Here is a 125,532-nt window from a genome sequence, read left to right as displayed (position 1 = left end):
GATGCATACAAATTAATGATTGTATGTCTTCTTGATGAATTGACCTTTTCATCATTATGTATTGTCCCCTTTTGTTCCTGATAAGTAATTTTTCTTGATCAGAAATATAATTTATTTGATATTAATATAGACGATACAGCTTTCTTTTGATCGGGGTTTATGTGGTTTATTTTCACCCTTTTATTATACGTATATCATCATAAAGTAAGTTTCTTGTAGGTACAATATAACCGGTTTTTTTTTTTTTTAGACTGTAGTTTTTTATTTAAATCCAATCTGACAATCTTTGGTTTTTTAACAAATGATGTGGTTTTTTTGTTTTTGTTTTTGTTTTTGTTTTTTTTTAAGATTTTATTTTTTTATTCATGAGAGGCAGAGACACAGGCAGAGGGAGAAATAGGCTCCCCAAGAAGAGCCCGATGCGGGGGTCGATCCCAGGATCCCAGGATCACAGCCTGGGCCAAAGGCAGATGCACAACTGTCTGAGCCACCCAGGTGTCCCTATTTTTTGTTATTGCATTTTAATTTATCTCGTGGCTTTTTGGCTATGTCTGTTTTTATTTTTTTCCAGTGGTTGCTATAAGGATTATAATATACATGACTAAGTTTTCAGTCTACTTAGAGATCATATTTTATAGCTTCAGGTAAAATATAGGACTTATAACTATATAGGTTACTTTATCTTTCCCCCTTTATCTTATGATTGTCATAGTATCACATTTACACCTTCCCAGACAATGCTAAATTTTTGCTTTCAACATTTATATTTCAGAGAATTTAAAGAGAAAAATATCATTTAACTGGACATTTATTACTTCCATTGTTTTTTCTTTCATTCCTAAAGTTCAAGTTTTCCTCTGGGAACATTTCCTTCAGCCTTAATTCCTTTAGCAATTTCTCTCATAGCAGATATATTGGCAATATATTCTCTGGTTTTCTTTATCAAGAATAACCCTCATGTTACTTCATTCCTGGAGGATATTTTCACTGATTATCAAATTTGGAGTTGACATTTCTTTTGGCACTTTAAAGATTTTACTCCACTGCCTTTCTAATTTCTGATGAGGAATCCTTACTATTTTCTACTACCTGTAGTGTTTGAATTTTCGTTCCTCTTTATGTAATGCATCATTTTGTTATGGGTGCTTTCAGGACATTTCTTTGTTTTTCAGCAATTTGGTTTTGATGTGATAAAATAAAGTTTATTTATTTTAATAAATAAAAATTTATTTTATCTTGGGCTAACTAAATCTCTTGAATTTTAAATTTATGTCTTTACCAAAGTTGAGTTTTTAGTCATTTTTTCTTCTAATATTTTGTCCGTCACAGTATCTCTCTCCTCTTCTTTGGGGACTCCAATAATTATTGATATTGTCCCATAGGTCCCTGTGACTGTTTACTTTTTAATCCTTTTTCTGTTTATTCTTCAGATTGGATCATCTCTATTTTTTTTAAGATTTATTTATTTATTTGAGCGAGAGAGAGAGAGAGATACCATGCATGAGTAGGGGAGGAGTAGAGAGAGAAAATCTTCAGGCAGACTCACTGCTGAGCCTGACTTGCGGCTTGATCCCATGACCCATGAGATCATGACCTGAGCCAAAATCAACAGTCGGACGCTTAACCAGTTGAGCCACTGAATCATTAATCATTAACCAGGCACCCCTGGATCATTTCTATTGATCTGTTTTCAATTTATCATTCTTTTCTCTGTCATTTCCATCTTATTTAAGCCTACCTAGTAAATTTTTTTTCTTTCATTCTATTTTTTTCTTTTTTCTTTTTAAGATTTATTTATTTACTTGAGAGAAAGAGAGAGTGCATGAATGGGGTAAGAAGCAGAAGGAGAGGGAGAAGGGATGTTGACTCCCTACTGAGTGTGGAATCCCACGCAGGGCTGGATCCCAGGACCCTGAGATCATGATCTGACCCTTCCTTCCTTTTTAAGGCTGAGCAATATTCCATTGTATGTGTATACCACATTTTGATTATTTATTCCTCCATCAATGGACACTTGGGTTTCTTCCACCTTTTGGCTATTGTGAATGATGTTATTATGAACATAGGTGTACTCTGCTTTCAATTTTGGGGGGTATGTACCCAATTATTGATTTTTTTTCTCTAAATATTTATGACTATCCTAGGAGATAAGTTATATGTTCTAATAAGTGAGGAGAATAGGTAATTGCTGCAAATTTTCTGGGAAAAAAACACTCTTGTTTATGAATTGTATGAATTAGCTTTCCATTTTATGCAGAAAAATAAGACCAGAAAGTAATTATACTTTGTTGAACCAGTGGAGTTCAGTGGAGAGGTTTTGTTGGACCAACAGAATTATTATAATGATCACCACGGGCTGATAATTTTTGCCCCAGCGCAAGTCAAAAGACCAGGAGTTAACTCCCTGCTTTGGAGGAGTCCCAACAGAGTAAAGACATTCAGCTGGAAAACGTGGTGCTCCCTTGGTCATCAACCTTCAGTTAAATGAAGAGCACCATCCAGACAACTGAAGAAGCAGTATAAGCAATAATTGGAATCTTGCCTAGCACAGCATCTATTTGGGAATGAAGGGACCATAAAAACCTTCTGGGTCAGTCTCTGACCACTGATATCCTGCGATTTCCATCTCTTTTCAATGAAAACAATAAAAGTTTGATCTCAGAAGAGAGACCACCTTCTTGTTTTACAGGTCTTCGGAGAGTTGAAGAATCTTGTTTTTCTTCTCTTAAGAAGAAGATCAAGATCGATATTAATCCACATGGCACGTTTTTATTTGAAATAGAAAGGGAAAGTCTATTGGGCATATGGAGCCCAATGAACATATGGTTGAAGCGGCACTTGGTTTGGCAAATTGAGCTGTCTGCATTTCAGCCCCTATTTGTCCTTTGGCCCTGGCGCTACAGATAAACATTCTTGCACAATTGTGCTTGTTCCAGTCTCGTTCTGGTTGCCCCACTTTCCAGTAACACCTTGAAGCTGAATGAATATTTGTTTACCCAAAAGGCTTGTTATTTGGCTCAGCGAGCAGTAAGGAACAATTTGAATAGGCTGACTCAGAAGAGTTGGAGCTGGGAGTAACCACTGTGGGGGAGTGTGGTCAGGGAGAACCTTTGGAACAATGTGGAAAGAATGTGGATACTTGGGGATTTGCTCTATCTTCAGAAGATTTTTATCTACTTTCATTTAGGAGCAAAGCCCATATGATATGGCAAATAGGCTTTGAGATCAGTAGTATGCACTGTCCTAGGATATACACTGCAGTATGCCCTATTGCTCTTCTTTAAGGACTCCATTGAAGGTGGAGAGTTCTAAAGCTATGCATCTTTCAGGGAATTCTACTGTGTAATATAGTCAAAGGATTAAGGACTCAGTAAAAGGGTAAATTTTTAAAGAGATAGTAGATAAAATACGAGATGATTCATGGTCTGTTTTCTATTGCTGATGCTGGGTATTTAATGGCAATAAATTCCTTCTTAACTCAGATAAAGTAATGACAGATAAACCAAAGGTCACAAATCTTCATTGTAGCTGGGGTTAATTTGCTAAATTGTGGATTTCAAGACAATGATTTCTTAAACTTTGTACTCACCTTTATTAATTTTCAGGAGCCAGGATCAACTTGTCTCTTGCTACTATGCTTCTTTTGGATTCATATGAATTCATATTCATATCAATTAATCCTAATTGCTGATCTCAAGCCCATTTAAACATATATATTCTGGATATATTCTAGAAAATGGATCAAAGAGGCAAAGAGTAGTTAGGGGATCAATGTAGTAGTTCAGATAAGAGATGAACCTGAACCAAATGGAGCAGAAAAGATGAAGAGAATTAGTTCAAACTGGCATGTATTTTGGATAGACAGCCTATAAGGCCTTAGGATGAAAGGATGGATTTGGGAGATGAAGGAAAGATAAAAATTATGGATAAATTCTAGGTATTTGGCTTGATAAAACTAAAGCCTAAAACAGGAACAGTTGAGTGTGGTGGGAATGAAGAATGTTTCATCATGGATAATATGCCTCTTAAAACACTGTAGTAATTATATCAAAATATAATGTGATGCAACTGGTATAAAATATGTATTAGCCTTCCAAATGGAGGTGTTAAGTCAGAGTTAAGACAATTAGATTCAACCACAGTTCTTGAGCATCCGTTTGTGCTTAGGACTAGGGGAGACCAAAGAGAATAAAACAGTACCTCTGCCCTCAGCATCTTCCCATCTACTGTGAGATTCAGATAACCAGGTAAGTTGACTTGGAAAGTTAACTTGATATTCATAGATTTAACTACTAGCCAGCAGCCCTGAAAGCCCCATGTCTTATAGGAATGGGCCAGAGAGGTAATGCCTTCTCTCCAGGGCTGTTGTAAAGACATAAAGCTGTGGCTGACTTTGGGTCACAGGGGCTGCAGGACTGGGCTGTGGCAGCAAGTCCCTCACGTTGGTTTTGACAGGGAGCCAGCTGCTTCAGACTTCATCTGCATCTCAGCAGTGTTTCTGGTTTAAGGTTTCCACTGAGCTCAGGTGGATTTCTTTCTGAGGTCCAGGCAGTTATTTGTGCTATCATTGTAGTGCAATCAAGGAGAAGTAGGAAAGAGACAGAGAATCCCCTCAAAACTGAGGAGGGGTTCTGAGAAGCTCCGAGAGCAGATCAGAGTTGAGCAGACTTTCACAGGCGGGGACAGGTAAGGTGCAGGGTGGTGGAGGTAAATGCTTAACCAAACTCCCAGCTGAAGGAGGGCAGGGTATATTCGGTGATGGCATGATCTTTTTTGAATTAGAAGAGAACATTATTACTGCAAGTATAGTCTGAGAGTAAACTGTTAGCCTTGAAAGACTCACTTTGAATTAGCTCTTTGCAAAATATTAAAGTAGCTTTTGAAATTCTCGTATCAGAAAAGTTGTATGGAGAGAATTGGTGAGACCTGACCTAGTCAAGATGGAGGAAGGACATTGGCAGCCTGTCACTTACACTGCAGAGTTCAATGCCTTTGGTTTTTGGAAAACCCAGAAACAGCTAACATTTGTTTTCAGATCCCCTGGTCAACTTGCTCAAGTGCAGATGACCTAAACTGACTACTATTTTCTGACTAATCATTTTAGTTGGAAAGTATAAAGTATGATTCACCTGGTCCATTGCAGTTATCATTTGTCCTGTCACTCCCCTCTCCTGTAATTCTTGTCTTTGCCTTTGTTGACTAGACTATGGGCTATATTTCCCTCATATGAATGAATTGCATGTAGATAGCTGCATCTCTAAATTTTTCCTTGGCATCTATCAGGCCCCTAGTATTGCAATAGACTGGAATCCAATGCAATAGACTGGAATCCAATGCATGTTGGTGAGGACATGCAAAAGTTCCAAATCCTTCAGATATTCTAGAAAGCATCCCAGATAAGATTTTTAGATATTTTCTCTTAAAAAACAGGTAGTTTTTGAACTAGTTTTTTAAATTGTAAAACTTCCTGTGTCTTCATTTATTTAATGAATAACAGCCTGATTTACTTCGAGTGTTACAAAGATGTCTCTGGTGTGGAAGATTAATTGGAGAGATAGAAAGTATAGAGGTGGAGAGCCAATGTGGGCACCATATTGGTGTTCTTGGAGATGGCGGAGCCTGGCTAATAGAATAGTGGAGGAGAGCAAAGTGGACAGATTTGGGGTATATTTTGGGAGTAAGATGTTCCTAATGAGCTATTAGGGGGAGTTAAGAAAGGGGAAGAATTAGGGCTGGCTTTAAGTTTTTCTGGGCTGAGGAAGACTGAGGGCTGGGTGGGGAGCATTTGAGAGAACAGAAAATGTATTTGGTGGATTATAAATCAAAAGTTTAATTTTGAATGTATTAAGTGTAAAATGATTGTAAGAAATACAAATTAATATATTAAGTAGGGAGTTGGAAAAATAAGTTTGGAGTTCAGAAGTCAGATCTGAGTTAGAGTTGTTTTCTGATTATTGCTGGTGTTCAGGAAAGGCATCAGTAGTTATGCATAATGACTCTTGTTTATATATATATTTAATATTATATATATATTATATATATATTTAAGATGTTATTTATTTAGAGAGTGAGTGAGGGAGGGGCAGAAGGAAAGGGTGAGAGAGACTCTCAAGCAGACTCCACACTGAGTACAGAGCTGGATGCAGGGCTCCATCTCATGACCCAGAGATCGTGACCTGAGCCAAAATCAGGAGTTGGACACTTAACCAACTAAGCCACCCAGGTGCCCCTGTTTTAATATTTTTTATGTATTTCCAAGAAAATTTGAAATATCAAAAATTATGTTATAAAATTATTTCAGTGAGAAAAATTCCGGGGCAGAAAGTTTCTGACATGCAATAGCATTTTTTTTTTCTGGCAACCATCTCTTATGAAATTTATACTTGCAAACTGTATTTCCTAGTGATCAATCATGTGCCATTAAAAACTCAAAGAGAAAAGTGTAATTTGTTTTGTATCCATATATCTTTCTAAGATTTAAGAAATATTTAATAGTCCTTACTCTTTTGTTGCTGAAAAATTCTATCCTAAAGCCACTAGGCTGGTAGGGCAAGGTCATTATCTATGAAGCAAGGAGGTGGAGGTTTTTATATTTATATTATTTTTATGTTGGGGAATGTCCGGTTTATAGAAAATATTTACCAGACTGTTCAGAGGTGAGGATTATCATAACAAAAACTATTCTCCAGTGGTTTAGTAAAGAAGTTTTTTGTATTGTACTTGCAACCTTTTCGTAAGTTTGGTATTACTTCAAAATTTTAAAAATAAATAACAGTTTTCAGTTGATTCACTTAAACTTTCTAGATGGGGGCGCCTGGGTTGGCTCAGTGGTTGACTGTGTGCCTTCGGCTCAGGTTATGATCCTGGGGTCCTGGGATCGAGTCTCTCATCGGGCTCCCCATAGGGAGTCTGCTTCTCCCTCTGCCTGCGTCTCTGCCTCTCTCTCTCTGTCTCTCATGAGTAAATAAATAAAATCTTAAACAAAAATAAATAAGCTTTCTAGATGCACAAATTAAAACTTTTTGGATGCAAGTAACAGAAATAGAATTTGAATTAGTGTGAAGAAAAGGAAAGTGCATTCTAAGGATTTAGGAATGCTTCCTGGAGTCTGAGAACAGGAGAGAGTCTCAGTCAGTTATGGCCACTACCTACCCCAGGGTTTCACACACCACAGTTTAAGTATTCCAAGGAGGACTAAGAATAAAACCACATTTTAAACTCATCCCTACGCATGGAAACACATCATGCTTTTATTTCTTGAACCCCCCTTTTTTTTTTTTAAATTTCTAGTCCTTTAAGATTTATTCAGGGACTGCAAACACTGGTTTCTCTTTCTGTTGGGATGTAGAGTTTTTTAAAAAGCATTTTTTTGGAGGCGAAATACACCATAATTATAGAAAACTACATGAAATCTATGTACAACAGGTCAAATGCTTATTACCAATTTTTCTTTATTAAAATATTTTTAAAAATAGTTTTTTGTCAAAAAAATAGTTTTTGTCTTTTGTGGTCAATTTAGTATCATCTTTATGGTGACTGTTTTAACTTGATGTTACATTTTAAATTAGTTTTAATGCTCAGTGTAATTATTTTTACCTTATGCCAGTAATTCTCAATCTATGTGGAGTACTGGAATGAGAACCTAATAAAATCATAAAGGCTGTGGTACATCTTCCAAAGAAAACGCATGCATTCACGTGTATAGTTTGCATACCCTTTTCATTTAAAGGATTTAAGGGTGCCATTCAGCACAATGAGGAAATAGGGACTTTGGTATCTTGTTTATTGAGTTACTGTTTTTCATTTATCTCATAGTCTGTTGGAGTACAACTGAAACCATGTAAAGCTATATTCATGGTGAAATTCAGGGTCTTGGGTCCCTTTGTGGTAAGTTAGCACAGGAAAAAAAATCTTATAATCTGACTGGAACTTTTGTTGACTTTTTTTTTTTTTTGCTTGGATTAGAAAGAAAATTTTGAATGCTTCATTTCTTATTCATATGTGTGTAAATAAATACCGTATAACCTCCTTTGTGAAATTGTTTTATTAGATAAATTCTGGTTAACAGTGTATTTCAGTAAATAACTCTGCAGTATAGGCTAGGACAGATCATTGATAGTCTTGCTGATTTTAATTGACAAGAAAGAAGCTTATACCTTTAGAAAAAGATGCTCAGTGAGCCAGAAAAGTAGTAAGAAAGAAAGGTACACAATGCAGGCAATGGAAAGTGGTGATTATTGTTTTTTTTCTCTAAAGAGGGAGTGTGTGCAAATTATAACAAGGAGGGAGATTAATTTAGGGGGAAAAAGTTAATGTTCTGAAGAATGAGTGAAGCTGAATGAATTTTTAACTGAAATATGACTGAGTTCAATGTCATCATAGAGCAGAACATGGAGAAAATGCAAAGGTTGAGTATGGAAAGAGGATTTGTAAATGTAACAGCAAAAATGGGGACAAATAGATGTAAATTATAAGGAGAACCAGAGACAGTATTCCATGTGAAATGGATGATTTTCATGCACCAGTTGCATAGGCTGACTTGTCAAAGTTGTCCAGCCTTTCTCTTTACCTTCATCCTCTTGCTTCTTCTCCCTCCGCTTTCCTTTTCCTGTTAGTGGTTCCTTAAATTTAGTTCCCAGAATATTCCCCAATGGGTAGTAATAGCTTATTTTCAACTAATAGGAAATATCTAATAAATCTAATAGAAGGACCGATAATGTTCTGAGATTAAGATACTTTATATTGCTATAGTTATGTTACATAGGGCTTAATAACATGGGCTATTAGTCAACATATGACAATTTAAAAAGTTAACTAATCAGCACAGACCCTCAAAATCATTGGCTAGCCAAATTCTTGAGGCTCTATGCTGGAATTGTAATATGTATAAAAACTGTATTCAAGTTGAACCCTCACAAAAGATATAAATGAAAGCAAACCATATGCGGTTGGCTTCTCTTTGGAAGTTGCTAGTTTGCCAGTGCCAACCTCGTAGCATGAATTCCATTGCAGGAATCTACTCCACAGAATATTTGTTGGAAATGCATATCATACTGATTATTTTTTGGGAGTGGTAGCTGAAGTTCACCTTAACATTACAAAGCAGGCAAATAAATAAAAATCCTCAGAACTTTAAAAATTTTAAGTTTTTATTAAAGTTCTACACGTATGTGATATAAAGAGCCAACTGATATTTTGAGATTTGTCAAGGCAAGGAGCAATCTTCAACATGTCTCCCCTGCCATGTCAGGTACTTTCAGCTCTTTTAGCTGATTTTGGTACTGCCTTCCATAGTTCAAGATAATATACTTCTTTTTGTTTTTTAACTCTTGGGTTTTAGGTATTGGCCTATTGGCTTCCCACTCTTGAAGATGAGGATTTATCACACTTCCTTCCCCTCCATCCAACTTTTCCTGTCCCTTCATTCTAATATGGTCATGTTATAATTCTAAGTAGATTACTATTCAGAATTTAATTATTCTGATCCTTTTTTGCTATTAAGAGCCAAACTATGTAGTAATTGTGATTACTTTTCTCTCCTATATGGCTTCTTTGTTTTTTTTTTTTCCTAGTGATTATGAGGTTCTTGTTTGCTTGGTAAGTTTTCCATGTACTTATTACTAACTCAATCCTAAATTCTTCACCATTTGTCTAAACCTCCTCTCAATACATTCATCTGCATGAGGTAGTTTATCATTTTATCTTCCAAAAGAAGTCTCTCCTTAAACCTTTTATCTTGACCTGTTGCCTTCTATTGGTGCCAGCTTCACCATTGGTAGGTGATAGGTACTCTCTTTGCCTCACTCTAGTGTTAGAAATCTGGTTTCCTATGTTATGTGTCATTCTCTTTCTTGATTTACTTATTTGTTTTGTAAAGCATATCTTCAGTGTCTTTCTAAACATTGTGTATAGAAAGTAAATTTTTGAGATGGTGTGCCTCTCAATTATCTTCTGGCTACCAGTGTTACTATTAAGAAAGCAAAGATATTCTGATAACAGACCTTTTCATACGGGACCTCTTTATCTGTCTTGCTTTCCTCTCTGAAAGCTTGTATGAGCTCCTCTCTATGTCCAGTGTTCTGAAACTTCAGAATGAATTATCACTTTTATGCTGAGTAAATCTTCACGATTATGTTGGGCCTCAAAAAAGGACTCCTATGGTGGACCAAGTGTAGAACTTGTATTTTTCCCAACCCAGATTTTCCATAGAAATCAGTTCGGGATCCATCTAGCATGAGGCCCTGAAGATCAATTCCACGCAGCATGCAACATGCATAATAGAACACGCATAATGCAACCTGTCCCAAAAGTAGTTGTGACTGTCTTCTACCGGCAATATATGACATATAAAAGAAAGTTTCCCTAAATTCAGGCACTCAAAGGAAAATGAGAACAGCAGCTTGTGTGTATGTTGGCACCATTTAATATTTGCAAAATTGACTCCCAAGAAGTAATTATGATACTGCAGTGGTTCTCAAATTTTGCTATGCATTGGAATCACCTTGGGATCTTTAAAATGTACTGATGCCTAGCTCCCACACTCCAACATTCTCATTTAATTGCTGTGGTGTGAAATCTGGGCATTGGGATCATTTGAAACTCCCCAGATGATTCTAATGTACAACAAAGTTTAGAAGCCTATAAAGAGAATGGCTGATTGGGAATCCTGGATTGTGGTCTACACAGTTGTATGGGCAAACAGCTAACTCACGGTAGAGTTGAGGAAGGGTGAATAAATTTAAGTGCTTCAGAAGAATGCAAAAGATCAGACTTAAAGCCCAACAAGTGATGTAATGAAGGTGAACCTCACTGCTAGGCCAAACAAACCTTTTAATTAGCTTTTTTGACATGCAATTTTGTGTCTCTACGAATATGTTATTAGGTAGTTATTCTGCAATAATGGCTTTTTATGATATCTTGCTGAAATCTAGCAAAATACTTCTAAAACCTCAGAAACTATCAGTGACTTCAGTAGTTCTCAGACATCTACAAAGTGTAATATATAATGGACAAAAGTGATGTTCTTCATGCCACCTTGCGTAGTTTGCAGTGGAGACAAGGGCCAGATGACTCCTGGGAGCAGAGCTATTGCCGGTCACCATGGCACTGAGAAAACTTTTCAGTTAGGAAAGTATTTCCCTAGAGCTTTTCTGTGATCAGCCAAGGCTGTGCAGTTTTCTTTTTCAAAATTTTTATTTCTTTTACCTAAAATATTTAAATTTTTTATTAACTTTATACACAAAGTTTAGGATGTCAGTAGTATAGCAAAGCTTATAATGAAAACTAGCTCACCCCTGATGTATCTCTCATCATACCTTTCTCAAAGGTACTGCTTTTAATTCCTTTAGCCATTAATTCATTTATTTCTAGATAATACTTTTACTTGTAAATTTCTTTATATCTGGATTTTTGTGGTTAGGGATTATTTTGTTCTGCAGCAAATAAGGATTTTTTCCCCTTTTCTCCATTCTCGCAATGGAGTTTTACTACACTTTGGCTGAATAATATTCAGTATTATTGTATTATATAAAAATTGTTCACAGCTGAACCACCCTATATACTATGATTATATTTCTGCTTTTTTTTTTTTTTTTTGGCCTGGGAGCAATTAGGTAGGGAAAGGCTCTGCAAACAAGGATTTTTATTTTTATTTTATTTATTTATTTTTTTTTTGTGGTTGATCCAAGTGCAGGTTTGAGTGAGAAAAGAATCTCTTGTGATGAAAAAGACTTCCAGTTCCATAGTAATTAACCTCCTTTAGGGCATACTCTTCATGCATTTTTAACATTATTTTAGGGGAAAACCATCTCTGAAACTGTAATTAAAGTGGGATCTGAACATTTTTCATTGGAATCTGAAAATTCTCACCTGTGCACGTTTTTGATTCAGCTGTACAAGTTCTGATTTATTTCAGGAATTGAAATAAATGCCACCAACCACCACTACCACCATCACCACCACCAACAAAATGGAAGAAGAGAGCCTGTATTGAGTGACATCATTTTGAGTCATTTCAACATTTAAATAATCTGTTCTCATCACTGTACTGGACACTAAATACATAGACATCTTAAGCTTATTTTTTTTTGTTCCTGATGATGTTATTTCTGTTCTTTCTTTAAATTCCAAGTACCTAGTGTTCCTGTAGCAGCCCATAGCACACTTAGATTGCTGTGACAACTTATTGCATCCTTTTAAAATTTCTCAATTACCTGATTTCACCCGTCACCTCATGAGTAGCTGTAAGTCAGGAACTGTGGCTTATATACTCTGAATGCCTAGTACAGGGCTCAGGACATGGTTAATGCTCAGTACGTTTTTGTTAAATAAATGACAAGGCTAAAGACAGATCCCCCCGAACAACAGGATTTTCAGTTTTGCTCTCAGACAAGCCACCAGTTTTTTAGCCCTGGAGATGAACGCTGATTTCTGCTCATGGCTCTGGCCCTATGAAGAATAAAATGATCAAACACCTTTGCTCTTATTCCTGCCATGGCTACTAGTGGTCAAGACTACTGGTCAGTTTATTCTAGGCTACTAATTGGTTGTAACAGCTGATCGAAAAGAAAGAAGGGGAGAAGCACAGACTACCTTTGGCAATGTGACATCCCCATTAGGATGTCACTCTTGGCAGAAAACTGCCCTCCTAACCCCAAGAAACACACACCTCCTTGGGACCAAAACCAAATGGAGTATGAGGGTTGAGTGGGCCTCTGGAGTTTTAGCCAGATTAGTTGCTCCTCAGCAATTAATAAAATATTGAATATTGATGATGGCTGCTTTCCTGGCTACTCTGGGGAAATATACTGATTTAAAGAAGACATAAATTATCCATTACTGCTATACTTTTAAAATGGAATAGAAATCTATTATTTAGCTTTCAAATATTTGAGGATTTTTTTTTCCAGATCTCTTTCTGTTGTTGATTTTTTAATTGTGGTCAGAAAATGTAGTTTGTATGACTTAAATCCTTTAGAACATGGCAAAACCTGTTTTATGGCCCAGAATATGGTCTGTACAATGTAATATGTACACTTGAAACAAATGTGTGTTTTATGATTTTTGCATAAAGTGTCCTATAAATGAATTCAGTTAGACGTTAATTTGGCTGATAGTGTTGTTCAGGTCTTCCCTCGCCTTACTGATTTTCTGTTTATTTGTTCTAGCACTTATTGAGAGAAGGATATTGAAGTCTTTCACTATCACTGGGCATTTTTCTACTTGTCTTTGCAGTTCTATCAGCTTTTGCTTTTGTATGTTGAAAATCCAACATTACATGCATAAATATTCAGGATTCTTATATTTTCTTAATTATCTTGACTCCATTATCATTATAAAATGATGATTTTTTATTTTATTTTTTTAAAGATTATTTATTTATTTATTCATGAGAGACACACAGAGAGAGGCAGAGACACAGGCAGAGGGAGAAGAAGGCTCCCTGCAGGGAGCCCGACGTGGGACTCCATCCCGGAACTCCAGGCTCAGGCCCTGGGCTGAAGCACTAAACCTCTGAGCCACTTGGGCTGCCTTATGTTTTTTTTTTTTTTAAGATTTTATTTATTTGTTTGACAGAGAGAGAGAGAGAGAGAGAGAGAGAACAAGCAGGGGGAGTGGCCAGCAGAGGGAGAAGGAGAAGGAGAAGCAGACTCCCCACTGATCAGACAGCCGGATGTGGGGCTGGATCCCAGGACCCTGAGATCATGACCTGAGCTGTAGGCAGTTCCTTAACGGACTGAGCCACCCAGGCACCCCTAAATGATGTTCCTTATTGCCAGTAATATTCATTGCTCTGAAATCTGCCTTGTCTGATATTAATATAGGCACTCCAGCCTTCTTTTGATTAGTGTTAGCACGATATTTTTTCCATCCTTTTACTCCTAACTTGGTTTGTGTTTCTTTACTTAGTGAGTTTCTTGAAGGCAGCATATAGTTGGACATTATTTATCTTTAATCCAATCTCTGCCATTTAATCAGATTATTGATATGTATGGGCATAAATCTAGTACCTAGCTATTTTCTCCTTTTTTTCCCCCTTCTGTTATTGTCCATTTACCTTCTTCCTCCTTTTTTTCTTCTTTTTGGAGTTATGACTATATTTTCTCACCTTTTATTACATTTTCCCTTTTACTGGCTTTTATTAGCTATAACTTTTTTTTTTAGCTATAACTTTTTTGTTGTTATTTTTGTGCCTGCTTAGAATTCATAGTATACATCTTTGACTTTTATTACTCTCTACAGTCAAGCGATATTGTACCAGTCCACATATAGCATCGGAACCCCACAACTGTAGGGGCGCGTGGGTGCTCACTCAGTCAAGCATCCAGTTCTTGGTTTTGGCTCAGGTCATAATCTCAGGGTCCTTGGATGGAGCCCCACATTGGCCTCCTTACTCAGTGGGGAGTCTGCTTGACTTCCTCTCTCTCTGCCCCTTCCCCCACTCACATTATCTAAAATAAATAAATAAAAAATTTTAAAAAGATTGTATTTATTTATTCACGAGAGAGACACACACACAGAGGCTGAGACATAGGCAGAGGGAGAAGCAGGATCCCCGAGGGGAGCCCAAGGCAAGACTCAATTCTGGAACTCTGGGATCATGCCCTGAGCTGAAGGCAGATGCTCAACCACTAAACCACCCAGGAGTCCCTAAATAAATATATCTAAAAAGAAAAAAAAAAAAAAAGAACCTTGCAACTCTATCCTTCCATTTCTCTTGCCTCCTCTGACTTTTGTGCCATGATTTTCCCATCTTTTATTCTTACATGTGTTATAAATTCCATAATATATTATTTTTAATTATCTCTTTTTATTTTATTTTTTAAAAAAGATTTAATTTATTTATTCATGAGAGACACAGAGAGAAAGAGAGGCAGAGACACAGGCAGAGGGAGAAGCAGGCTCCATGCAGGGAGCCCGATGTGGGGCTCCATCCTGGGTCTCCAGGATCACGTCCTGGGCTGAAGGTGGCACTAAACCGCTGAGCCACCCGGGCTGCCCTTAATTATCTCTTTTTAAAAGATTTTATTTATTTATTTGAGAGAGAGACATAATGAGAGAGAGAACAGCAGGAAGGAGAGGGAAAAGCAGGCTCCCCACTGAGCAGGGAGCCAGATGTGGTGCTTGATCCCAGGACCCCAGGATCATGACCTGAGCTGAAGGCAGACACTTAACCTACTGAGCCACCCAGGAACTCCTATTAATGGTCTCTTAAAGAGATATAAATAATAGGAAAAGAGTCATTATATTTACTTATATAGTAACCATTTCTGGTACCTTTAGTTCTTTTGTTTGGCCACAGGTATACCAGTAGTCCATGTGGTATCATGTTCCTCCTAGTTGCAAGACTTCCGTTAACACTTCTTGTAGTGTAGGTCTGCTGGTGATGTATTCTTTCAGCTTTTGTATGTTTGAATAGTTTTCATTTCACCTGAATTTTTAAATTTGAGAATCATTTAAGATTTACAGAGAAGTTATAAAATTAGTAGACAGAGCTCCTTAATGCCCCTCACAGTTTCCCTGATGTTCAGACCTCACATCGTCTTGGTATACTTGACAAACTAATGAACTAACATCAATGCATTACTAATAACTCAACTCTAGACTTTATCCAGATTTCCCTTGTTTTCCACTAACAGGTTTTTCCTATTCCAGGATCCCATCCTAGATACTATGTGGCACTTCGTCCTCATTTATCCTTAGTCTCCTCTGCTCTGTGACAGTATGAGTTTGTCAGATTTTATTTTATTTTTTTTTTCACGACAAGACTGGAATTATGGGTTTCTGGGAAAGATATCACAGAGACAGAGTGCCCTTCTTAACATCATATCAGGGGTACATTCTACTGTCATGAATTCTCACTGGTGATGTTAACTCTGATTTGTCTTTTCTCCCTAGTTTAAAAATTCATGCTATTATTTATTCATATGCATAGGCTGAAAGCAGCCTCCCAAAAATGTCCATATCCTAACCCTTAAAGCCTGTAACTGTGTTACCTTATATGGCAAAAGGGATTTTTGCAGATGTGACTTGGGAACCTTGAAATGAAAGATTATCCTAGATTATCTGGGTGGGCCCACTGCAATCATCAGTGTCCCTTTCAGAGAGAGACAGGAGGGTTAGAATAAGAGAAAGAGACGATGGAAGATGAGACTGGAGTGGCATATTCTAGAAGCTGACAAGGGTGAAGATTTTTCCGCATCCTCCAGAGGGAACACAGCCCTACCAACACCTTGACTTTAGCCCAGTAAGACTGACTTTGACTTCCAACATCCAGAACTATAAGATCGTGAATTTCTGTTATTTTAACTGCTAAGTGTATGGTAATTGTTAAAATAGCAATGGGAGGCAGATACAATTAGTATGGACCCATGTATACTTACTTAATAATCATGTATACTTATTTTATACTTATTTAAAATTTAATAAAAAAGTATAAATAATTTTATACAGAAATGTAAATAATTTTGAAGACTTTTTTTGGAGGGGTAAAGAATTATAGAGGGGTGCCTGGATGGCTCAGTCAGTTGGGCCTTTGACTCTTGATTTTGGTTCAAGGTCATGATCTCAGGGTCGTGAGATTGATTTCCATGTCAGGCTCTGTGCTCCATGCTGGGCATGGAGGCTACTTGGGTCTCTCTCTCTTTCTCTCTCTCTCTCTCTCTCTCCCTCCCCCTGTCCCCTCTCTTGCTTGTGTGCACTTTTCCTGTCTAAAAAAAGAAAGTACAGAAAAAATAAATACATTGATAGGATCTTTTTCTTTCAGCACCTTAAAGGTATTATTTCCCTGTCTTCTGGCTTACATTGTTTCTCGTGAGAAATCTGCCATCCTCCTCCTCTTTGTTCTTTTGTATGTAATGCGTCTTTTTCAGTTCAGTTACTTGTAACATATTGACCTTACCCCTAGTGTTAGGCAATCTGACTATGATGTGCTGTGGATAATTTTCTTCATGTTTCTTATACTCAAAGTTTATAGAGCTTCTTGGATATGTGGACTCATAGTTTTCAACACATTTTTAAAAATCTTCTATCACCTCTTTTCTCCTTTGGAGACCATAGTTTCATATACATTAATCTCTTGAAGTTGTCCCACAACCCACTGGCACTATGTACATTTTTTCAGCCTCTTTCCCCAGCATGTGCTTGATTTTTGGTAGTTTATATTTTTTTGTCTTCAATTTCACTTATCTTTTTCTTCTGCAGTGTCTAAATTGCCATTAGTTCTGTCCAGTAAATTTTGCATCTCAGACATTGTATTGTTCTCTTTAGAAGTTTGATTTGGGTCTTACCATGTTCAGTCTTTTCTTTAGTCTCATGAACATATGGCATATAGTAATAATTACTATTTTAGTGTCTTTGTCTTTGTTCATTGTAAATGTCTTTTCTGGGTCACTTTGGATGGATTGCTTTTTTCTTCATAATGAGTTACATTTTCTTGCTTCTTTGCATGCCTGGTAATTATTCATTGGATGCCAGACCTTGTGCATTTTATCTTGATTGGTGCTAGATATTTTTATATTCCATAAATATTCTTGAGTTTTGTTCTAGAATGTGTTTAACTTATCAAAGAAACAGTTTGCTTCTTTTGCGTGTTGTTTCCAGGCTTTGTTTGGGATGGTCAGAACAGGGTTTAGTCTAATATTGATTTTCCCCATTATTAAAGCCAAGCGCTTCTGAATACCATAACTATTTTCTGTGAATTACAGTGTTCTCCACTCTGACGAGTGGGAGCAGGCACTGTTCCTGACCTGGTATGTCATAATTTCCTCTAATGGTCATAGTTTCTTCTAATCCTTTTGGGTAGTTTTCTCATTGCCCTTGAGTAATTTTGTCATGACCATATATGTGGGGAGGACCATCTGCATGTCTCTGGAATTGTCTCATTGTTCAGCTATCTCTTTTGATACTCAGCCCTGTGAACCTGAGCTGCCTTGACCTCCCTGGACTCCTACTTCTATGTCCTCAACTCAGAGAGATTAATGGGCTTTGACCAAGCTCCTCCTTTCTGTGTCATGGTCTGGAATATTTCTCCAAGCAGTAAGTTGGAGGTAATTGAAGGCATCACTTTGTTTCCCTTCTCTCTGGGATGACTTGCTTGTGATGTTATCTATTGTCCGAAAACCATTGTTTCACGTATTTTGTTCATTTTCCCCAGTTGTTTCAGATGAGAGGGTGAAAATGTGTGATCTGGCTCTGAAGTAAAAAAATGTGTATAGCTCTTAACATATCAGCAGGTGCTATAAACTAATTGTGTCCTCACCAAATTCATATGTTGAAACCTATGTTGGTATTTGGGGGGGGGGAGGCTTTGGGAAGTGATTAGGTCATGAGAGTGGAGCTTTCATGAATGGGATTAGTGTCCTTATAAAAGAGACTCCAAGGGCACCTGTGTGGCTCAGTGGTTGAGCATCTGCCTTTGGCTCAGGTTGCGATCTAGAAGCCTTAAGGCCTTAGCTCTGTCACTTGCCATATTGGTTAAATGGGTTTCTAAATTTGTAAGATGGCATTAAGGATAATGTAATGTAAGGTAAGGCAGTGGAAGATAATGGCATAAGTGCTTAAAAGAATTTCTAGGGCATGGCAAATGTTAACCACTACTGTAATCATTACAAGGGTTATTTTTAGCTAACTTCATCAATGTTCCTAGCCACAACACTCCAGATGTAGTCCTATAGCCTACAGCCTAAAGTAAAGATGAACTATTATATTAGCTCCATTACTTTGGTCTCTGCAAGGTGCTTCTATTTTTTTTTTTTTTAAAGAATCAGCTTTATTTTTTTTTAAAAAATTATTTGTATATTCATGAGAGACACACACACACAGAGAGAGGTAGAGACACAGGCAGAGAGAGAAGCAGGCTCCATGCAGGGAGCTCAATGCAGGACCTGATCCCAGGACTCCAGGATCATACCCTGGCCCAAAGGCAGGTGCTCAACTGCTGAGCCACCCAGGCGTCCCAAGGTGGTTCTATTAACACAGTCTACATGGGTGTGCTCTAAGAAGACTCACATTTCTTAATCTTTAAATATCAACTTAAATTCAACCTAAATTCTGTTCAAAGCTCCTATCCTGTCTAATGCAAACTTTAAGACTATTTCCCTCTCTAGGGTCACAAGCTTATGTGATAGTGAGAAGATGGATCCTCTGATCCAAAGGATAACAGTTTCTGCTAGAAGCTGCATTGATTGAGCCTACATGATATTCAAGGTACCCAGTAGTTATTGCAGAGGTGGGACTACCTTTCAATGATGTGAAGGTCTGTCATCTTCCCAAAGGGACCACCAGGGAATATGGTCTAATTGTTATTCTCTTGGACCCAAAGTCCCTTGTTTCCACTTAGCCTAGGGGAAAATATCTTTTGCATGTCTCCAGGGACCCTCAAACTTTCTCTTCAGTTTTTCCTCTTCTTCATCAACCCGTGACATGACCATTGAAAATTCCTTAGACTTTTACAGAAGACTTTGGCTTTAAGCCACAAACTTAAATTTGAGGTAAGAGAGACAAAGCCAGTCTCTCTGCTTGATATAGGAGAGTGGGAACCGGCACACATGGAGAAAACCAACAGTCCAGGATCATAGTGCAATGTTGGCAGTAAAATCATACATGTGAGCTCATTCTCACCATGTGCTCTTATTAGAAGGGCTTCTATATATTTTTTAGTTTTTATTTTTTATGGAGGTGAAATTTGCAAAATGTATTAAACCACTGTATTTTCTTTTTAAAAATTTTTTAAGGATTTATTTATTGATTTAGTTAGTTAGTTAGTAATCTCTACACCCAACATGGGGCTTGAACTCAACAACTTTGAGGTCAAGAGTCACATGCTCTTCCAATTGAGACAGGCATCCCCTAAAATGAACCACTGTGTACAGTTCAGTTGCATTTAGTACATTCACAATGTTGTGTAACCACCACACTGTTTGGTTCCAAAACATTTCATTGCCTTCCAAAAAACCTCATTAGGCAATTCCCAATCTGCTTTTGATCTCTACTGATTTATGTATCCTGAGTATTTTATATAAATGTGGACATACAATATATTGCCTTTTGTGAGTGGCTTACTTCACCTAGCATGTTTTCAAGGTTCATCCACATTGTAGCAGGTATCAGTATTTTCTTCCTTTTAAAAATACATGCTGAGAGGTATCTGGGGGACTCAGTTGGTTAAGCATCCCACTCTTGATTTTTGGCTCAGGTCATGATCTCAGGGTCATGAGGCTGAGCCGCACATCAGGCTCTGTCCTGGGCACAGAGCCTGCTTTAGATTATCTCTCTCCTGCCCCTCCTCCCACTTGCACTCGCTGTCTCTCTCTTTAAAATAAATAAATATAATCTTTTAAAAAAATACATGCTGAGATACCTGCCCAGGAGAATTGTTAAAAGCTCCCCAAGTACTGGCCTCCTGCCCAGAATTCTCAGATTTACCATGCATCAGATGCACAGGGACATCTTGTTAACACACAGATTGCTGAGTTTCTATCTCAGTTCATTGGAGATGGGGCATACACATTTGCATTTCTATTAAGTTACCAGGTGATGTAGATGCACATGGGCTGCATTTTGAAAACCACTGACCTCTTACCCATTAGAATGGCATGGGGCATCAGAATCACCTGGGAAGGTCTATCAAATCATACCCATCTCTTAGGTTGTGCTCTGGTTGGAAGTGATAGCATATGTATTTTAGGAAACTTCCTAGCTAATTTTACTTCACACTCCTCTTCTCTCACTTGCAATTGAGAACCACTGTGTTAGCTTCTGTGTCTTTCGTGATATGCTTCTGTTGCTCCAATGGTTGCCTACCTCTACCAGTCTTCATTCTTGTACTCACATCATTTCTCACATCTAAAATGCATTTCTCAACATCCAAATTGGCAATGGGAAAGCCAAACTTTCACTATTTGCAGATGACATGATACTTTGTGGAAACTGGAAGGATTCCACCAAAAATTGAACTCACATATGAATTCAGCAAAGTCACATGACATAAAGTCAATGTGCAGAAATCTGCTGCATTTCTATATACCAATAACAAAGCAGCAGAAAAAGAAATCAAAGAATCCCATTTGCAGCTGCACCAAAACAATAAGATATCTAGGAATAAATCTAAAGAAGTAAAAGATCTGTACTCTGAAAACTATACAACACTTATGAAAGAAATTGAAGACGGTGCAAAGAAATGAAAAAGCATCCTATGTTCATGGATTGAAAGAACAAACATTGTTAAAATGTCTCTAATACCCAAAGCAGTCTACACATTTAATGCAATCTCTATCAAAATACCATGAGCATTTTTCACAAGCTAAAACAAACAATCCTAAAATTTGTATAGAACCTCAAAAGACCCTGAATAGGGACCCAAAATTGCTTTGGAAGAGAAAAACAAAACTGGAGACATTATGATTCTAGATTTCAAGCTATGTTTCAAAGCTGTAGTCATCAAGAGAGTATGGTACTGGCACAAAAACAGATACACGGAACAGAGTAAAGAACCCAGAAATGGACCCACAACCATATGGTCAACTAATTTTCGGCAAAGCAGGAAAGAATATCCAATGGAAAGCAGTCTTCAACAAATAGTGTTGGGAAAATTGGACAGCAATATGCAGAAGAATGAAACTGGACCACTTTCTTATACCATACACAAAAATAAATTCAAAATGGATAGATGACCTAAATGTGAGACAGGAAACCATCAAATCCTAGAAAAGGACAAGGGCAGAAACCTCTTTGATCTTGGCCATAGCCACTTCTTAGACATGTCACCAGCGGCAAGGGAAACAAAATGAACTATTGGGACTTCATCAAGATAAAAACCTTCAGCACAGCAAAGGAATAATCAACAAAACTAAAAGGCAGCCTTTGGAATGGGAGAAGATGTTTGCAAATGACATATCTGATAAAGGATTAGTATCCAAAATCTATAAAGAGCTCACCAAATCCAATGCCCCAAAACCCAAATAATCCAGTTAAGAAATAGAAGATATGAATAAAGACTTTTCCAAGGAAGATATCCAGATGGCTAATAGTTATATGAAAAGATGGGCACTTGTTATGATGAGCACTGGGTGTTGTATGCAAGTGATGAATCACTGAGTTCTACTCCAGAAACCAACATTATACTATATGTTGACTAACAAAATTTGAATGAAAAAAAAGAAAGAAAGTAAAATAAATAAATAAAACCCATGGAAAGTGAAACTTCAGATAAGGAGAAATCACTGTATTACTGGACTTATTTATGAATGTATTTCATTATAATACAGTAAAAATCTCAGTCTTAGATGAAACACTAAAATAAAATAAAATAAAATAAAATAAAATAAAGTGCCTTTCTCTTTCCACTGCCAAAGCACCAGACATCTTTCATTAACTAAGCCCTTATATTTTCTCTGATATGGGCTCATCTTTTTTTTTTTTTAATATTCAAACATTTCTTTTTGGGGGATGGTGAGGGGCAGAAGGAGAGGGAGAGAGAGAATCTTAAGCAGGTTCCATGCCCAGTGTGGAGCCCAATTCTGGGCTCAATCTCATGACCCTGAGATCATGACCTGAACCAAAATAAAGGGGTGGATGCTTAACCAACTAAGCCACCCAGGTGCCCCTGTCTCTGATCTTTTTATCTATCCTCTGAATTCTCATTGTATCTACAAAGCTGTGATGCCTCAGGGTATAGAATATAGTGCTTTATAATGTATTTTTTTTAATATTTTATTTATTTATTTATTTATTAGAGAGAGAGAAAATGAGTGGGGAGGAGGGGCAGAAGGAGATAGAATCACAAGCAGAATCACCACTGGGCTTCGAGCTCAACATGGGGCTCAATTGCACAACCCCAATATCATGACCTGAATTGAAAGAGTTGGTAGCTTAAACAACTGAGCCACCCAAGTGCCCCTGATATATGGTTTTTAATTATTTATGGATTGTCTCATCTGATTATGAGTAGCCAAGTTTGTTTCTTTCATATTTTCCTCAGTGCCTTTCATTGTGCTATGTGTTGATTAGGACCTCAATAAAAAGAATCATAAAATGTTAGAGTATTTATCTAAGAGAACATTTGTCCCAGGCAACCTATTGTACAAGGATTGCAGAGTCAGAGATCTTGAACTCTACCCAAGGACATTCCACAGCACAGGGGCCAGCAGGCAGTGATTTTGTGGTAGTAGGCTATAGTACTTGGTTTACTTTCCTGTACACAAACAGTTCCCATTACTAATTAGAAAATGAAATGATGTAGAATTACTATTTTCCTTGGCAAACCATACAATATCTCCTCAAGTGCAATTAAGAGAAAAATCTCTGGTTTTTTGCAGAAGCAAATTGGATACAGAATAGTATCTGTTATCATTGTACCCAAAGCCTTGAACTTGTTCTGACTTTTGTTTTCATCCATTCGCTGGGCCTGTCCTCATTTATAGTTTTACATGCTACATAATTAATGATGCTCGCAAGGGACGCGATGAATCAGGCTAGATTAGGAGTTGAACTATGGTGCCTGGCTCCCACCATTTTTGAAAAGAAAGTTTTATTGGATCACAGAACCACCTATTTTGTTTACCCATCGCCTGTGGAGGCTTTCACTCTGCAATGGCAAAGCTGAGTAATTGCAATGGAGACTGTATCAGTCTGCTAGGGCTGCTGTAACAAATACCACACATTTGGGGAGCTTAACTGTAGAAATGTATTTTCTTACAGTGTGGGAGGCTAGAAGTCCAAAATCATGATGTCACTAGGGTTGGTTTTCACTGAGACCTCTCTCTTTGGCTTGCAAATGGTAGGCAGTCTTCTTTTCCATGTATCTTTATGTGCCCTTCCTTGGTCTATGTGTGCCTGTGTCCCAATCTTTTCTTCTAAGGACACCAGTCATATTGGATTAGGATCTATCTGAATGACCTCATTTTAACTTAATCACCTCTTTTAAGAATCTATCTCCAGGGATCCCTGGGTGGCGCAGCGGTTTGGTGCCTGCCTTTGGCCCAGGGCGCGATCCTGGAGACCCGGGATCGAGTCCCACGTCGGGCTCCCAGTGCGGGGAGCCTGCTTCTCCCTCTGCCTGTGTCTCTGCGCCTCTCTCTCTCTCTCTCTCTCTCCTGTGACTATCATAAATAAATAAAAATAAAAACAAATAAAAATCTATCTCCAAATACAGTCACATTCTCCAGGGTTCAGGACTCTGAAATGTGAATTTGGTGGTGGTGGTGGTGGTGGAGTACAATTCACCCCATAATAAACCAAATGACCACAATACCTAAAATACCTACTATCTTGTCCTTTATGGAAAAAGCTTGTTGACCTCTGTTATATACTGTAATTTCTCCTTTAAGATAGAGTGAAACAGCTCCAGAATGGAACCACCAAACTTTTCCTCCTCCCTCTATAAGCAGCTTTGGCCCTAGCTGGGGCTCTCACTGCAAGAGTGTCCGGAGCCATGCTGTCACGCTCCTGAGCAGAGCTTTTAATGGGTCCATTCCCTTCAGAGACCACAGCCATGATCATTCCATAATTAACTAAAACTTCCACTTTCTGGAAGAATCACTATTTTCTCATACCTATATCCTCTCTTTGTTTTTCAACTTCCATCACCGGTGTAAGCACTTGGCCCTCTTTTGAGGCTGTTTTTGTCAAAAAGCAAACTTTTTATCAGTTGATGATGGTTGCTAAGTATGTTAAGGGGAGCAGAGAAAGCAAGTCCACCTCTTCTTCTGGAGACAGAAGCAGCCTAGGCCATTTACTGGCCAAGTGTCTTGCGTGGAGCAGCGGATACTCAAACGGGGCCCTAGAGAAATTATCCTTTGTTCTATATCATCTGGACCTCTGGCAGTGCTCCAGGAAATTCAAAATGCAAATGGTAAATAAAGAAATGATGAGAGTCTCCTTGATTGTTGCCATGTGGAGAAGTAATTCAACTAGGCCATGGTCAATGTACATCCATGAGACACTGCTGTGGCATTTATGGAGAACTTTAAGAATCTAGGCAAAAGATCCTATAATTTTCTATCATCTTTGGAGATTGAGATATATCTACTAAGGTAGGTCTCCAACTGGTATTTCCAAAAATGGGCTCAGTGTGTAACCTGGAATAGGGTTGCTCTCAGAGCATATGTCCCTGGCATAAATAGAGATTTATAGGAGTGGTAGAGATACTATCTGTCCAAACCATCTCTTTTTACTGAAGAGGAAACTGAAGCCAACAAATGAACAAAAAAAATCAGTTAAAGTTTGCCTAAGGTCATGTCTGAACTGGCACCTTCCCCTCTGTTTCGTCCAGCATCCTAGTAAATATTTTCTATCCTGCTGCCCTCTGGAACTATAAAGGTAAATGTAGTTCCTCAGAGAAAAGTATCCATTCTGGAAGCATTTCCAGAATGGCAGTGCTGTGGTGGATTTTGATAAAAGATGTGAGGTTTATGTCGATTGCAGACATCAAGATTCCCCTCCTGAATGCAAGTGGCAGCCCGTGGTACTAACATGGGGGGGCGCAGGTTCTTGCAGCTGCCGAGCGTTTGTATGAGCAATGGACCCTAGACTTAGCCTTCTCTTGCGGGAAATCGGCTCTACAGCATCCCTAGCAGGGGGTTATCCAGTTGCCTCCAGGCCTAGGGGACAGAATGCTGTGTCTCCGTCCCTTTAGCAAAACCTTCTTGGGATAGAAGTCAGGAAGTTGGGGACAATATTCTTCACTGTACACAAACAGTCTCAGAAGAGAGAAGCGGATACTTTTGAACCTAGGGGTGTCCGGGACACTGGGCTATGAGAAAGACACCTCCCGAAAACCCAACAGGTGTAAAACTAGGATACCACCACTGCTCATGAATGCCAAGGAAATGCCACATGAGACCAGTGCGTTTGGGATCTAGGAGATTCTCCGTGCCTCATCCCACCCCAACTCCAGCCCACGTATTAAATTGATGATGCTGTATTCTAATCAATTCTACACCACGGGGTAATGTTTTTTTATATATCTCTCTATATAATCGGCACTATGGGGATTTGACATATTTGATGCCAACCAAAAAAGTACTGCAATCACCGACAGAGGTGGGGGGTCGGGATTCCACTCCCTTCCCATCCCCTTCCCTCTCAAGGCCAAGGACGGAAATCACAGAAGTCCCTCTGCTGCCATCTACTGACAACAGTCGCTCAACTACACATGTGTGCCCCGTCTTCTGGGAACTCAAGTTTTTGAATTGCAGTTATCTCTCCAAAATGAAGCCTGCATTCCCTCCTAATGATGTGTTTTGGCTCAAATTAAAAATAGGATTTTTAAGCTTCAAAAAATCTTACATATGTCTAAAAAACCCGCACCAGGAGGGATTAGTCCTCACTTTGAAGAACCTTAAAATTTTGTCTCCCTCCAGATCCGGGTGGACAGAGGATGCATTTAATAGCAGCCTCTAAGTATGCTGCTGTGTTTATCCGAAAATAAGTGCCTCCGGTTCTTCAGCACTTACCCAGCCCTGGGTAGAGTCACCTGAAGACTACGGGATGTCAAAATTTGGTCCCTACTTGATGATCTGTAGCTTTTCCTCTGAAGCTTCTCCTTTAAGTAGTTTCTGAAAGGATTAAAAAGGTAGTTGAAATTCTGCTGTCTGGATGATGCTTTCTGTTATAAAGAAAAATAAAAGAGACTGGATATGAGATTCTGATCCCCTGGGGGCCGGGCTCTGTTTTATTACTGTTTGCGTCCCTTGTTCCAGCATCAGCTGGGGTACGGTTGGTGCTCCCGAAATGTTTATGAATGTGGGGGGGGGCAAGGGGTGATGCATTCATTGGTCCCTTAGTGATGGCTGGCCTGGGATGGACTGGAACTTTTTGGTACGGTCCCTTCCTGCCACTCTCATATGAAATCCCGCACGGTTGGATGCCCCCGATTCTCAGGTGACTTGAGATGGGCACCAATGTTAGGGAAGGATCACAGAAAGCCAGAGAGAGGGGCTTGCTTTTGCCACTCAACTGCTTCCCACCTTTCCTTCTGTTCCACAAAGGGGCAGGTTCTAGAAACCATGTGGGATTTAGGGCAATAGGCACTGTCAGTCCTGGGGGCAGTATCCAGACAACACTGCTGAGGACAAGCCAAATGTATCAGTCAGGGTTCTCTAGAGAAACAGAACTAACAGTTTGTGTGTGTGTGGGCGGGGGGAAAGGAAGAGATGGAGGTGGGGGATTTTGGAGGAATTGGCTCATGATGTGGAGGCCTAGGGAAGAGTTGTGGTCCAAACACAGTGGTGGTCTGTGGGAAGAATTCCTTTGGGAGAGAGGAGTCTTTGTTTTATTAAGGCCTTCAACTGATTGGACAAGGCCCACCCACATTCTCAAGAATAATCTGCTTTATTTCAAAGTCCACTGATTTACATCTTAATCTCACTAAAAAAAACTCATTCACAGGGGTGCATGAGTGACTCAGCTGGTTAAGCATCCAGCTCTTGGCTTCGGCTCAGGTTGTGATCTCATGGGTAGTGGGATCGAGCCCTGTGTCGGGCTCCACACTCAGCAGAGTCTGAAGTCTCTCCCTCTGCCCCTCCCCCCCCTCTCTCTCTCTCTCTCAAATAAATCAATAAATCTTAATTTTTAAAAAAACCTCATTCACAGGAATATCCAGAATAATATCTGACCAAGTATCTGGGCACCATGGCCCTGCCAAGGTGACATAAGATTAACCATCAGAGTGAAGCACCAGGGAAACATTTAGTAGATGTGTTTAGTGACCACCAGTTAGACACCAGTTAGACAACTGTGTGTCTCCAGTTAGAGAGCAGCCAGCTGCCAACCACAAGCATGTATCACTCCTGAATCCGGGGCAGCTAGAAAGGCTTTCCACTCACCTGTGCTCTCGACTCTTCACAACACACTTCATACTTTAAAATACATTTTCAGAGTATGTTTCCCAGGATGAGTTTGGCATCATCATTTTTTTGAAAATAAATGACTGCGGGGATCTGTGTTGTCTATGAAGATGCAATAAATTATCCTCTGGGTCCAGGCCTGGGAATAGCAAGGGACAGGAGTTTCCAGATTTCCTGCCTGCAGTATACTCCCAGGGCTGCTCTGGTGTCAGGGCATATGGCGGTCGTGGGACTGACTGGGGTTCACTTCCCGCTTGGCTTTCTATCAAGTTAGGTTTTCATCAGCTTGTTGTTTATTGCAGCCGTTTGCAACTCCCTTCAGTTACTGGGTGTTCAGTAATGTGATATATATTTAGGTGTGAAAATAAATAGACTGATTTAATCGAAACAAACTAAAATGAATTATGGAGGAAGATTTTTTTTTTTTTTTGCTAATTTCATGTCTTAGTGTGAAAATTGAAGACCTCTGGAGAGTTGAAAATATAAACTTTAGGGATCACAGGAAAATGACATCAGGGGTATATTGAAAATCATTTCTAATCTTTCTTCCATTTAGAGTTGGCTTTAGACCAAATTGTAATAGTAAATGAGGAAATTTACTGTAGCTCTGTTACTCTACTTCGGTAATAGCACATTATCTCAGTGTGCTGTATTCTTTTGTTAGCTTCTCTCCACTAGATGGTGAGTCCTTAAAGACAGGGGTTGTGTTAACTGCTATATTCCCACCACCTGCACATGGTGGGTGGTCAGTAAATGTTTGATGAATGAGTGAAGGAATAATGCTGCCATTCTTAGTGTTGTTTATTTACACTTGGGTCGATTTGTGGTTTTAGGACCCTGGGAAGCCTCATAAGAACCTCAGACTCAACATATCCCAAACTGAACTCACCATTTTTTGTCCTCTTCCCAAGCTACTTCTCTGCCTTTATCCTTGTCACTACACACTGAGTCATCAAGCCCCAAATCCTGACATCCTCGATTCCCTGCTCCCATTTCCCAGGTCCAGACATCAAGTTCTAGGATTCCATCCCAGCAGTCATTCCTGGTTCCTGCTTCTCTCTTTCCCTCCTCTCCCACCTTGCTCCTTACCACCTTCACCCGGAACCTGTAGTAGCTTCCAAATAGGTCTGCCTCCCTCCAGATGTCCCCCTACAGGCCAGCTCCATCTCTGACAGGGATCTTTGTAAAGTACAAACTCATCATGTCAACTTCCCTGCCTCAAACCTTCCAGTGGTTCTCCAGGCTGTTGGGAGAAAGCCCAGACTGTAACTTGGCCCAGAAAATTCATGGCAGCCGGTCCACACAATACTCCTCTTGCTCAATCTTGACATTGGCCTTTTGCTTCAATAACAGAAGCAATTGCATCTCCATACAATTGCCGGGATCTCCTCTTTCTCCTCACTTAGCTAGTCTCTGCCATACTTACTTTCCTGTTTTATTATCAGCATCTCTTCCTCCTTATTCTTTAGGGGGCATTTTCTCTCCACCAGTATGTGCAAGATTGTGGATCTGCCAGTTACAGGTTTTAGCCTCCCCTGGCAAAAGGGAAGAAGATGTGGGATTTAGGCTGGGCCCCTGGATCCTTATCTCAGGATTTGGAAACATGATCAAAGGAAGGATAAGAAATGCTAGGAGCTCTTTCACCCAGCTCTGACAGATGGTCGGCAGTCCCTTGCTGGCTGGACTCCTGGGTCTCTGGATCTGCTCTGACTCTTGCCTTTCCTGAGTCTGTCTTCATTAGGGTCTTTCTACTATAATCTCCCTTTGCTTGAGTTAGCCAGAGTTGGATTCTGTGCTTGCAACCCAAAAGCCCGCCTTCTCACTCTCTATATTGTTGTTCCTGAAAGCTTCCAGATCCCTCAGCCTGACCAAGAACACACTGTCCTCTGCTCTTAAAGTCCCTGCCTGGCCTCGACAGGCTGTGAATGCCTTATGGCCCTGATACCTAGTATTGTCTTTGTCCAATAATTGGCACGTGGTAAGGGCTTGTTGTGCGCCTTCATTAAAAATAAACAGAGAAGGGAACCAGGAAAGCACAATTTCACAGAAATCAAGGAAACGGAGATTTATTTTGTCATCATTTTAAATAAAACCTTAAAAATATATACATAAACTAACAAAATCCAGCCCTTTTCTTGAGGACTCTGGGAATACCCTTGGTTGCTCTGAGCTGGCATGTGATGCTGCCCTCAGGGTCTTCTGAAGTGTCTTATCTCCTGCACCGATGGCCCAGGAGCTGCCTTCTAGCTAGTGAGTCTGTAGCCTCTCTCCCATCACCTCCGTACTGGCCCTTATTTCTAAAGTTTCTTTGATGTATTAGTCAACAAATTTTTGTGAAAAGCATGTCACATGCCAGGCCTTGGGTTAGCCTATTAGAAATGCAAAGAGATATAGCCACCATTACATTCTCAAGGAGAGCACAGTCTCGGGTAGAGCCACAGGCAATTGACCAGAAGCCCGGTATAGGGATAGATGTCTATGCTGGGTGCGGGGAAGCCCGTAGGCAGGACACTTCACCTACGTGGTGATCACAGAAGGTTTTTCTTGAGGTCAGTTGAGGGAAAATGGGAGACATCCAGGAGAAGGACTTGCATTGGACATCTGTGTTAAGAGACATGTAGCCCCTTCCCTTCCTCTGGGAATGGCCGTTACAGTCCATCTCCATGGTTCTCTTGGGAGCTGCCGTATTCATGGAGTGTTCTACTCTACCTCTCTCTGCCCTCAGTTAATTAGTGTTATGGGTGAGTTAAGTGGAGCCCCACATCCCTTTGACTACACGTGATTGCTCAGTTGGGCACTGCCTCACTAAGCCTTTGAGAATCCTCCTCTGGAATGCTTTGATTTGTCAATAAAACACGGTCTTTGTGGAGGTAAGAGTAGCAAGATGTGGGACTTGGGAGGTGGCCTTTGTGTTTCTTGCCCTGTGGAGAGAGCTATCCAGCAGTGAGGGAGAGGGGAGGCCACTGAAGGAAGGCACAGAAAGAGATGAGTCCTGGGGACATCCGGACTCTGACACTGATCATTCCTAAGGCCCAAATACGTCCCCACTTGACTTATGGCTTGCTGGTTGACCCTTCCCTGGATCACATGATGCACTTTAGTACCTTCCAACAAATTCTTATGTACTTAATAAATAATTTATGATAACTTAATTCCTAAGAAAGAGCTTGCTAACGAAGTTCTGACAAATGCATTGTCCTAATCCCTGAGGCTCTCAGTCTTCACGAGTCAGTGAGAACTGTAAGACATGCCTTCTTACTTAGAACACTGGCCTGCATTACGGAGGAATGGTTTCACGTGCGTAGTGGGTATTGTACTCCAACAATGCTTGATGTTTCTAAGCAGATGGCTTTATAAATCTGATTTATTAGAGCCATGTTGGAGGCTTAGTCACATCTAGGCTGTTTACTTAAAGACCATCAAAGGAGGGACTATCAGATGCTCAGTTCAGAGACACCTGCCTCATATACAGGTGAAAACCCCCCTTTCCTTCCCTGCCTCCTCCTCAGCCCTGTTACCTCCTATCTCAGAGTGCTCTTAGCCTTAAAGGATCATGTCATCCAGATTAAAGCTGCCTGCTATTAACTCAGGCCTTGACATGAACCTATTTCTTTAGAGCAGAACGTATGAGGTTGCACTTAACTGTATTTTGGTTTGTTGGTTGGTTTGTTTCAGCCTATGACCACTCTCCAGTCTGTTCTTAGTTTTGGCTTTTTCAGTCCAAGATGAAGCCTTAAAGCAGCCAGATGCTCATTGGCTAAAAGGCCCATAATAATTGAAGGCAGTCCTTCCAAAAGTTGAGCAAGAGCAGAGCTCAAGGGATTATAAAGAAAACTCTGAGAAGTGAAAAGCAAAAATAGTAAAAAGGAGAAATATCTGGGGTCTACACACAGAGGGTGGGGAGGGTTACTGGGGGAGTGAGGCTGCTACTGGGCCAAACCCTTGTGGGACTGTCATCCACGTCCATTCCAAGACCTGAGTAGTGTGGGGACAATTAGACTTATCTTAGTCCTCATGCTGAGATTTTTCCAGGCATCTCTGGAAGAGCTTTTGTTCCCAAATTCAGGAGCTCAGCTCTGAGCTTCAGCTGTTGACAAGGAAGTTCAACAAAGACATGGACTCCAGTCCTTGTAGTGGGAAGAAAGTTCAGCCTAGTTTTCAATACCAATGTCGATTCTGTTTGTCCTTGAACTTTGCTCTCTCATTCCACACGTCTCGGAGGCGCCACGAGGGTCGGGGAGACAGCAGGTCTCTGAGACACTTACAGCTCAAAGCGGCAGGCTGAATAGGATGGCAATGGTCATGTTCACCTAGACAGAAGCACTGCCACGGTGCATGGGCCTTTCGGCTCGGGAGATATAGAGCTCTCTTACTGCTTGGAAAGCTTTCCAGAAAGGCGTCATAGTAGAGAAACTGAGGAACGACAGACCCACCCAACAGCATGCCCTCCGCCTTCCTCCACCTGGGGGCCGTGGGGACTCGCACCTGACTCAGGTACCCTGCCACCCTCATTCTCTTCCTGCTCTAGGACATTTGGAGGAGGGATCAAACACAAGATACTCTGATGAGCTAGCTTTTAAATACACAGTCAGCTCTCCCTCTCCTGAAGTGAGCAGGGAGCTGGGGGAAGAGGGGCAGCTTCATGGCCTCCACGCAGGGAACAGCCAGCCCTCAGGGGCATTGGCGTGTGGGGTGGGGAGGCCGATGCCAAGGGGCACACGAGGGTTGGGGCACCTGGGTGGGCTCGGTGGGTTAAGCATCTGCCTTGGGCTTAGGTCATGATCTCGGGGTCCTGGGATGGAGCCCAGCATAGGGCTCCCTGCTCGGTGGGGAGCCTGCTTCTCCCTCTCCCTCTCCCCCTGCCCCTCCCTCCCTCTTGGGCTCTCTCTCCCACACGCTCTGTCTCAAATAAATAAATGAAATCTTAAAAAAAAAAAAAAAAAAAGGTCCAGAAGGGAAGTAGAACAGCATGGGAAGTTCTCAAATGGAATCGACCCCTGAGTTAATAAAACACTGGTCTTAGAAAAGTTGTAAAAAGTTTGTCAAATGCTGAGTAATGAAAGAAGTCCGGAAAACAGGTCCCAAAAGTCTCCAAGAAGCTCAGAGGGGATGGCCGAGCAGGCGAGCTGCCCTCACTGAGGGGCTGCCACCCTCACCTGGCACAGGGACTGGCCCCCCGCCGGCTTGTCCTCCGTGGGGGCTGGCCAGGTGGCTCTCAGTGACAAATCGCTTCTCAATCCTGGGGGCAAGGGGCAGCTCTCCAGGCAGACCATGAGAAAGTCTGCAGAATCTAATTCCCATGCAAGTGAGAGCGCATTTCAGAGTTATTATTTAAATTATACGCAGGTATTAAGGGAAGGCCAAGCTTTGCCAGGTGAAGCAGCAGCCAAGTTCTCAGTAATTGTTTGCCTTGTTTCACCCTTCGGACTTCGTCTTGCCGGCTCTGAAACTCCCAGCCTTCCTCGATTTTAGTTCTTAGCCTGAGCAGGAAGGGTTCTAGAGCAGAGCCTGTTTGGATGAATGTAGTTAGTCCATGGGCTGAGAGGGGGCATCCCTGCCCTGCTGCCACTGCGCGGTTGGCGATGCGATCACACACCAGGTGTGGCCACTCTCGCCCCACCTTCAGGTTGCAGGCCTATTGGCAGCAGGTACTAGGGACGTTAAAGTTTCAACATCACCATTTTATTTACAAGATTTTTTTTTTAATTTAAATGAAATGAGGTTGAGATGAACGTGATTTCATTTACCACGTTGGTGAGTCACAGAGGCAACCTGCGTTGGTAGATTTGGAAGATGGTCTTTTGTGCTAGTGGTTTGCACACACCCCCGCCTCTGCATGTATCTGCACAAAGGAAAATAAACTCTTGCTTTCTTTTATTCGAGGGTCTCCAGGACTGTGTGTCTGCTCCTGAGCTCTGTTTTAAGTTATGTATTTTGTATTAAAAAAAAATAAGAAAGGGGTCCCTGAGTGGCGGAGTCGGTTGAGCATCTGCCTTAGTTAGGCTCAGCTCATGATCACAGGGTCCTGGGATTGAACATCCTGCCTGACCAGCGGGGAGTCTGGGCTTCTCTCTCTCCCTCCGCCCCTCTCCCCTGCTCATGCTCTCTCTCTCTCTCAGATAAATAAATAAATAAATAAATAAATAAATAAATAAATAAATAAATGGAATAGAAAAAGAACCCTTTATTGTTGAGCATGTCAGCATGGTCCCCTTTATTTTTTTCTCTTTTTGGGACATATGAAGCAAGTTATTTTTTTTTATGTATCTTTTTTTCTTTTGTAAACTTTTGTTTTGTTTAAAAATGACTTTATAAAAGGGCTTTTATACCTCCCCAGTAAATTATATACAGGTTTATCTCTTACAATGTTGAGATTATGTAAAGGAGTGGAAGGTAGAGGGTGGTCGCAATATGGGGATGAGATATCCAGCAAAGGGCCACCCTAGTGTCGGGTCTCATCTCCAGGGCAAGTGGCTGAGGGAGCAATAGTGAGAACATAGGATCCCCAAATCCTTGGACTCACAGCGGGTGGTGTCTCCAGGCTTTGGGGACAGCTGTACAAGGAAGATGAAGGGACACCAAGCAAAATCAGTTTATTACTCCACAGCTCTGGCCCCTGGCCCTGGGGACAAGCCCCTGGCCTGGATCGTTGGGCCCCAATCAATAACTTGTGAGCCTCAATCAACAACTCAGCACATTGGCTTTTGGTGAATCAGCCCTTCAGCAAATTTGGTCATTTGGTGAATTAGTTTTTGAAGCATTGATTTTCGGAGAAATGAACGCGAACCCTCCAGGGCCTGTCTCACAATCTGGTGGACACAGTGAGGTCAGAGAGTTTAACTAGCTCGGCTTCTCGGTCGAGTTGGAGCTTTGAAGGGACAGGTGTGTTGCCAGTGGGGCAGAATTTTCCCGAGGCCCCTGTGCCCCGCTCCCCCCGTGCCTCCCAAGCCAGGCTCCCATAGAACTGGGGGGGGGGGGCTGCAGCAGTGAGCGGGCCCAGTGTGCGAGAGGGGAGAAGTGACGTGCGGCGAAGGTGTGGGGACCCAGAGAAAAGGAGAGGGTGCCCTGCAGTCCTGGGGGGGCTCAGACAGGACGGCCCCCCTGTGCTCACCAGCTGCCTGGTGGGCCTCAGGTCCCCAGGACGTTCCCTCACCCCCCTGGCCAGCTGTGCCCCACTGCGCCCCACTGCGCCCTGGGCTCCCAGTTGTCATTTCTCTGCAGGGGTGCGCTTGCAGCACCCCAGGGGCTATGCTTTCCGGCTCCTTTCTCTGCCCATTGAAGGAAGTTCAGAGACTTGGGTGAAGCATTCCTGCACTTAGGCAGCCCCGGAGTTGGGGAGTGGGCTGGGGCCTGGGCCTGACCCCCACACCCCAGCCTTGTGGGTTTGTCGCACCCGCAGCACCCCGGGGAGAACTCCCCAGGCCAAGCAGGGCCTCCCTGAAAGCAGCAGGGTCAGTCAGGAGCCGGGGGGCGGGGGGGCTGGGCTGTGGTCCGCAGGTAGGAACAGGTGAGGCAGGGTAAGCAGGCCTAGGATTGGCCAGTTGGGGTAAGTCCGTGGGCTCTGGGGCACAGGTCCCAGTTGTCTGGTGGGGCAGATGGACAGTGGCCCAGAGCGTGAGGGTGTGATAAGGGAGGAGGTCTTGTGGGGGCGCTTAATCCGCTGCTCACGAAAGGGCCCTCACCGCCAGCCCCTCTCCAGGGTCTCCACTGGATCAAGACAGCATTTAAAGAAAACATATTCAGTGGACATGAAATAAATTGCATATACTTAAAGTGTACGGCTGGCTGGTTTGGGCTATCTGGAAACACCTGTGAAGCCACCACCCGGATCAGCATAGTGAGCATATCCATCCCCTCCAAAGATGTCCTTGTGCCCTTTGGGGACCTTCTCTCCCCAGGCGACCGTTGATCTATCTGTCACTATTGTTGAGTTTGCATTTTCTAACTATGACATAAATGCAATTATATAGTACATCCCCACTCTGACCTGATTTCTTTTACTAAGCAATACGATTTTAAGATTGAGCCATATCGCTTGCATGTGTCCACAGTTTATTCCTTTTTCTTGGAGGGTAGGTATTTGTCGTGTGAAAGTAGCACTCACCTGTTGATGAGCATCTGGGTTATTTTCCCATGATCTGGGCTATCATTACAAAGAACGCTGCTACGGATAATGCGGCCCATTTGTGTGCACACACTGCTAAGGTAGTATGTGTAGGCTTTCACTTCTCTTGGGCGACTATCTAGGAGTTGAGTGGCTGGATTGTAGGGTATGTGTCCATTCGGCCTTCTAAGAAAAAGCTGTTTTCCAAAGTGGTGGCACCATTTCACATTCTCCCCCACAGCGTACGAGAGCTCGGCTGGCACCGGTAGGTAAGCCAGCACCGTGGTATGGTCAGTCTGTTGATTTTTATTCATTCTGGTGGGAGCATGCTAATATCCTACTGCAGTTCTAGTAGGCACTTATGTGATTTTGGTGGTAGCCGTGTTTGCGCGTGCTTACATATTGCCTCCATGCTCCTGCCCCCCAGGAGGGCTCGGTGGGGAGCAGCCCTTAGTACAGGGGGGAGCCTATAGTAGAGAGGAGGACAAAAGCAGCCTGCCCTTTGCTCGTGACAAGTTTTTGATCAAAGGCTGGCTGCCGTGGAGTGGTGGAGCCAACTTCCGAATGGACAGAGATGGTCTGATCCTGCCCCAAGCTCTCAAGGTCTGAATAGTTCAGATATAAAGACGCATTTATTTTGAGAATGACAGTGAATCACAGGGGGGAAAGGGTGGGATAAGTTCGCGTGGCTTTTCTTTTAAATTCTCTCACAGCAGCATGACAGGATTTGTATATAGAGAGAGCTTATTGGCAGATTCCGAAGGAGAGAGAAAGAGAGATGAGGTTGTTATTTCAGCCTGACAAAGACCTTACATGGTTATGGTGTCTTTGCTTCGAGGATTACAAAATGCCTTACAAATGTCAAATTGCCAGACAGTCATTAATCCTTCTAGCACCTCTGAGAAATGAAGAATACAGTTGAATAGTTGAGATGAATGCAAATGATCTCCCACCTATGGTCACCCAACCCCAGACTGAACAACGAACGAGGGAGGAACTCCTTCTTATGTGCCAGTGGGGTGTTGATGGGACAGTGAGAGCTCCCACCAAAGGAGCACCCACTTTTTACATTATTTTGAATACGAGTTATCCAAGAAGCTCTTGCAAACAACTGGACACATATTTCTCTGATAAACTTACTCCTCTTTTGGGCAAGAAATCCTGCAATCTTGCTGGATAATCCTGCTCAGAAAAATATGCTCTTTTTCTCCTATAAAATCTTTGTATTTTATGTCCAAAGAGGCACATATAGGTAAATTTACACATTTACAGACTGTTCTTCAGGAGACAGGAAGAGTAAGTGAATTATTTTCTTTACAGAAACCGTAGAATTTTAGGACACGTAGGGAAATTTTAAATCACCTCACTGTTTCTGTTTCATGGGTGAGACCATTGGTGCACGGAAAACTGAGTGACACCTGTAGCCCATGGAAAGAGAAGAGCCAGACCTAGAACCCAGCTCGCCGGACTCTCTGTTTAGTGCTTCTACCATGGGGGTGGAAGACACAGCACGTACACAGCGCATGTGTCCTAACCTCCCACTCCCAAGTCCATGGCTGACATGTACAGTCAATGCTGGTATGATTCCCACTGAACCTCAGCATCTTCTTCCACCAGAGACCCAGAGTCGTCACCGGCAGAGCGATTAAGGTGAGCCCAGACGAAACTAGTTAATCCTTGTGAGCCTCAGTTTCCTTATTTATAAAATGGGGAAAGAGGCACCTGGGTGGCTTAGTCGGTTGAGCATCTGCCTTCAGCTCAGGTCATGATGTCAGGGTCTTGGGATTGAGCCCCAAGTTGGGCTCTCTTCTCAGTGAGGAGTCTGCTTCTCCCTCTCCCTCTGCTCCTCCCTCTGCTCATGCTTGTACTCTCTCTCTCTTCTCTGAAATTAATTAATTAATTAAATATGTAAAAACAAATAAAAAAGCAATGGGGAGAAGAGTCACACCCACCCTATCGGTCTGGGTTGAGGATTAACTATGTCAAGTCATGTAAAACAGCACATTTCTGTAAGTGCTCAGTACTTGGCAGCTATGAATTTTCATGATAGGACCATGGTGGTGATGGTAATGAGGACTCCTCTGTAGCATCCTGCTGTGCCACACCCCAGGACACATCTGAAATCAAATGGGTAAGGCCATTCCCTCATCTGGCCTCAGAAACACACCTGAGAGTGCTGTGGCTTTGCTCTTTAATCATGCCTCTGCTTTCCTTAGCTCCTTGACATGGGATCCACTGGTGTGCCCCACTGCTGGCTGAGGTTGAATCTAGACCCTACCACCCATGTCAACGTGGGGCTGTGTTGTAGGTTGCTTTTTGTCCTCCCCTCTAATTCATATGTTGGAATCCTAACCTCCATGACCTCAGAATGTGGCCTCATTTGGAAATTGGGTCCTTGAAAATATAATTAGTTAAGATGAGGTTATGCTAGAATAGGGTGTGTCCTAAAACCAATATGACTGGTGTCTGTATGAAAAGACCAAAGGCCTCGGGAAGATCGGAATTACGCTGTCAACACCAAAGACTACCAGAGCTGGAAGAGAGGCCTGGAACAAATCCTTTTCTTAGCACTTTCAGTGGAAACATGAACCCTGCCAATACCTTGGTGTTGGATTTCTGGCCTCCAGAACTGTGAGACAATAAATTCCCGTGGCTTAAGCCACTCCACTTGTAGCATGTTGTTACGGTAGCCCGAGGACACTAGCACAGGCTGTAAATGAACTTGTTCCCTCCTAGGGGCTCAGGTACAATAACTGGGTTCCCTTCTGAGCTGCTCTCAAGTGTCTCCTACCTTCATGAAGCTAGGGTTTGGAGCCTGGGGAGAGCATTCTCCTTGTTGGGTTTTTCTAAACTCATTGAGTGTAGGATGGTTGCTAGCCTAATTCTCTAGTTTCCCCTTTTAAGATGAGGCCTCAGCTATTCCTAGCTTCAAGGACTCTCCCTAAAACCAGATCCTTTGGGCATTAAAAGCCCAGAAGACAGGGCCTCTTGAATGATAGATCTTTTGAAATAATGGCAGCCTGGCACTGGACTCCTGAGTGCTCAACTTCTGCCCAGCTTCCATATGCCACCATCCCCTGTCCTGGTCCCTGCCCCACCTTCAGGTTTGCCCACTGACAGATTCATAAATTAAGAACTGTGCCTGGTGCTCTCTGGGCACTTGGTTGCTCTCCCCAGTGCCTCAACCGGCCTCCTGAGCACTGATTCTATTGCTAAGCAACCTGTACTGGTTCCCTTGGGAACCAGTGTGTGGAGACAGAGAAGAGGTATCCAAGGGCCTTCCAGGTGGACAGGACAGGGTACCTGTCCTATTGGAGGTAGGACAATTATGACTTTAGATAAATGAAATAGTCTGCCTGAGAACTCATTGTATCTTTTTACTGTTAAAAATATCCCTTGCAGAAAAATGAAAGGAGCAAAAAGAAAAAAATAACCTATAAGCACATGACTTAAAGATATACACTATTGGAACGCCTGGGTGGCTCAGGGGTTGAGCATCTGCGGTCAGCTCAGGGCCTGATCTCGGAGTCCTGGGATCAAGTCCCACATCGGGCTCCCCCCAGGGAGCCTGCTTCTCCCTCTGCCTGTGTCTCTGCCTCTCTCTCTGGGTCTTTCATGAATGAATAAATAAAATCTTTTAAAAAATTTAAAAAGATATACACTATTAATATTTTGGTTTATGTTCTTTTAGACTTTTTTCTCATTTTATTCTTTGCTAAATTACTTACTGTCCATATGGTCAAAGTAATATGAGCCCAGCATTTTAAAAGAATCAAATAGTTTGAAAAGGTTTATGAAAATGCAATGAATCCCTGTCTCCCTCCAAATTCTTGCTGCAGAGAACTTTCAATTCCTTTTTCTGTCTCATCTGGCCTTGCACATCCTAATTATTTCCAAATTTTAGACCTTCTCTAATTCACTACCTATTGTGACCAACGGGGACTTATCTTTCTAACAGGGTCTTTATATCTGAATGCCCCTTTCCCACGTCCGTATAGTCACTCCAATTTGGTGAAAACAGTATTCAGAATATTAACACACATGGACAGATTTTATTCACAGCTGCAAGCTGTCATGTACTAAGATCATTACCTTTTTTTTTTTCCCCTTGAAAGTTTAACAGATACCTGAGTCTTATTTGCTCCATTTTCTTTGCATTCATTGCTAATTCCTCGCACACATCACAACATCTCACAGCCTCCCTGGGCAATTTTCCTCAAGGTGACTCACATCAAATATACCATTGGTTCCATTCTTCCTGCCAAAGATGCCCCTCTGGAGATTTCCCTTTACCTTCTCCCTGTGCTGGCTGCCTTCGGGGCCCCACTGTGTGATGTTTTAGGATTTTTGTGCTCTTACTCACAGAATCCCCTTGTCTTTTTCCTGGGCCCTACCCTCGCTTTCCTGGATGTCGTGCCTTTCTCTTTCTTGTTGTACAAATAATGCTGTTGTAACACTAACATTAATGCGTTTAGCGTACATTTTTGTGCATTTCTGTTAGGCAGTTATGTAGGAATGGGATTTGTGGTCTTAGGAAATGTGTTTTTTTTTTTCAGCTTTCCTCGATACTGCCGATTTTCCACGATAAATGCACCATTTTTTTTTATTTTTTAAGATTTTATTTATTCATGAGAGACACACACACACACAGAGAGAGAGAGGCAAAGACACAGGCAGAGGGAGAAACTGGCTCCATGCAGGGAGCCCGACGTAGGACTGGATCCCAGGACTCCAGGATCACACCCTGAGCTGAAGGTAGAAACTTAACCGCTGAGCCACCAGGCGTCCCAATGCACCAACTTTTTATGCCATCACTGGCAATTCCAGTTGTTCCACATTCTTACCAGTGCTGGATATTGTCAGTTTTAAAATGTGAGCCACTTTGGTATTTCATTGATTTTAATTTGCATATGCTTAACGAGTAACTTAATGGTGTTGTATATCATCAGGTCATTTACATATTTTCTTTCACTGTGTGCCTATTTGAGTTTTTGCCTGTTTTTCTGAGTTACCTGCCTTTTTTCTTACTGATTTGTAATAGTTTATTTTAGTCCAGATATGAATCTTATGTCAGTTATATGGTTGCAAATATTTGCTGTCTTTTGATGACTTGCTTTCATGAGGTACAGAAGTTCTTCACTTTTCTCGTTCAATAATCTTCTCCTTTAGGGTTGATTTTTTAAAAAATGTAATTCCCTGTTTTATTTTTAAGAAGTTTTATTATGTTATCTCTCATATTTATTGAGGATTTAAAAAAAAATCTTCCTGGACCAGGTTTTTGTATATGGTATGAAGCAGGGGCCAGGATTTATTTATTTTTTCCATAAAAGATATCCAATTGTCCCAGAACCATTTATTGAAACCATTTATTTATTGCAATATATATGTAGGTCTGTTCCTGAACACTATCCCATTGGCCAATTTGTCTAGCTTTCCCTCAATAGCATGTGATTTTAATTGTTGAAATAGGCCTTCATGTATATGGGCATATGTCTTCTGTTTTTAAGAATGTTTTGCCAATTATAGTTGCTGACATTTCCGTATGTATTTAGAATTAGCGTGAATCTTTCCATACTAAACCAAATCAATCAAAACCAAAACAAACCCACAAAACTCTGCTGGGATTTTGATTTGGTTCTTATTGAATCCATAGTTCAATTTGGTGAGAATGACATATTTACAACATTCTTCTTTCAATCTGTGAACATGAAAATTTTCTCTATTTCTCTAGGCTTTTACATTTTTTTTCTAGAAAATATAGTTTTCTGCATAGAGTTCTTATAAATCTTCCATTAGCTTTATCCTACAAATTTATTTTATTCTAATGCTATTGTGTAGCATTTCCGAAATGTCTTTTTTTACTGAGGTATAATTGACATATAATGTTATGTTAGTTTCAGGTATACAATATAACAATTCAATATTTGTATATACTGTGAAATGATCACCACAATAGATATGGTTAACATTTGTCACCATACATAGATTGTTACAAAAACTTTTTTTCTAGAAAAAAAATTTTTTTCTGATAAGAATTTTTAACATTTTCTTAACAACTTTCAAATACGCAATACAGCATTATTAACTATTGTCCCTGTGCTGTACATTACATCCCCATGACTTAATTATTTTATAACTGGAAGTTTGTACTCTTTGACTCCATTCATCCATTTCTCTCACCTCCACTCCTGTCTCTGGCAACTACCAATCTGTTACGAGCTCATCGTTTTGGTCTTATTTTTGTTTTTAGATTGCACATATAAGTGATATTATATGGTATGTGTCTCTCTGTCTCTGACTTACTTTGCTTAGCCTAATACCCTCAAGGGCTATCCATGTTGTCCCAAGTGGCAAGATTTCTTTCTTTTTTATGGCTGAATAATAATTCCATTATCTATCAACCTATAGGTAGATCAACAGATAGACATAACTATATTTATTCATCTTTCTATGGACTCGTGGGTTGTTGCTGTATCTTGGCCTCTGTAAATACTGCTGTGATGAACATAGAGGTACATGTATCTCCAGTTAGTGTTTTTGTTTTCTTTAGATGAATACCCAAAAGTGTAAATACTGGATCATATGGTAGTTCTGTTTTTACTTTTTAAGGAACCTCCATACTGTTTTCCAGGGTGGCTGCACCCGCCCACAGTGCAAGAGGATTCCTTTCTCTACAAATCCTCCCCAACACTTGTTGTTTTTTGTCTTTTTGATAGTAGCTACTCTAACAGGTGTGAGGTGATATCTCTTTGTGTTTTGATTTGCATTTTCCTGATATGAGTGAGGTTGAGCATCTTTTCATGCATCTGTCGACCTTCTTTGGAAAAATGTCTATTCAGATTAAAATATCATTTTCTAATATTTGCCCGGTAGTATATAGAAATTAAGTTAATTTTTGCACATTGTCTTTAGAACTGCAGCAATACTAAATTTACTTCTTTTTAATAATACATTTAAAATAATAATATAAATAGAAATAAAAGTGGTAAATTTTTCCTTTTGGATTTTATATATATTCCCAAATTTGTCTGGAAATAATGATAGCATTGCCTCTTGCTTTTCAACCTTACATCCTCTATCCCCACCTTCTTTCCCTATTTCAAGACCTTCTTCCAATTTTAGACCCCCCAGTACAATGCTGAACAAAAGTGCTAAGAGCAGACATCTGCCAAATGCCAATAGCGTCAAGGTTGAGAAACCGTGATCCTTCCCCCGCCTTTGCAGTTAAGGATCTAGGTTCATGATGGGTCTTAAACCTGCGGGCTCTGCTTTGGCTGCATCTTCTTAGCTCACCAACTTTGCTATCCCTGAGGCAAACATCATTTACAGAACAGCCTGTCGTCATTTCCATTATATGTTGAAGCAGGGTCCAGCCTGGATGTCTGTCTTACTGCAGGAACACAGTGACCAGGAGAGTCCAGGATCCGTATTTGGCCCTGTCTTTGCCTTCCGGGTTATTGTGGGCACTGGGAGTGCAGAAGCAGCCATAGGCCCTGGAAGTTAATTCAACTGTAGAAACAAGACAGAATTGAAGGGTGTGGAGACAGAGAAGAGGTATCCAAGGGCCTTCCAGGTGGACAGGACAGGGTAGGGGTGAATCCAGGACAAAGTGCTGTGAAGTGAGAGCAGCACGGAGGGCAAGCTGGCACTCCCACGAGCTCACGTCTAGCAAGGGCTACAGTGCGTGCACCTGTTAGCGGCAGACAGTGCACTAATGTGCAATTTTCATCTCTCATCTCTAAGCTCCTCATTATTATTATCTCTATTCCTGGTGAGGAAACTGAGGCCCAGAAAAGTCAAGTAACATGATTGAAGCCATAGAGCTTGCATGTAAGAAGAGGAGCTGAGATTAAATAAAACCTGGGTTTATGAGGAATATCCAGTGGGGCCTGTGAACCAATGGGGATCCCGGGCTGCAGGAGGTCGGCCCCGGGTGCCGGGCAGGTGCTCTAGCTCAGGAGAGACAGCATCTGGGCTTGGGGCATGAGGGTAGGGCCATGGCAGCAGTGACATGGACTAGATGCTGATCCTGTGGTGTTGGGCCACTTGGGCGGAGGATTGTCTCAGAGCGTGGAGGAGCCCTGAGCTGTTAGGGGTACAAAAATGAGGTAACATAGGGGAAGAAGGAAGGATTAGGGCAAGAAGTGACAGTTCACACATCCATTGTAGTGAGGGCCTGTGTTCCAAATGTGACTTTCCTCCTACCGAGAGTTGGGGCAGCTCCAGGCCCCGGGCAGGAGCAGCACTGTTTGATTGCTGCCAGCTTTAGAGACGATGCTGTCAGCTGATAAAGACACCGATTATCAATCGTGCTTCCAACTGAACCTGAGACGCACCTCTGTGATCCCTTCCTCCTTACTGTTTTTTTTTTTTTAAGATTTTATTTATTTATTTGAGAAAGAGAGAGAGCAAGTACACGAATAGGGGGAGCAGCAGAGAGAGAAGGAGCTCTGGCTCCATCCCAGGACCCTGAGACCATGACCTGAGCCCAAGGCAGATGCTTAACCGAATGAGCCACCCCAGATGCCCCTCTGCCTCTTTCTTTCAAGAATTCTTTTATTTCCCCTCCAGTACACACAGCCAAAATAAAGCCATAAAGTGATAAAAACTTGAGGTCTCAGATTGAAACTTTGAGCTTGTCTGCAAATGCTCTTTCAGGGAGAAGAAAGGGAACTCTGACTTTAGAGAAAGATAGACTTCAGTCTACACTCCAGCTCTGTCCCCAGTACTCGTGAGAAGCAGACCAGGCCTGGTAACCCCCAGCCTCAGTTTACTTACCTATAACAGAGGGATAGGAATAATTATATTTCTACGCAAGTGTATAACTCTAGACATGAAATTATAAAGTACACAATAGAACTTACAAAATCATAAATAGGATAACATTGTAAAAAAATTTACAAGCACAATTATAAAGCAAAACATTATATGGTCTCATTCATTTGGGGAATATAAAAAATAGTGAATAAAGGGGAAAGGAGAAAAAATGAGTGGGAAATATCAGAAAGGGAGACAGAACATGAGAGACTCCTAACTCTGGTAAACAAACAAGGGGTGGTGGAAAGGGAGGTGGGCTGGGGGTGGGGGTGACTGGGTGACGGGCACTGAGGGGGGCACTTGATGGGATGAGCACTGGGTGTTATGCTCATGTTGGCAAATTGAAGTCCAATTAAAAAATATGTAAAAAAATTTAAAAAATACATTAAATAAATTTTCATGTCATAAAAGGAATAAAAACAGTTAACATCTACCAAAAAAAGTTATATAAATATACATATCAATATAAATAAAAAAATTGCTGAGGGGAGTTATATTAGCTATTTTCTTTGGTTATTTATTAATGAAATAATATTGTAAGCCACAAGGTTGGCTTGTCCTGAGGTTAGCGAATCAATCTGATTCATACTGATGACTTTTGGGGAGAACAGAAATGTTCCGGAGCCAAGTGCAGGAGATGCAGATGAGGTACCATTGTGGGTGATGGTGATGTCCTGGAGAGCGATGACTATCCGAGTGTGGGAAGACCCCAGCGCAGGACCTCGAATGTGAGAGCTATTTTTCTGACTTAGTGGTACTTCAGCCTTTTAAATTAGGAAATACTTGGAACATCCCCGAAAGTACAAAAATAATATAAAAAGACCTTGGGTATCCTTCACTGATGTTAAATGCAAGCAGAAGATTTTGCCCTACTTGCTTAAATCGTTTTTTTTTTTTTTGTTGTTGTTGTTTGTTTGTTTGTTTTAAGATTTTGTTTATTTATAAGAGAAACAGAAAGAGAGGCAGAGACACAGGCAGAGGAGAAGCAGGTTCCCCATGGGTGCCGGATGTGGGACTCGAACCCAGGACCCCAGGATCACACCCTGAGCTGAAGGCAGACGCTCAACCACTGAGGCCCCCAGATGCCCTTTGCTTAGATCTTCTTAAGACGCATTAAAACATTCCTGAGCAGCCATCTCCCTCCTTGGGATCTCCCACACCACCCCTTTCCAGATCACCAACCTTCCACCAAGTGGTCTGGTTCTTTTGTATCCAGAGACCATTACACTGTTTTTTTGTTTGTTTAAAAGCTTTACACAATATCATGGTATCATCTAAGTATGCTTTGCCAATTCCCTTCCCACCTCACCAAACAGTATGCTTTTTGAGATTTAACCACGTTCCTATACCTACCTTGGCCATTTTGACTGCGGAACAGTATTTCATATGCAGTGTAACATCGTGTATTTATATATTGTCTCCACTCAGGAACATTTGGATCCTTCCTTCTTCCCTCCCTCCCTTTCTCCTTTCCCCTTTCTAGTTTCTATTACCCACAGCAGCGGACATCTCTTTGCATGTGTCCTGGATTCTGTGTGGGAGAGATTTTCTAGGGTGCATCCCTAGAGTGGAACTGCCCCCTGTAGAGTATGCGCGTCCCCCCCTCACTGTTGCAAAGTTGCTTTCTTCCTCCCACCAGCAAAGTCCGGAGGTTCCTGCTTCTCCACCTCCTTGCTAATACTTGGGGTTACTCCACACAGCTTTCCACCCACTTGATGTGTATGGCACATTATCTTATTGTTTTCATTTGCATTTTCCTGAAGTTTATTGAGATTTAACTTTTTTTTTCATATGATTATTGGACACTGGTTCCCTTCTCTGTGAATCCTGTTGATAGCTTTTGTTCATTTATTAGCTGGGCTGTCTTTTCCTTGTCAATTGAAAGGATAACTGTGAATTGTAGATATTAATCTTTTATCATATTTGTTGGCTGCCAGTAATGTCTTCGAATCTGTAGATTGGTTTTTCATGTTCTTTGTGGTTCTTTTGTGATGCAGATGTTTTAAGTTTTAAGGAAGTCAAATATATATATATATATACATATATATATATACACACACACACACATATATCTTAATTTGTGACTTCCACTTCTTAACAAATCTTTCCATATCTGGATGTCATAAAGATATTTGCCCATGATTTTTTATATATTTTTTTCTTTTTTTAACATCTAGGTCTTTAATCCATCTGGACTTTATTTTTGTGTATAGTGTGAGATAGGGAACTAACTTTATCTGTGCCATATGGATAGTCATTAGCCCAACATTTATTGACTAGTCCGTTTTTCCCTCACTCACATGTATGGTTACCTCTTTCATACACCCAATGCAACACATGTGTTTGGGCTTTTACAGAACCACAGAAGCGTGAAAGTGCTGGGGAATTAATATCCTGTGGAAGCAGTTCACAATCAAAGTCTAAAGGACTTGGCATACCCCAGTTCCCTCTCTCTCTCTTCTGGGGAAATGATCCTGAGACATGTTTTAGACCTTTTCCTGGAGGCTTTGAAAGATTATTTGTACCTTTTCCCTTCTACTCCTGTACTTCACTGAAGCAATGTGGTCTAGAACTTTCTCACCTATTATCTATCTCAACATTCTCCAAATCAAAGCACTTAGGAACAATGTGGGGCACTCAGGGATGGGCTCAGTCTAATTATCTCTAGTTTCCTTGGAGGAACCAGGAAATAGATTTCAGAATGCAATATATCTCCTTTATAATCATATATTGTGGTTTCAACATAATTCTTGTTATGCAGTGAGTGTAGTATTCTCAGCTAACACTTTAGTTATCTGCTTAAGATCTTGAGATTTATCTTTTTTTTTTCTTTTTTCTTTTTTTTTTTATTATTATTTATGATAGTCACACAGAATGAGAGAGAGAGGCAGAGACACAGGCAGAGGGAGAAGCAGGCTCCATGCACCGGGAGCCCGACGTGGGATTCGATCCCGGGTCTCCAGGATCGCGCCCTGGGCCAAAGGCAGGCGCCAAACCGCTGCGCCACCCAGGGATCCCGAGATTTATCTTTTTTTTAAAAAAAGGAAACTACTATAATTATTTGTAAATATTTGGATCCTACAAACCCTGGCTCATCAATCATATTTAAAAATCTAAAGTCCAAGGTGAGCAAAACCAGGAAAAGAGCCACCACCTAGAGTGCTTAATGCTTTTTATTTCTGCCGGGGGAAACTGCACATCACTACAAAAGGGTGGAAAAATCTTTTTTTTTTAAAAAAAAAAAGAAGTGGTCATACAATGATAGGAAATATCAGGAAAGGGGCTTAGTACAGTGAAGGTGAGAAAAATTAAAGGTCAAGAAGAACCACCTAATTAATATTTCCTTAGTCAAGTTTTGAGAGCACTGGAAAGTGCTAATCCCTTAAGAACATCAACTCTGCCCAATTTCTGTTTTCAGTTTTTTCCTTTCTGGGCAGCAGCACATGATCATTCTCAGCCCTGATGGAGCTTACCTAAGCTATAGAAAGTACCAGAAATATAAGCTATGAATCCAAATTGTTTGGTAAATCTGATAGAATTTGTCTTAGGCTTTTCTGTTCACTGTGGCCATCTTGTTAATCTATAATAAACACTTTCTTATGACACAGTCATGAGAATTTTACTAATTTTATATATTTCCAAAGTTAGCTTCAGACAGTTTCTTTGTCCCTTTTATTGTAAATTTTGCTAAAGTTACTGTTCCCTTTAGTCTGTCTTCCCGCAGTTGTTTCCAGATTTTCAGATAAATGACTTTCATTTACTTCTGCTTTGAGGCTCTTTGTACAGTGTTTAAAGTGTTATTTACAGCAAAACAGCAAACTGCCCAACATCCTCCTCTTTTGCTAATTTACCCCTAGTTTCCTCTATAGGGGACCTGGTGGCACCTGGACTAGACTTCTGTGACCGTGGACACAGTGGCCAGCACCAGAGGTGTGCAGCCATGGCCCAGCGGGGATGTGAGGTATATCCTAGCTCCCTTTCCTAGTCCTGATATGTTGTTACACTTTTATCCCAAGGAAGGGCCCCTGCTTTCAACGATGTGATATGCTTATTTCCGAAAGCCCCATGGACTCCAGAAAACTGTAATTAAGGAGCAAGGGATTCTTTTGCAGATAATTGAAAGATGGTGCCAGACACCCGTGGGTTAAATACTTTTTAGACCACATTTATCTGCACATTTTCCTCTTTAAATTTATGTTCCTTGCTTGTGAGTACTTTTCTGGACGACCAAGGGCAATTTCACTAAGTGTTTGAAGCAATCCGTTTGGATCCACCTAAGGGTCTCTGTATGCTTTTGATCAATCCCAGTGTCCCCCCCTTTCCCTGGGCACCTGCTCCACCTCATTCAGTCAGCTCCCCTTCCCCCCCGGGGTCCACGTGGCCACCAGGAGCAATCACTATAGAAAGCAAAGTTCATTCCTTTCTTGCTGTCTTTTTCCCAAAGGACAAGAAAGAAACTTATCTTCTCTGTGTTCCCACATGACCTTGTTCCTGCCTCTATTAATAGCATTCACTACACTGTGTTGTAATTACCTAGATGTCTCCAGTTTCCCTCGGCCACATGAGCACACCTAAGAATAACAGTGACACCACGCTCAGTGGAGCTACCCCTTCTCTAAACTCTTTCTTATCCTTTCTTTGATGCTGGGTTCTGATTGTACCCCACCTCTGCAGACTTCAACATGTTCTTGGTGTTCCATCATTGGCTTTCTTCTTCCCTTTGTCCTCACCAGCCCCAAGTGACAGTTCTACTACACTCTGTGCTTATCCATTGTGGGGCATAGAAGAGACCTACAACAAATATAACTGATTAAGTGAAAGAGCTCTGTATCATTACCTTTGCTATGTTCCCCCCCTTTTTTGGCTACAGTTCTGACCACTGGGGTAATTGGGTGGAGGGAAGAATTTTACCCCAAATTAATCAGCACAACTCTTCCAGGAAAATCTTAGGTTAAGTCACAATTTTGTCAGGAACAGTTCCCCCAAAGTATTCTATTCTTTCTCTTATGCAGACTGGAGTGAATTCCTAAAGGATGAGTTTGAGGGGAACATTTCGGGAACATCACCCAAGGTCGCTCCCCAGACTGTCCCTTCATGCCAATCTCAAGGTTTTTGACTTGAAGATCCTCATGAATATGTGATACAGACAGGTTTATGGCCATGAAACACACACCTTCGAGGAGGGCTTCCTCTAACCCACGTTATAAGTGGGTTATAAGACAAGTAAGTGCTTGTCTCTAGAAGATTCAACTTTCTTCACCCATAAAACACACAGATGCAGGAGATAGAAGAGGGATACTCAACCACTCTTTGGACTTATTGGATCCCAGAGGTGGATGAAACAACCTCAATGGCATGCTAAGAGCCTAAGAGCTTATCCAAATCTCTATGCAGGTGTGCTTCCGCATCACCATGGAAACATCTCAACAGTAAAACAACAAGATGGTAATAAAGAGATGGATAGAATAAACCAAAATAGAGTGTCTGCTGGAATAGAAGGGCAGAAGAGACAAGGGGAGGGAGCAGAATGAGGAGGGAGTCAAAAAAAGGCAGAGTCAATTATATTAAAATCTAGTATCCGGACCTAGGGGTTGAGTGTTATGCATTTGAATATACCTATTTGAGGCTTATTCAGTTGATTACTGTGACATCTTGTGAACTGAGGTTTGATTTCTGAACTTTCACCCCTTGACTTGCCACAGTGCTCAGGTCTCAGCTGGTTCGTTCATAGGGCTCAAACAGCAAGGCTTAACTGATTGGGTTTTTGCTGGCTCTAAGTCTAGGCTTGCTGGGCAGACCACCGGAATCCTGTCAGAACAACAGCTATTGGGGAGCAGCATAAATCCTCATGTCAGAGTGGAGCCTAAGAATCCCCACTTGACTTAATGGCCAGTGCTTTTTCCTCCTAAGATTACTTACCCTAAACCAGAGCATTTCTTCTTGCCCCTTGTTTGAGGCTAAATACTATCTGGTGCTCAAAATCCCCAACATTGTCTCCCCCCAGGAAATAGAGAGAATGCCCCAATAGCTGAGTGGTCTCACAACCACCACCATCTTCGATTATAAAGGTGCCCAATATAATTTATCTTATCACATGTGTATAGTTCGGTGAAAGCTGATAAGTATTTATTAAATGATTAAGCAGAGGAGACAGGGAAAATATCTCTGTATAGTTGGAGTGGCTTATTGTAAAGTTTGCTATTGTGGCCAAAGCAACAGGGAGGACTCAGAGATGCACATTTCTACCTGGGGCCTGGGATCATCTCTGAGAATTCTGAAAGGTAGCTGGGCATGAACTTTTACCTTTACCCCCTCCAACAGTTTATTTCCAAATGTTCGTCCTGACGGCCTGATTGAAAAAAAAATAGTCGTTAGGTTCAAGAGTGGTTTTAAGTGTATGCATATTTAAAAACCTAAATGAAAGCATTTAAAAACTAAGACCGCTATTACAAGATCTCTGCCAGTCACTGTTCCTATTAGTAATGAATTTGAAACACATCTTTGGTGCTGCGTCTTGAACTGTGGCTCCTAGTGAATGGTAAGTGCGACCTAGGACTGGAGGGCTCTGTTTCGATGGCCTCTGTCCCTGATGCCATCACTTCCTTTTCAACATGCCAACATCTTGGATTTTCTGAGGTTTTCCAGCATCTTTGAGGACTACTAGCTAGCTATTGGGCAGTTACTTTTTTTCCTCATAAAGATGAAGAATAGCCTTATATAGAATCACTGTGACACCTTGTGGGCACGGTTAGGGATTGCATCCCAGCCTTCAGTTGTTCTAGGGAGTAGTAGCAGGCCAATGCTTCCTCTTTCGCCACCGCCACCGAAAGCCCCACTGCGTCTCCTCTCACTTCTCTCCACATCATTCTCTGAAGAGCAACCATTCTAATGTAGGAGTGTGTGAAATTGGTATTGTTAAGAACAAGACAATGGGCCCAAAATGAAGTCACTTATGTTAACCTTCATGTCACCAAACTGAGACCTAATATTAATTACAGTTTTGTTCTCTCTCTGGAATGGAATCTAATCAGTCAATCAGGAATTACTTGGCCAGCACTAGTGAAGTAATCTGCTTGATAAACCTGCTTTTGCTAGAATACTTTTCTTGTCTCACTCCTTTATGCCTGAAAAACTCATTTTGTATAGCTCCTCAGAGCTCCTTTCTATCTGCTCAATAGGGGAATCATTGAATACAGTCAAGAAGATCTTTAAAGTTTATTCAGTTAAATTTAGTTTTTAAGAGTATTCTTGATTCTGTGCGACAAGGCGACTGTTAACTTGCTTCTGTCTTGAGTTGAGCTTTCAAAAATAATCTCTACCCTACAGACCTGGATGGAACCGGCATGAAGAGCATGGGCTTCCCACTGGAGTTGATGCCAACCCTTTGCCAGCTCTTTCTCTACTCCTGTGGTGACTTCATTATACCAGGAGGCAACAGGCTTTTATGGCTCTTCAGCAGATACACTTTTGTCCCCCAGAGACAGATTTCCATGGAAACCAAATCCAGAAGGAACATTCTGGCAAGGCAGGGTGTGGCTGAAACCACAAGAGAGGTGAGGGGAGAAGGCACTTATCTCAGGATTACATTAGAAATGTGCACAAATATATGGTCAGAGGCAGCAAAAAAAAAGTGTGTTAAATTTTAAAAGTATTTTTGTTCCTATTTAATGGGAGTGGAAGACCCTATACAAATCAGAAGGCCATACATAGAGCACTTATTGTGTGCAAGGCATCATGTGAAGTGCTGGGAAGGGGCAGGTGTCAAATGTGACCCTGTCCTAAGGGGGCCTGCTGCTTCTCTGCACACAGATAATCACACCAAACAACAGCACATTAAAGTAGAAAGAGGCAAGTATGACTCTCACTTTAGGCCAAGGTCAGTCTCTCAAAATAAGTAGTGAGGAGAGCAAAGCCATACCAGGGTGAACCTAAGGGAACTCAATCTGCAGCCTTGTTCCTCAATGCCCCTCAAAAGAAGAATTTTAAGATATAGGGGAGAGTAAGGCATGATTTTACAGCACTGGTGATGATCCAAGAGAAAGGCAGAGTTCAGTGACTTGTGGGAGAAGACAGTGATTCACAACATTGGCTCCACATGTGAATCGCCTGGGGAGTTTTAAGAAATACTGATGCAGGGAGATTCTGATGAACTTGGTTTGGGGAGGAGGCAAGAGCCTGCACATTGGGATTTAAAAATCTTCCCAAATGATTCTAATGTACAGTCAAGTTTTAGAACCACTGGGGGATCCTATCCGTAACGCTTGTCTCCTCTAGATACTGCTACACATACACACACATACACACACACACAGAGAGACACATGCACACACTCGCTCTTGCTCTTGTAATTTTTAGCTTTGCAGAAAATGGATTAAATATTAAATGGAATGGGACAGAGATTTCAGAATACCCAAAATCAGGAGGCACATGATTACTTGATTACTATGCTAATGAGGAGAGGGGTGTGGCCTGAGAGTGTCCTCCTCTGATGGATTAGGAGAAGGGCAGCCCAGGTGGCTCAGCGGTTTAGCGCCGCCTTCAGCCCAGGGCATGATCCTGCAGATCCAGGATCGAGTCCCACATCGGGCTCCCTGCATGGATCTGCTTCTCCCTCTGCCTGTGTCTCTGCCTCTCTCTCTCTCTCTCTCTCTGTCTCTCATGAATGAATAAATAAAATCTTTAAAAGGAAAAAAAAAAGAAGGGCTTCCTTACAGTGACTAGTTGCTCTAATACGTGCCTCGGACCCTTGACATACTTTCCTTCAGCCAGCTGTGATGCTGACTCTGTGCCAGTGTTAGTGGAGTGATGGGTCTGTGCCAAGGATCAGGACAATGTACCATGGTGTTCAGTGTCAGTTATAATACAGCACATGTTCCTCATGTCCCCCTTTCCTGTCGCAGTGTCCCTGGGCCTGTCTTCTCTGTGCATGCTGTTTATACCCATGCTTTTCCTTTTGAATCTCTTAAAATCAAGAGTGTAGCAACAAGGAGAGTTGCTTTATTTTCTGATAACAGTAAACTATTGCTAATACAAGAATATTGTATTTATTTCACGTCTGCCGCAACACATAACACACTACTGGTTTTCCTTTATTTGAATGATAGTTTGCTATGGTTGGTGAGGATTACTTACTTGGTATGATTTTAGGAATGTTAAGAAAATCTTGCTTTCCTCTTATAGTCAAAATAACTGTTCTGGAAAAGCAGCCTGGTGGTAGGCAGAATGGAATGGACCAGAAAGATGGTGCGATAAGACTGCAGCACAGCCAAGGTGGTGGGGGCTGGGGTTGATTAGGACATCCTACACTGGGGAAGTAGCAGGAGAAATAGACGTTGGTTGTTGGTTCACGAGACATTCTTTGTGCAGACTTTCTGGGATGGGGCACTTTTTAGAAAGAAAGGAGAAGGAAAAAGCCTGGATGATCACAAGATTTCAAAGCCATGTGATAGAAAGCATGGAGACCGTGACTATAGATTTCAGGGAAGAGGAGGAGGTGATGGTTGGAAGCAGATTGATTTGGTTTCCTAGATACTGGCCTTGGTTTGCCAGGGGGAGTCCTTGTGGGAATGTTCAACAAGCAGTTGGAGCTAAAGAGAAAGTTTAGAGCTATACACACAGATTTATTATTTATTTATTATTTATTTATTTATTATTTATTTATTTAGACACAGGTTTAATACCTTAGATGTGATAGTAAAGTCACTGGAGCATAGAAATTGGCACAGGGGAATACCTAAAAAGGGAAGAGAAAATAATGCCAGGTTGTTGGAAGAAATCCAATATTTATGGAATTTTGCAAGATTCCATTTATTATTATTATTAATTATTATTATTATTATTATTATATTTATGAGAGACACAGAGAGGCAGAGACACAGGCAGAAGGAGAAGCAGGATCTGTGAAGGGTGCCTGATGCGGGACTCGATCCCAGGACCCCAGGATCACGGCCTGAGCCAAAGGTAGACACTCAACCACTGAGCCACCCAGGCGTCCCCAACATTTATGGTATTGAGCAGGAAAATGTCCCAGTGAAGATCCAGGCACAGAGTGAGAATGGAACCAGAACACGACCTAAATCAGGGCAAGAGTACTTCTCAAGATGTGGGTGGTTAGTCCTGTGAGATGTCACTGTGAGGTCATATAGGATATCAGTGTCTTTCTGGAGAACCATCCTTATTTTTTTTTTTTTTTAATATTTTTTTTGAATTTTTATTTATTTACGATAGGCACACAGTGAGAGAGAGAGGCAGAGACACAGGCAGAGGGAGAAGCAGGCTCCATGCACCGGGAGCCCGACATGGGATTCGATCCCGGGTCTCCAGGATCGCGCCCTGGGCCAAAGGCAGGCGCCAAACCGCTGCGCCACCCAGGGATCCCCAACCATCCTTATTTTACTTGGTGTCTACATCACTCACGCCTTCCTTTTCTTTGGGTTCTAGACCACTTTATTCGGGTTTTCTTCTAGATCTTTGTCCACTCCTTTCCCATCCCCTGCTTTTTTTTCCTTCTTCCACTCTTGCCCTAGGTATTGATTCTCTTGCCCGCCTTCTTCTTTCTCAAGCCACACACTCTCTTCTGTTTGGCAGTAACCATTATAACTACCATCCAGGTCAAGGAATGGGATCTTGGCAGACACATTTCCCTGATCAGTCCCACACTTCTCACTTTAAGTAACCACTCTCTGATTTTTACATTACCACTTATGTACTTTTCTTTATAATTTTATCACCCACATGCTATCACTTTACACTATAGTTTAGGTCTGTCTGTTTGCTTTATTTGAAAATGAGTCTCCTAAGTCTATTTTATTCCTACGTGCCCCCTTAGGTGGCATTTTATTCTTCACTGAGAGGCACATAATGTCTAATGTCTGTGCTGTTAGCAGCCACCGATAATCAATGCCTAGATCCTTTGCTTCTTTAGATATTGCAAAATGGTGATAGTCCTATCCGTCGCTCCTTTATTTTTTAGCTGGAATACTTTTCAAAAGAGGAACTTTCCCTCATTTACAATTTGATTACCCAGTGGTAGAATTTTCAAAGGAAAGGCAAAATGATAGCTTGAAATCTTCCTTTTATTTTCTAGCTTTCAAAATAGTCAATTCCCTAGCATCCTCCAAAGGCAACTGATTAGGGTTAGGGTAGTCTTTAAGGGGGTTGATGGTTACAATTCATAAACCTAGGGAGCACATAATATCTGGTGTGTTTTACCTGACAACAGGGATCATCTTTGTTGATGGCCACATTGTTCTACCTTTGGTCAGTAGGATTCTTTTCAAGTTGGTTCCTGCATTCTTTGACAAGCCCTAAGAGTCTTTGGTAGCTTTCTTGCTGAATGACATGATTTTCCAGGCTCATCTTGGACATTTGCTGCACCATGCCTGGAATCAGCCATTTTCTCCAAACTGCAAGCTGGAAACTAAGTGACATTCTTTGGCTACCGGTTAGGTTATCAGTTCAGGGCTTTTCGATGGACAGAACCAGGGTATTTGAAGATTTAAAAAAACACCTCATGAGTTTATGATGTTAGTTCCTTTTTAAATTCAGGGGTATAGGATGATTAACCTTTCCTATTGTACACTTATATCCATTTGTTCCCAAACTAAGAATCCTGGTTCTCAAGGACATACCGATGATAGAATTACATATCACAAAGTCATTAATTTGCTTTTCCAAAACATTTTCAGAATAACAATCTCATCACTTTGCCAGTACAATTATTAAAGGCAATTACAATTAAACACTTTTTGACATATGTATTCCTCCTTTTTCATAGTTGCACTACAATCGGCACTGCTAGGACACAGAGCTCTTTTGTACTTTTGCTCTCATATCTTTCATTTAAATATATTGTACATTTGAAGGGTACATTTAGGGGTGCCTGGTTGGCTCAGTTGGTAGAGCATGCAACTCTTGATCTTAGAGTTGTGAGTTGGAGCCCCATGTTGGGTATGATTACTTAAAAATAAAATCTTTTTAAAATAAATAAACTATATGTTTAAATACATGTTTATTGTACATTTAAACATATAGTCAGTACTCGCTGTACATTTAAATACATATTTAATGCTCACTGCCAGCATTTAAGCTGATGTGTAAGAGATTTTGGTTGATTAAAGCTGTTTCTCTAGTCAATTCTAAAGAAGGACTCCGGAGAGCAATACTCTCTTAGTTCTCACACGCTGGTGACAATTTGCTGCCTTTATACTTGAAAATAAGTTTTGCCTGGATGTAAAGTCCTTGGCTCACATTTTCTTCCTCTGGGTACCTTAAATATGTTACCCCATTTTCTTCTAGGAAACAAGTATTGCCGACAAAAAGTCTGATGGTAATCACATTTTGTTTCCCTTTTATGTAACTTGCTTTTGCAGGGATAACTAACATTTTTCCCCTTTTTCTTTAATGTCTAACAATTTTGCTAGAATACACCTTGATATTGATGAATAGGAGCCAATTTTCCCAGGCATGTGAAGTACCCCATCAATGTTTAGATATATTAAAATCTCTTTTCATTTCAGAAAAGTTTTCCTGAATTATAGTTTTTAGTATTTGCTGTTTCTCACTTTAATTTTCTTTTGCAGAGACTTCTATTATTCATTTATTGCAATTTCTTTGCCTGTCTTCTATATTAATCACTTTCTACCTAATCCAATTTATCTTTCCCTTAATTTTTTATTTTAATTTTTAATGTTCTATTTCCATATCTGTTGTGTTTATGTGCTCTTGTGTTCCCTCTAATTTAGTTTTCACTTCTGAAATGATTTTTCTATATTTCTAATTCTTTGATGGTTTTATCACTATTTGAGATTGCTATTTCAAAAACATATTTTTCTTCCATATATTTTACCATTTTTGATGTCTTTTTGCTCACTTTGATATGTTCTGTTATACTGTTCTTTGTGGGATTCTTTCTGAGGGATTTTATCCTGTTTCTTTATCTCTTTCACCTCATTCATTTCTATTGATCATATTCGTGTGAAATTAGTTTTCCCGAGCTTTTAGAGCTAGTTGGTTTAAGAGAGCTCTCTTGACTTCACGGACCTCCCTCTTTTACTGATTTACATTGTGTTAAAAAAATACGGCAATTTGCTTACTTATATTTTTTGGTTCCATTCCCCTCCTACACATTTACCTGCACTTTCTTCTTCCTTTGCGCCAATTGTCCTTGCCCTGCTCAATTCTGTTTTCAGCAGTTTCTCCTCAGTGTGGGACACTTGGAAGGGAGTTTTGGCTATTGTTTTGAGAAGAGTTCATAGACCATTTCAGCCCTCACACCTTCCTCAAAACCCCTCCAACTCACAAGTTATTGGGATGTGCAAACCCCTTCCAGGTTCCTTTTCTGTGTTCTAGTTTGGCCTGCTGAGCTTTTCAAAGTGGCCACTGATGGTTATTTTGGAGTTCCTGGGTCTATCAGATACCCCGTTGCTTCCCTCAACTTCCTTTGGTTACAGATGCTAATGCCATGTAGACCTTGTAGATGCCCATGTTTGTCTGCACCTACATGGATTTTGAAATCTGTGAGACATCTTCAACCTCGTTTTATTGCAGATATTGTCCATGGGCCTTTTCGCCATCCTACTTTTAAAATTTTATTTAATTACTTTTATGGAGGAGTTTGAGGAAATTAAAAGTAAGCTACCACCACTGCTGTCTTTCCCATCCCCATTTTCTTTTCTTTCTTTTCTTTTCTTTCTTCTTTCTTTTCTTTCTTTTCTTTTCTTTTCTTTCTTTTCTTATTTTCTTTCTCTTTTCTTTTTCTTTTATTTTCGGTTTTATTTATTTATTCATGAGAGACAGAGAGGCAGAGACATAGGCAGAGGGAGAAGCAGGCTCCACGCAGGGAGCCCAATGTGGGACCCGATCCCGGCACTCAGGGATCACCCCCTGAGCTGAAGGCAGACGCCCAACCACTGAGCAACCCAGGCATCCCCATTCTCATTTCTTAAATGATAATTTCCCCCAGGCTTCAGTCTTTGAACACCTAGTCCTTTTACATACATATTTTTAAGTAAATTTATCATATCCTTTGCTTTCATTTTTATGTCCTCAGCTTCCAGAGCCATATCTTTGGTTAGCCTTCCCCTTGTGCATCAGTCCTTTACTTTCTGCTGCCTCTGGGCATCTTTACTTGGATGCCCCATGAGCACCTTAAACATTCATCTTTGCTATTGTGTTTCCTCCATATTCTCACACCTGTTTCTCTTTTCTTGGGAAAAATATTTTTGGGGAAAGGGTTTATTTTCTAACCAATTCTATGTTGTTGGCAAGAGATTCTCTCATTGTCCTCAAATGTCTGGAACAGAAATTACTTGTGATGTTGGTCTAAAGAACACAAATAAGCTTTATTAAAATAGGATTCTATCAAGGAAATTGTTTATTTTGCTTTACTTTCTTTTGTCAATATAATATTTAAAACTTTTATAACGCATTTTTATTATAAAAATAATATATGTCTTAGAAAATTTGGAAAAAATACAGAAGTTATACAATCCCACCACCCAAAGATAATCACTACTAACAATTTGGATTTTTCCTATAATTTTTCTCTATTTGGATATGTATTTATTACTTATACTTTTTGGTGAGGATTTTTCTAGTCATCTAGTAGTCTTTGAAAGCATGATTTTTAATGGTTGTGTAGTGTTCCATTATATGGATGCACCACAATTTATTTGTATTCCATTTGTCATTTAAGTTGTTTTTCAACCATTTTGCTATTATAAATAGCACTATGATAATGATGATTACATATAAAACTTCATGTATCTCTGATTATTTTCCTTTAGGATTAATTTCTGGAAGTGAAATTATTGAACCAAATGATACTTGTATTTTTAGCTCTTTTGACACATATCACTACATCTTTCTCTAAGATTTGCACACCAATTTACTATCCTATCAGTGGATAAAATTCAAATTTCTTCATGCTGCTTTGCCAATCCGATGGACAACGAAGGCATTTCACTGTTGTTTTAATTTGAATTTGTTAGGTTGCTAGGATGGTTCTATATATGTATATTATCAGGTTCTATATATGTATATTATCATATACATAATAGCCATATGTATTTCTTTTTGTATTGCCTCCCTGCACATGAGCATAATGTGTGGAAGGACCCTGTTCTGCCCAGGTGTCCACGTTACAATGCTGGAAGGACTTCTTCAGCTGTAATCTCTACTTCATCATTGAAATGATTTGCTGAAACAGTATGAATGAGTACATGTACACGCACACATGTGTGTATGGGTATATATACGTATACATACATATATGTACATATACAAGAACCAGTCATGTGTGAGTACAAATATGTGTATATAAATACACACACACACATATCTCCAGCAGTATTTTAATATGAGTGTTTAACAAATTCTTTTTAAATCACAAGATTATGTAAAATATTGTCAAATAATCAATGGTCATCAATGGAGAACAGCAGCAGGTCTCCTTCACACTTGCCGATAATAATCACCATCATTTATTCTACACTTGCTGAGCACTTTACAAACAGTGCCTCATTCAACACAGCTTCATGAAGTAGGCATTTGTTTCTGTGTTTTACATGACCAAGTGAGCCTTAGACATCGTAGGCACATTGGCCGAGGTCACATAGCTATTGAGTGAGAAAATTGGAGCCGAAGCTCACTTCAAAGCTGGTTTTAAAGTCCACCTTCTGAACCATTATGCTCTGGGGCTTTTCCGCACTCAGTGGTTTGTAGCCCTGCTGCACATTAAGATCACTGGAGAACTTTTAAAAAGTACTGATGCCAAATCATATAATGCAGACAAATTGCATCAGAATCCCTGGGGGTAGTGCCCGGTCATTTGTACGTTATAAAGCCTTCCTAAGTAATTGTAATATGAAGCCAGGGTTGAGAGCCACTGCTAGTAATTATTAACCAGTGTGGCTAAGGGAATAGTCTTAATTTGTCAAGTTTGAATTCTCAATGTTCCATGCTATTCATATCCCATCTGTGTGTTGGAACAAATCCCTTTCTCTCAACTCAATTCAGTGTTCTTATTACTTCTTTCCTTCTCTCTTTCTCACCCACCTCACCTATCTCCCTCTCTCTCTCTCTCTCTCTCTCACACACACACACACACACAACAAACACACACACACAGGCACAGACATGCTCTAGCTCAGAATCTCTGTTCATACAAGTGGTAGTAGGGATGCCAGACTGAATCTGGGGTGTATTCTCTGGATACCAAGGTCAAACAGAGGTAGAACATCACTCATTAAAAGACTGCAATGAATAAGCCAAGAAAAATGATTTGAAAGGCAAATCTTAGGAGAGGCTAAATCAAAAGTTTGGCAGAGAGTTTTCCATCCAAAGAAGCAAGTCAGGAAGAGATAATCTGGGGATGAAACATCTGGGGAAAGAGATCAGATGGTTTGAAAGAGAGATTTTTATAGAGCATATTGGATATGAGAAGAAAGGCAGCCATCAATGCAGAGGTCACAAAGTCTTGGCTCACAGATATGCTTTGTTTGCCTTTCACTAGTATTTAAAAAAAAAAAACCTGAGTCAAAGTTAAAACTAAGAGATTGCCCATACACCTTGAGATTCCAGCTTAAAAACACTCTGAAGACTTGGCAACCCGAGGCCATTGTTCTCACATGGCAGCAATCAGTGGCCCTGAGAAGTGGCTGTCCACCTACAGCGGAACAGGGAGTGTAGCTCCCCACAACCCCCACAGGGCTCATGACACTTATGTAGGCCATGTGACTGCCAGCACTCACGGGTTAGCATTTGTGGCTTCAGATTTAAAATTCCAAACCAGCCTGGACACGAAGGAGTCACTGAGCATCAATTTTCATTTGTTGATTTTTATGGTATAGCCTTCACTTCCTTCCAAATATCTCTGCAAGATGTTATGGCTGTTTCATGAGTTAAGGGGACTGGCTGCACAGCTCCATGACCCCCTCGCTCTCTGATTCGTCGAAGTGCTGTGTTCTCCCTTGGTGTGCTCTCTCCTGCTTGTGATCTCCCTGTGTAGCTGGCATTCTGTGTTCAGAGCCCCTTCCTGCCCAAGTCCGAGCAAGGGATGGATCCCCCATGTGCTGCATCGTGGAACTTCCCATGTAACTGCCCCCTAACTCCGGTAGCAAAAGCCAAGGACTGAAGCGTACTCACATCCCCAGGGCAACCCTAGCGTCTGTTTTGCCTTTTCATAACTACTTTCTCTAGTAAATTTTGATAGGTAAATTCCTACAGAAAGTCAAATGAACTTCAAACTATTCCTTTCAAGAATTAGCTTTTCTTTTCTTTTTTCTTTTTCTGACCTCTTTTCCTAAAGATCTGTTTGTTCCTGTATTTTTTTTTTTTTAGGACATAATAATCAAGTTCTTTAAATTTGGCTGTCCAGTTTAGGGAAAGGTCTGAATGTTCTGAACTCTGTACCTTTTCTGGCAGAGTCTTTCCTCCCTAAAGATATCAGTAATAGCAAAGGAAAGAAGATCAGATATTTTCACAAAAAAGCATTTCCTCTGGGGAAAGCAAGTCAGCCCTGGAGTCTCTGCTTGTTGCAAAAATAAGTAAGTGATCAAACAAACACACCAATACGCACATAAATCCCAGTGAAACTTGTTGCCATTTATAGGTTGAAAAGGCTAAATTCTTACAACCATGTACTTCAAGTTTATTATACTCATTCTGTTATGAATTCTAAGTGTTGAGAAAAAATATCCCAACTTAGATATAAAGTAAATGGATGACCCTGTGCCTTTGTTGTCATACTCAACAACTCTACGGAAGTTGTACCTTTGTTTTGCTTACTATTTAGTATTGGTTAGGGCTCAGATTCTGTGAACTCAAGATGTTAACCTCTAGACTTATAAAGCGGAAGTGATTTTTGCCCAGATATGCACACAATTTTTCTCCTTTAGAAAAGGTAGTGACAAACATTATGGTTTTATTGCCCTGTTGTAACCAGCTTTATATCTAACTTAACAACCTTATTACAGCATTATTTCCTTCAATACCTGTATTTGCTCAGGACCTCCAATTCTCTTTGAATGAGCTTTACAATTCTGCTAGTTCCTTCATTAATGACAAGCATGTTCATTTGATACTTATATGAGAATCATGTTTCTTACCTTTTAAAAAACTATATTTTAACACTAGCCTTATCCTTCCCCCCCAAAATTTTAGGTGGCTCCAACCTCCTGTTCACATATGGAGCTTCTTTCCTTCATTGCTGTGGGCCACATCAGGCAAAACTTTGAAAGTGCTTTTATAGTTAATGTAGAAAATGGACACTTTGTTGAGGTAAAGAGAACTGATTAGCTTCAGTTTAGGGGAAGAAAAAACAGATGATATCAGTTATTCACTGATAAAGCAAATGCCATTTAATGATGCCTCTGCTCATCACAAACATGACCTCCATTGCTGTCATGGTGATCACGGGTTCAGATCTGCTGGGGGAAGTGGGATATTTGCTTCATTTCTCTTTTGGCACAGGAGTCTTTCTGAGTTTCTCTTTATTCACTCTATTCCACTTGCACACACTGTAGGATCTAAGAGGAGGCTCAGAAGACCATCTGGCCTATGCCACTAGAGAGTATCAGCAAGGCTCTTTAATAAAGATGCTCCTGAAAGATTGCATATAAATTCAATTTAACAAAAAAGTTATTTCAAATAACCTGAGATGTTTGCCTTTTGTAGAGAGAATGAATTATTTAATAATTGTAAATAAATCACTGTATAGCTCTAGTTTAAAGTGGTGTTAGGTCTTGCTTAAATATCATTAAATATATTATTTAAGAAAAAATACATTGTCTTTTCCAAATATGGGGATAGATTTGGAAAGTAAAGTGGTAATGAATCACCTGTGAAATAACATAGTAAAAAGTGAAAATGCTTTGTAAGCCAGGTCATGTTATATCTTCACACAAATGTTATTTATTATCAATATAGTAATTGAGTGTAACCTGAATGTCCCTGATTCTACAAATAACTGAGGGGGTCACCAGTTTTTGGGTATCCAAATAGGATTACCTGGATCCATATCCCATATTTGGCTCTAATAAATCCAGTCCCCTCCTAAATATTTCTGAGAATTCCTAGTTTGTCATCTGTAAACCCCACTAATTGACTTCTAAACCACTTCTGGCTCTTGGGTTGGTTCTCTTCCTAACTAACAGCCTTCTAAAGATTTGTTCCCCTAAACAAAAGACTGCTCCCCCTTTTGGGAGCACCATTTGCCCTCCTCCAAGGAATGTGGAAATTGCTCTAGTCATTTTCTCTCCCATCTATACTAAGAAGATCATCGGAATGGAGAAAATACATTGCCAAGGATAGGAAGACTTCAAGGCAAGTTTTAGAATGTTGATGCTACTTCCTAGATCATTTGACTTTTCTATATTAATCACGTGTCTAATAACCTTGCTGAATTCAACTATTATTCTAAGTGTGTAGGTTGTTTTATTTTTTATTTTTTTAAATAATAAATTTATTTTTTATTGGTGTTCAATTTGTCAACATACAGAATAACACCCAGTGCTCATCCCGTCAAGTGCCCCCCTCAGTGCCCGTCACCCATTCACCCCCACCCTCCTCCCCTTCCACCACCCCTAGTTCATTTCCCAGAGTTAGGAGTCTCTCATGTTCTGTCTCCCTTTCTGATATTTCCTACCCATTTCTTCTCCCTTCCCTTATATTCCCTTTCACTATTATTTATATTCCCCAAATAAATGAGAACATATAATGTTTGTCCTTCTCCGATTGACTTACTTCACTCAGCATAATACCCTCCAGTTCCATCCACGTCGAAGCAAATGGTGGGTATTTGTCATTTCTAATGGCTGAGGAATATTCCATTGTATACATAAACCACATCTTCTTTATCCATCATCTTTTGATGGACACCGAGGCTCCTTCCACAGTTTGGCTATTGTGGACATTGCTGCTATAAACATCGGGGTTGTAGGTTGTTTTAAATATTTTATGTATTCAAACATTATTTTAAAATGAGAGTTTTACATTTTCCTATGGAGACTTTGCATCTTTAATTAATTTTTCCAGCCACATTACAGAGACTAACCACTGACACAAAGTTGACAGCAGTGACAACTGGATATCCCTGTATGGTTCAGTCTGAAAATCAGAGGTAAGTGTTCAATATTTTGACTTTATGTATATTGTTAGTGGGAGGTTTCCAGATCATCCCTTTATCAGATTAAGGAAATCTCCTTCTAGTTCTCATCCACTGAGGGTTTTTTATTATGAGTATGGAATTTTGTCAAATGCTTTTTATGAATCTACCAAGTTGATTATATGTTTATCCTGTATTCTGTTAATGTTGTGAATCACATAGGTTGATTTTGAATGCATCAATCTTGCATTCCTGGGATAAATCATACTTGCTGGATTCGATTTGTTTTGAATTTTTTGTCTTAGTCTGACAGAAAACCAGTCTGTAATTTTACTTTCTTGTAATACCTTTTACAGATTTTGGTCTGAGGGCCACAGCTCATAAAATGAGTTGGGAAGTGTTGCCTCGTTCTCTGTTCTCTATGGAGTTTGTATAAGAGAGGTATGACCTCTTCCTTAAATATGTGAAAGAATTTACCAGTGATGCCATCTGGGACTAGAGTTTTCTTTGTGGAAAGGTTTTAAACTATGGATTCAATTACTTTAACAGATACAGGACTACTTCAATTTGCTTTTGCATATGTGTGTGTTATTCTTCCAGTTGTACTTTTCAAGGAATCTATCCATTTCATCTAAGTAATCAAATGTCTTGGCATAAAATCATTCATAATATCTTTTTATTACCTTTTCAGTATATATTGAATCTTGATATTCATAGTTTGTCTTCTCTTTCTCTTTTTTCCCTCCTTTTTCTTTATAAGTGTTGCTAGCGGCCATCAGTTTTATTAAGTCTCTCCAAAGAACTTATTTTTGACTGTGGATTTTTTTCTCTTATTCATCAGCTATTTCATTGCCTCTTGCTCTTACCTTTATTTCCTCCCTTAATTTTATTTACTTTCCAGTAATCTAGCATCTTGTATGGATACTTGGATTATTGATTTTTCAACCCTTCTTTTCCAGTATAAGCCATGGCAGACATGAGAATGCCAATTGGATAATCCTTCAAGAAAAGAACCTGCCCAATTGCTATGAGTAAGGACATCTGCCAGCTGCCAGCTGTTATCTCCCTCAGGGTCTACTTTGGTTTTTAAAGCTAAGGTCAAACTCTTCTTGGAGAAACCTCCTTGGCCAATGTCTAAGCAAAACAGTGGTAACTGATTGCATGCTCTTCTTAGAGTAGCTCCCCGCTAGCAACTGAAACAAATAGAGGGACAAGGGCTCTCCCAAAGGGAAGTCTTTGCTCTGGTATGCCTTTTGGGACACAGAGACTTGGGGTCAAGTTGCCATTGTGGTCTGATGCAGGATAACTTCCTGACCTGCAGGGGAAGTTATGGAGATGTTAATAAAACATGGCATTCTTAGGGACAAAATAGCTGGGAACCAACAGAGGTGTATGTATTATGATCTCTTGTGATTTTGGGGTATTTTCTAATGACCTTAAAAAAACTTGATTTCTAGTTTTATTCCATATTTTGTGTGATTTTTATATTTTTTTATTATTTTTTTATTTTTATCTTTTGAAATTTATTGAGACTTGCTTTATGGCCTAGCATGCAGTCCATCTTGATCAATGTTCCAGGTGCTCCTGTAAAGAATCCATAGTTTATAGTTGTTGAATTTTGTTTACTACCCAAGTCAATTTGATCAACTTGGTTAATCATATTGTTTAAATTTGCTGTATTCTTGTTGATATTTTTATCTGTTTGGTCTATCAGGTACTGAGAGAGAGTATTAAAATCCCCAATTATTTTAACCAAATACCTGCCCACTGATGTCTGTAGCAGCTTTATTAAAAATTTCCAAAACTTTGAACCAATCAAGATGTCCCTCAGTAGGTGAATTAATAAATTGTGGTACATCTAGATAATGGAATATTATTCAATGCTAAAAAGAAATGAGCTATTGAGCCATAAAAAGACATGAAGGAAACTTAAATGTATGTTACTAAGTGAAAAAAGCCAATCTGAAAAGGCTATTTACTGTATGATCCCAATTATATGACATTCTGGGAAAGGCAAAATAATGAAGGCAGTAAAAAACAATGGAGCAGTGTTTTCTAGGAGTTAGAGGGGAGGGAGGGATGAATGGGCAGAGCACAGATGATTTTGTGGACAGCAAGACTATCCTGTAGGATATGGTAATGGTGGATACGTGCCATTATACATTTGTCCAAACCTGCAGAACCAAGAGTGAATCCTCAGCTAGGTTAATTATAGACTTTGGGTGATAATGATGCATTCATTAATTAAGGTTTATTGATTATAACAAATGTATCACTTGGGGTGAGAGGAATGTTGATAATGAATGTGTTATGAATGTGTGGGGCAAGAGGGTTATTGGAAATCTCTGTGCCTTCCCTTCAATTTTGCTGTAAATCTAAAACTACTCTAAGAACTAACATCTATTTTAAAAAGTCAAGGGAAGGAGAGTTGACTGGGAAGGGGTTTTAGAGGAGCTTCTGTGGTACAAATAGTGTTATTTTTTTTTTTAACTGCCTGTGTTCACTGTGTGTGAATCCAACTGTATGGTCATGAAAACAATTTCCAATTATGACTGGAAAAGAAAATCTGTCTCTCTTTTTAGCTCTGTCATTTACTTTTTATATTTTGATTTACTTTTATATTACTTTTACTTTTTATATTATGATTTCTATGTTGTCCTTCTGAATTTACCCTTTTATCTTTATGAAATGTCCCTCTTTATCTAGGAACAATTTTTGCCCTAAATACTACTTTTCTGATATCAACATAACATCTCCAGCTACCTTTTGGTTACTGTTTCCATGATATGTATATTTTACCTTTGTATTTGCATCTTTGTAAATAGCATGTAATTGTGTCTTGTTTGTATAATTCATTTGTAATTTAAGTACATCATGGTCATTAAATTTGGGCTGTATGATACCAATTCTTTAAAATGCATTGAGGTCCAACATGTGATAAATTTTCATAAATGCTTCCTGTATATTTGAATGTTATATGTTGTCCATTTGAACAATGGACATTATTTATTGTGCTGTTCCAATATTCTATATCTTTTCCGATTTTATTGTTTCTCAATTTACCAAGTACTAACAGAGGAGTAAAAGTTCCTACTATAAATGTGGACTTAACAGTTTCTCTTCGTAGATCTGTCAGTTTCTACTTCATATAGTTTGAGGCTGATTGTGTTATTAACTGCATACAAATTTAGAATTGTGGTTAATTGAGGCTTTTTATCATTTTTAAGTGACATTCTTTATTGCTAGTAATATCTTTTGCCTTAAAGTCTGTATTTTGTGATATTGATATAAATACTCAGATTTTTTTGTTAATGTTCATTTGATTTATTGTTTTCCATATTTGACTTTCGAGTATTTGTAGTTTAACATTATTTTTCTGTCTTTTCAATAATATAACAACCTTGAAATGTATTAACCCTAAACACTTCCATCCCATATCATATACTACAGTTTTCCAGTACTTTAACTTGTAGCCTATTTTCCAACTTTTTATAATTATTATTTGACAGAGTCAATGTCTGTTTGAATTTATCCACATGCTCACCAGAATCTTTGCTCACCATTCCTTCTTGGATCTCTGACCTTCTATCTGTGATCACCTTTATTCTACCTGAAGTACAGCCTTTAGAATTTAATTTACTGAGAATGTTCTGGTGGCAAACCTTTAATTTTTGTTCATCACAATAGTTTGCTCTCTACTTTGAAAGTTAGTGTTCTGGTTATAGAATTTTATACTGACAATTATTTTTTCTTTCAGCTTATTGAAGATATTTCATTATCTTCTTATTTCCATTGTTGCTATGAGAGGTTAGCAGTCAGTCTAGTTGTTATTTATTTGTGGACGATATCTTTGGCTTCCTGTTAAGATCTCTATCTATGCAGTATTCTGAAATTACACTATAATAAGTCAGATATTGACTTAGGGGCATATTTTTTTGGTTTCTATCTGAGCACTGATGTATTTCAATAATTCTGGAAAATTCTCAGCTTTTATCTGTAGAACATTTTCTATTCCTCTATTGTCTTATTCTTAAGCTCTGATAGACAGAAGAGAAGACCTTTAATTGTTTTTATGTTCATTAACCTCTATCCCAAGATACAGATTTTAGATACCTTGATAATACCTTGCTTTCTTGTCAAATCTTTGATGCCTTTATAAATATTTTTTTTGGAACCAAATCAGATAGTGCTATACTTTTTTGCTTCAAGTATCAAACATAATTTAGAAAACGCAAGAGGAAAAAAGCCTCTTGTATTTACCCATATTTTGGCTTATTATGTTCTTTATATGCATCCCAATATTCCAGGGTTCCTTCTTTTGTAATTTCCTTTCTGTTTACAGAACATCTTCTAGCCATTCTTTTAGGGTAAGAGTGTTGGTGACAAATTTGTTTTGTTTTCCTTCTGAGAATGTTTCAATTTTCCTTTTATTCCTAAAGGACATGTTATCTGGGTATAGGATTCTAAGTTCACAAGTTGTTACTTTTTCTTTAAGATCTTGAAAAATATTGTGCCAAATCTCCTGGACTTCCATATTTTCTTTATGCCCTCAACTTCTACAGCCATATCTCCAGCCCCAGCATCTCCATTGAGGTTCAGTCTCTTATTTGCTGCTGCCACTGGACATTCTCACTTGAATACTAGCATTTTAAACATACATTCTTATTATTGCACCTCATTTATATCCTCATAATTGTTTCTCTTTTCTTGGGAAAAAATGCTTTTGTGGAGACTATTTTTTCTAACCAATTCTGTGTTGTTGGCAAGGGATTATCCCAGTGTTTTTTTTTAATCCAGAATTTTTACTCTTTATTCATTGGGAGGATTTGTCCATAAAATGAACTCATTCTTTTAGGGCATTAGAATGTCCTTATTTTCCTTCCTTCTTTCTTTTTTAACAAATGTTATTTATTTATTCATGAGACACACACACACACACACACACAGAGAGAGAGAGAGAGAGAGAGAGAGGCAGAAACACAGGCAGAGGGAGAGGCAGGCTCTTTGCGGGGAGCCGAATGTGGGACTTGATCCTGGGACCTGGGATCACGGCCTGAGCTGAAGGCAGACACTCAACCGCTGAGCCACCCAGGCGTCTCTGTGCCTTATTTTCTTGTGTTTTGTTATCTTTTACTGTGAACTGTTCATTTTTCCTGGAAATTTATCTATGGAGATTCTTTGAGGCCTGAGCTGAAGTTGAAGACTTGTATTTTTCCTGCCAATCACCTTGGAGCAATATGAGCCAATCAATGATCACCTCAAGTTGATTTTTCCCTTTGGGATTTTTCAGACTACATAGTTAATAGGAACCTGAATCCACATAAGTTCAATTTATGGTTATGAATTCCCAGGGGATTACTTTATTTTTGTTCCTTCTAACCTTAGGACTGGCAGTTTCCCTGCTGTGCCCTTCTGCATAGTGGGGCTTCACTGTGAGTTTGAAATATTTATGAGAATCTCAATCTCAGTCCTTATCTGGGGTGTGCTCCAGACTTTTCCTTCTGTTCCCTGTACTGGTGCAATCATTAAACTGCAAGCTCAAGGATTCCAGGTTTTGCCAAAATTTTCCAGGAAGGATGATGGCTTTGGCATTTCAAGTTCCTCATTTCACTTCACTTTGGAGATTGGCATGTACTTTACACAAACTTAATGTTCAAAAAAGATTTTAAAAGATTTCTTATCCAATATATGAGTTATTTTATTTGGGTGAGTTATTCAGGGTATCCAATATGCCATCCTGCTGGAAAAAGAGATTTCTCACAATATATGATTTTTCTGTTATAAACTCTTATCTTTTTAGCACATATCTCTTAGCTGAATATGTCACAGCCATAAATATTTAATGATTAAACATTTTTTTATCATCTGAATAGTTTAAAATTTCTACTTTCAATTTACTGTCAGCTTTCCTTCTTCCTCTTAACCCTATAATATGAAACAGGCAACTGAAAAATGATCCTTTGAAAAGCTGTGTAGTCAGCCTGATATGATTAGATGTCATGATAGTGATGGGCTTAATTTTTTTTTTCTGCATAATCATCTTGAGTTCTTTGCCTCTGGGTCGAGAACTTGGAAGTCAGAGGTGATTTATTTTCTTATTTACACATAAAGTGAAGGAGAAAAACATTCTACTCTTAGCTGAAAATGTTCATGGGAGATATAGTCACTCAAAAATCAAATAGGGGATGTGGGGATTACAAATGAGTCTGCAATGGCTTCAGAAAGGTTACTGTAGCCAATTTAACAGAATCCAAGGAAATATGTTCAAGTGGAAGAAGGTTGCCTTTCTCCAGATCTACTGAGCATTACTCTGGGATCAGGCTGGGGAGATGGTTCAGGGAAATATACATACACTCATGTACACACATGCACACACACAGTTGCATACTTACCTAGACATACAAACTACAAACATACACATGTACTTACTAGTTGTATAGTAGGGGAATTCTGACAAGTGAATCATTGGATTTTGTTTTTTATTTTATCCTTTTGTCCTAGTTCTCAAAGTAATATGTGTTTATTAGAAAAGCATTGGAAAGTCCAGGAAAATAACCCCTAATGCTATTTCTTAGTAAAAGCAACAGCAACATTTTGTTGCATTTCTCTCTCTCTCTCTCTCTCTCTCTTCTTTTGCATTTATTAAATATAGATCAGCTTGTACATGCAATTACATTTCATTCTGCTTTTCTCTTCCACTGGACAATTTTATATTAGATACATACCCAGGTTTCTTTCTATTTTTTTTAAGATTTTATTTATTTATTTATGAGAGACACAGAGAGAGGCAGAGACACAGGCAGAGGGAGAAACAGGCTCCATGCAGGGAGCCGGACGTGGGACTCGATCCTGGGTCTCCAGGATCACGCCCTGGGCTGAAGGCAGCGCTAAACCGCTGAGCCACCCAGGGATCCCCATGCCCATGTTTCTAAATAGTATTTTCATCATAATAAGATATTCTTTCATGTGGGTTCACAATTTCCTCTCATTAGACATTGAAATTGTTATAATTTCTTCAGTAATAAAATGAGTCACTGTTGTTATATCTCCCTGTGTCCTCTGTCTTGGTCATAGAAAAATAATTAAAGGTTGCTCTCAGTTCAAGTGTCACTGAAATCCCTGAGACGTTCAAGTTCAGCTGTCAATTTGTTACCCCGAAATTCTCCATAGATGTTTCCCACTTTCATCTCTTACCCTTAATCTGGCCACTGCAAGCTTTTCAGAGTATTTCTTTCAACCACATGTGGTATGTGTTCCCCTTGGGGGGAGATTTGTAAATTAAAAAAAAATTCTCTGTTTCATTATATTTCAAGTGTTCCTTTAGCCTCCTGGTGTATAACGCAATGCATTAGTGGTTGAGCACCAACTGATGACTTGTGAAAGTCCTGAAATATTCTAGATCCACCCTATAGATTAGCATTTGAAATATGGTTAGTTAAAACTGAAATATTCTGTAAGTATAAAATACACAGTGAATTTCAAAGGCTTAGTATGATGAAAAGAACACAAATCATTTTATTGATGATACTATTTATGTTGATTGCACGTTAAAATGGTAATATTTCAGATATGTTGAATTTAATGAAATATTTTATTAAAATTAGTTTAATTATTGTTATGTGTTTTTAATGTAGCTACTAGAAAATTTAAAATTACATATGTGGCTTGTATTTGTGGCTGGTATTGTATTTCTGTTTGAAAGGCCAATTTAGAGGCAAGAGTTAGAGCCTGGGGAACCATACTAACATTCCCTCTCTAGACAGCACCTCATCCCCCTCCTCTGCTCAAGCCTCCAGAATCCTCAGTAAGGGGAAAAAAAAATGTCAGCACAGCTCTCCCTGACTCATTGTCTCCCAGAGCATGTAGAAGCAGAGTTAGGTAGTGGATGAGAGAACTAACTTGGTTGGTTGGTTATGTTATTTTATTAATTGTAAGATCCATTCTGCATTAAATTGTTTGAGTGACAGTCTCCCAGGTGGAACAAACATAGCAGTAAAGCATTCACCAAACGCTCTGTGTCTTTGGGCTTTGGCTGCAGCTTTGAGTCATTTTCTTCTTCTCCACCTGACTTCAATCACTCCTTTTGCAAAAGCTCCAAAGCTCCCTTGTGCCTACTTTAGGGATTCAGAGCTGGGACTCCACATACTTTTTTGCCATTGCAGCTGCCAGGCAGATAAAAAATGGTGCATAGCAGAGCTCCCTGCTCTGAGCAGCTCAAGAGGAGGAGGCAGAAGCTGGCGCATTTGGATTCAGGAGAAGCCTGAGATAACTGAGCCAATTTCTTTAGATCCAGCAGTTTCCTAGGCCTGCCAAGACACTTCAGCCTCCCAGACAGCTCAAGGACTTAGACAGGAAAAGTTGAGTTAATGAGTGATGGTTGACACACAATTCTGAACCCTGCAACAGCAGTGTGTCTGTGCTCAGGCCTTCATCGGGCGATGGCCCAGCGACAGCACAGAACTCCTTGGCTGGGAGCCACTCCTGGCTGTGGCTGCAGGTGGCTCCTGGTTTCTGCACTGTTAGGGCAGTGACTTCAAGGGCAGCTGAGGTTCCTAGTTACCCTAACACATTTATAAAACTGGTCAAGCTCCCTCCAACCAAATGTCCTTCCTGCTTTCAATTATTTTTGTAGGGAACCTCTGTTTGCACACAGAGTCATGTTTCTTGCCATGTTTGTTTAGTTTCTTTTTCCGCCGGCCTCTTTCCTCCAGACTGGTAGAGGCAGTCTTTCTTGTGGCTTGATGCCAGTTGAGTCTCAGCCAGGTATGGCTGGAAGGGGCTTGGCAGATTCCCCTCTGAAGCGGGAATTTTCAGGCTGCTTAATTCCTAGGAACTGAAGTCTGGGAAAAGAGACAGACATTGGGTATTCCCCACTCATGCATATAACAAAAATGTGGGTGCCCTCTTCTGTGGACTAAGCCGCTGGCTGGTCGCTGAGAATTCAGAACTATCAGGTGAAAATCCACCCTTGCAGACTCTTAAAGTTCATGAAAAGTGATGAGAACCACCATGAGCTATACACGGAGGGAATGGGAATTCAGCTAGGCCAGCAGATAGCTCTGAGAAAACAGGAATGGAAGAAGGAATTGTGAATATTTCGTGAAGGAGAAATTTGAGCTGGCATTGAAGGGTGGGTATAACTTGGCTTTATCTATAGCAGCGTTTCTCAACCTCAACACTACTGACATTTTGGACCAGGTAACTCTCTATATTCTGTAGAATATTCTCTATTCTAATACTCAGGGGGCTGTCCTGTACATTGTAAGATTTTTAGCAGCACTGCAGACTTCTACTCATGAGGTACCCATAGGATTCCATCCTGTTGTGACAAACAAAAAGTGTCTCCAAACATTGTCAAATGTCCTTCACTGGAAAAAAAAAAAAGTCATCTGGTTGAGAATCACAACTATAAAGGAATAGGCAAAAAAGTATTCCAGAGAGAGAGAGAGAGAACAAAGGAGAAGCCTGCCCCAGACAGCAGGCAAATCAGTTTGCTGGGAATTAAGGGTATGTGAAGAGAACTCTCAAACAGTGGAAAAATAGAATGTAAGCTCCACAGACGTGTGTGTGTGTGTGTGTGTGTGTGTGTGTGTGCATGTGTGTGTTTCATGGTGGGCCTCAAACTCCTAGAATTTCATTTAAAAAAAAAACCCTCCTAGAATAGAGTCTGCCCCATACTTGAAACTCAACACTGTTTATAGAATGGAAGAGAGTCTAGGACCACTTAATAGAGGGCCGAGCACTGGGTTGAGGAGTATTGGTTTTTCTTCTGTAAGTAACATGGAGACATTTGAATGTTTTAGAATAAAAGAAAGTGGTGACCCATTCTAGATTATCTAGAATCAGACAGTCATACATCTGGAAGATTGGAGAATAGCCAAAAGGCTGTACAGGAGTCCAGATAAGAGATAATAAGGGTTTGACCACAGAGAGCATGTGGAGGGAGATGAGGAGAAGCCATACATGACAGCAAGACTGGGAAGTGGGAATGGGGCAGAGAAAGAATGGCAATGCATAAAAGTAGGAAACACAGAGAACAAAGAGGGCATGTGGGAAATAATTTAATTATTTGCAGTTTGCTTTTATAGAAGAATCAATACTAATCCTTCTCAAATTCTTCCCAAAATTTGAAGAGAACTGAATACTTCCAAAATAATTTTATGAGGGCAGCGTTACCCTAATACTAAAGCCAGACAAAGCCACTATAGGAAAAGAAAATTACAGGCCAATATTCTTTATGTGCATACATGCAAAAATCTTCAACAAAATATCAGCAAAATTAAACAGCACATTAAAAGTATCATACATCATTATCAACTAGGATTTATCCTGGGATGCAAGGATGGTTCAATATAGACAGGGCAATAAATCTGATAGATACATCACATAAACAGAATGAAGGATAAAAAAAATCATATCATCTCAATAGGTGCAAGAAAAAGTACTTGACAAAAATTCAGCACCTTTTCATCAAAAAAATTCTCAACAATTAGGTATGAAAGGAATATACATAATAAAGTCCCTATATGACAAGCCCACAGCTGATGTCCTATTCACTTGGGTAAAGCTGAAAGCTCTTCCTCTAAGATCAAGAACACAAAAAGAATGTCCACTTGTGTAACTTATATTCAGTATAGTACTAGAAGTCCTAGTGAGACTAACTAGGCAAGAAAAAGAAATAGTATACCTCAGAGGTATTGTGGGTTTGGTTCCAGACCATCACAATAAAGTGACTATCACAATAAGTGAGTCAAATAGTTTTTTTTTTTGCTTTCCCAGTGCAAATAAAAAGTATTCTTACACTTTAGTGTACAATATCATTTAGTGTACAATATCATTGTGTCTAAAAATACCATGTTCTCCAATGAAAAAGACTTTATTGATTAGAGAGCTGATCTTCCTCTGAGCTTTCAGCAAGTCATTATCTTTTTGCTGGTGGAGGGTCTTGCTTGCATGTTGATGGTTACTGACTAATCAACGTGGTGGTTGCTGGAGGTTGAGTGGCTGTGACAATTTCTTAAAATAAGACGTTAAGAATTTGGTACTTTGAAGTTTGGTACCTCCAACTGATTCTCCCTTTCATGATTGATTTTACTATAGCATGCTATGCAGTTTGATAGCATTTTACCCACAGTACAACATCTTTCATTGGGAGTCAAGCCTCTCAAACCCTGCCACTGCTTTATCAACTAAGTTTGTATAATATTTTAAATTGTTTGTTGTCATTTCAACAATCTTCACAGCATCTTCACCAGGATTAGATTCTCTCAAGAAACTACTTTCTTTGCTCATCCTTTAGAAGCAATTCCTCATACATTCAAAATTTATCATGATATTGCAGGAATTCAGTCACATCTTTAGGCTTCACTTCTGATTCTTGTTCTCTTGCAGTTCCTTCCTCCACTGGAATCCCGAAGCCCTCAAAATCATCCATGAGGGTTGTAATCAACTTCTTCCAAATTTCCATTAACACTGATATTTTGACCTCTTCCCCTGAATCACAAATGTTCTTCAAGGCATCAAAAACAGCAAATTCTTTCCAGGAGGTTTTCAATTTATATTTCCCAGATCCATCAAATGAATCACTATGTATGGCAGATAAAGCTTTATCAAATGTATTTCTTAAATAATAAGACTTGAAAGTCAAAACTACTACCTGAACCATGGGCTGCAGAATGGATGCTATGTTAGCAGGCATTAAAAAAAAAACATTAATCTCTTTGTCCATTTTCATCAGAGTTCTTGCATGACCAGGTGCATGGTCAATGAGCAGGAATACTTTGAAAGGAATCTTTTTTTTTTCTTCCCTGAGAAGATCTCAACAGTTGGCTTAAAATACTCAGTAACCCATGCTGTAAATAGATATGCTGTCATCCGGGTTTTGTTTTTCCATTTATAGAGCATGGGCAGAGTAGACTTAGCATAATTCTTAAGAGCCTAGAATTTTTAGAACAACAAATGGGCATTGGTTTCAACTTTAAGACACCAGCTACATTACTCCCTAACAAGAGAGTCAGCCTGTCCTTTGAAGCTTTGAAGGCAGTCACTGACTTCTCCTCTCTAGCTATGGAAGTCTTAGATGGCATCTTCTTCCAATAGAAGGCTATTTCATCTACATTGAAAGTCTATTGATTGGTATAGCCACCTTTAATAATGGCCTTAGCTAGATTTTCTCGTTAATTTTCTATGGTTTCTACATCAGCACTTGCTGCTCCACTCTGCACTTTCATGTCATGGAGATAGCTTCTTGCCGTAAAACTTGTGAACCAACATTCACTAGCTTCAGACTTTCCTTCTGCAGCTTCCTCCCCTCTCTCAGCCTTCACAGAATTGAAGAGTTAGGGCCTTGGTCTGGATTAGCCTTTGGCTTAAAGGAATGTTGTGGCTGGTTTGATCTTCTATCCAAACCATTAAAACTTTCTCCATCAGTAATAAGGCTGTTTCTTTTTCTTATCATTCATGTATTCACTGGAGTAGCACTTATAATTTCCTTCAAGAACTTCTACTTTGCATTCACAACTTGGCTGTTCAGCACAAGAGGCCTAGCTTTTGGCCTCCTTCGGCTTTCAACACACATTCCTCACTCAGCTTAATAATTTCTAGCATTTGATTTACAGTGAGAAACATGAGACTCTTCCTTTCTCACTTAGACACTTAAGAGCCATTGCAGGATTATTAATTGGCCTAATTTCAATATTGTTGTGTTTCAGGGAATAGCAAGACCTGAGGAGGGGGAGAGAGAAATGGGAGAACAGCAGGTCAGTGGAAGATCAGAACACATAAAATTTTTATGGATTAAGCTTACTGTCTTATATGGGCACATGGAGGTTCATGGCTCTCCAAAACAATTACAATAGTAACATCAAAGATTACTGATCACAGATCATCATAAAAAAATAATAATCCTTAGAAAAGTTTGAAATAGTGTGGGAATTACCAATCTGTGACATGGAGACAGGAAGTGAACAAATGCTGTGGAAAATGATGCCAATAGACTTGCTGGAAGCAGGGTTACCACAAATGCTTAATTTTTAAGAAAAAAATGCACTATGAAGTGCAAGAAAGTGAAGTGCAATAAAACAAGGTATGCCTATAAAAGGCATTCAAATAAGAAAGGAAGAAGTAAAATTATCTCTGTGGATGACTTAATCTTTTTTTTTAAGATTGATTTATTTATTCATGAGAGAGAGAGAGAGCCAGAGACACAGGCAGAGGGACAAGCAGGCTCCCTGCAGGGAGCCAGATGGAGGACTTGATCCCAGGATCTGGGATCATGCCCTGAACCGAAGGTAGATGCTCAACCATTGAGCCACCGAGGCGTCCCCGGATGACCTAATCTTATAGATAACCCTATGACTTCACAAAACCATGTCATCTTCATGACATGGAAGTGCAGAGTGGAGCAGCAAGTGCTGATGTAGAAACCATAGCAAATTAACCAGAAGATCTAGCTAAGATCATTAATAAAGGTGGTTATACCAATCAATAGATTTTCAGTGTAGATGAAATAGCCTTCTATTGGAAGAAGATGCCATCTAAGACTTCCATAGCTACAGAGAAGCTTCAAAAGACAGGCTGACTCTCTTGTTAGGGGGTAATGCAGCTGGTGACTTAAAGTTGAAGCCAATGCCCATTTGTTGTTCTAAAAATTCTAGTGCTCTTACTAGCCCCAAACAAAAAAAACCCAACTTGTTAAAATTAATAAATTCATGAAAGTTGCAGGATCCAAAGTTAGCATACAAAAATAATTTGCATTTCTATACACTAAAAACAAACTATCTGAAAAAATTAGCATCAAAAACAGTAAAATACTTAGAATAAATTTAATCCAAACCCATGAGGTATTAATGAAAGAAATTGATCCAAACATGAATAAATGAGAAGATAATTTGTGTTCTTGGTTTGGAAGAGTTAATATTGTTAAAATATCCACATTACCCAAAACAATCTACACATTCAACACAAATTTCCAAAAAGGCATCAAAATTCCAAAGGCATTTTCCACAAAAATAGAAAAAACAATCCTAAAATTCATATGGAACAACAAAAGACTTTGAAAAGTCAAAACAATTTTGAGGAAGAAGAGCAAAGCTGATTTCAAACTATAGTACAAAGTTACAGTAATCAAAACAGTATAGTACTGACATAAAAAAACAGGCACATTTACCAATGGTACAAAATAGCCCAGAAAAAAATCCACACATATGTGGCAAACTACTCTTTGACAAGGGCACCAAGAACATACCATGGGGTAAGGATAATCTCCTCAATAAATGGTGTTGGGACAACTGCAAAGTATTGACACTGGACCCCTATCTTATATCACTCATAAAAATTCACTTGAAATAGATTAAAGACAAATCTAAGACCTGAAGCCATGGGAACTAGAAGTTGTCCGTTATGATCCATTTTCACCTCTTTCCATCATAACAGAACCCACATTTTTAGTTGGGTATGGGATTATTTATTATTAAGACTGTGTTAAGACCCAGCTTCCCTTGTCACTAGGTGTTGCCATGAGACTGTTTTGCCCAAGAGCTTTAAGAATCATTGTCACACAATTGCTTTCAGAAGCCTGTCCTGGTTGGCATGTCTCTTGTCTTCTTATTTTTTGTCCCATGTCCTTTTTTTTTTAAGATTTTATTTATTTATTCATGAGAGACACACGGAGAGAGGCAGAGACATAGGCAGAGGGAGAAGCAGGCTCCCTGTGGGGAGCCAGATGTGGGACTTGATCTCAAGACCCCTGGATCATGACCTGAGCTGAAGGCAGATGATCAATCACTGAGCCACCCAGGCATCCCTTTTGTCCTATGTTCTATCTTGCTTCCTGCATGTGGAAGGCTGGAGTTGGAGCAGCCTCTTTGGATCACGAGAATGGGTGCTGCACACTAAAGATGGAACCGTGGAAGCTGGCTTGGGGCCAGGGCTCTAGGTGACTTTGTGGATCTGCCATCCTGGCCCTGAATTGCTGATCCCCAGAATCAGACATGAGGGAGAAATGAACGTCTATCTGGTTTAAGCCACTGTTATTATAGGTGTCTGTTTGCAGCCAAACCTAATCCCATCTGACACAGTAGAAGGGACAGCAGATGGAAGAACTGGCCAGAGAGTTTGACAAGAGTAATTCAGTGTCCTGGAAACCAAGGAAGTCAGAATTTCAGAGCAGTGACCCGCAGTGCGGAGGAGGATGAGGCCTGAAGACAAAGACACTATATTTGACAGCTTAAAGGTCACTGGTAGCTTCATGTGAACACTGTCCAAGGTTAACTGCAAACCAAACCATATGAAAAGCCTCTTCACAGCATCTGCAAACACTCAGGACGTGCCAGCTGACCTACATCTTGGGGTCTGGAAGATGCCTCTGTAGCATGAAGAGAAAAAATATTTGCAGACTCACCTTATCTGCACAGACTGTTCAGCCTTCAGAGAATTACTAGGCGACCAGAGTCACTGTGAGTAAAGGTTGTCAAAATAATTAAACGAGTGTTTCCAGCGGTGAAGTTGGAGAATAAATGAAGGAGTAGGGTCTTCGCAATGGCAGCCCCTTGTCATTTGACTAATGCTCTCTGGTCCTTCAGAGCTCAGCCTGGAGCCACCTCCTCAGACACACAGTCCTTGGACCCCCTGTGGTAGCCTCTTACAGCTTCCTAAACTTGTCCTCCATTTGTTTAGTATCTGCCATCCTCAATGGCGTATTGGTCCCACGAGGCCTTGCACCCTGTCTGCTTCATTCATCGCTGTGTCTTCGGAGCCTAGCTGAGAATCTGGCAAAGAACAGCAGCTCGATTTAGTGCATGAAGTTTCCCCTCGCAGGGCTGGCCCCAATCCTCTTGGTGTTTCGCTTAGTTCATTCCTTGTCTGTGAGGAAAGACTTTTGGAAATTGTTTCCTCTCTTGGCTTCTCATTTTCATCCTGAGAACTGATGAAGAGAGGGGGAAAAGTGGAATTCCTAGTTAATGTCTACCAATGTTAGGGAGGATGGTATCTTAGTTTCCCATTCCCTCAATGAAGACACCAGGGAGCCAATTAGTATACTAAGACTATATGATACCCAAGGGTCTTTCAGAAGCTGGAGGGATGAAGAAGGCTCCTGAAGTCTTCACCCCCCCAACCCCCAGTGTACCTTCCAGGGTGTAGGCACTCTAAAAAGTACTCTAGACCCGTGCTTCTTAGAGCATTACTCAGCTACAGAGAACGAATTGCATTCCAGTTCCTCCAATTCTAGCCTCTACCTCCCCTCGAGCCTTATCTCCTCATCCCTCTGGCCCTATTGAGAGCCATCATCACTCTTCCCCAACATACCTGGGGTACCTCCAATTTTGTATCTTGGCTCAGGTGGTTTCCCCTCCTGAATATCCTCTTTCCCCCTGTCCCTGTCTCCCAAAGGCTACGTGGGCTACTAAATGCCATCTTCTCTGGAGAGCCTCACCTGTTTGCCCAGTCCAGGCATACATCTTTGTCCCCTCCATCTCCAACAGCTCCTATTGTCTGATGTTCCTTTGAAAATTAGCACATTCTGTCTTGTGCTGTTAGCCTGATTTTCAGATGGATACTCAGCTTTCTGAAAGGGTGCTACCTTGAACTTTTGCATAGCCCTTGGGTATAGCCTTGTACAAAGTACATATCAGTAAATAGCTATTGGTTGACTATCACAGTGTCCTGTTCCTTAGCTATGCTCTCTGTTTGCAGAAGTGGAGAAGAACACACACACACACACACACACACACACACACACACACACATGAAACCACAGAAATCCTTTCCTGCCCCTGCTTTCATGACTTCTGATCTTGGACTGTCAGACATACTACAGGTTCTGGGGACCTTAATTTATTTTTCTATTTCAAAAACAAAAAACAAAACCCACAACCTGCTGTGGCTAGTAACTTATAAACTGTAGTAGATTATTATAAGTAAGATGTATGTAATTGTTTACCAGCAAGCTTTAAATAAACACATAAATTCCAGTGTCTTCTTATTGGATTTTCTGACATGTCAGAATTGATCTGCGATCTCATTGAAATGTAAACTACAAACTAGCCTCTGAGGTTCTTAAATCAGAGGTGGGAATAGAGATAATAGAATGGTTAGCACCTTTGAGAAGCATATCTATTTGGTAGAGTGGTTGGCGGGTTATATTTTGCCAGCCAAAAGAATGACAGCTTCATTTGCACCAAGCTGCAGAGATTGCCTCTGAGCTGCTCCTCCTTTGTCTCCTCTCCAATGGAGAGGTCTAACAGTGGGGTTAGGCCACAGGCAGAGCAGCAATCCCTTCTTGTGATATAACTAAGATTCTCATTATCAAATGATCCTTTTGCAACCATTCCTCATAGCCTCTGTAGTAGACAGGATTCTCCAGAGAAACACAACGAATAGAGGAGATTTATGATGGGAATTGGCTCACATGGTTGTGGAGCAAGAGAAGTCCTACAATCTGCTGTTTGCAAGCTGGACAGCCAGGTAAGCCCATGGTATAATTCAGTCCAAGTCCAAAGTCCTGAGAATTGATGGTGTAATTCCCAGTCCCAGGGAAAAGTCTGGAGAGCCAGGGAACTGCTGGTATAAGTCCTGATGCCCAAAGGCCCAGAAGCTCCAATGCCCACAGGTGGGAGAAGATGGACATCCCATCTCAAGAAGAGGGAGTGAATTCACCCTTCCTTTGCCCATTTGTTCCATTGGCGCCCCAATGGATTGGAAAATGCCTACCCACATTGGCCAGAGCAGATATCTTTACTCAGTCTCCTAAATTAAATGCTTCCAGAAACACCCTCACAGACACTTTCAGCTCTCTGAGCATCCCTTAGCTCAGGCAAGTTGACACATAAAATTAACCATCACAGCAGCAGCCCCAATATCCTATTTTAATTGCATTAAGGCTCATTTTAAGCAACTTGGATAAGACAGAAATATGGCCTCTTATATAAATCCCCAGCTTATTCAGACATGAGGAAGACACACATTTAGTGATGGTAGAGGTACCACAGGCACAGGTGACTGTAATGGTCTTGGAACAATGGTGTCAATATACTTACAATGGTGTCAGTGCACTAACTTGTGCTAGGTCACCAGCCATGATTGCTCAGGTAGTGTCCTAAAAGGCAGCCCTCTTCTCTCTGGCTTGCAAGCTTGAACCTGGGCTGGGCTACACCTCTTCCATGCTTTAAGCTGTTACATTTGTTTTAAGGGTGTTATAATGGATTATAGACTGATCATCTCACACTGTTATCGAAAGCTCTCTTGCTGAAGCAAATTGAATCAGAAATTACTGATGAGGAGCTCTTGGGTGCCTCAGTGGGTTGGGTGTCTGCCTTCAGCTCAGGACATGGTCCTGGGGTCCTTGGGTTGAGCCCCTTGTCTGGCTCACTGTTCAGTGGGGAGTCTGCTTCTGCCCCTCCCCTGCTCATACCTGCACTCTCTCTCAATCTGAAATAAATGCAATCTTCAAAAAAAATTAAAACATAAAATCATTAAAAAAAAAGAAATTACTGATGATTCCTAAAGGAGAGATATTAGGACCAGTCTAAACAACCACTTCACAAGACAAATTGCCCAGATTAAAATAAGAGGAAATGACTCCCTTCTGATAGGAAGGATGATCCTAACACAGAAATCACTGGATTTCCTGATGGCACATGTCTAAATAGATAGTGGAAGCATGTGTCACTTTTTTTTTTATCAGCATACAGAAGAAAAAACTTCAAAAACTCTTGGTTGTCAGAATGATGATGGGGAGTCCTAAGGAGGCAACCCAACACCCTTTATTTGGAAAGAGTCAGGAGACCTGGCTTGTTAAAAAAAAAAATGTCAGGACTGACAAGAGGCTGTTTGCAAGGGTTTCTGCCACAGAAAGTCACAAACAAGTCCTAAGAAGAAAAATTTGACATGATTTAGATAGTTGCATCCTCCTCAAATCAAGAACAGATAAATTAAGCCATGATTGATGGTGGTTAGCAGTTTTCTTTTTTTTTTTTTTCAAGTTGTACAGGGTGGTGTTTTTCATTAAGGTGTACAACGTGATGATTTATACGTATAGTTGTGAAATAATTACCACAATCGAGTTAATTAACACATCCACCACTTCACATAGTTACCTTTTTGGGTGGTGAGAATGCTTAATATCTACTCCCTTAGCAAATGCCAAGTATACAGTATGGTAATGTTGACGGTAGTCACCATTAGATCTCCAGAAGTCATTCGCCTTAGAGCTGAAAGTTTGTATACCCCTTGACCACCATCTCCCCATTTCTCCCAACCCTCTAGCCCTTGCCAACCAGCATTCTACTCTGTTGATGTGATTTCAGCGCTTATCCCTTTTGATCCCACATGTAAGTGATGCCATACAGTATTTTTCTGTGTCTGGCTTATTATACTTATGGGGTTAAAGAAGAAAGTAAAGTCTCAAAGTGGTAGGTTGGATAAAAATGCAAGGTTCTTCTGCTCTTGAGGAGTGGACTTTACATTTTTTTTTTTTTGATTGCTGGGGCAGTTGCGGGGGAGACATGGTTTGAGAAACCAGGTACCTGCTCCAACATTTCTAAGTTAACATTTAAAATTTTTCATCTTGGGCACCCCCGGTGGCGCAGCGGTTTAGCACCGCCTGCAGCCCGGGGTCTGATCCTGGAGACCCGGGATCGAGTCCCACGTCGGGCTGCCTGCATGGAACCCGCTTCTCCCTCTGCCTGTGTCTCTGCCTCTCAGTCTCTCTCTCTCTCTCTCTCTGAATAAATAAATTAAAAAAATACTTAAAAAATAAAATAAAATTTTTCATCTTAAATTCAAGTAGTAGCAAAGAACTTCATTTCTAGTTTATTATATTTACATGTTAAAATCAAATGGTTACATTTCTGACTTAGATGTGGCTCTTCTAAATGCCATACTGCCTTAATAGCCACCAGCATAGCTGTTCTCTAACAAAGGGGTTTTTCAACATTCCTTTTACTCCTTTTCATATTTTGATCCCACTCTCTCTAAAGAATTTTATCCCATTGTAGGTTCTTGTGCTCGAAAGTCTTTAATTGTTGACCATATCACAGTTCCCCATAACAAAAGTATTTACATATACTGAAATAATATGTTAAAATATTTCCTCTGACTATTAAGCTGGGAATGTTCACCCCTTTTCCTGGATTACACTAGTGCACCATTGGTTGAACCACACACACCCCCGTGCCTTTCTTTGGTAAGGTGGAAGAAGGACGCTTGTGAGACAGGAGGTGGAAAGAAGGGCTAGTGGAATCAGGCCCTCCATTCTGAAGGAGACTCATTTTATATTTATTTATTGATTGATTGATTTTTATCTTTTATTTGTTTATTAAAGAGATTTTATTTATTTATTCATGAGAGACACAGAAAGAGAGAGAGAGGCAGAGACAAAGATAGAGGAGAAGCAGGCTCCATGCAAGAAGCCTGACTTGGGACTCAATCCCGGGACTCCAGGATCATATCTTGGGCTGAAGGCAGGCGCCAAACTGCTGAGCCACCCAGGGATCCCAAGGAGACTCATTTTAGAAGGAGACACCTACTTTTCTACTGCCCATAACATCATGCAGCCACGCCCTCACCAGGGGCCGCCTGGTGGCTGGTGGGGTGTGTTTCCCACTCATGGCCTTGAGCATGGTTTGGTGACTTGCTTGACTGGACAAATGTGAGCAGAAGCTTGAAAAGTGCTTGTGCAGTTTGGTTTGGGTTCTAGTACTATGAGAAGACCATGCTCTGGGTAGCTGCTGCCCTTCACTGGGCCCCAAATGAGATACGGAACTAAGCTGGCCCCACCAGGGCCTATCACGTAATGGTAGGGCCCATTGCAAAATAAAAATGTGGCGCAACAGGATTCACTCCTTCTTTCTCCTGCCTCACCACCTCAGTCCATGGTGGATGGGCAACACCTAAAGGGCAGAAAACTCCATGCAGGGATGCACTTAGTATTTGGATTGAGAATGAGCAAAAAGTCCCTGCCCATTGCCCAATAATGTGCCATGACACTGCCTAAGTAGCCACTACCCTGCCCCACCTGAAGACACTCCAGAGCATATACCTGACTGGCCCTCCCTGTGCCCATGTCCAGAACCCCATGGGGACAGTGGGCAGCAGCGGTCACCGGGCATGAGCAGAGAGCTGATGGCTAAGCACCTATCCTGGGGGGCAGGGAGATGAGAGAAGCACCACGTGTGAACTGACGCTTGAAGTCTCTTGTGCATGTTTCATCAGACTTTACTCACAAAACATGAATGCCTTGGGTTCATCTCAGAGTATTAAAGCCCAAGTGCCAGGTCTGTCTGAGTGTAGGGCTCTGTAAATCTGATCACCCAACCTGGAGCCAGTTTTGGCACAGCAAACGGCAGAGCTGCAGCCTAGATCGGGGCCTCCACCTGACCCACAGCTGCCATGAGTATGAACGATTGCTGTTTTAAGTCACTATGTGTTGGGGTGGTTTGTTGCGCAACATTCTTGTGGCAGTGACTGAATGATGCAAGTTATGTTCCCATGGAAACTCAGATTCTAAAATATGGCTCCCTAAAACTACTCTTGCCTGTTTGCCTCTTAGAAAGTCTCTGCATGCTCGCAAGGATACAGGTAGTCCACTTTGAAGTCTACTGGCCTAGAGACCAAAGGTCAAATGGAGTGGGAGGGAGTATGTGAGACACTTAAAAGGGGGGGGTGGTGTGGTCAGCAAGTGGGATCTTGCAGCTGGTGAAGTCAGGGGAAGAGCAGGTCTGGGGATGACCATGCTGGAGGACGGAGGCTGTGTGACCTAGAGAGGGGGTGGAGGTGCTACAGAGCCAGTGGCACTGTAGGTCCCAGTGGACCCCACGTCCCCCGTTAAGGGCAATGTCACTGAGTGGTGATGCACATGGGTTGTAGCAAGACAGGCAACTTGCCTTGGCTGGTCCATCACACTGGCCTGTGTGACGGTGGGAATGCACTTATCTCCTGAGGGCTTTCCTGTCCTTATCTGTACCTGTGCTACAGTGTCATTCTGAGAATTCCACACATGATCCATGAACAGGCTTCAGCACAATACCTAGCACTTTGTAAGTACTTAGTAAATATTAGCTGTTTATTATTATCCAAGGTGATGGGAGTTATGCAACCTGGTCCTCCCTGTGGTTGTTTCCTGTGGTTGTTACAACAAATTACCACGACCTGGGTGGCTTGAGACAACAGATATGTGTTCTTTCACAGTTCTGGAGGCTGCAGGTCCACGGTTAAGGTGTCATCAGGGCTGCACTTCCTCCAGGTGCTCTAAGGAATACTCCAGTCCTTGCCTCTTCCTCCCTCTGGTGGCTCCAGCATTCCTTCGTTCACTTGGGGTCCCATTGCTCTAACCTCTGCCTCCTTGGTCACATTCCCTCCTCCTCTTCTGTCTCTCTGTGTGCTTCTAATAACGACTCTTGTCATTAGATTTCAGGCCCATCAGGATAATCCAGGATGACCTCCTCCTTTCATGATCCTTAACTTCATTACATCTGTGAAGACCCTTTTCCCAAATAAGTTCCATTCATGGGTTCCAGTGATTAGGATGTGGACATATCTTCTGGCGGGGTTGGGAGTGGGGTGGGGTGGGCTACGATGCAGCCCATGGCAATGCCCATGTTTCTAATGAATGTGCTGGAAGTACCAGGTGGCAAGATAAGGCAGAGAGTGGCAGAGGCAGGTGACGTGGGCCTATAAGAGGAAGGATTTCATAATAATTAATGAGTAACAGAGAGGGAGTGGAGAGGCTGGCTCCACCTCCCAGCAATATAGGGTGTAGATAATCTACAGCTTTAGGCATAGGGCTTCAGTGGAGGCACTGCTCATGGGAAATGCCAAGGTTTCAGCAGAGTCAGAAGGAGAGGGAGTGTAACCCAAAGAGTAACCCCAAAATATAGTAGCTTCCTGATGGGACATAGTGTATGCCACATTCAGAAGATGGACTAGTGTAGGGGAGCAGAAGATATTCAGGCAAACAGAGTGAGAGAATGTCAGGGAATGTGTGATAAGGCGGGGAGTCTAGAAGGATGTCAAGGCCAAAGCTGGTGAACCAACAGCCAGTACCTGCCACCATCCTTTGCAGTCCCCTCCCACGTTCCACTCACCTCACTACTCCAGACCCTCCCCTTGAACTCCCTAGACCAAATCTCTTACAAGGATTTGTGTGCCTTTACGTCCCCAATAAGCAGTGGGGTTGGTGTGCTTTGGTGTCTGGAGAGTGAGAGGCTGAACTTTACCGGTTTTGTGTTTTCATCTAGAATATCACTATACTATCCCTACGTAAGAGGATTTCTTTTTATAATTAATACTGTATCTGTATCAGTGTAATTAAATATATTTCACTCAGCTCTTCCCGCCCTTTATCTCCTAGGAAGCATTGTACTAATGAAAGGCTTCAGATCAACCCTGAAGGGGATGACTCAGGTTTGCAGCATTGTGCTCCTGGTTGGGATAAGTAATCACACATTATTTGCATATGTACAGGCCACCCTAGGAATACTCTGGGTTCTCCCTTTTCGAATTAATATTTGGAGAGAAGGAAACAATTAAATTATACTAGAAAGGGAGATCTGGAGAGCCTGTGTTGGTTCTGAAGAGAAATTATGAAATGTAGATAGGTCAAGAGAGTGGAGAGATTTGGTGAAAGAAAAGCAGTGTTTAAAATTAATTTTTAACTATTTGGGGTTGGAGGCTGCCTTTGACTTCTTTGAGGATCTGATAAGAACTGTAGATTCTTTCTCTAGACAGACTCACACAAGCATATGCATAGAAAACCCCACATGCCGTCTTGCAAAGTACCTACTCAATCCCAAAACCCACCCACCAACTTCTAGGGATGGATCCCAGGCGGCCAGAGAAAGCCTTCTGGAGCATAACAGGCTCAGGGAATGGTAGAAACACCAGCTCCCCTGGGACTGATGGTTGAGATGAGAGAAGAGAAGAAGAGGTTGGAAAGCTGGGCAGAGAGGCTCTAATGGCAAGGTCCCAGGAACATAACTGCATTCTGGAGTAGGCATGTTACATATCTTGGGCAGGAAGCACACCAAAGACCAAGGATCCCAGGTGGTAGACCGGTCACCTTCTTGGCTTTGATGGCCTCATTTGTAAAATGGGAATGTTCTCAGGGTCAGCATGAGGACAAAGTGAGATAACATAGTGAAGGCGTTTTGTAAACCTTTCAGGTTGCAAAGTATCAAATGGGGAGGTTCAGGAAGATTAACCAGGTGGTGACCTGATGGGTATATGCCTCATAGCCCTCAACTAGGGAGCAGGAAACATGTAATGTGGCTTCAGACTATTAGTCAGGGCAAGAGAACGAGAATATTCATGGACATATTACAAAGTAAGCCAGGTGGAATGAACTTATCATTTTTGAAATAAGGGGTAATATGCCAGACAGATGATTACTTTTTAGTGTGAGTGGAAAGGTCTTGAGTGAGATCAGGAAGAGGATAAGAAATGTTAATCCTGAAAGCCCCTGAATTTTTCCAGAGGTCTTTCTTCCAAAACCAGATGGTACATGAATTAGATTTTCTGTGAATTATAGAATATTAAATTTTATAACCAAACCAAATTGATGTCTTATGCCTGGAACCAATGCGCTGTTGAATCTATTGGGAACAGCTTAGATTATCTTAACTATTGATTCATGAAAAAGGTTTTGGCAAAAGGTCTCAGACAAGGAATGAAGCCAGAAACAGCATTTGTCATACCAGATGGGTTGACTCACCCTTTGGACTAGAAATTCACCTGTCTTTTTGTGAAAACTGCCTACTGGTCTATTAAATGGAGCAGGGACATTTGTTATATCATGTATCAATGGACAAGTCTTGATTATCCAATGTATATGAGCTTCTGGGATACTTTGGTTTGGTGCTAAATGTTATCTATAAAGCTAATATTTTAGAGAAACTTAATAAAGAACACCCCTTTGGACACCCAAAGGTCATCTGTCTGGAAGAAGGGATGGGAAATTGGCCCATAGTCATGTTGGGAGAAAGAAGTCATATTAGAGGTTGAGAATCTACTACACCCAAGTGACAGGCGAGGTCATCTACTCTACCAGATAGTAAATAAGAGATTGTCCCTTGTTTGGGGGCCACACATTGTTGTCTTAATGGCAAAAGGTAACTCCCTAAAAAAGTAATTTGGATTCAAACTTCTGAAGATTACTCTTCCTTCAAACTTTCCCCTGGCTGTCTTACACCCATCACTTAAAGTTCAGTCAAAATGTCACCTACCTGAGTCGCTCCCCTACCATCCACACCCCTGCCCTGCCCCCCTGGACACTGTGTCATATCACCCTATTACTGACTCCCTCCTCTCTGCACTGGGTTACTTGTTTTGAGTCTGCCTCCCTCCCACAAAGGAACTTGTCTATCTTGCTCACTGAGGTATTTTCAGCCCCTAGCACACATCTGGGCCATGTTTGTTAAACAGATGCATTTAAAACCCTGAAACAAACCCTGATTTGCTTACCAGTTCTTAGAGTCCCAGCCTTTTTGTATGTCTTATTCCGGCAAGTCTTTTGAATTAGAATCCAGAATAAGACACACAAAAACAGACAAAAACAGACATCATAAGACATTCTGTACCTATAAGATAGAGATACAAGGTATAGAATCCCTGTTTCTGCTGCTGTCCTAAATTCAGAATTCCCTTACAAATCACAGGACCACTGCAATGACTCCCAAAGTGTTCTGCTTGCCCTTGGTCTCTACACCCACTCAAGGGCATCCTGCAACCCCCGTGCTGGATGAATCTTTGATTTCCTATTAAAAAAATAAGCCATCAGCCAGACTTCCAAGTACCCTCAAACCTGTCCCTGTTTCCCATCTTTTTCTTTTTGTACCTTGACTCAGTTAAGTCCAAGTACTCCTCCCTTTCCATACATAGCCTGCATTTTCCCGCCTCCAAGTCTCTGCTCAGGTAGTGCTCTTTACTTGCCCCATTATTAGCCGACTTTAAGACCCAACTCCAATATTCTGTCCTCCAAGGAGTCTTCCCAGATTTCCCTAAACTAGAAGTAATCGCTGCTTCTTTTGACTTTTCTCACACAGTATTTGTCCCTCTCTTCAAGTATACAACATTTTATATAAATGTCTGGCCTCCTCCACTAGACGGCGAAGTAGTTGGGGGTGGGACTACATCTCATCTCCAGTGCACTAAGCATAGGGCCTCCCACATGGGAGATACTCAGCAAGAGTCGCAGAACGCAGGACCATGTCTGCATTCTTGTTTGGGTTCAGTTTTATTTTAAGCACAGGAAAATGCAAAACATCCTGGAATATATTACTCACGATTATTGCCAAGGGAAAGAAATCTGTCTCCTATTTGAAGAACTGCCTGGCGATAGATTGTGGCAATCACACAGAACTTTGTAATTTGCAACGGGTTCCACTTCGTTTGATCCCACAAGCTTGTGAGGTGAGTTGGTGTACTACAGGTGTCTCCAGTTCATTGTGAAGGAAACTGAGACTTGGGCAGGAGAAATCACATGAGGTGCAATAACTAGTACGTGGTGGGGCTGGAACTCAGGTCCTGGGATCTCTCACCCTTGTCCAGCAGGAGGTGGGTGGAGACTCTGATCAATTATTATTGCATGTTAGAGAGATGGTTCCAGGAACTCCAGTATTTCCAGATAAGCATTCATTCTGGGGTGAGAAAGACTGAAGGTAAATGAGCTAAGCTTTCGATCCACACCTTGGGATGAAGAGCAATTTAAAAAGCGGTAGAGTTTGAGTAGACAGTGACTGAGACATTCGATTTTTATTTTATTTTGTTTTTTAAAATGATTTATTTGAGAGAGAGAGCATAAGCAGGAGAGGCAGAGGCAGAGAGAGAATCCCAAGCAGACCCCTGCTGAGCATGGAGCCCCACACAGGGCTCTATCTTAAGACTCTGAGATCACCACCTGAGACCTGAGCAGAAACCCGGAGTCTGATCGACTTAACCGACTGCATCGCCCAGGCACCTCGAGGCATTTTATAAATTAAATGGAAAGGATGCTTACCTGCAAACTACAAGCTGGTCCAGCGTAGGCATCTTTATGCCTGAGTCTTTGTGTCTCCTAGAATATTCAAGGCAGTAAGAGGTGAGAGAAAGAGTTCAGGCATTGGACCTACAGAAGCCTGGGCTCAAGCTCCAGCCTTACTAATCTGTCTGAGTGGCTTGGAGAAAATGACTGTCTGCGCCTACCTTTCCTTATCTGTAAATGAAAGAGTTGTCATAATCATGTCTCCGTGCTGTGGATCTGTCATCCCATTCAGCTCTCCCTGCACTCCGAGAAGTAGGTATTTTATTTATTTGTTTGTTTGTTACTATTTTTCACTCCTTTCTCATTCTATAGATAAGGAAATGGGTCAGAGAGATTAGGAGCAGGAACAAGAGATTGCCAAGAAGATGAACTGCAGCCCACTCACTCACTAGCCCACGTGCCAGTTTCTGTCGACAGAACCCTGATAGGAAGACCTGTCCCAGCACGGTTCGTGTGAAGGTTAGATAGGAAAATGTGTTTGAAGTGTCAAGATGATATTAATTAGATCCCCTCTCATTTTTTAAAATAAATATTTGCAAATAAATATCCCCAGGCGCATCTGTATTTCTTTAAATCATGTTTGAATTATAAGCCTTTTGTTTAATGATAATAATTAGTCAATCAAGTTTTTGTTTACACTCAGCTTTTTTTTTTTTTTTTTTTCCCATTTCTGGGGAAAGCTCACCATCAGAACCTGAGGAAGAGCCAAGCACTGCCCACCACTCGGAGGCAGCAGAGCGCACGTCTGGGAAAGGCCCTATGAAGCAGGGAAGAGCCTGTGAAGTCGGGCTTTTGCAAAAACGAACCTATAAATGATGGCCTATATCGTAAGCACAGTAATGAATTGCCTTAAAACTGGTGTCTGCTTCCCTTTAGTGGTTTATTTTTTTTTTAAGATATCAGTGTATTTCTTTTTATTTTCTTCTTTAAGTTTTTATTTAATTCTGGTATAGTTAACATACAGTGTTCTATTAGTTTCAGATGTACAATACGGTGCTTCGGCAATTAACTACATCAGCTTCACATTAATGTTTAATGGAGAATTACAGAAATGAAGCAAGGGGGAAAAGAAAACCTGGGAAGAAAATATTGTACAAGAAATTGTTGATGGGTGTAGGAAAGTTCAAACTGCATTTAAGCATGAATGTTTTCATCAGACTTTCTTACTCTCCCTCATGATGAGTCTAGCATCAACGGACTAGAGAACATTCCAGAGGGGAAAGGACTGTCGGGACCTGGAAGAGGGTAGAACCACAAATGAACAAGACCAAGACTCAGCCCTGATTTTGAACCTTTGCTCTCACTCTTATCAGCTGTGTGATCTTCAACCAATGCCTGTACACGCTTGCAGCCCTGTGGCAGAGGTTGCCTGTGCTTCCTCACATCATTGCCTTTTCTCTGGGCACACAGGACAAGTGAGCAGTGGCCCTGGGACGGATTCCGGCCAATGGGGTACCCATAGTACATCCAAGGCTGTGTTAAAATTCTTCTGTTTTGCCACCTGGGATTTCTCCTCCAAACAATTTTTCCCCAATACAAAACATGGCATACTTACTGTGGAAGATCAGAAAAGAAATCTAGAATGAAAATATCCAGCCTCTAAAATGATCATTATTAAGATCATGGAATATTTCCTAAGTATATTTTTTTAACCAGAGTTGAGAACATAATGCCCATACGATTCTGTATCTGTCGTACTTTTGCTTGCCATTAACCTAAGCCTCTCTCCCGTGTCATTAAACACTACTTATTACTTTCAGGAGTTCCGTAATATCCCATTGCAAGGACATACCATAGTTTTCCTCACCAATTTCATACCATTGGGTAGTTAGATCCTTTCCAGTTTCTCAGTGTTCTACAACATGCTGGAATGGCCATATCTGTAAACTTTGGGTCTCTTCCTTTGCAGTCTGAATTCTTTAAGGTGATTGAGGTTTTAGACTTGGGTAATACATGAGAAACTGTAATGTGTGTTAGAAATAACCAGATTTCTGGAATGTAACAGCATAGGGAGGTCAGCTGTGGGAACTGGGCTGCAAAATTCTTTTCTGCACCAGCTCTGGGGAGAAGTACGCAGCTGTCTGAACATGAGGGATGATGGAGGGTCCTCCCCCCAGTTTTCTTTGAGGGCCAGGCAAGCCCTCTGTCTTGGAAGAGTCCAGACTCATGTTTCTTGAGCTAGTGGCTATGCAGGCCATACTTCTTGAGGGTTGTTCCTTTTTACTTATTATTTTGACCAACACCTGAGTTTTTTTTTAATGGAACTATAATTAACATGCTGTAACATTCACCCTCTTAAAGTGCATAATTCAGTGGTTTTAATATAATCACAAAGTTGTGCAACCATTACCATTATCTGACTCCAGCACATTTTCATCACCCCAAACAGAAATGTGTACCCATTGGCAGTCCTTCTCTCACTGTCCAAACCCTTAGCTCCTAATAGCACTAATTTACTTTCCCATGTCTATTGATTTGCCTATTTTTAAAAAAGATTTTATGTATTTATTCATGAGAGAGACAGAGAGAGGCAGAGACACAGGCAGAGGGAGAAGCAGGCTCTCTGCGGGGAGCTCGACGTGGGACTCAATCCCAGGACCCCGGGATCATGACCTGAGCTGAAGGCAGACATTCAACTGCTGAGCCACCCAGGTGTCCCTGCCTATTTTACCTTCGTGCAAGTGGGGTCTATGACATGTGGGCATTTATGTCTGGCTTCTTTCACTTAGAGCAGTATTGTCAAGGGTTATCCATACTTCACTTTTTAAGGTCAAGTAATATTCCACTGTATGGATAGATCACCTTTGTTTATCCACTCAACAGGTAACAGACCTGTGGCTTGTTTCCATTTTTTGGCTATTGTGAATAATGCTGCTGTGAACACTTAATTCTCTCTCTCTCTCTCTCTCTCTTTTTTTTTTTTTTGAGAGAGAGAGTGCACAAGAATGGGGCTGAGGACTTTGGTACAGAGAGAGGGAGATGGAGAGAGAGAATCTTAAGCAGGCTCCATGCCCAGCACAGACCCCCACACAGGGCTCAATCCCATGACCCTGAGATCATGACCAGAGCTGAAACCAAGAGTCTGACGCTTAACCACTGAGACGCCCCTTGAACATTGAATTCTAACTTAACCATATACAAGTTATTGTGTGGATACATAGTTCCAATTCTCTTGGGTATATACCCAGGACTAGAATTCCTATTAACTCCGTGTTTAACTAACTAGAGAACTGCCAAACTGTTTTCCAGAAGGCAAGCACGTTTTTTCATGTCCTCCAGCAATGTGTAAGAGTTCCAATGTCTCTACATCTTCATCAACACTTGCTATTTGTCCATCTTTTTTTATTAGAACAAGGGTTTGCTAGTAGGTGTGAAGTGAGATCTCATTGAGGCTTGGTTTGCATTTTTTTTTAATGCTTAGTAATGATAAACGTCTCTTCACATTCTTATTGGGTATTTGTACATCTTCTTTAGAGGATTGTGTATTCAAATCCTTTGCCCAGGTTTTTTGTTGTTGTTGTTTTTGTTTTTTTAAAAGACTGTACTTAAAAAAAATTAAAAGACTGTACTTATTTATTGAGAGAGAGACAGAGAGAGAACACAAGCAGAGGGAGCAGCAGGCAGAGGAAGAGGGAGAAGCAGACTCCCCACTGAGCAGGGAGCCTGATTCCGGGCTGGATCCCAGGACCCTGAGATCACGACCTGAGCCAACAGTAGATGCTTCACCAACTGAGCCACCCAGGAGCTTCTTTGCCCAGTATTAAATCTGGTTATTTATCTTTTTTTGTAGAGTTGTAAGAGTTTTTTTTTAATATATTCTGAATATAGATTCTTATCATATATAAGATTTGCAAATATTTTTTCTTATTTTGTGAGTTGACTTTTCACTTTCTTGGTAGTATCCTTTGAAACACAAATGTTTTTATTTTTGATGAAGTTTATCTATTTTTTCTTTTTGTTGTGATTCTGGTGTCATGTCTAACTCAAGTTCACAAAGATTTATTCCTGTTTTCTTCTAAGAGTTTCATAGTTTTAGCACTTGCATTTAAGTGTCTGATTCATTCTGAGTTACTTTTGTATATGATGTGAGGTACAGATTCTTTCTTTCTTTCTTTCTTTCTTTCTTTCTTTCTTTCTTTCTTTCTTTCTTTCTTTCTTTCCTTTCTTTCATATGGATATGCAGTCATCCCAACACTATTTGCTGAAAAGACTATTCTTTTCCCAGTGGATTGTCTTCACACCCTTGTTGAAAATCAATTATCTATAAACATAGGAGTTAATTTTTGGACTCTCAGTGTGTGTCTATCCTTATACCAGTGCCACACTGTCTTGATTAGTGTAGGTTTGTCATAGGTTTTGAAATTGAGAAAACTCTGTCTTCCAACATTGATCTTTTTCAAGACTCTTTTGGCTATTTTGGGTTCCTTGCATTTCTATATGAATTTAGGATCAATTTGTCAATTTATGTAAGAAAGGCAACTGAGGTTTTGACAGGGATAATGTTGAATCTGTAGACCAGTCTGGGGAGTATTGCCGTCTTAACATTATTTAGTCTTCTCCGGTGTTATTCTTAAAAAACAAAACAAGCCACAAACCTCAACAGTTACTTAACTCACATAACCACAATTATTGTTTTTCTGCAGTGTGGATAGCTCCTATTTCCTCCAACTACCTTTTAAAATGGAATGCTTTGCGTTGTAAATAAATTATTTTCTTTTACCAGACAAGCTCAACTATTTATATTTCTATATGATTCTTTTTAGTCAGTTATTAGGAGTAAAATATGAATTTCACTAAAAGGTGGAAATGCCAAGGCAAAAAAATAAACATCCAAATGACTGACCTATTTGCCACAAAAGAATAGGTGGATGTGTGATGAAAAGGAAAAGTTCTGGGTTTGTGTACCACGATGCTCTCCCAGAGTATTAGCAAGTGCTCATTTTGAATCCTGCGTGTTCTCCGTTCCTCTCCATTGCATGCCACTCTTTGGTGTGCCGTTTTTAAATAGTACTTAATTTCTCTGAAAGTGGTGTGATCTGGGTTTTTAGGTGTCTTTGTGAGCTTGTGTCCCTAATATGAGTCACATTTACATTTTTTTAAGATTTTATTTTTAAATGATTACTCTACCAACATGGAGCTTGAACCCACAACCCAAAGACCAAGAGTCGCATGCTCCACTGATGGAGCCAGCCAAGTGCCCCAAAGTCACACTTAATTTTAATGACAGATTAGAGTTGCTAGAGCATCCCCTGTTGCCTCTTCTGCACTTGGCCCTCACCCCTACCCCACCTTGTTTCTGCTAGGCCTCCAGGAGACACTGGATTGCCAAAACCATGTAAGAGTACCATTTGGGGATTCATTTAAGTCTCCCCAGAGGAGCAGAGACTGAGCACCAGAGCAATGCCATTTCTGTATAGACGAAGAGAATGGTCTTCTTGATCCTAAATCATACCTAGTCCTGAGTCTTTCTGGATCACTGGAAAAATAATTGGAAAAAATCCAAAAAACCTCAGGCCCTTTCATCCCTAACCATACTGCAACTGCATTGAAGCCCCTCCAGGGGAAATAGGCAGCATCCCATCTATAACCTTCTCTATTCTTCCTATTTCCACCTCACCCCAGCCTTCTCCTTCCTCCTGGTGGCCAAACAGAAGCTGAATGAATGTAAGAATAGGAGGGCTGGGGGCCACCTAACTCATTCAGGGAGCTATCTGCTCTCTGGGGCCAACGTGAGTTTCTGTTGGTTGAAAACGGACCCATCCCCAAGAAGCATTATGAGGATTAACTCAAGTAATGCAAATAAAAATACATGAAAATAATGCAAAATAAAAATAAAATAGTGCAAAAAAAAAAAAGTCCCTGGTTCAAAGAAGACATTTTCTCCTGCATTTTAATTTTTTTGGGGGGGGGGTAAGGAAGGAGTGGAGAGAGAGGGTGAGAGAGAATCCTAAGAAGACTCCCTGCTGAGCACAGAGCCCCAGGTAGGGCTCCATCCCACCACCCTGAGATCATGACCTGAGCTGAAATCAAGAGTCGAACGCTTAACCTACTGAGCCACCCAGGCACCTGGCTCTTGGGTTTCAAAATATTGAAAGTGACAAGAGTCCTTTTTTGGTTAAAGCCATCTTTTCCAAATATTTCTCACTGCCCCTGGGGAATTTTCCCCAGGGCCTGTGAGTCCAGAAAAGACTGCTGGGCTAGTCCCCCTCCTTCCTATGGACTCACATGGCTCCATCCAGTCCAGAGCGCGGATCAAACTTAGAATTAGAATTGCTTCCTTCGCTGCTCACTTGCCAGGCACTCGGGGATGATGGACTGCCTGTCTGTGGGTTTGGCCAGCTGGTGCCAGAACATGGGGGCACAGTGTCTCTTCTGAGCTTTCTGCCCAGGGCAGGAAGGGACAGAGGGTGTCCCGGCTCACCCTTCTGCCCACAAGGCCAGGGCATTTCAGTACAGTCACTGCCCTTGGCTTCGACAAAAATAGCAGCTTGTTTCATCCACCCTGTGCGAGGTCTTTCCCGTGACTCCTCCTCCCCAGAAATCCCCACTATTAGGAAACCGGTCCTCCTCCCCCACCCTGGGGGCCCCACCCCTGCCACTTTCTGGCACCACTTCCAAGGCAGGCACTGGCCAGCCACTGCATCCCCTTTCCTTTTGCTCCGATTTCGGCACAGGTGCCGCATCCAGGCCCCCTGACAAAGCTGTCCCTTCTCCAATCTGGCCAGCCGCGGCTCTGCATAATTGCGCTCGGCTGCCCACCTGCTTCCCCCCGGCTGTCCCCGACCCCACAGCAGGTGCGGCCCATTGCAAAACCTCCCGGGCCGAGTGAGGAATCAGAAATGCCAAACTGGGTTACATAAGTGGGTTAGGCAGGTGGCGGGCGAGGTGCATTCTATAAGGAAGTTGTGAGTCAGGAGCCTGGCAACGTGAATTCTCAGTTCTCAGTTTGGTTTCGTTTCAACAAGCAGTTACTGAATGTCTGGTGTGTTCGCAGAGGTGTGAGAGATGATTCTAGATGTTGGAATACAGAAGTAGAAGAAGGGCTCTGTGAACCAGGCCCTGAGGACACCAATACCACAAGGCGCAGGCCCGGACTCAGTGAGGCCTCAGTCTGAGGGGGAGTCAGAAACGGGAAGCAATAGAGACACCACCTTGGGACCATATGATAGTGACAATGAGTGCAAGGTACGAAAGGAAAAAAGGAGTAATTCTTTCTGGAGAGTCTTCAGGGAGGAAGAAGTAAGGTTTATGCTGGGTTTTGAAAAATGAATGCAAGTTTCCAGGTGGATGAGAATGCAGAAGACCATGCTGTTGGTGGAAACAGGGTCTTTGAACTTCCAGAGGGTGAACTGGAGGGGAATGTGCACCGGGAAGGAATCCCAGGGGGACCTGGTGTTCCTATAATCTCAGCACCCTTCAAGGCCGCCTGTAATGAGCAATCTGAGCAGAAATGGTGAGCTTGCTCTGAGGACTCCACTCAAGACGAGTCTATACTCTCCCATTTCAATTCTGGATGTTAACCTGATGACTGGGACAGAAACAAGAATAGATAAGACCCTAGAAGGCTTTGGAAGCCATGTAGAAGGGCTTTACATTTCATCCTGAGGGCAGGAGCTTGCAAGCTAGTGACCATGAGATGATGATGATGATTATTATTATTATTATTATTATTTTATCTTAAGGACGTGTTTTGTTTAGCTCTCACAAAGTTTTAGAAGTCAGTACCTTTCTGCCGTCCCTTGGAAGAACCAGATCTGACATCACTGGGTTCATGGTCCTGTAACAAGCTGGCACTCAGTTGGTTATAGCTGCCTCTCCTAAGACCCAGGCGGCGGATGGGGGTGGTCTCTGTTTGTCCCAGTCCCTGCCATTCCCTCGGGCTTCCAGGCAACCTTCTAGGCTCTGTGGGCATTTCAACACACCCCTGCAGCCAACTGAGAGCCACTAGTTTTAAGTAGGAGAGTCCAGTGGTAGGATTTGGATTGATAAAATTGGTGGGTGATTGGGTCTGAGAGGAGGGCGTTGGAAGCAGGAGGACTTGGCAGTCAGCATCAGGGAGGAGACAGATTCAAGTAACATCAGAAACATGCCCTTCACGTGCCCAGGTGCAGGTGTACACACACACTCTCTGAATATGGCCAAATAACTCCTTCTTCCTCCATACTTTGAGTTCTTGGATTTCTTACGATTTCTTTACCCTCTCTAGATTTATTTGTGTTCAATTTAAAGATTATTTCTTTTGACAGAGGAGGGAAGTACAAATATTGTTTTTTCTAGGGCTCGCTGCTCCTCTCTGTGCCCTCCTCTCCCCTCAGATATGGAGCTGGGTTGTGGCAGAGAGAGAACATCAGATCCTGGATCATTGGTTTCCTGACCTTAGAGGGCCCCTTGCAGGATTAAGCCTCATACGTTTCAAGCTTTTCCAGTGTTTATCCCCCAGAGAAATGTGCCCTATTCTTCCCATATCCAGGAAACACCTATTAATTAACTGGAAGGAAAAAAAAAGAGAGAGAATTGTAGGGGAAGTATGGTGGGCTAATAAAAGAGTAGTACCCTCACTGACCCCAGAGCAGTATGTAATCCACTGCAAATCTCTTTCCAAATTATAATAATGGCTTGAGAGGAGAAAAAGAAGGGAAACCCTAAATTCCATTCCTACCTCCAATATCAGCTTCCTCTCCATTGTTGGGTGAATCCTAGAGTGACTTTTGACCCCCATTTCTGCAGCAGGATGGAAGAAAGATTGTGTAATGCCAGTCAACTGCCAAGCAAATGAAAAGCAAGTGGTATTATTCATCTGGAAATTGATCTAGCCAGCCTTTTGTTTCGACTGCTAAAGCTAATTTCATTCACAGGTGCCATGTTATTTACTGATTTAACCATCTTTTCCAGTGCCACTTCTCAACATTGCACTTCTAAGTAAAATAATGTTCCTGTGTGTGTGTGTGTGTGTGTGTGTGTCTTGATTACACATGTCAGTGGAGACAGAAATGAAGGTTTAAAATTTCCTGCTAGGTGTTTGCTCTTCCTGGCTCGGATCATGCATGGCTGCTGGCTATTGGGTTGCATGCACCAGCTGTGGTGTGGCAAGAGGGGGAGGGACTAGAACAGAGGCTTCCTCATTCACTCAACAACCTTTCTGTCCTAAGGTGGGTTCTCAGGGAAGCAGATCCCAAGTCAAGGATTGGAGAGCATATGCTTTGCTGGAGACCTGAAGAAAACGCCAGTTGTGAAGTGAGAAAATAAGAGGGAGAGGAAAGAATCCAATAAAGGGTGTGTTGCTGGGTCAGCTGGCAAATTTTGGAGTCCAGTGTAGAATACAGGCCCCAGAGTTATCCCACCCAAGGGTTGAGGGAATAGGGATATTTGTACACCAGCTCCCATTAGTCATTGACTGAGGACTGCTTCTAGGGAGTACGAATTCCCTGGAACTTCGGAGCTGCAACTGGAGTAGGCAAAGCAGGCTTTGGTGGCCACAGAAAGTGCTCAGCCAAAATAGTGTAAATACTGGCAGCTGGAACTGAGCAATGACAGCGTCTGCCACATATTCTTTGAAGACTTCCTGTTGTCAGGCACAACCATATAATGGCTGATGAGATGGATTTTGTTTCTCTTCTCATAGGGTGTACAGTTTAGTGGAAGGGACAAACAAGTGGCCAGGCAGAACCCAAAATGGGACATTTTGTGATGGTAGAAAAGAGCAGTATGTCAGGGAAGGCCTCCTGGAGTAGGTGTCATGTAAGCTAGACCAGCTTTAGGACTAGAAATAGTCTCAGTTGTGAGGATTAGCACATGCAAAGGTCCTGAGGCGAGTGAGTTTGTGGCAAGCTTTGAGAAACCACAGGAAATTTGGTATGAACTGAGTTCAAGGTGAAGATTCCGGAGGAGGAGCAGATGATGGAGAATTTGGAAAACTGTTTGGACAGTTCCTAGACGCAGTTTCTTCCTAAGACCAAATCTACTTCCAATGATTATTTCAAGTCCTCAAGTGGTTGTCCCTAGAATCTTCCTATTTTAATCTTGCATGCAGCCATCTATCTCTCTTATGCATATTCTAACAGAACTGAATCTTTTAAACACTTTAAATAGAAAACCTAACAAAGGTTTGTTTGATCTTGTTACAGACTAAATTAACATATAATTGGCAAATTATTCCTATTCTTAGATTCAATGGCTGGTTCAAGCAGTATTTATAAAAAGCCCCTGCCCTTAGAGACTCAAAAAATGTAATGGTGTGTGGCATATTGTATTTCCGAAAGATGATTACAGTGATATCTCCTAACCCACACTCTTTACAATATGATTTGATACTCCCCCATTGAGTGGTGGGCCATCTGTTTCTTCCTCTTGAATTTGTGTGGGCTTGTGACTACTGTGGCAGCGATACTTTGTGGCTTCTGAGGCTAGTTCATTAAAGGTAAGCCCCACCTTGGTTTTTTAGGAATACTTGCCTTTGGAACCCCGAGCCCCCAGGTAAGAGAGGTCAGAGGCCACCATGCTGTGAAGTCACAGGAAGAGGTCACGTTTGGTAGTTCTGGTTCATAGTCCCAGTTGTGGATCCAGTTGCGGTTCAACTGCCAGATAGATGAGCAAAGACACCTCCAGAGGACTCCTGTCCCCAACTGTTGAGTCACTGCCAGACTTTGAACTCCCCTAGAAAGAAAAGCTTCATGTCTTTTGCTTAGAGGACATCAGAATAGACTCAGTATGATATGAGGCAGTGGGACAACCTTTCCTCTACTTCAAAGGGGGAACCCGGGGGCAGGATGTGGGCACTGGGAGGAAGCCTCACTGTGGAATGCAAATAGAAGACAGAGGGGAGCCAGGGAGAAACCAGGCCACCAGTGACATCATTTGATTTGCTATATAAACCCTTACTGGAAACTAGTCCTAGTTCTAGACTTTTCAGAGTCCTTTATTATGTGAACTAGTTTTAACTGGATTTTCTGTGGCTTGCAACAAAAAGAGTTCTAACTGATAGTGAGGGATAGGATTTGTTGTCTGTCGAGGAGGTGAAGCATTTTAGGCAAAGGGAAAGGGAAACATCTTTTAAGTGTGTTTCATGGTGGAGCAACACCTATTGTACAAAAAGGGAGAAACGTTCTCAAGCCAAAAGCATTTGTTTGCTGTAATGTTTCCCAAAGTTACATTTTGTTTTTTTTTCTTTAGTTGGTGGATAATGTGTATGAACCCACTGTATGCCAGATACTGTGCTGTCTTTTGAGGATAAGGCACCAAAAAAGAGAGTGGTGTCCCCTGCCTTCGTGGAAGTTGCATTCCAGCTGGAAATACAGACATGATGATGGTTACAAATAGGGTGACTGGGTTGCAGGAGGAATGGAAGATGCTCTAGAAGCTGTAATGGAGCAGCACCTACGTTGAGAGGAGGTATGAGGGCAGTGTTCCCTGAAAAAGTGACATCCAAACAGGGCCTAAAAGATGAGTAAAGATTTAGTTAGTCGGGGGGCTTAGGGGAATATTCGAGGTAGAAGGAATAACACATATTTGGCTATAAGACTTCAAAAGGTTTTTAAAGTATAAATGTGTGTCGTGAACCCCAAGAGAGGCTGAGGTATGCAGCATTTCCCAGGCTTGTTGACATAGGTCTGTGATTTATGTGAAGAGCATCTTGTAGGACTTAGGGGAAAGAAAAGGCATGGCTTCAGGAATGGACAGAAATGTTTCTAAGGGCAGAGGGAATATGGTCCTGATTCGGGTAAAGACCTATGTAAGAGAATAGAGTCTGATGATGGATGGATGGATGGATGGATGGATGGATGGATGGATAAATGGGTGGATGGATGGATGAATGGATGGTGGACGGATGGGTGGATGGATGGATGGATGGTGGATAGATGGATGGATGGATGGTAGATGGACAGAGAGATATTAGACAGGGCCCAGAGGGGTCGGAATCGACAGGACTTTGAATGTCAGGATGCATAGTATGTTGGTGTTTGACTGTTGAGACATGGCTGAGGTTGTATGTGAGAAGTCTGGGAGCAGGAAGGAGGGTTGCACTGATCCAGGCATGAAGCAGTGAAATTCTAATGGGACAGTTGGTGTGGGGGGTGGAGAGAAAGGGATAAATTTAAAAGACACTGCAGAGGAGGAACAGGCAATTAATAGCAGACATCAAGGGAATGTAAGGATAAGAGGAGGCAAAGTTTAAAGACTGGCTTTTGGGAGGAATAAGCTCCCTAGAAAGAAATGGAACACTTCTTTCTCTCTTGCAATTAATAGTTCACTGTCCAATGGCAGAAAAGTCTCAAGTCACCAGGTTCCTAGGCATTTGCCAGACCGTTGGCAGGGCTGGTAAGCCTGGGAAAGCAGAGAGAGAAGAGTTATGGTAAATAGGAGCTTGGAGATTTCCACCAGGTTTTAATCATCTGTGTCATCTATTACCTCAGCCCCCGAGAGCTGCCTCTATTTTTGTTCATAATGGTCCACATGAGTGACATCGTCTACCTCAAACCTGTGCAGCCCCATTTCAGTAAGAGGAGAGAGAGATAGAAATTTCCTTTCAGGTCAAGATGTTATAACAGATAAAAAAAAAAGAGAAGATATTTAAGAGAAAAATAGCCCAGCAGTATACCATTCATCAATTTCTCTCTCTCTCTCCCTCTTTCATCTTGCCTGACCTAATACCCTGAACCATCCATGATAAGAAATGTAGGCACATATAGCTTTCTATGGAACAGGATCCTCGCAGAGCACAACCATGATTAATATAGCCCCGCACACAGGTGATGTTTTTATTCCTTAACTGCCACTCATTCCTCTGGGGAATTGGAGCGTTTCTCCCCGTCAGAGTCAGGATCCGCCACGCAGGTTCCCTGGAGATCATGGCCAGATGCACAATGCTGCCTGTTGCGGACTCTGAAAGAGTCTTCCAGAAACCCATGACCCGGAATCCTTTTGCCATTCCCTAATAATTACGTTTGAGTTTGAGTGCCACTCTTGACTCATACCTTTCTGTTGGTGACCCTTTGACTTCCTCTATAAGGTGCTGTCAACGAATCACTGTCACCTGGAATCCTGACTCTCGGCTCAGAAAAGTCCAGTAGGGCCTTGCTGGGATTAGAATGAGCATTCACAATGCATCTGATTCAGGGAAAGTTTCCTGAGCGTCTCTTCTGTGCTAGACCCAGTGCTCAATGCTGGGCTAGGCTAGTAACAGGGATAGACGTGGGCCAATCAACACAGCAACGAAACAGCCTCCAGAGGCTGGGGCAAGGGGCTGAAGACACAGGAAGGGGATTGAGGCAGGTGTCAAGAGGAAGTGACACTTGACCTTGCAGAGTGAGTAGGATTTGACTGGGGAGGCCAGCATGAGTCTCTGACCTTATTAAAGGCAAAGATAGCAGGAGTAGTCCCGGTCTCTGACGTCAGGAGGGAGCGATGTGGCCTAAAGATGAGGCTTGGTAAATGTCGCGCTCACTTCTTTATGAATAACAGCACGGGAGTGGCTGAATTCTAAGGAGTGCCTACTATGTGCTGGGCACACTGCTCTGTGCTGTACGTGAATTTTCTTTCAATTCTATACAGACTACGGAGGCAGTGAGCAGTATTACTTTCCTTTTATGGGCAAGGAAGCTGAGACTTGGAGAGTTTGGGTAAGGTGTCCAAGGTCACACAGCTGGCAGCCCTCACCCCAGCTTTGCCTGCCCCTCAGCCCAGGCCCCACCCACTCTCCTTGGTTGTGTGCTGGAATCTCTAAACCTGGGGGCGCCTGGGTGGCTCAGTCGGTTAAGTGTCTGGCTCTCCATGTTGGCTCAGGTCATGATCTCAGGGTTGTGAGATCAAGCCCTGCATGGGTCTCCACACTCAGCAGGGAGTCTGCTTGGGATTCTCTCTCTCCCCCTCCCTGTGCCCCTCTCCCACCTCTTCCTCTAAGATTTAAAAAAAAAAAAGAGAGAGAGAGAGAGTCTCTAAACCTGACTGAGCTCTTAAAATACAGGATTCTCTGACTCCGTTCCCAGAAATGTGATTCAGTGGGTCTCGGGGAGAGGCCAAGGCTCTGTACTTTCAGAGACTTCCCCGGGTGATTCAGATGGGAAACAGCATAGTAGCTATGAACCTTGCAGGGTGGCTTCTGTCCAAACCTACCTCTGGAGCTTTGCTGCCCTTTCAGTTCCCATCTCAGTGGGAATGATGTTTGACACAACTTAAAAGTCAGGTCTTCTATACCTTGCCCTGCTGCCACCAGCTGTCTGATTTTGGAGGAGTCACGTGGCCTTTGGGGTTTTCATTCTTTGTATGTCAGAGTCGGGGGTGGACCAGCTGACTCCTGATCTTACCTCAGGCTTCATCATTCAACAATTCTGCTGAGCAACAACGGAGCCCCTGCTGTTAGGATATGACAAATTCCGTAATTGAAACTCAAGAATCTGTATTAGTATTCTAGGGCTCCTGTAACAAAATATCATAGACTGAGTGGCTTGAATGACCAAAATTTACTGTCACACAGTTCCAGAGGATGAAAGTACAAAATCCAGGTGTCATCAGGCTGATTCCTTCTGAGGCTGTGAGGGAAAAATTGTTCCAGACTTCTCCTCTGACTTCTGGTGGTTTGCTGGCCGTCTTTGAGGTTCCTTGGCGTGTAGAAGCACCAGCCCGTTCTCTACCCCCGTCTTTAGATGATGCTCTTCCTATGTGTCATATTGGAGCAAGACCCACTCTAATCCAGTAGGATCTCATCCTAACTATATTGGCAATGACCCTATTTCCAAATAAAGTCACATTCTGAGGAATTGGGAATTAGGAATTCAACATATGAATTTTTAGAGGACCCAATTCAAAAAAACAATAAAATCCAAGTGGAGAAAAACACCATCAAGTGACAAGTAAACCAGTCACTCGATATTGAGTTAGATTTCTACATGAGTCAGGAATATTTGTTGCAAACAACAGAATCCATTCATGCCAATTTATGCTGGGAAGGAATTTATTAAAGGATAATCACTAACTCCAGAGGGGCTGCTAGACAGACACACTGCTCTGTGGTCATGCTGTAGTGCGTACTGCTAGGCACAGACACACAACTCCCAGGGCCTCACTTGCTACTGGGTGCAGGATCTGGGCCACTGCTGTCCAGCACAGCCAAAGAATGAGTACCGTAGAGTGCCTGCGGCCTTGCATGGCTTCACAGCAGAGACTCACACAAGTGTGTCTTACACTCTCTTAGTGGGATACTTTGGCAAAACTCTATTGGAGTGCAAAACATACACACCCTTTGACTCAGCGATTCCACTCTTATGAATTCTTTCAGTGCCCAGAGATATATTTATAAATATGATTAGAGTGTTGCTTATATAAATCAAAACACCTCAATAACCATCAGTGGCAGATGGTTAAATAAATCGTGGTGACAATATGCCCAGGAGTGAGGTTACATTAATGATAATGATAATGATAATGATAATGATATAAATCAGTGGTTCCGAGCTCCATCATACCCCGTGACCCCTTTTTATAATAAATGTTTATAATGTTCCCTTTACTATCATGAAATAAAATTCATAGATAATATAACCTACACACATGATTCTTAAAAAATCAATATAATGACACAACGAATCACACACGTAAGTTTAAAAGATCAGTATATTGCCTTCACTGTAACCTAAAAGAGAAATGGAAGGAGGGAAACTGACAGCAAAATGTTTCTATATATAATTGTACAGACAGGCGTACACTAGGAGACATATGGAGGTCAAGGTTGGCCCCTATGTGTGGAATCATCAGGAATACACCAGGTACAAATGTATACCCTTCAGCTGCTAGGGTGCACTGGGAGCTCAGATCTCATTAGCTGCTTTGCTATTGGTGATGGGATTATCCAAAATGGACAAAGGAAGGTGCAACCCTCCCTTGAACCCCTCTGTGATTCCTGGAATACGTAACGTATGTGAAAACCCTGCAAAAATGATTCGCCTCTAAATTAAAATGAACCTTGGATCCTGATGCAAATCATTCGAAACAGGCTTTTCAACTACACAAATGTCTGGGGTGATGTTTCAAAATTATGAGGGTTACTTCTTCATATGAAGGATTGAGTTATGCAATATAGAATGCTCAGGAGTGCTGGGCCGGCAACCACTAAATTCTAAGAACCCTTCCCCAAATAAACAGCCCCCACAAATTTCCAACACACTTCTGCTATGGGGGAGAGTGCCTGCTTCGTGAACCAATTACCACTGATCTGTGTTTACTGACAAAGAAAAAAGTCTACAATATGCGTTTTTATTACAATGTATGGTTGAGTAAAAATGGTGGCGTAGGGATCAGCGTCTACAACATGATTCCATTTTTGAAAAAGGAAAACCATAAATAAAGAAAAGGCTGATGAAAGAAAAATGTGTGTGTGTGCACGGGTACATCCACAGGGACAAACCTGAATGCATATAAACAAACCCTAACCGTAGTTATCTCTGATGATGAGATTACAGGTAATTTTCATGTTCTAATGTTTTTTTTTTCCTGAAATGATTGATTTCTCATGATGATATATTACTTTTATAATAAGAAAAATAAAACTATTTTCCATTTGACAAACAAAAGAAGGCAAATCTCCCAACCTCAGTGCTATTGGTATTTTGAGCTGGATCATTCTTTGCTGTTCTGTGTGCTGTGGGAGGTTCAGCAGCGTCCCCGGCCTTGACCTATTAGCCACTCACAGCACACACCACCCCTACCCCCAGACATGAGCAAGAACATTTCCGGTCATGCCAACTGTTGCCCCATGTTGAGAATCAGTACTGGGAGGAATCCGAGCTCAGACTCCGGCATCCTGCAACCTCGGTCCTAACCTACCCCACCATTCATAATCTGGGCAAGTCACTGGGTAAATCTGCCTCAGATTCACCATCTATAAAACAGATGATGGTACATCATAGGGTTGCTTGCAAATTAAATTAGAAAATACATTTGAATGATCAGTACAGTTCCTGGAATACAGTAAAATGCACAAAAATGTGAGCTTTGATTTTGAAAAGATCTCCTTCTAGTTGTGTGTGGGGAGGAGCATTATAAAGGGATAAATGCACTAGGTGTAAGAATGGAGCTGAACCCCACACACCACTATCCTCAAGAAACTGGAGTCTTCCCACTGGTCCTGGAAGTCCCTCTCTGGGTTGATGCTTTCCTGGGACCTGGATAAAGTCTGAGCATGTCCCAAGCCTTTTCTGATGCCTCCAGGCACCAAAACAGTCTCATTTCCATAATTAAAATGTTTAGTCTTGGGACGCCGGGGTGGCTTGGTGGTTGAGCATCTGCCTTTGGCTCAGGGTATGATCCCGGTCCAGAGATCGAGTCCCACATCGGGCTCCCTGTGAGGAACCTGCTTCGCCTTCTGTCTGTGCCTCTGTCTCTTGTGAATAAATATATAAAATCTTTAAAAGATTTTTTTAATTAAAAAAATAAAATGTTTAGTCTTATGTGTAAAACTCCAAACTTCATTTGAAGGTGGATATCTTCTCCCTCCCAAGTTGCATGGGGGAGAACCTGGGTGCTTCTTCCTTACTCACCTGTCCCCCACAAGGCTGCCCCTGGGACCCCTTCAGGGCCTACTTATGGGGGACAAAGCCGTCCATGGCTGGCACTGCATGCTCTGCTTTGAAGTCCTCTGGGTTTGGCAGATGCTCCAAGCTCTGCTTTCTGGAGGGGGCTTTCTTTGTTTCTCAGGGCTCCCTTCTTGCCAACCCTGCTAAAGATTCCAGGATGCAGGTGACACCCCTTCTTCCTGTTGGCTGCTGCTGAAGCTCCTTCAGCGCCATGGTGTCCACTTCCTGTGAGTTGCCCCACTCCAGCAGGCAGCGTCCACTCGGCTCAAATCTAATCCCCAACAAGGAGAACCAGAGGCCCCACTTTCAATGGTGGGTGAATCGCATCCTCCACTCGGGGCCTCAGGGCAGTGTAGGCACTAGTGTTTAGCTGTCCCTCTGCACCCTAATCTCAGGAGAGCCCCCAAAACCCAGCCAATTGGCTTCATGTGGAAGGAGCAGCCCACCCCGTAGGCCATGAAGCAAGTGGAAAGGGATGAGGGGTGAGGGGATCTGCAAGACTCCATCACTTCTTCCCAGAGGCAGCACCGGCTCCTTGGCTGCCCTTACTTTGGTCCCTTTTGTAGGAGACTGCTAATGCTTTCGGGGACCTCAGTGGGTGCTGTGCAGCCAGACTCATATCATCCAGAGTCTGGGGGCTGTGGTCTTGGAGGCCTCAGCCATAGCACAGAGAAAGGGTTCATCTGAGCATCCTGATGGCCTCACCTCCTGAGTCACCAGATGGCTCCTCTGTGGTCCTGAGGGGTCCTGGCCACATTCTCTGATTCTTCTCAACAAGGCAGCACTTCTGGGAGGCAGGCCCCACCTAACATCCGGGTTGGTCTGGAAGTTTGCATTTCACGGGTGACAGGCTCCTTAACTGAGCAGGAGGGATTTCTCTAGAATCTAGGCTGCCCGGGCACTTTGCCAAATGTTGGCGGTAATGACTCCCTGGCTATGAGGCTCCTTGGGAAGTCACATTCAATCCCCAAGTCCACACATTTAATATGAGCTGGAGCCAGCAGCAGACTCTGAAATGTTCAAAATAACCAGCGCAGTCAGGTGATGAATCAGATCCTGCCCGGCCTGAAAGAGCCACCTCAGCTCCCAGAGCTACTTAGCTGATGGACAAGCAACACTTCCAGCGTAGAGGGGTCTGGCTTGCTATAGGCTAAGGCATGAAAAGTTCTAAAGTACTAAAGTGATTTATAAATGTGGTGGAGTGAACTTGAGGACAACTGGGGCTCCTCATGGACCCCTGGGGTCAAGTTAGAGCCAGAGGTTGTCAAGTAGGGTCTCCAGACCAGCAGCATCAGCACGGCATCACTTGGGAACTTGTTAGAGATGCAAATTTGAGGACCTACCCATTTGCTCTGGGGATGGAACGGAACAACCTCAGTTTTTGTTTTTTTTTTTAGATTTTATTTATTTATTCATGAGAGACACACACAGAGGCAGAGACACAGGCAGAGGGAGAAGCAGGCTCCCTGCAAGGAGCCCGATGTGGGACTTGATTCTGGATCCTGGATCCTGGATCTGTCTGGGCCAAAAGCAGACACCCAGCTGCTGAGCCGCCCAGGCGTCCCGCCACCTCAGTTTTAATAAACCCTCTAAGTGAGTGTGAGACCACTAGAGTCTAAGAAGTAGCATCAGAGATACTTGAGAGGGTGCTTTAAGCACATCCTGTGCTTTGCCTGGGATCAGGAATCCCCAGGATGGAAGTCCGAGCTTGGTCCACAAGTGGGGTTTAGCAAGGGGTGTGAGTAGCGAGAGTGGGAAGCTGTGTTTAATTCACCAGGACCTACTTCCCCTGGAGTGCTCATGAGCCCAGGGAAGAAAAGGAATATGTGATTAAAAATAAAACAAAACAAAACAAAACAAAACAAAACACAAAACAAGAAAAGTATATCTTTATGGAGCCTGAACACTGCAACAGGGGTAACTTCTGGAATTGCTGGGAAGCAGAAGTTGAGTAGTGAGAGCCGTAGATCCTGGCCTGGGTACTACAGCACCTACCCCCTTCTTCTGGGGACTCCTGTCTTTCATCAAATATTAATCAGGCACTGATTATGGGTCACTCCTTGTGTGCTCAGTCTGATAAATTAGGCGATAGAATCAGCATCTGTGTTTAGAAACAGATGCACCACATGAGGTGCAAAGAGGGGCAGATGTTGACGGAGCACTAGCTCACACCTAGGAAATTTCTGTGGAGCCCAAAGAGACCTCAGAGCACAGCCGTCTGCTAGCATTTGGGGCAGAAACCTCACTCCCATCACCACTGTGTGCCTTCTACTCCTGTCTCAGATAAGAGTTTTTTGAACTTGACCGTGGGATGCTAAATTAAACAAAATATTGAATGTCTTGATTCAGGCATCACTATTCGGATTATAGCTGTCATTTCTTTCTCCATGGGGGGAAAATAATTAGTTAGTCTCCTCTTGACATTCCTATTTGTGCTCAGATTATGACAGCTCCAGAAACAAGAGGATGTCTCAATGTGTTCCCTCCTATTTCCTCTGCATCATAATTTCCAGATCACTTCAAATCTCCGCTAAACCATCACCACCCTCAATTAAAAAAATTGTTGGGAGTTTAATAGGGCCTTCAAAATCCATTTAGCTTAAATAAGGCATTATTGAAAGGCTAACCCTCAACCACTGACGCTGTCTTCATAAGACGATTTCACTGAACAGCCCCGGGGTAAATGCATTTCATTTGAGCAGCGGTTCATTTGCGATAGGATTATCATAAATAGATGGGGAATTCCCTGAAATAAGGCTTATTTCAAATACAGTCAATCCATTTTCCACTTTTGTGAAAAAATAAAGGTGTTTGTCAGATAAACTAAGTTGAGGGTTGGTCTTCCCCACTTTTGTTTGGCAATTATTTCTGAGGTCTTGGGTGTATTTCAGGCTTGAGCCCTTGACAAATGAGGCAATCTCTCCCGAGGTCCACGGCGGCATTGTCCGAGAAATCCCAGGATGCTTGGGCTTACAAGACAATGAAATTCGCAAAGATAACTCCTTTTTTGGTCCCGTTGTATCCTCCCAGGACAGGCACTCATGCTGTTCCTCTTCATGGGTACTTGTCCTTTTCTTCAAGATGTGAGGTTTGGCCATGATACTTATGTTTATTTTATTTCAAGAACTCAGTCATTCTATCAGCAAGGGTCTTGAGTGCTGGTTTGCCACTTACTCTGTAGTTGTAGGCCATGTCACAGTGCCTACATGATGCTATGCTTAAAAATACAAAATCCTTTTTAGGTCTATACTATTATATCATGTAATAGAATAAGACAATCCTTTCTCATTGTATTTGAGACTTGTATTCAAGGCCATTCACATACCATTAAAGATGACAGAAGCAACAATTTTCTATTCTTCCCAAAGTCAAGATGTCTACCTTGACTTCGCAAAGGTGAAATGTTGGGACAACTGGGTGGCTCAAGGGTTGAGCTCAGGGCGTGATCCCAGGATCCAGGATTGAGTCCTGCATCGGGCTCCCTGCAGGGAATCTGCTTCTCCCTCTGCCTGTGTGTCTCTGCTTCTCCCTGTGTGTCTCTCATGAATAAATAAATAAAATGTTAAAAAAAACAAAGATGACATGTTGTAGAGGACAGAGAGATTGGGCCCTGGGGGTGATTGACACAGAACCTCTCATGCCACGAAGGACAACATTCATCCTCTTAGTAGGATCTAACTTAGCTCCCTTTGGGAGAGTATAGACAGGGTTCTGGGGCAAGGGTGGGCTCTGGAATTGCAAAAATAGTGATTCAAAGCTCTACTGTGGCCATTGCAAAGTCCTGCCACAGTACGTCCTCATCTGGTTGGATTCTGCACTGGAGTGATGGACTTCTGCACTCTCGTGTCCTGGGATTTTGGCAAACTAGAGCAGGCCACCAGGTCTGTACAGATGTGAACCAGATTATGTAGGATACTGTGCAGAAAACAGCCTGAGGAAGAGACGACATCTCTGACATATCACAAAGGACCTCACTAAATAGGACCCAACAAATGCTTGTTGAAATAATCAGTGAAAGACATAGGGAGAGAAGTCACATCTGATTTCCCCGGTCACTGTATTCTCCGTGGGGAGCCCAGGCCAGGCCTGGCCCAGCTGGTCATCACAGTTCCCCACCGGGATATTTATAGCTCCCACTGGGCACACCCACCACTGCCTGTCACCCCGTCACAGCATTTTTGAAGCTTTGTGGCATCTGAAGCCTCCTTGGGAGCTATGACCATGGTGAGCAAGCTGCCAGGAAGAAGAATAGTTGTTAACCATCACCCCATGAAAGTGGAGGGATTTTCTCAGCTTTATGCCTCCTCAGCTGTGGGGAAAAACTGAAAAGTGAATACTCCTTTGTATTGTTTCCCTGGACTCCTGCATTTCCTGCCAGAGAGCTACGTGCTGACTCCTTGCATCCCCCTGTGTCTTAGAATATTTCGCCTTAATTGCCTTAGTCATCTGATATGTTCATTTTTAACGTCACTTTACGGCTCATGTGCTATCCCTTGGTACCCAGGGTCTGAGGAGATTCAGATTCCATCAGAGCTTGTGGCTAGAGGGCCTCACAAGGGCAACTACCCAGAAGAAGAAAGGATGGGAGGAGATCCAAGAATAAATCCCGGAGGAAGTTTACCCTAACTCAGTGACTTTGCTCACGTCTCCTCATAAAAATGTGCCCCATGTATCCTGTAGGCCATTCGGGCATTGGGTGGGGGGTTGAAACTGGCAGGCAGTACAAAGTGGGAGAGTTTGTGTTTTCTTGTTTAAACCTTGTTCGGAACTTATGCTTTGGAACAAGGTGGCAGATAAGTATGGGTGTCATGGTAGCAGTGAAGGTCACCAACATGTCATCAACTTTTGTTTGCTTTTAAGACAGTCCAGGGTCTTCATTAGTGGTTTTTTAGCACTAAAATGAAATTTTAAATACTTGAGATCCCATAACTGGAAACATGGGGCTAAAGAATGCAATGTGGGGTGGGTACCTGGGGTGTTTGGTTTGGGTGGGACTGGAGAGAAAAATGGGGTGCCAGGGAGAAGGAATTGACTGAGGTGAGAATAACTATGGTAGCCTCCTACCAATGCCATCACCTTGGCTCAAGTGCCCCCCTACCATGGCACTGGCTTCCGGGTCCGATGGCCTAGCTGGGAGGGGCGAGGGTGGGCTCTTGCTCTCGATCCAGCCTGGGGATCATCCATTCTCAGAAAGACTTTGTCCTTCCAGGGGTAGCCCCCACTCACATTCCCACATACGGGCTGACTGTCTGGTTTCCAGGAGGACTTTCAACCACTTGTAACCTCCTCTCAACTAGAATAAATCCGCCTGCCTTGTTGCCTTCCTCTGCCCCATGCAGGCACTGATTTGCTGCTGTACCAACCGCTCTGGTGATGAAGGGCAGGAGGGACAACAGCAGTGATCTTTGCAGGGTGCCCGTTGTACTTTCTAGAGTTATGAATAGCTCTGTTCCCAGAGGGGAGACTTCTCAAGTTCATCCTTTACAGTTAAACCTTGGTTAAGATGGGAAAGTTATTCTGAGTAATCACTATTTCTTTCCCCCGCCCCCAAGCCTCCACAATGAAAAAGTGATACTTCCTACTTAGGACTTCATGTTCAGTAAACATAACTCTCAGTTCTGGAAAACAAATAAATAAGTTGCTTTCTAAAGAGTGATGGGATTTTTGCTGCCTGCGTTGATTACACAGTCTTTCAGTCCTGTGGTTTTCACGACTCTCTGAGGATTGCACACCCCAAAGACATGACAGGTCCTGAACTTTTAAAATGTTAGTGACATTCCAGGCAAGCTGTGAGGTTTTGCAGCAAGTCTGAAAAAAAAATAAAAATTTCGACTTAATGATGAAGTAGGTACCATTGCGAACACAGAGGGAAATTGTTACCTAAAGGCTATGTGTCCGCGGCTTGACTGCACTCATTGGGGTTTTAAGTACCTTTCTAAGTGAGTTTCCCTCTGCCACCATGTGACCCTCTCCCCATCCAGAGTGGCCTGCATTACAAAGGGCTGAGCAGGAATACTTGGGGAGCGTATTTTCAATTTCCCCAATCACCTCTAGCAGGAAACCTACTGCAATCCCAGCCTTCGGTGCTGTAGTGAGCTCCAATGATGAAGACGTTACTAGCTTGAGCGATTTAAGAACAGTGTGAACAAGAAGCAGCAATATTGCAATTCTGCAGGAAGTAGTCTTCTCCTCTTATTACTAGCAGGCCTCGCTGAAAGTGCTCGGCCTGAAGGCGACCACAGAGGAAGAGTCCAGTCTCCCTCCCACTGTTCCCTGGCTGGACAATTCCAGGAACATGCCTCATCTTCCTCATTTATGAAACAAGAGGGCCAGCCTAGATCAGCGGTTCTCAAACCAGACAGTTTGTAGGAGTCATCTGTGCAACATGTTAAAAACAAGGACCTCTAGGGCTTCTCCCAGAAATTCTGATATTAAAAACTCCCCATGGATGTTGATGCTATGGTCTCTGAACCACGGTTGTGAAAATGCTGGACCAGATAGAAACCTTCTGGCCTCCAGAGGCTCCGAGGGGCCCTACCTGTGATACTAAGCTTATTTTCTCTAGTTAATGTTGGTGTTCCATTTATTTTCATGTACGCAAACTACTTTTTAATTATTGGGGAATTTACAATCTATCACAATTGTGTTTGGAAATATTTAAGACAGTAATAGTTCTAAGATGAGTTCCTTTGGGCAAAGAGCTAAGGATACTAAGGAAACAGATGAAGAGTTGGCTGTATAGCAGCTACTCTACAGAAAATGTTCTAGAAAAGAATTCCATGTGGTTATAATTCTCCTTCCTGCATATTTTTCCTGCCTCATTTTCCTTCTCTCCTGCCTCCCTCAGCAGACCCTATGCTTTATTTTTAGGTTCTCCTGATCACATATGGTGAAGGGGATAAGGAAAAGTCTGCTGCCAAAAATGTAAAAGTGAGAGTTGATCTCAAACTTGACCTGGTTGATGTACACATCCAATGTCATCACAAAGCACCCTTTCTTTGGCTTTGGGGGATTTTTATTAGAACAGGAGAAGGGGCACCTGGTGGGCTCAGTGATTGAGCATCTGGTTTGGCTCAAGTCATGATCCCAGGGGTCCTGGGATTGAGTCCTATATCAGGCTCCCCGCAGGGAGCCTGCCTCTCCCTCTGCCTGTGTCTCTGCTTCTCTCTGTGTCTCTCATGAATAAATAAATAAAATCTTAAAAAAAAATAACAGGAGGAGCCATTAGCAGTTTTTACCTTGTCCTGACAACATTAAATCTTGGATCAAAAACCTTGAGGAAAACAAAATCACCTGCTCATTAAGAAAAAAAATTAAGGATCCAGCTTAATCACAATAAAGCCAGAATTCCCAGTTAAAGCATTTTTTTTGGATCTTTGCATCTGCTTGTTCAAGTATTTCAACAGCAATCGCCCTCCTAGTGATTGTACAAATCCTCCTATCAGTCATTCATTAACAAATGTTCATTGAGGTGCCCTAAAAACATGGTGTGGACTGAAAACATGGACGCTGCCCCACAAATGCCACTTTGACAAGAGCTACAAACAGAGGGACAGTGGCTCTCTGTTGTGGGAAGCCAAGGGAAGCCTTCCTGAGGAGGTGACAACGAGATTTGAAGACCAGTAGGAGAGAACTAAATGAAGAAGGGATGGAAGGGTGTCCTTGGTGGAAGGAACAGCATGCAAAAGCCATGTGGTACGGAGGACCCAGTGGGCACAAGCTACTGAAAAATAACTTTCATGGGGAAACAGCAAATCATGTCCAGCTTGGACAAAGGAAGAGGGCACAATCACAACCTGTCTGTTTCCCGTGGGATCAAGGGATGTTCTCAGAGATGTCTTCCAACCATGCTGCCTGATACATGGTCTAACATGATACTTGTTATTGAATTTTGTGATAGGAAATTTAAAGCATGTGTTGTTTTATTTAGACGTTCTATTAAATTTTATTAAATTTTACTTTGACTTGCACTTCCAAATAACAAACCAAATGCTGCTTAGTTTAATTTTCAAGTTGATGAAACTTCCTTTCCTGTTACTAATTTAAGTCACTTAAAGTGAATTTTGATTAATCTGGGATAGGAAGTTTTGTCTTTCTTAATTGAAAACATTTTGAGCCAATAGAATACTGCACTAAATTATGCAGAAAATGACAAGGCTAGCACTAAAGAAATCTTTTTCTCTCTCTTTTCTTTATTTTTTTTTAACATCTCAGCTTTCAAAGGATTAATTTCTCCAAACTCTTACAACAATCTTATTGAAAAGAGTTATTAAACTCTCAGTTGGCTACAAATGACTTATCTCTGCTAATTAAAAATAAAAATCTTTGTGTCGATGTGCACAATTCCAATAATGATTATAGTCTCTCTATACACAGGAGCTAATTTACCCCTTCCATGGATTCTCACCTTCCTTAAACTGCTCAATAGCCTATAACTAGTGGGTGGTGAGGAGATGATCTCTCCAAGAATGATAAAAGAATTTTATTTTAAATTTATTTTAAACCATAAAATCATACACAATGAATCAAACATGAACTGCCAGTCATCATGAAAAGAGATTGAGCTTACGGTGCTAGCTCAAGAAAAAATGTCTTATGTCAATCAAGAGAATGAAGTGGTTCTTGCTATGGTCTACAGACTGGCTCCGGAATGCTGTAGCTCCTGTCCAGTCCTGCATCTCTCTCTCACACACATCACAGTGTCCTGCTGGCTGTCCCTGGAACACACACAAAGCTGATTCTTGCCTCAGCATCTTTGCACTTGCTGTTCTCCTGCCTGGGATGCTCTTCTTCCTGATGTCCTCGTGGCTCACTCCCTTCAGGTCTCTGTTCAAATGTGCTTCCTCAATGAGGCCTTCAAGGACCAAACATTCAAAAAAAAAGCATTTGTTACTTTTCAACTTCTTCTCTGCTTATTTTTTTCTATAACACTTAGCACCAGCTGACACATTTTACATAATACACATATATGTAGATATGTGTGTATATGTATGTATATATATATAAGTTCACAGCAAAATTAAGTGTAAAGTGCAGAAATTTCCCATGGACCCCCTACCCCCTCACATGCACAGCCTCCCTCATTATCAACATCCCCCACCAGAGTGCTACATTTGTTAGAATCAGTGAACCTAGGCTGATACATCATCACCCCTCAAAGTCCATAGTTTACATTAGGGCTTGTTCCTGGTGTTGTACATTCTGTGGGTTTGGATAAATGCATAATGATACATATCCATGATTATGATATCACAAGGTCTACTTTCATTGACTCAAAAACTTCTCCATGCTCCATGTATTCATCTCTTCCTCATCCACACCCCTGGCAACCATTGATCTTCTCATTGCCTCCAAAGTCTGGTCTTTTCCAGGATGTTAGAGAGTTGGAATCTCACAGTATGGAACCTTTTCAGATTGGTCTCTCTCACTTAGTATTGTGCATTTCAGTTTCCTTCATGTCTTTTTTATAGCTTGATAGCTCATTTCTTTTAACATTAAATAATATTCCATTGTCTGGATGGACCACTTTTATTTATTCATCTTCTGAAGAACATCTCAGTTGTCTCCAAGTTTTGGGACATATATCTTGCTAGTTTTTGTTTGTCTTCCCTCATCCCTCCAGCATTCTAAGGGCAGAGGCTGTGCCTATTTGCTCACTCTTATATCCCAATGCCTGGAACTCTGACTGCACATGATGGGTGCTCAATAAATATTTTATCAAATAAAGAATTAATAAATGAGAGTTAGAACATAGGAAAAAGGTTAAAAGAATGTGCACTAGAAATAACTGTGAAGTGCTGTCCAGAAAGTGGTCTTCCCTGATCAAAGGACCCAAACTGTCCCATGTATGACAGGAATAGGGCCTAAAGAGACCGCTTCATTTAGTGACTGGATGTGGAAACTGTGGCCAAACACAGAGGCTGCAAGAGAGAGCGTGCGCGCGCACACACACACACACACACACACACACACACACTGGACTACTACTCAACCATCAAAAAGAATGAAATCTTGCCTTTTCCAACGATGCAGATGGAACTAAAGGATATTACGTTAATCAAATTAAGTCAGTCGGAGAAAGATGAATACCATATGATTTCACTCATGTGGAATTTAAGAAAGAAAACAGATGCACATGGGAGAAGCAGAAAAAAAAAAGAGAGGGACACATACCATAAGAAACTCTTAACTATAGGGGTGCCTGGGTGGCTCAGTTAGCTAAGCATCAGATTCTTGATTTCAGCTCAGGTCATGATCTTAGGGCCTCAGGCTCCACACTGAGCTTAAAGCCTGCTTAAGATTCTCCTTCCCTCTCCTTCTGTCTCTCCTCCCCCTACACGAGCTCTCTATCTCTATCTCTGTCTCTATCTCTATCTCTATCTCTATCATCTCTATCTCCATCTCTATCTCTATCTCTTTCTTCCTCTAAAAAAAAAGATGCACAACTATAGGGAACAAACTAAGGATTAATGGAAAGACGTGGGTGGGGGATGGACTAGATGGATGATGGGTATTAAGGAGGGTGTTTGTTGTGATGAGCACTGGGTGTTTTATGTAAGTGATGAATCACTGAATTCTACTTCTGAAACCTGTTTTACCATATACGTTAACTAACTAGAATTTAAATAAAACTTTAAATTTAAAAGCAGTGAGTGATCTCTGTCTAGAACATCTAGGGCCTTGAGTCAACAAGTAATGGACAGCAATCACAATGGAAAAAAATGGGCAAAAGACATGAACAGCAATTTACAGAAGAGGAATCCCACAAGGCTAACAAGTATATAACTTGCTTAAAACCTTCACTCATCAGGGAAATGGAAGTAAATCTACCAAAAGGAATAAATTTACAAGATTGACTTGACATGGGATGCCTGGGTGGCTCAGGGCATGATCCCACGGTCCCGGATCAAGTCCCACATTGGGGTCCCTGCATGGAGCCTGCTTCTCCCTCTGCCTATGTCTCTGCCTCTTTCTCTGTGTGTCTTTCATAAATAAATGAATAAAATCTTTAAAAAAATAGAATTCATTTCCTTAAATAAAAAAGTCGACTTGGCAAAATTCCATGTGGTCAATGAACCCTTACTCAGTGCTGGTGGCATTGCTGATGTATTTATAGCATAGGCAATCAATTCTTCCTCCAAACACACCTACAAAATGGGTACTGTTATTACTCTTATAGGCAGGCAAGATGAGGCTTATATACATTCTGCAAGAACCCTTTTTTTTTAGTTTATTTATTTAAGCAATCTCTACACCCAACGTGGGGCTTGAAATCAGGACCCCAAGGTCAAGAGCCTTATGCTCTATCAACTGAGCCTGCTAGGCACCCGATGTTCTGTAAGAACATAACTAACATAACATTAAGAACATAATGGTAGTTGCCACTAGGGTAAGAAAGAAATGGAATGGAAATGGGGAGGACAGATAATGAGGGAAATAGGGACCCGGTGTAGACCACAGATGGCAACTGGCCCTGAACTAGGGAGTGCTAAGGCTTGAAGTGCTTGAGCTTGAAGGCTCAATAAAGAGAAAGGGAAGGGCAAGAATGGAGGGAGGGAGGAGACGGAGGAAGGGAAGCAGAAGTCTTCAGACTCTAGAACTTGGTTGCCTGGATTAAATCCAGGCTCTGCTACTCACGAAGTGGATTACCTAGAATATGTTAATTAACTTTTCTGGGCCTCAATACACCTGTCTGTAAAGGTATATGATAATAAGATCTATTTGTGGACCCCACAAAGCTCACAGAAGATGGTCTTGGCCTAAGTTGGCACTCTATAACAGTTGCCTGTTCATTTTACTCGAATGGAATAAGGACTCTCATCCAGCTGGTAGGAGAATGGGCAAGACACTGCAAACTACAGGCACCAAGCCCCAGAGGCAGGGGAGCCGTAGGGCTTCCAGGAAGCATAAAGAAGCTCAGGGGGAGGAATGGTGCCGGGTATTATTTTTTTTAAACAATATTCATGACACTGTGTGGTGTTTATTATCATCCCATTACATACAAGGAAGTCTGATATCAGAGTTGAGGCAGAAACTGAGTGTTGTACTCCAAAGCAGGTGCCCTTGAAAATGTTTCCAAGTTCCTGACAGTAATCTTCAGGATTTTGGAATTCCAGAAATCATGTCATGCTTAAAATAATTCCAACATTCTTTACACTCTTTACTCATTATTATGAATATCTAAAGATTGTTTTGTAAATTTTATAAATTAGTTTTCATTGTTATCTACAAGGGACTGTAACCTATAGATCAGTGCTAATATGTGAGACACATGTATTTTGTTTTATTTCATTTCATTTTAAAATATTTTATTTATCTATTTGACAAGCAGAGGGAGCAGCAGGCAGAGGGAAAGGGAGAAGCAGACTCCCTGCTGAGCAGAGAGCCCAGTGTGGGGCTTGATCCCAGGACCCTGGATCATAACCTGCTCTGAAGGCGGATGCTTAACTGACTGAGCCATCCAAGCACTCCAGACACATGTATATTTTAAATGTTCTCATAGCCATGTTAAAAAAGTAAAGAATTAACAGGTGAAATTAATTTTAATGACATTTTATTTAAACCAATATATGCAAAATGTTGTATGAATATATAATCAATATTAAAACTGTTAATGAGATACTTTGCTTCTTTTTATTCAAATGTATTCTATGGAGTCCATCTCATCTCAATTTGAATGAGCCACATTTCAAGGGTTTAATGGACATGAGTGTCCTGTAGCTACTACATATAAGCACAGTTACAGACAATATTCAGACATTGGAAAATGCCAGCAAATATTGGGAATAGTACTTGAATCATGTAACACTGGGGTCTCCTAGCATGGTCAGTAGCCTTACACAGCGTTACTTTTGAAATTGTCAGTTGAAGAACTAATTTGGCTTCTAAAACTTGTTATTCCTTAGAATATCACTTACAGATATGTAAAGTATACAATGAACACAAACTCATCAACATTTATTTTATTTGCAAGAGTGACTCACCACTAGCAGCAGCCAACACACCCACAAGGCAACAGCTACAGCAGCTCCCATTGATGAGATCATGACCAATCTGTGTTTCTGTCCCAGTTCCTGGAAATGTCAACCTTAACCTTTGCCTCTGGACATCAACTCTTGTCTGATGTCATTGAATTACTTAGAACCAGCAACCTCTCTAAGTAGATTGGTAAACTTTAATAGTTGCAGGAGAACTATACTTTTTCCAGATTCCCCAATTTCTTGATTGGTTTTTCTTGGAATACATTAAAACATTCAAATTTCCTAAGAAATACCAAAAAGAAATTTCTGCATGGAATCACTATCCCTAACCTCGAAGCTTTGCTGTTATTATAATGGCTACAACAGAGATGATCCAGTACCCTTGGATGGCTCTGTGGAGTGGGCAAGACTTTGAAGAAGACTACAGGTGACTTCATCTTATCTCTTTGACATGACTAAAGATTTTCCTCTCAGTTCAGCTGAGTGATTCTATCAAAAGTACACTACTTTTGTGCTAATAATTTAAATGCCTGAACACTCAGTGATCATTTAATCGGAAGAGGGTGGAAAGAACTGTTCTATGAATGAAGGTTGACTATTGGGAGCTTAAATCAATAAGTAATCTTAATGTCATTATCTTAACCTTACTACAAGCTGGGAATAAACGTTGTGTGGTTTTCACCCATACCTCTCTCCCAGGACCATATATTCTTAAACAATATTGTGCCTTATCCACAGAATCCATTTGCATCAAGGGTATATGGTGTACACCTAAAATACAAATTTATTTGTCATAAGATGAAGAGGAAGATGTAACAAAATACCATTAAGAAAATGTGTTTCTTTTTTTTTGAAAATGTGTTTCAAAATAAAGTATCACATGAACTATCAGATACTTTTAAAAAAAGTAAATAACTGCATTAAAATGTCCCTAATAAAATGTTTATCCAATGAAATCAGGACTTCGGTGGTTAGTAGAAATTCATAGGGAAGCATAAAAAATGATAATTTTAATTTAAGATATGTAAACATGAACTCAGTAATGTTTTGATATAAGGCCAAGATTTTTTCTTTCTGTATGGTCTTCTGACTAAGAGTTCCTCATTATCTTTCTTGAATAAATCCTGGCCATAATGTGTCTTCCATGATTATTCCAGCATATTTAAGTGCAGCCAGAATTTAAAACACTTTCAAAACAACCTGAGCGCAGAAATCGTCTAGATATAGAAGGTTAGGTTCACTCTACTTTTCTAGGATTGTCCTGACCACACCTAACTTTGAAAATTTATTTTTAAAATTATCATACACTGAAGTTGACCTTTTGTTCTTGTTGTGCACTTCTTCAAGTTTTAAAACCTGTATAGATTCATGGAACCACCACTATAATGAGGGTACAGAACAGTTTCAACATCCAAGAAAATTCCTGCATGGGACACCATTATAGTGACTTCTTCCCCTACCCTATAATCCCTGGCAACCATTAATCTGATCTCCGTCACTATAGTTTTGTCTTTTCAAGAATGTTATATAATGTTGTAGAATATATCAACTTTTGAGCCTGACTGCTTTCAGGCAGCATAATGCTTTTGAGATTTATCCAAGCTTTTACTTTTATTAGCAGTTCATTCATTTTTTATTGCCAGGTAATACTCCATTGTACGTATGTACCACAGTCTGTTTATCTATTCACTTGTTGAAGGGCATGTGGCTTGTTTCCAGTTTTAGCTATTTTGAATAGAGCTGCTGCAAACACTTGTGTTTAGGTTTTCTGTGTGAACATAAGTTTTCATTTCTCAAGGGTAGATACGTAGGAGTGAGGTTGCTGGGTCAGATGATACGTATATACTTAATCAAAAACTGCCAAACCAATTTCCTGAGTGCATTCCCACCAGTGATATATTAGAGTTCCAGTTGCTCTGATTTAAACAGCACTTGCCATTTTCAGAATTTTTAACTTTAGCTATACTCGAGGGGCATACTGATATCTCATCATGGTTTAAATTTAAAGGCATTGCACATCTTTTCATGTGTTCATTTATTACCTTATAGCCTCCCTGGTGAAGTGTCTGTTCATGTTTTTAACCTATTTTTAAAATGCATCATTACTTTCCTATAGTTGAATTTTAAGAGCTCTGGACATATTCTCAATAAAGTCTTGTTGATATGTGATTTGCAATCATTTTCTCCCTGTCTGTAGCTTACCTTTTCATTCTTTTAACAATGTTTTGTGTAAAATGAATGTTTTAAATTTTGCCATAGTCCAATTTGTCAATATTTTCTTGTGTGGATCGTACTTTTGGTGTCATGTTCCTTTGCCTAACCTCAGGTCACAAAGATTTTCCTCTAGGAGCTTTATAGTTGTACACTGTTAGATCTCTGACCCATTTTGAGTTAACTTTTGTATGAGATGGGTTGCACAAGTCAAAATTCATGTTTTTGCATATGGATGTCCAATGGTTCCAACACATTTGTTAAAAAGCTATCCTTTCTCCACTGAACTACTTTTGTACCTTTGTCAGAAATCAGCAATGCTTGTGTGGATCTATTTCTAGACTCTATTATGTTCCATTGATCTATCCCTTCACCAAATTACACTGTCTTGATTACTGTAGTAATGTAATCCATCCAATTTTATTCTTTTTTGAAATTGTTTCAGCTATCTTAATTTGTTTTCTCCTCTCAAGTTTAGAATCAGCTTGTCTATGTATGATACAACTGCTATTTTTACTGGGATTGCACTAAATCCATAGATCTACTTGGGGGGAAATTGACATTTTTACTATGATGAGTCCTTCAGTCAATGTATATTGCATGTCTCTCCTTTTATTTACATTTTCTTTTATCTCTTTCCTTCATGTTTTGTAGTTTTCAACTTACACATTCTGAACATGTTTTGTTGGATACAGAGATACCACTTTCTGTGAGTTATTATAAATACTATTAAAAACAAATTTCAGTTTGGAATTATAGATTGCCAGTGTATTGAAACGATAGATTTTTCCCACACCTATTTTCAAACAAAAATATTCTAAGCAACTTGTCTTTATTGAATATTTCCAAAGCATTCTCCTTGATATTCATGGAAATGACCACTCTTTTCAAACC

The 125,532-nt window shown here is 41.2% G+C and overlaps 1 long non-coding RNA gene across 1 annotated transcript; it reads left to right on the top strand.

The window, feature by feature from the left end:
* Positions 1-4,169: 4,169 nt before the first annotated feature.
* Positions 4,170-68,070, top strand: LOC129508101 (uncharacterized). The gene is made up of 3 exons (XR_008664133.1): positions 4,170-4,247; positions 64,801-64,885; positions 65,830-68,070. It is a non-coding gene; the product is annotated as an uncharacterized LOC129508101 (long non-coding RNA).
* Positions 68,071-125,532: the final 57,462 nt, after the last annotated feature.

Source organism: Nyctereutes procyonoides, unplaced genomic scaffold, assembly GCF_905146905.1.
Source record: "Nyctereutes procyonoides isolate TBG_1078 unplaced genomic scaffold, NYPRO_anot_genome, whole genome shotgun sequence".
Lineage (NCBI taxonomy): Eukaryota > Metazoa > Chordata > Mammalia > Carnivora > Canidae > Nyctereutes > Nyctereutes procyonoides.
This window is presented reverse-complemented; position numbering and strand designations above follow the sequence as displayed.